This window comes from Leucoraja erinacea, chromosome 40, assembly GCF_028641065.1.
Source record: "Leucoraja erinacea ecotype New England chromosome 40, Leri_hhj_1, whole genome shotgun sequence".
Classification (NCBI taxonomy): Eukaryota; Metazoa; Chordata; class Chondrichthyes; order Rajiformes; family Rajidae; genus Leucoraja; species Leucoraja erinaceus.
Genome location: NC_073416.1, coordinates 1,714,388 through 1,858,566, shown reverse-complemented (window position 1 = coordinate 1,858,566; position 144,179 = coordinate 1,714,388). Strand labels below are relative to the sequence as shown.

General features: G+C 41.7%; 1 protein-coding gene across 2 annotated transcripts; it reads left to right on the top strand.

Annotated features, from left to right (window-relative positions):
- Positions 1–23,088: 23,088 nt before the first annotated feature.
- Positions 23,089–139,334, top strand: LOC129714723 (vitamin D3 receptor B-like). 2 transcript variants are annotated; one of them, XM_055664500.1, is made up of 10 exons: positions 23,089–23,353; positions 70,300–70,398; positions 90,881–91,049; positions 97,648–97,778; positions 109,725–109,909; positions 110,590–110,725; positions 112,796–112,967; positions 129,087–129,235; positions 133,297–133,413; positions 138,633–139,334. In XM_055664500.1, the coding sequence occupies exons 3-10, from the start codon at positions 90,898–90,900 to the stop codon at positions 138,893–138,895; spliced, it is 1,305 nt and encodes a 434-aa protein (XP_055520475.1). In that variant the 5' UTR covers positions 23,089–23,353; positions 70,300–70,398; positions 90,881–90,897; the 3' UTR covers positions 138,896–139,334. The 2 variants fall into 2 exon arrangements, with proteins under 2 accessions (XP_055520475.1, XP_055520476.1); XM_055664501.1 differs by lacking the exon at positions 70,300–70,398.
- The last annotated feature ends 4,845 nt before the right edge of the window (positions 139,335–144,179 follow it).

Sequence of the window (144,179 nt, the reverse complement as noted above, 5' to 3'; positions counted from 1 at the left end):
GCAGTTCCTTCTTAAACACTTCCATTCACAGGTCCTCATTCTCACTCGTAGCTTTCACCCCAGTGCCAGTTCTTCTGAGTTACTGATAATTTGAACTAAATATTGCCAAGTCGTTCAGTCCTAGAGCTATAAGGCATGGAAACAGTCACTCCAGGTCACCTTGTACAGTTCTAACAGGACGTCCCAACTCCGCTCCTCAATACCCTGACCAGTAAATACAAGCACCCCAAACATGTTCACGGAATTATGTACCTGCACCCCTCAGTCTCTCTGTTCTACAACACAGCCCATTTACTGTGAATGTCTCTGTGATGTCTCGGTGATGGTAACATCCCAGGGTGGAGTTTGCAAGACATTAGCACCAGTTTATTGTTTCACCGTGCCAGAGACCTGGGTTCAATCCCAACTTTTTGGCTGCAACCTGTGCAGAGTTTGCAAGTTCTCCCTGTGACCACGTGGGTTTCCTCCGGGTGCTCCGGTTTCCCCCCACATCCCAAAGATGTGCAGGTTTGTAAGTTAATCGGCCCTCAGAGAATTGGCCCTAGTGCGTACAGAGTGGATGAGAAAGTAGAATTAGTGTGAATGGGTGATGGATGGTCAGTGTGGACTCGGTGGGCCGAAGGGCCTGATTCCATACTGTAGCTTTCAATTGATCAATCAATCAATCAATATGCACAAGTCACAAAACATAGGTTAGACCAACCCATTTGCAATGCCCAAATGACACAAGTTCACGTTCACAAGTTATAGGAGTAGAATTAGGCCATTCGGCCCATCAAGTCTACTCCGCCATTCAATCATGGCTGATCTATCTCTCCCTCCTAATCCCATTTCCTGCCTTCTCCCCATAACCCTTGACACCCATTCTAATCAAGAATTTGTCTATCTCTGCCTTAAAAATATCCACTGACTTGGCCTCCACAACCCACTGTAGCAACGAGTTCCACAGATTAACTACCCTGACTAAAGAAATTCCTCATCACCTCCTTTCTAAAAGAGCGCCTTTTAATTCTGAGGCTGTGCCCTCTGGTCCTAGACTCTCCCACTGGTGGAAACATCCTCTCCACATTAACTCTATCTATGCCTTTCATTATTCCGTAAGTTTCAATGAGATCCCCCCCTCAAACCTCTAAACTCCAGCGAGTACAGGCCCAGTGCTGTTAAGCGCTCATCATATGCTAACCCACTCATTCCTGGAATCATTCTTTTAAATCTCCTCTGGACCCTCTCCAGAGCCAGCACATCCTTCCTCAGATATGGGACCCACAAATGCTCACAATACTCCAAATGCGGCCCGACCAGCGCCTTACAAAGCCTCAGCATTACATCCCTGTTTTTGTATTCCAGTCCTCTTGATATAAATGGCAATATAAAACGCCTTACATTTGACTTGCAAATTAACATTTTGGGAGTCCTGCGCTAGTGCCCCCAAGGCCCTTTGCACCTACGATTTCTGGATTCTCTCTCCAGTTAGAAAATAATCTACGCCTTTATTCTTATTACCAAAATGCATGAGTCCGCACTTTGCTACACTGAATTTCAACTGCCACTTCTCTGCCCACTCTCCTAACCTATCCAAGTACTTCTGCAGAGTCCTTGCTTCTTCAACACTGCCTGCCCCTCCACCTATCTTAGCATCATCCGCAAACTTGGCCACAAAGCCTTCAATCCCCTTATCCAAATCATTACTATACAAGCTCCCCTTGTGAGACTGCATCACGGATTCACTGCATTCACTGGACATCAGATGACAACAGCGGAGACAAATCCTCCACTTGGATTTTATCAGACAATATTAATTACAGGTTTGTTGGAGCACGTGCAAGTTACATTCAAAAGAGCTGAAGGCTGCCATTCAGGTTTTGCTTCAAGTGTGGATGGCACCTGGGAGTCTTTTGCGGCTGCATATTAATGGCTCAAGGAATAACGGGTAACCGCAAAGCTTTACGACAACTGCAAAGACTATCTTTCCTGAATGTAGAGATGGGTGCAAACACAAAACAAATGTCATGGTTCATGCCATGCACCCAGGAAACCCCTGGCTCATTCATGCTGAGACAAGCTACTGTTCCCACCAGTTTTGCTCACCACACCAAATGGCTGGATGTCCCTTAGAGGTGGGGGTGGTAGGAATAGCGGGGGTGGGGGGGCAAGGCTTATCATCTCAGTCCATGGCTTCTCGCTTTGGTCCAGCTTCCTGCTCATACCATAGTGACATCAGGAAGAGGAGCTGTCAATGCACATATTTTTATAGCCCTGCGATTCACATGACACCTCTACTAGCTCAAGTCATGAACTGAAAGGCTACCCATGCTTAAATGCATCCTCACCACTGTTTAAGCTCAGAATACTAAGTAGCAAGTCACCGTGACACCAGTGCCTGGCAATGTCCATCTGCATCATCAGGAACCATATAACCATATAACACATAACAATTACAGCACGGAAACCGGCCATCTCGACCCTTCTAGTCCGTGCCGAACACGTATTCTCCCCTAGTCCCATCTACCTGCGCTCAGACCATAACCCTCCATTCCTTTCCCGTCCATATAACTATCCAATTTATTTTTAAATGATAAAATCGAACCTGCCTCCACCACCTTCACTGGAAGCTCATTCCACACAGCCACCACTCTCTGAGTAAAGAAGTTCCCCCTCATGTTACCCCTAAACTTCTGTCCCTTAAGTCTCAAGTCATGTCCCCTTGTTTGAATCTTCCCTACTCTCAGTGGGAAAAGCTTTTCCACGTCAACTCTGTCTATCCCTCTCATCAAACTCTCACCATTTACCCTGATCATCAATTGCCCTCTCTCTCTCTCTCTAACAGAACAGGCAGTTATTGTGCAGCATTCAGGGTTTGCAGAGAAGTTAGCTCTGGCTCCAAAGACACTGAAAAAAAGCATTCAATTTACCTGTATGAGGGTAGCCCTCAAGAGGCTGAATAATATCTCATTCAGCATGAAGAAGCATTGCTGACCCCATGAGCCACCCCGGTCTCTCACTGTATTCTAACTCTGCCTGCATGTGCGTCATTTTCCAGTGATAGCTATCTTCCTGTCACAAGGGATATCCTTGACTTGTACCATTTAGAAAAGCACACACCAGGGTATTTTAACATAATGTGCCACATGTCACCCATCCTTAGAACATACCTTTCTTTTCCCATATGCTTATTTATTCTCTCTGTTAGAGCAACCTCCTTAACAGCACTACAGGGAGATGATGAGGCACTACCACTCGATCTTCAATAGGAAACGGGGATGAGCACCAAATGTTGACGTCCCACAGATGCCGACTAACAGTGAAGTATAATGAAGAAGAAGATATTCCAAACCCCATGGTGACACAATTCCCTTGTTGCCGTCACTTTGGTACTGTTCATCTCAGTGTTGAGTTCTGCACGTCAGGAAAGCTGGAAGCAAGCAATTTAATATGCCAGCCATTTTTACATATACAATCAAGAGCAAAACTATCTAGAAGAAATGGTTCAATGTGCAGTCCCTTTGTCCCTGTATTTTCCTAAACCAAATGCTTCTACACAGTTCTTCCTCTGCAACAGCGGCCAAGTTTCTCTCTTGAAGTGGATGAAGTTGCAAAGAGCCATAGAGTGCGATCTTGAACTTGGCCGTCAATACTCCAATCAGTCTGAAGAAGTTGTCCCGACCCCGAAATGTCATCTGATTATTTCCCTCCACGGATGATACCTAATCCACTGCGTTCATCCAGCAGTTTGTTTCTTTTCTCGAGATTGCAGCATCTACAGTCTCTTACGAGATTACAATTCTCGCTAGAATTTAGAAGATTGAGGGGGGATCTTGTAGAAACTTACAAAATTCTTAAGGGGTTGGACAGGCTAGATGCAGGAAGGTTATTCCCGATGTTGGGGAAGTCCAGGACAAGGGGTCACAGTTTAAGGATAAAGGGGAAATCCTTTAGGACCGAGATGAGAAAAACATTTTTCACACAGAGTGGTGAATCTGTGGAATTCTCTGCCACAGAAGGTAGTTGAAGCCAGTTCATTGGCTATATTTAAGAGGGAGTTAGATGTGGCCCTTGTTCCCTCCATGTCTACAAAGCCCTCAATGGGCTTGCCCCCACCTACATAAAAAGTCTTCTCACCCACCACTCCACCTCCAGGCCCCTCAGATCGGCCGACTTGTGGTTGCTGAATATCCCACGGTCTAGGCATAAGCTCAGGGGCGACCGTGCCTTTGCTGTTGCAGCCCCTAGACTGTGGAACAGCATCCCCTTTCCCATCAGAACTGCCCCCTCCATCGACTCATTTAAGTCAAGACTAAAGACTTATCTATACTCCCAAGCCTTTCCTGACGTCCTCTGAGTGAGGGCTGCATGTATATATGTATGTAGTTTGTTTTGTTGTGCTAGTCTTATAACAAATGTAAAGCACTTTGGCCAACGAGAGTTGTTTTTTAAATGTGCTATAGAAATAAATGTGACTTGACTTGACTTGACCTTGTGGCTAAAGGGATCAGGGGGTATGGAGAGAAGGCAGGTATGGGATACTGAGTTGGATGATCAGCCATGATCATATTGAATGGCGAATGGTGCAGGCTCGAAGGGCCGAATGGCCTACTCCTGCACCTATTTTCTATGTTTCTATGTCTTGTGATTTTCAGGATGTCCGGACCTAGAAGCCCTGGCCTTGGGCTTCACCTTTTCACTACGAGGGGCCCAGGCTGGCTAGCTGATGGCAATGGTCTTGGGCACTGTCAGAGTGGCTGTGGTGGGAGCATGAATGCCGACATCCATGATTGTGATCCATCACCAAATTGTTTTATTCCATGAAACCACTGATATTCCCCCGGGCTGGGGAATCAGTTGGCAATCTACAGTTCATAAGCTCATACGACACAGGAGCAGAATTAGGCCATTCGGTCCATCGAGTCTATTCCGCCTTTCAATCATGACTGAACCAGAACCAGAACCAGGGGCCACACACACAGTTTAAGAATAAGGGGTAAGCCATTTAGAACGGAGACGAGGAAACACTTTTTCTCACAGAGAGTTGTGAGTCTGTGGAATTCTCTGCCTCAGAGGGCGGTGGAGGCGGGTTCTCTGGATGCTTTAAAGAGAGAGCTAGATAGCGCTCTTAAAAATAGTGGAGTCAGGGAATATGGGGAGAAGGCAGGAACGGGGTACTGATTGGGGATGATCAGCCATGATCACATTGAATGGCAGTGCTGGCTCGAAAGGCCGAATGGCCTACTCCTGCACCTATTGTCTTTTGCCTATTGTCTATTGATCAATCTTTTCCTCTCAACCCCATTCTCCTGCCTTCTCCCCCATAATCTTTAACACCGTTACTAATCAAGAATCCATTAATTTCTGCTTTAAAAAAATCCCAATGGCCTCTACAACCATAAATTCCACAGATTCACTACCTTCTGGCTAAAGAAAATTCCTCATCTCTTTTCTAAAGGCACATCCTTTTATTCTAAGGCTGTGCCCTCTGGTCCTAAACTCTCGCACGAGTGGAAACATCCTCTCCACATCCACGCTATCTAGGCCTGCACAGTAGGACTGTCGCCCATCTCAAAGCCCTGCAATCCAGGACCAGAGATACGAGTCTGCTTGACCACGAGTTGGAAACGAGTCAAAACTCCAGACCTTCCGCTGCAGTACTTGTACATTCGCTGGGTAGTTTATGTCGTATGACTTCGGCCTCAAGGGGAAATGACACGTGGTCAATCCTTTCCAAGATAGAGATTTAGTTTGTGAGGCCTCACACGAATTTGACCAAAAGCGAGGAATGGATTTCCATTTGGCTTCTTCCTGACACAATATCCTCCCTCATGAGTTAAAGCAGGGTATGAAAGGATAGGTGAAGGCAGTGACTCACATAACAACCTCTACCAACAATCGCAACTGTCCAACCACCAACCCCCCCCTCCCCATTTTCCCATCCCTCTAAGGAGTTGGCGTTTTCTTTTCAATCGGACTGTAGTCTTTGACTTTGATGCACTTTTTGAACCAGATTCTTCAACTGTTTACCATCAAATGCAGTTTACATATTTCTACTGTGTCAGTGAAAGCAATTGGTTGCATTTCACTGTCATAGTTCCAACTCCTCCTCCAACAGCTGCATTGGTATCAGAGCTAAAACACAACTGTTCTGGCCTTAAAAAGTGCGGGAGGCACAGGGTCGTGTCAGTGGAAACAATGCCCACCCTGACGACATTATCAAGTTACATATTTCACGAAACACTGGTCAATTACCATTCCAAAATTTGGCAAAAAGCTGGGGTCTTTTTTTGCAAAATTGGAGCTGCTCCATCAATATTCCTGGGTGTGTTATGAATGAGTTTAGTGTCGAGCAAGGTTCACATGACCTGGTGAAACTTTGGCAATGAATACGACAAGACATGATAGGGTTAAAACTCCATATTTGATATTTGGGGATTTGTTAAACAGAGCAGTTTTTTGTGTTTAAAATGTTGAAAAGCCAGATGGCCAGATACTGAAAGGCCAGAGCAGTAAATCAAGCCTAAACCTTCCTGTGTTTATGAATATTCCTGGGAAATCTTTTTAACAATAGATGGTTACAGCATGAGACAGACTTTGAGGCTCCAAAAATCCTTAAGATAAAACTTTGTCAGATGGAAACATCCCAACCATGAAATTGAGGTTCTCCATAATTTGCTACTTTGTAACTTAAAGAAGGCAAAAATACTTCGATGTGATAAAAAACAAAAGCCAAATTTGAAGTCAGAGATGTCGTTCGTTTTGATGGTCAGGTGTTAGAGACCCCATCTTTTCAGAGAAAGAAGGAAGAAATATATCGGGATATTTTGACTAGGAAAAGAACTAATGAGGGAAAAACCATCTATGGCTCCAACTGAAATATGTGCCAGCCAAGAAATTGGAAGAAGACTCATGAGCCTGTCTCACTCAGGTGATTTTTTTCGACGACTACAGGCGACTGTTGCAAAATTTTCAACAATTTTGAAAACTTTTCAGCGACAGTGGCATCAATTTTTGCTGTCGTGGTCTCCATTCATTGACTATTTGAAGGGGTAGGTAGGTCCAGCACGGGAACTTAACTGAAGCTTGAACTCAGGATTAGATGAAAAGTTATACTTTATAATCCACAAATCTATCTGCAAAGATTTATTATTAGTAAATCATTCCATTCTTTTTTTAATCTTGACATTTGTGGGTTTTTTTCCTCTTTCTGTCTTACTTCCTATCTTTAAAAAAAAACTAGAAGCAATCCACAATTGATAATATTAATAATGTACGACTGATATACATGAAATGTTTATAATATGTGTTTGCTTCTAATAAAACTATTATATATATTTTTTTAAATGTTTGCTGTCGTCGTAGGTTGTCGCAGGGGTCGTAGGTGAATTCCATTCAAACTAGTCCTTGGCAGTCGCCTAAATAGTCGCCTAAGTGGAACAGGCCCATTACAGGAATAGATTTTCAACAGTTGTGACGAGTTACCTCGGCAGCAGAATTATAATGGTTGATAATCTAGTTGGTCTGTGCAACCAAAGTACCGCATCAAGGCATGAAATCCTGGAGGTCAATCCTGTGCCTCTTGCACTTTTTAATGCCAGAGGACATATGGCACTTCGGTACCAAGTGCACTCAAGACTTGTCAATGCTCCATTTACTATTTACATATGTTGGCTTTCATTGCAAAAAAGGATTTGAGTATAGGATTCAGATTCTTTTTCTGCTGCTTGACAGGGTCTTTTTGAGACCTCACCTGGAGTCTTGCGTACATCTTTTGGTCTCCAGAAGCTGAACCAGGACATTATTGCCATAGAGGGAGTGCAGAGACTGTTACACCAGACTGATTCCTAATATGTCAGGACTGTCTTATAATAAAAGACTGGATAGACTTTTTTTAAACTCTCTGGAATTTAGAAGGTTGTCGAGGGGGTATCTTATAGAAACTTACAAAATAGGGTAAGGGGTTGGACAGCTGGAGATGCAGGAAGATTGTTCCCGATGTTAGGGAGTCCAGGAAAGGGGTCACAACTTTTCGGGGGGAAATCCTTTAAAACGAGATGACTCCATTCAAGAACTTTTTTCAGTCAGAGAGTGGTGAATCTCTGGAACTCTCTGCCACAGAGGGTAGTTTTCAACAGTTGTGACGAGCTACCTTTAAGAGGGAATTATAATGGTGGCCCTTGTGGCTAAGGGAATAAGAGGGTATGGAGAGAAGGCAGGTACGGGATACTGAGTTGGATGATCAGCCATGATGCACTTTTGAATGTGCAGGCTCGAATGGCAATTCTCTACTCCTGCACCAAGATTGTCAATGTTTCTATGTTTATAGCCAACACGAGCCAAGAAGGATGTCAGTGTCACGATTCCCACTCTGCAAAGGGAACCTGATTCTGTGTACAGGCAACTCCCAGTTACAAACTCACAACTTACGGACACCCCTACATGCGATTAAGCTCATATAATATTATTAAATTCAAAAGACCAATGTACATACTAAATGTGTTCCTGTGAATGTCAGAACTATCTCTCTCTCTCTCTCTCTCTCTCTCCACAGAGTAATTGTTCTTTCTTATTTATGTGCTTTCGATTCCAATCATTACAAAACTGTGGAGGACTAGGTACCTTACTAAGTGGCTTCTGTGTGTTTTTTAAATGACAGTCAACATCTATTTATAGACGTCTGTAAAAACAGAACCCATTTCATACCCGCGGACATTTGTATTTTATCTCAAAAATCTTTTTTTATCCTTGATCCTCCACACCCAATGCTCTCCACCCTCAAAATAGCTCAGTTTACAGCACTGATAGGCTTTGCACAAAATATTCTGCCTCTGTAAACTAGGTCCAGTGTGCGATTCGCTGCATTAGCTGTTCACAACTATCACACTCCTTTTGTGAGTTCTAATTTCCGTAAGTAAGAAAGGAATTGCGCTATGCACAAATTTGAGATGTCTTTGGGCGTGTGACTGACGCTGGGAGAAGTTCAAGTAAACTGCGCTTGAAAGTACCTGAGGCAATTTCTCAATATCCACAATTTGACTAGAAATGGTCCCGAGTGCGATCTAATCAGGGTTAAATCACTCCTTAATGCAAACTGATCCAATTGCTATGCGAGTGCATATTGATGTTCAAGTGAAAATTCCAGTAATTCAGGCACAGAGTAAGTAAGAAAATGTAGCAACATAGCTAGAAAGACAGGAAGCAAAGGGTTATGGGTTAATGGATATTGCTAGAACTGATTAACTAAAACAAATGTTGCTGGACTGACTCTTGGAGTCAATGTTGGGTCCAGTTTGTTCTTGCTCAATACAGATGATTTGGAGTTGGTCATAAGAATCCTAATTTCAAATTATGTTGAGGAGGATAATAAAACTAATATTTCAAGAAGACAAGGATTAGCAACATGGCAGGTTGAAGGGTCTCGACCCGAAACGTCACCCATTCCTTCTCTCCAGAGATGCTGCCCGTCCCACTGAGTTACTCCAGCACTTTGTGTCTATGGCAGGAATATTCCTTTTTCAATTTAACATGAAGGTAGGAAGGGGACCTGTAATGATTTAAATGTTTCTTAAGGGTGCAGAAGAGAGTGACCCAAAGTTTTAAATAGATAAATCCCTGAAAATGTGAGTATAGGTGAGTATTGGGTTGCATGGTGGAACCGCAGTAGAGTTGCGGTCAGTTCTTTCCTGGTTTGATCCTGATAACAACTGCTGTCTGTGTGGAGTTTGCACGTTCTCTCTGTGATCTGCATGGGTTTTCTCCGGTTTCCACCCACACTCCAAAGACGCACAGGTTTGTAGGCTAATTGTCTTGGTAAAATTGTAAATTGTCCCTAGTGTGTGTAGGATAGTATTAGTGTCAGGGACTGCTGGTCGGCGCGGACTTGGTGGGCCGAAGGGCGTGTTTTCACCGTGTATCTTTAAACTAAACTATGCTGTAACACTAAACTAAAGATGGATAATGTAAATACATGAATAGTATTTCAGAAACGGGGGCTTTTGCAGTTCAAGAGCAAAAATGTAACAAAATTCAAACAAGTCGTAAAACAAACAGCAAATAAAGTACAATGTGCACGTTTTAGATCCCCCCATCCCCCTCCTCCCCTCCCCCCTCCCACCATCAAAACCCCTTATTAAATAATTAAAGAGAAGGAACTGCAGATGCTGGAAAATCGAAGATAGACAAAAGTGCTGGAGAAACTCAGCGGGTGCAGCAGCATCTATGGAGCAAAGGAAATAGGCAACCTATTTACCTTCCTATTTCCTTTTTACCTATTTCCTTCGGATTCGTTACCTATTTCCTTCGGATTTTGGCCCGAAACGTTACCTATTTCCTTCGGGCTTCGGCCCAAAACGTTGCCTATTTCCTTCGGGTTTCGGCCCGAAACGTTGCCTATTTCCTTCGGATTTTGGCCCGAAACGTTACCTATTTCCTTCGGGCTTCGGCCCAAAACGTTGCCTATTTCCTTCGCTCCATAGATGCTGCTGCACCCGCTGAGTTTCTCCAGCTCCTTTGTCTACCCTTATAAAAGTCATAATGAACAAGGAGCATAGATTCACCAAGATACCACCGTGGAGTGAAAACTTTAAGGAGAGAGAACAGATGCTGGGACTGTTAAATGCAGATTCAGTAGATTTAAGATCATTAAGCATTTTGATACGTCAAACAAGAGAAATGTCACAGTCTGCCCTCTCCTCATTCTCATTCTCTCCACTTCACCTCCCAGTACTTTTCCACTGGTCCCTCCTTCTCCTCACCTGCCTGCCTGCCACTCCCTTCTCATCAGCCCAACTCTCCTCACCTGTTGCACTCAGTTGCCTCTGATCACCAATTAACCCGGTATATAGACTCTCCTCACCGTTCACACAGTGCCAGATTGTTCTCAGCATTCATGCAAGACTCTCCAGTGATTTCCCGACTGACTACACGGATTCGAACCTACCTGCCCCTGACCATTCCGTCCTGTCGTCTTCCTGGATATCACCTCAGCCTTCTGTCCCCGACCACGGCCTTCATCCCGTACCTCCTGGTTTCTGTTTGCCTCTCTCCTGGGCTGTTTGGTGTATCCCTGCAACGGCTCCTCGACTTCCTGCCTGGCTTCGACTCTCCTTTCATCTGTCCCTCGCTGGTTTGTTTGCATCGTGTGTTGGATCTCCTGGTTACCGGACCTTCCGCTACCCCGACTACGTCTCCTGCCTGCCCCTCTTCGGAACCCTCGCTCGATCCTGAGCCTCTGTGTGAGTACGGTGTACCCATTCCTGTGTTACTACTCTGTGTTACAGTAGCGTAATAAAGTTCATGACCAATTATACCTGCCTGATTCTGTGCTGCTATTGGGTCCAAGCTATACCCGTTACAAGAAAAACTGTTCCTTCCAGTTGCTGAGGACACATCTTTAAAATTTAAAATTATCACTGAAACAGGTAGTGGGAGATTCTTTGTGAAAAGGGCTGCTAGAAAATGCTTATTTCTCATTGACAGTTTGAACTTCAAAATCCAGTACTAAATTAGTGTGCACCTGAAGATGCATCGGGCTAAACTCTTTATCCTTGTGTAATTTAGAAAGTTTGAGGATACAGTGCTGCTGATTTCAGCAGGCATAAGCAAGAAGGTACACTGCAAGGGAGGATGAATCAGGAAAGCAAGTGATAGGTATGTTACAAAACCTACCTGAATCGTCATTGGGAATCTGCCCTCGGCCATGTCGGCTATTTTGGCGCTGTTTGGAGGGGGCGGGTTTAAAACGCGATTTTTACTAGGCTGTACTAATCGCACATGTTCAGCCTAGTAAATCATTAACGAAAAATCGCTGCAAGACCCGGTCGCAAAAGGTATTATTAGTTTTATAGGCCTCGATAATATAGTTATAATAGTTTTAAAATTACTCTCTGATTTCGCAACCTCTCGCAGCCCCAGGGTTTTATAAAGCAAACAATTAAAGGTATGTACCTTATTTTTACATTAAATGGGGCATATATATAACCCTATATATCAAATTATCTATAACGAATAGTTCATTTTGGGCTTTTTATATCCCGCAGTATTTTTCTCGGCATTTGAGGGCACTATTCCAGCGCGCTGTCAACATTCTAAACCAGCGCGTTCCACATGAACCCACTAGAAAGCCGATTTAAATGGGCATTTATTTACAGCAATTGAACACTAAAATTCCTTCCATTTGGCCTATAAATTAATGTAAATTAGATATAAAAATCATGTTATATTGTGAATTATTTGTGAATAATCTTTGGACACTTAGGCTATTTAAAAATGTTAATCTTTCCTTAAGAAATGGGCGTTTGACTATCCAAGATCACAGCTTTTTTGTAATGTCCATTGAAAATCAATAGGGAACAAGATGCTAATTTCCGAGTATGAAAATGGTCATACCTTTTTTAATACTTGAGATATGAAAGTGAATTTGGTGTCAAATTAAACTTATTGTTATGCTTTATCTGATGGGATAAATTGCAGACTTGATTTTTTAAATCTCAAAATTTTGTAACATTGCTACAAGTGATGCAGGTGATTATGTCCCTTTAGTATTGAAAAGGTTTAGTATTGAAACAGGGAACATCATTGGAAGTGTTTAAGAAGGAACTGCAGATGCTGGAAAATCGAAGGGAGACAAAAATGCTGGAGAAACTCAGCGGGTGCAGCAGCATCCCTGGAGCGAAGGAAATGGGCAACGTTTCGGGCCAAAATCCTTCTTCAGACTGATGGGGGCGGGGAGAAGAAAGGAAAAAGGAGGAGGAGGAGCCCGAAGGCTGAGGGATGGAGGAGACCGCCCGAGGGCTGAGGAAGGGGAAGAGACAGCAAGGACTAACAAAATTGGGAGAATTCAATGATCAGAACATCATTGGAAGAATGGGTGCAACTAAGAACTTCCTGCACAGAGGTTAAAAGTGCAATTTATTGGCAGGTTTTCACGTAGATATTAATGAAATCCCAGAACCTGGACTGTCATTGGCACGATGAGACACATACTGCAGCTGAGAGATTTTGCAGATATATCTGCTGTTGCTTGCAAAACCATTTAGAGCAACAGAAAACCTGGCTTGAAATGGTACAAAGATTATGCAGACCACAGATGCTGTTGAGTTTCTGAAAAAATCAGAGCTCTCGTGGTAACCAGTCACAGATTCGAGAGCTGTTAACAAGGTTAAAATTGATTTTGTGATGAGATCATGCAAGTAACTGTAATAAACTGACAGCATCTACAACAACTGCCCTTATTTGATGCTCCTGTGCAGAACTGAGATTGTGCTGGACGCGAGCATCTATGCCCACCCACCTTTCCTCTCCATTTCACTTCCCATTTCTCATCAATTTCTGGCACAGCTGCATGCATGCAAGCTGAACGGATGGGTGTCTTTTGTAAAGTACAGGCGAGTATCCGCTACCTATGAGTGTGCACATCAGAGAACGTAATGAATTTGTACTCTGTGAGTTAGACATTGAATTTCGTCCTTCGTCTTTGCAACTTGCTGTACTTAGCCTCAACCTTTTATGCTTTTTTGTATTGCCACCCAGAAATTCATCTAGGATCGTTTACATTAAATATACATTTATAGTTGTGGCTATTATTGTACTAGTTCCATGGGTTTCGCTGGAGAAGGGGTCTGAAGAAAGGTCTCGACCTGAAACGTCACTAATTCCTTTGCTCCAGAGATGCTGCTGCCTGACCTGGTGAGTTACTCCAGTATTTTGTGTCGATCTTCGAGCCAAATCTAGGTTGTGTAGAACACGCAGCCATTATTACATTTGCACGTTTCCTCTCATGAAAGGCAGAATTTCTGCACTCAATGCCTATGCCCTTTGTGATCAGTCCGCCTCGGCCTACGTGATCAAACTCTTTGCCAAACACTTTAACTCCCCTTCACATACTTTCTGTCCTGGACCTCCTCCACTGTCAGAGTGACAACGTAAATTAGAGGAACAGCACCTGATATTTCGCTTGGCCAGCTTACAACCCAGCAGTATGAATCTTGATTTCTCTAACTTCAAGTAACCCTGCATCCCCTCTCTCCCCGTCCCTCCCCCACCCTAGTCGTTGTACTAGTTTCACTGGTGTCCTGTTGAGTTTCATTGTCTCTATAACTGGTAATCACCTAGCCCACAGCCGACAATGGACCATTGTGGGCTCCACCTTTCCTTGATTTTTGTTGCTTTTTGTATATCTTCCATTCATTTGTACTAAGTACCACCTATATCTCTTGTTCCTCTTTCCCCTGATGCTCAGTCGGAAGAAGGGTATCGACCTGAAACGTCACCTATTCCTTTTCTCCAAAGATGCTGCCTGACCCGTTGAGTTACTCCAGCTTTTTGTGTCTGTCTTCCCTTTACCTTAAGCTCGATTTGATGGGGAAAAAAAGTACACTCGGTGACATGTCCCACATTACAGAGCATCAATTAAAGCCGTGATTACCTCCACCCAATTTCGATTATGTACAACATTGGGATGATTCAATCTATTATTGCAGTTAACTATAATTTAGCTTAATTGAATGTTTAGTGCAGTAATTTTGCTTCTGAAACTTTTTATTATCATCTTGTGGAAAAGTGCTTATCTATATTTGGCCTCTCTCCAAAGTGAAATGATCAAAACCAGAGGTTCATTGTGTTGAAGCATTTCCAAGAAGAGATCTCAAATGGGACGAGGAGTGCATTTGTGAACCTCAACAATAAAGTTAGTGAATACTAATGACCTGCACAAAAACAGACTAGCCATTGCATCCACTTCTCACGAGAACACCTTGCTCCTTGCTTTATAAGTAATGATCTCCCAAGTATTATCGAATCACATGATGTAAACGCAGAATCTTGACTTTTGCCAAATCTCCCTACAAGCAAAACCTACCGCAACAATTTGGTTTGGTTTATTTATTGTCACGTGTACAGAGATACAGTGAAAAGCTCGGTCTGCATGCAATCCCGTCAAATCATACTATACATGAGTACAATGGATCCTCTTCTGGAACATCTTGGCACCTTAATGTAGAAAACTATTTCAAAGATTTTTGGAGAGGAAAAAGCCTCTTTGTACTCCCTAATTCAACTATCAGTCATTCTGAAAGCAAACTATTTCAGATGCTGGAAAAAACAGAAAATTCTGGAAACATACAGCGGGTTAGACAGCATCTTGGGTTAATATTTCAGGTTAATGGCCTTTCATTGGAACTGGCTGTTCATGATGTAAGGGTATGAACCCGAATCATTAACTTTGTTTTCTCCCTTCTTTCTGTTTGCAATTTCTCTTTCTCTTTCTCTCTCTCTCTGTAATTGTCATTTTGCATCTCCATTTATCTGGGAGAAAATAAAATTAAATTGCAGAAAAGGAAATGCTGGGAACAGTCAGCTCAGCCGGCACCATGAAAGGAGAAATATAAACCTTTCATGAGAATTGGTCAGTTCTGACAAATGGGCTTTGATCTGAAACATTATTTCTCTCTCCACAGATGTTGTTCGATCTGGCTAGTATTTCTAGTATTTTCTGTTTCTAGTCCATTTCTCCAGGTCCATTTCAGATGTTTACTGGGTGCTGGGATAGTATCTACTTGGAAAAACATAGAAACATAGAAATTAGGTGCAGGAGGAGGCCATTAGGCCCTTCGAGCCTGCACCGCCATTCAATATGATCATGGCTGATCATCCAACTCAGTATCCTGTACCTGCCTTCTCTCCATACCCCCTGATCCCTTTAGCCACAAGGGCCACATTTAACTCCCTCTTAAATATAGCCAATGAACTGTGTGGCCTCAACTACCTTCTGTGGCAGAGAATTCCACAGATTCGCCACTCTCTGTGTGAAAAATGTTTTTCTCGTCTCAGTCCTAAAAGATTTCCCCCTTATCCTTAAACTGTGACCCCTTGTTCTGGACTTCCCCAACATCGGGAACAATCTTCCTGCATCTAGCCTGTCCAACCCCTTAAGAATTTTGTAAGTTTCTACAAGATCCCCCCTCAATCTTCTAAATTCTAGCGAGTACAAGCTGAGTCTATCCAAAAAGGAAAGAAAGAATTGAATGTGCCTTTTATATTGTAAGTTGGTTATTGCATGTGAACCAATCAGAGTAATGTACTACCACTAACTCCACCCTACTGTACACTTTATATTAACACTCACTTCCCATATGACGTAGTTACACCAGTAGTAGAGATGAACTAACAATGTATTGTACTGCACCATTGTGACTGATGATTGAAGCTGACTTTGAACACCAGACTGTGTCTGTACTGCTCTCTACACAGATTCTCCAGGTATTCAGTCATTTGCGATTTTAAACAAAAGTTATCCGCTAACTTTAAGTTAGGTTATCAATATACAAGTTAATAAGTTGACAAAATATTAGGAAAGACAATGGACTGTGAGTTCTATACAGACAGCACATTTGCACATCTGTAAAAAAAATAGCTCGACCTTGCCACTCCAGCTCAGTCACATTCCAGACCACAGGTTTCAGGAATGGACAGTGTGACTGAGATGGAGTCCGGTGGAAGAGAATGACTGAAAGTTGAGAAGACATCCTAAATGCACTGGTCCAATGCAACAGGTGCAATATGCATGACATTTAGAAGCATGTGGAGAAAATTGCAGGGATGATCTTAACGTTGACCAAGGCATTATGACGCAGATGCATTTCAAGCAAGGAAGGAATATAATGGAACTGTGAAGGAGATGAGAGATTTTACCATGAACGGGCTAGATGGTGTTCTCTACCCACAACTACTTACTCAGTTCCAGGGTAAGTGATTTCTTGAGGTGGCTAGAGAGGAACGTGGGAAAGATGGAGTGTCCTTTGTCATGGTACATGTGGATGTAAATAATGTAGGTGGGAAGTGGAGGACATCCTGTTGGGCGAGTATCGGGATTTAGGAATTAAATTTAAAACCAAAAGCGCTTGCGATTATTGACGGAGCCATGTGTAAATTGGCAGAGAGATAGACACGTCAGGCTAGTTAATATGTAGCTTAAGAACTGATGTGAGATATAGGCACCAGTACTGGGACTGGCTAGTATGGATCTCACCTGATTCGGACTGAAACCAAAGTCCAAGCAGAAACAGTAGATGGAGAAGTAGTAAAGGGTTTGATTAGTAAGACATGAGGAAGGAGTCGCAAGAAATGTTGTCTTCAGAAACGTCTCTGGAGCATTGGATGGTGAGGGGTAACCTGGTAGAAGTTTATTAAATTACGAGAGGCATAGATAGGGTAGACTGTCACAGTCTACCAGGGTTGAAATGTCAAGTACTACAGCGCAAAGGTTTCAGGTGAGAGGAGGAAGGTTTAAAGGAGATTTGTGAGGTGGGTTTTCTACAGGGAGTAATAAAAAGGAACTGCAGATGTTGGTTTATACCAATGATATACACAAAATGCTGGAGTAACTCATGCTGGAGAACATGGATAGGTTATGTTTCGGGTCGGAGGGTCTCGACCCGAAATGTCACCTATCCATGCAGCCTGACCCGCTGAGTTACTCCAGAGTTTATACAGAGAGTAGTAGGTGCCTGGAATACGCTGCCAGGGAAACTGGTGAAAATAGATACAATAGTGGCATTTGAATTGAATTGAATTATCCTTTATTGTCATTCAGACCTTTTGGTCTGAACAAAATTTTTGCAGTCATACATATAATAATAAATATCAAAAACACACAATAAACACAAATTTAACATCCACCACAGTGAGTTCACCACCAGGCACCTCCTCACTGTGATGGAAGGCAAAAGTCTTAAAGTCTCTTTAAGAGGCAATTTGACATGCAGGTGAACATGCAGAGAGTGGAGGAATATGGGTCATGTGCAGTCAGTTTAAATTGGCATCATGATCAGCACAGACATTGTGGGCCAAAGGGCCTGTTCCCGTGCTATACTATTCTATGTTGCAGTCAACTTAAATATAAATAAAAAGGAGAATAAGGGACAGATTATGCTCAAGGAGAACAGAAAAGGTCAGGGAATAAATAGACTTACAGAACAATGGAGTGAAAAGATGGTTGGAAAATATGTGAAAGAAACTGCTATTAAAAATGTGTTCAACTCAGTAAAGCAATGCATACAGTGGCTGTAGTTAAGTCGGAAAACTGTTGTAACGGGCCAGATTTGGTTACAGAAAAAACTAGGACTGGAAACTTAACATTGTAGGGCACAACATATTTAGAAACAAAGTGGGAAAGAGGGGAGGCACAATTTAAATTAAAAATAGCACCATGAGAGTGGACCAAGGCAGCGTGGCCAAAAGTGAGACCAAAATAGAATTTACTTGGATAGCGGTAAGAGATACAGAATAAAGCAGTTAATGGAAATCAGAAATAAAGGTGAATGCTGGAAATGCCCAACAGCATCTGTGAAGAGCAATAAAATGCCATTACATCACAGTGGTCAATGATAAAAGACCCAAAAACTGCTGATGCTGAAAATGTCAAACAAAAATACTCAGTGGGCCTCGTTGTATCTGTGCTGAAAGAATTACTCATGCCTGAGATTCATGACACCCCACACCACCAAGAATTGTTATTGACATGATATGTCAAGTAAAAAAGTAACTGCAAGTTCAGGGTTATCCATTTGGCATTCAATTTCTCAAAAGCTGATGAAAAGTCATCGATCTGAAACATTAATTCTGTACCTCTCTCAGCAGATGCTTCTCATTAGCTTCTGGAACTTACGGCAGATTGAACGCATTTCCCACAGACTGCTCAAATAACAACTTGGCTTTGTGATACTCACAGAAGATCAATTTATAATGACCTGGGATTCTCTATCGTGGTCCTTGGTGGTCTTGACCCACAGTACAATGGCACACTGTTGGGAGTGGGTTGCCCTGGGAATCTTTAACATTGATTGTAGTTCACATGGCATTGGACAATGAAACTTCCTCCAGAACCAGGGGCCACAGTCTAAGAATAAAGGGGAGGCCATTTAAAACTGAGATGAGAAAAAAGGTTTTCACCCAGACAGTTGTGAATTTGTGGAATTCTCTGCCACAGAAGGCAGCAGAGGCCAATTCACTGGATGAATTTAAAAGAGAGTTAGATAGAGCTCTAGGGACTAGTGGAATCAAGGGATATGAGGAGAAGGCAGGCACGGGTTACTGATTGTGGATGATCAGCCATGATCACAATGAATGGCGGTGCTGGCTGGAACTTCAGAGGGTGAAGGTAGACTAATGTGCAATTTGAAATGAAATATTTGTATTTGAAACAAATACATGATAACTATTATATGAACTAATCCATCTCAATAAGCATGAATGATTTGGTTGTATAGATTATATATGTGCAGTGAAAAGGTAACAAAGGCACCATTACACATATTAAACGATTTGACAGAAGGAAGTATTGTGTCAGGGAACTGGTGAATGGCCAATGTTATACCTACATTTATGAAGGAAAATAGAATATGTCCAGGGAACTATAGATCAGTCTGCTTCATATTAAAAAAATATGGAATATGCATTTAAGGAGAAAAGCATCTTGAACTAAAAATATAATGATGAATCATGAGTATGGATTTTAAAATATAAAGCTTTGCTTGCCCAATCTCATTGAATTCTTTAGAGAGGTAACGCAAAAGAAATAGATGCAAAATATCCGATTTTCAAAGGATCTCCAATAGACCACCACATATTAATTTATGAATGTCAGAACATATAGAATCAGGAGACATGTTGAATAATAATAGAAGGTAGACAAAAAATGCTGGAGAAACTCAGAGGGTGAGGCTGCATCTATGGAGAGAAGGAATAATGCATAGTTCACCGACCACAAGACCGAAAGCAGATTAAATGGTAGCTATTCAGAGTGGTAATAGATGGTATCTGGGACCCGAAAGGGTCATTGCTAAGTTTACAATTTATATTAACAATTTATGCTTTAGAATAAAAATTAAAATAACAAATTTTTGAAAAAATGCCACATTGAAAAGAATAACTGGGAAAGAAGCAAATTGAATATATTTTGGTCAGCATTGAGCACTGTTGGTTTGCACTAACCTCAAAACATGTCATACTTACCTCAGATGCTTATCCCAGCAGAAACATGCACAAACTGTAATGAGGATTCTTCATAGTGAGGCCCTGCACGGCAAAAGGGCCTTCCACATTGTACGAGGCAGGATGTGGAACAGCCAAAACAAATCCTGCCTTCAAAATAAATAGAGCTGTCAAACTCTGAAAAACATTACATTTCTGATACATTCAATAATATTAAAAAAACTTGAAAATTAGAAAACAAAGAACTTCACCCATGTTTGCTTTCTCAATAAGTTAAACAATCAGTTGATGATTTAAATGAAATAATATTGAAATGATATGATATTTTAAATAAGTTTTTCTATTAACCTAATAACGTGTGGGAATCTTTCATGTTATCAAACTCCCACGGTGGTTCCGTTCCATCAAATCGAGGAGAGGAGACTCTTTGCACTTGCTTGGAACTGAGTATTATGACCAGAAGAATAAGGGAGCTAATATTCAGCTTTTATTTAAGAATCATCATCATCGGCGGTCAGTTGAAACGAGTACGACTGTCCTCTTTTGGGAGGACGCCTGTGCGTGACTTTGTTTAACATGGGGAGACTGGTGCACATACAGCCACCACACGGTTCTTGACAGATCTGGGTCAGGATCCAGTGGCATGGAGTCCAAGACGACCGGGGACCCTTTTCTGCTGCAGCCTTCATCCGCCTTCCTAGCCGTTGTGATGTTGCACTAAAGTCAGCTATCATCCTCCGCAAGGCTTTTGACAATGTCCTGCATGGTGGACTGGTCGGAAGGTTAGAGCACATGGGATCCAGGTTGAGCTAATCAATTGGACACAACATTGGCCTGAGGGAAGGAGTCGGGGAGTGGTAGTAGGGGTTGTTTTATAGATTGGAGGCCTGTGACCAGTGGTGTGCTGCAGGGATGGGCGCTTGGTTCCAAGTTGATTTGGATGAAGAATGGACATCAAGTTGACAAATTAATTTAAATGTTAAAAAAATGCGTGGTATTTTGGTCAGAAAAATGTCACGTATCACTTAAAAAATAAGAATTTAAGTGGGGGCACGGAAGGGAGACTCTCTATAAGTTACAAAGGAGATCAAACCCATATAGTCACAGGGAGGACATACCATGTACACACAGCATCCGAGGTCAGCATTGAAATGGGTTGCTGGAGCTGTGAGGCAGCAGCTCGAATAGCTGCACCATGAAGAGTGTCTGAAGAAGGGTTTCGGCCCGAAACGTTACCTATTTCCTTCGCTCCAAAGATGCTGCTGCACCCGCTGAGTTTCTCCAGCATTTTTGTGTACCTTCGATTTTCCAGCATCTGCAGTTCCTTCTTGAACACAAGAGTGTTAGGATGTTTGTTTTGATAGGTTAGAAAAATTACAGAACAAGAAGTTTTGGTTGTTTTTGTTGCCCTTTACATCCTAAAACACATTATAGTCAATTGCAATATAGTGAATAATGAAACGTAGGATCGTCCTTTAACCTCCATCTATGCCTCACAGCTTTTGGTCACCTTATGTGGTTTGGAATCAAAATTTAATTTGATAACTGTCAAATGAGAAGCGCAGAGGTGTTTCACTATATTTAAGATGCTATGTAACTGCACTGCTTTTGTTAGATGAACTGAGGTCTATAATGTAAACCAACTGAGAAAAACACAAAAAATGTGTATACATGCTTTTTTTTTTACAAAACGTGTCTTTAAATAATTTATAAACAATACCATCTGTCTACAACCTGTTATCAGTTTGGTTCGAGACTAGGCATTTGCCTGTATATTTCTGTACGGTTTTTAAAAGTGGCTATTGTAAAAGGGTTGGCCGATGTACCTAGTTTCATGGTGGTAAATCGCACTGTAGTTTCTAAAGTAGTGTAGCCAGTCCGATTGCAGTTATGATTACGATTACCTGTACCGATTAATCTGTTTTATTTTTGGTACATGGTATCTGAAAAGCTTAGGATAGCCAGCTGGCTGAAATTTCCAAATTTACACAAAAATTCAATTCCCCGCGGTGTATAAATATTATATAATTGTCACATTTAATCAATGTTATGATCACATCGACAAAGGAAGAAGTAACCGTGATTACCCTCTATTGTAATGCTATCCTACTATAATAATGTTGTACTGCCAAACGTGTGAACTCCCGTTTTTAATTATGCATCTAGGCTTGTCGTTTGCCAGCACTCTCTTTAGGAACAACAGAAGCATATTTATAAACAGTTTATGGCTGGTTTTGAGAGTGGGCGTAGATTTTGTTGTTGGAGGCAAGGGGGTTGGGCTTGCACGCCGCTTCTCTTGGAAACCCTCTTTTGATCTCGCTGGGTCATCTCCCACCACAGTTTCTGAACCGTTGACATGCAGTTGCAAAAAGCTGGCGTGGGAGAATCCGCCCCGCGCTTGCAGACAAAATGATGTAGGAAGGAACTGCAGATTCTGGCTTACACCGAAGATAGACACAAAATGCTGGAGTAACTCAGCGGGACAGGCTGGAGAGAAGGAATGGGTGATGTTTCGGGTCGAGAGCCTTCTTCAGACATGAAGCCCAGACCAGGGTCTGAAGAAGTGTCTCGACACGTCACCCATACCTTCTCTCCACAGATGCTGCCTGTCCCGCTGAGTTACTCCAGCACTCTGTGTCTGTCCGCGCTTGCCTTTTGAGGCGAAAACTACAACTCCCATGCAGAGTAGGAACTCCAACCAACTGTTTGCAAACTGAAACCGACCCCCCAAAAAAAACAAGAATGGGCGTTGGAATTCACATTTATGGGGTGGAAAGTCGTGTTCTATGAGGTAAACTTCAACTTTAAACGATCAGAAATGCCCAATTTGGCCAATTGTTTACTTTTTCTGGCGGCTCCCTCCTCGTGACGCACACACACACACCCCGTCCCAGCGGGTCACGTGGACAGCTGGGCCCGCACCGCCTGATTTACGTGGGGGGCGGCCAATAGGGACGCCGCGGCTGCGTGACGCGTGCTTCCATTGGACGTGCCCCGTGAGAATTGGCCAATGGGAGGAGAGGTGGGCGGGTCCAGCGCTGCGGATTGTGAAGCGCTCGAGGGAGAGGAGTTTGAGGCAGAGCAATCCCGGCGCGGAGGGGGGGGGGGCGGGGGGGCAAGGGGCGATCGGACTGCTTCAGGTATCGGTGCAGACAGTGGGCGGCTCGAAGGCGAATAGTCAATCCGGCAACACACACACACACGCACACGCACGCACTCCCCCCTCGACAGCTTCAACTAAGTCAGCGCTCTCGGTGAGAGTGAAGAGCGACGGTAACAGCGGCTATCACTCGCCCCTGACAGTCTGACACTGTGACTGCACCGGGAGACGGAGAACAAGGTCATGTGTGCAGGGCCTGTGTCCACGGCAGCAACTGAGGTGAGGGGCTGAGGGGCGGGTTAGAGGAAGGGTAGAGGGGGGGGCCCGGGGAATATAAAGACTGTGAGAGACAACTTTCAGCTGACCGAGTGTGGAAGGGGCTGCATGTTTAGGGAGCGTTGCAAGGTTAAACGAGAAAGATCCGAACTGTAGTGGTAGTGTAGAAAGAATAATTTTCTGAGGTAGTTGTGATTTTTCGTGTGATAGTTATTGAGTTAAGTTTATCTCACTTGGTAAATAAATGCCTTTGCGAAGTTCTTCATTGCTCACCTGAATGTTAATGTTTACAGTTTTGATAATCTGCCTCCTGCAGAAGAATCAACAGGTGAAGACCTAGCCTTGTCACCTCTAGGGTTAAAATAACTTGCATTGAAGTATTTTATACCCGGGCCACGTCGTTTTCAAAAGCCTTTATCTGTGTAGCGTTTCAACAAGTTTATGCTTTGAACAGTAATCACTTCAGTTGTACTGCTAGAGCAAAATCGGTATAGTCAATAATCTTCGCATGTCTTGTGTCGCATCATATACAGTAATTACATTTTGAATGACGATGATTGTAAGTATATAAGAACATAACATCAGTAGTGGAACATTCCGTCTCTGCCATTCAATAAAATCGACTGATCTTTCCTGCACTAACTCTATTTCTTATTTCCCTTAATATTAATAAATCTGTAACTCTTTATCTTGGACGTACACCGTGACTGAGCCTCCACAGCCCTCCTGGGTAGAATTTTCCAAACGTTGACTATCCTTTTGATGAAGAATTTCCCTCTAATGTTAGTCCTGAATGCTGATACCCTAATTCCAACTGCAACACCATGGCCAAGGGAGACATTATCCCCTCATTTACTCTATCAACCTGTCAAGCCCCGTAGGGATTTTGTTTCAGTGAGATCACCTATTTTTCTAAACTTGAGGGTATAGACCCATATCTTTTTTTTCTCGCATGGCAAACTACCCCCCCCCATTCCAGGAATCGGTCTTGTGAGCCCTGTTTGCACTCTCTCTATTGTAAGTATATATTTGCTGAAGTAGAGGGATCAGACAGTATTCCAGATTCACTCACAAGAGCCCTCTATGATTTCAGTTGGACATGTCTACTCTTGTATTTAAAGCCTCTTGTACCAAACTTACCATTTACCTCCTTACTTGTTTGCTGTCACTGCTCAGTAACTTGAAGTGATCCATATGCAAGGACGCCCAGGTCCCTCTAAACACGATCATCTTTTAATCTGCCCTGATTTAAATAATATTTCAGCTTTTCTATTTTGTTCTACCATTTTCCGTAGGATGATCTCACCAATTAGTGAAGACTGTCCATTTTCCCCCAAAGTCTCTCTGCGTCCTCTTCACAACTCGCACCCAGCTTTGTATTATCAATTAATACAAATGTAGTTCTACATCACTTTAGCAATGGAAACAATATTTGAAAGTTTAACTTCCAGCGATTAAAACCAGATTGTTATTGGATTGGGTGTCAAACCAGCTTCCTATTTGCCTATGTTTGTGGGTATTTCTTTACAATTTATGAGTTTTGAAGTGTGATCCTTGTGTTGGATCTCAAAAGTTTGTGAATGAAACGCTGATCCAAAGCATATAAATCATTCCCTTGAACTGTTGTATGTAATTTTTGCCAAATTATTTTTTACTGTATTTTACAAATTTGTGCAAGAGCCAATTATGACAGTGCAAGTTTTCCAAATAGCAGCCTGTGTTTATCTGTATCCAGTGTCATTGGAGTGGGTGAGAAAGAGCCACTGTTATTTGTCTCACTTAATTTTTGTTTTTATTGTAGTCTTGCTCAAATAGAAGTGACGAATGTTGTGGTGAATCCTGTCATTGTTCAGTGAAAGCAGAAGCTATTAACAGTGTAATGATATCTAGACTCGGTTGATATTGGTGTGATGCAAGGCCTGTATAAAAGTACTTAAACGCAAGGTAGAAATAAATTGATCCATTATATAACGGGGTTGTGTCCTGACTAGTGGGTATTTCGATTGATTATAATCCAATCAAAGCGATTGGTGTTCATTTCACGACCACTTGAAATAAAATAATAATCCAAGCTTCAACTGCAGCCCCACATCATGGAGGAAAGAGAATATAAAATGTCTATCACTCTGCACTGAACCACTTGGACAGTAAAAACACATACGTCCGGCTGTTTGTAGACTATAGTTCAGTGTTCAACACCATCATCCCCTCCAAACTTGTTATTAAGCTGTCAGAACTGGGTCTTTGCAACTGGATCCATGAGTCCCTCATCAACAGAACACAATCAGTACGAATTATCGACACTTGTTCCTCAATAGCTATAAGCACAGTGGCACCTCAAGGCTGTGTGCTCAGCCCCCTGCTCTATTCACTCTTTACCCATTACTTTAGCCGGACACTGTTCCAACTCCATCTTAAAATTCGCTGATGACACCACAATTATTAGAAGAATTATGGATAATGATGAGTCGGGGTATAGGAGGTCAGTAAAACCAAGGAATTAATTGTTGACTTTAGAGGAGGAAAGCTGAGGATCCACAAAACTGCCTTCATCAACGGTTCGGTGGTGGAGAGAGTCAAAAAATTTAAGTTCCTGGGCATGCATATCTCTGCATCAATGTGCTGGGTTCAGGACATATCTTCAATCATAAAGAAACCCTATCAACGCCTCTACTTCCTTAGAAGATTGAGAAGATTTTGTATGGCGACAAATACTTTCTTGTATACCGTCTACAGCTAGAGAGCATATTGAATGATTGCATAGCAATGAAGGGGATTACAAAAAAGTGGTGAACACTGCCCCAGTCCATGGGTACTGACCTCTTCACCATTGGGTACTGACCTCTTCACCATTGAGGGGATCTACAGGAGGGGCTGCCTCAAAAATACACCCAGCATCATCAAGGATCCAAACCACCCTGGCCACATTGCTGCAACCGGGAAGAGGGTATAGGAATCTGAAAACTGTCATGTCCAGGTTCAGGAACAGTTCCATCCCAACAACAATCAGGCCATTGAACACTACACACTTCAACTAAAGGACAAACTGCCTTGGTTGCAACAGGAATGAAGGGCTTTGTTTTTGTTTTTGCACTTTAAAAAAAATTTTTTATTGAACTACGTTGTTTATTATGGTATTTAGTGAGGACTATGTTTATATATATGTTGTGCTGCTGCAAGTAAGAATTTTATTCTGCTTTGGGATATATGACAATAAGTCACTCTTGGCTCTTGACTTTTTCCCAAAATGCTCAGCCATGAAGTTTATACATTTCATCTGTAGTCACTGTTATAATATGAGAAACATAGCAGCAAATTGATTTTTTCTGAAAATAACTGATTAATCAACTTTCAACTAATCAACTGATTAATCATTTAGTTTGAGGGGAAAATTTTGTCCCGAACTCTAATGTTGTTCAAGCATGCTGTGGCATCTCTTTCATCCACCAAATGGGTCAGCCGAGTCCTCCGTTTAACATCTCATCCAAACAGTGGCAGTCTGACGGTGCGGGGCTCTGCTCTTGCTGCATTGATATGCGAGGCCGGATTACATACAGGCATCGATCTGACCATTCAAATCCTTGAGCCGTTTCCACATTCAGTACGATCATGTGATCTGTATCTTGCCATTATTTACCTGTTCTGTCCTTTCTCCATATCTCTAAATGCCATTGCTTTAGAATTTTGATTTGACCCCAGACACGACAGCTTTAAGAGGGGGATAGTTGCAGGCTTTGCTCACTCATCATTTGGAGAAGTACTTGCTACATCTCTAAATGACCTAGTTTAAAATTTTAAATTACTTCCTTCCTCCTTATTCTGAACTCTTCTCAGAGGAAATAGTTCTCTCTACCTTGACACCTTAACAGTTACTTTATTTGAAACACGCCATTTAGATCACAACTTTGAAGAAATATGTGCCATCAGTTATATTTTAACTTATTCAGCAGGAGTATCTTTCTGGTGAATCCACACAACAGGAGAAGAGAGTACACAGCATGAGGGAGAGTACATTCGTAACTGCACATGAGAAGAAACTGAAGATTATAGCATTACCTTGATTCCACAGTAACAAAATCATGATAAATTGCAATGTTTCCCCTTGTCAGCATTCAATCACATTGTTCCACTGGAGCCTTCACATGTGCACTGGCAGTCCATGGATTTTGCAGTCAATATTTCCTAGAGGGACTGGTTCATTCAGTGAATATGCTGTCACAAGATTAATTTATTGCACACCAGTTCAGATACTCCACACTTTGGTGGGATGAGGCTGGATGATGATTGGGTTATCATTTGATGATGACATTTCATGGATGAGATGCAAAAATCCCTGGCGGAAGAATTGTCAGTGAGCAGCCTGCTGAGGAAGGGGTCGGACTTTCAGCAATGTGTGATTATGGACAGGCCATCCAAGCACTCTGACCACCAGCGCATAGAGATAGTAAAAGCATGCCTCACCTAGAACTATGTTGATTTTCATGGAATTGCAGTGATTTGCATGGATAGCGTGACCATGGAACAAAGAAAAGCAGCAATCACTAAACTCCCTGCCTTGAGAGAGTGTGGAAAATCTGAATGATTAAACGGCGATTATTTCAAACTGGTTGGCAGGTATCTTAAAGTTATCCTATTGCCCCTGTCCCACTTAGGAAACCTGAACGGAAACCTATGGAGACTTTGCGCCCCACCCAATGTTTCCGTGCGGTTCCTGGAGGTTCCGGAGGTTTTTGTCAGTCTCCCTACCTGCTTCCACAACCTGCAACCTCCGGGAACCGCACGGAAACCTTGGGTGGGGCGCAAAGTCTCCAGAGGTTTCCGTTCAGGTTTCCTAAGTGGGACGGGCATTAAGAGCATAATGCTGATCTGCTCAAAACGCTTTCCAGCAAAGTGGTAGCGATGACGTGCAACTTGGCAAGAAATCCAGCATGTCTCCAAGGACTCTTACTAATTTTGACCGATGTGCTGTAGAAAGCACCCCCGTTTGCTATGGCATTTGCTCTGCCCATGACCCCACAAAATTGCAGTTGTGGATGCAGCCCAGTCCATCACATAAACTGGCATCCTTTTTCCTCCTCCCATCCAATTATAGTAGGGATGAATGTAGGAAAATTAGTATTACATGTGGTTTTGTTATTATTCCATAGGTGCAAAGTGGGTGAACTTTGCATTCATCAAACCTTCCCGAGCAGAAACTTAAGTAACTGTTAAGGCATTGCCCTCCAGGGCTGCTTCTCCTCTGAACTGCACAATGTGATTTAGGCTCAATGTCTTATTCTTCCTGTATGTCCAAGATATGCTCTTGAGCAATGTTGAACAGAACACTCCATCTCAAATCCATTATGAACGTACCAATTAAAGCAGAAATAGCCCTCTTGGTTCCTCAATCCTGCTGTGTTGTTTAATAAAAACATTGCTGATTGGAACCTCAACTCCACATTCCTGACTCGTAAACAATAGCCCTTTAACTCTTTTGCATATCAAGAATCTATTTAACCCAGCCTTAAAAATATTCAATTACTTTTCCTTCTTCAAAAGGTGATGGAATCCATTCAAAAGATCAATAGAATTCTGAGAGGAAATTAATTTACCATATTTGACTTAAAGGTCTTAGTTTCAAACAGTGACCCCTAATTCTAGGCTCACCCACAGGAGGAAACATTCTCTCCACATTCAACCTGTTCAATATCTTGCATGTTTCCTTCAAGTCCCCTTTCTCTCCTAAACTGCAATCAATACAAGCTTGTGCAGGAAGGAACTGCAGATGCTGGTTTAAACTGAAGATGGACACAAAATGCTGGAGTAACTCAGTGGGACAGGCATCAATACAAGCTTAGTCTGTCCAACCATTTTTCACAAGACAACCTACCCATATCTGCTTCTTCCAATACATTAACACTTTTCGTTAGCTAAGGATTCCAATACTGTAGATTGTCCTCGAGATGTGATCTCCCAATGCCCTATATAACTGAAGCATAACATTTGTTGTTTTGAATTTGATTTGAACAATAAACACTAACATTCTGTTTGCTTTCCTAATTACTTGCTGGACTTGCCTGCTGTGAACTGTGCACTGCCACTACATCTGAGGTCTGCAATCATTCACCAGTTAGATAATGTTTTTTAAAAATGTTTTTCAACAAATTGAATTATGTCACATTTCTCATATTTGCCGACTCACTTAACCATTCTGTATCCCTGTGGCACATCACTCGTTACCTCTTACCAACCAGAAAATGACCAGTTTATGCCTGCTTTCAATGTCCTGTTATCCTATCAATCTTCTATCCATGCCAATATGTTACTTCCTACACCACAAGCTTTTATTTTCTACTGTAACCTCTTTATTATTGCCTTATCAAATGCTATCTGAAAATTGAAGTTTTGTAAATCCATCAGTTTCACTTTATCTACTGCATATGTTATTCTTCAAAAAAATGGAAAATCAATGAAATGTGATATCCTTCACATAAAACATGCATTTTTTTCGTGTGGCCTGCTTATCATGTCTGTAATAATAGTTTTTAATATTTTCCCTAAGATAGACGTTCAGCTAACTGACTTGCAATTTCCTTATTTCTGTCTCATTTTTTAATACATTTGCTATCTTATAGCTTAAGGGAAACTGGTTTGAATTTTGGAAAAACTAAAACCGATAATCAACAAACTATCTTGCTCGCCACTTTTAAGTTCTTCCGATGAAGTCCATCAAGAACCAGAGACTTCTCAGCCCATAACACCAACAACTTGCTCGGTACCATTTCCCTGGTTATCCCTGGGAAAATCAAGATTAAAGGCCTGGATGAATCATAGCAAGTTTATCTGGGAGACCTTCTTCCTCTGAGGATCTTAAATCAAGATATCACCCAATGAAATCTTGGTTTAATTTAGAGATACTGCATGGAAACAGGCTCTTTGGCCCACTGGGTCTATAACCAACTATCAATCACCCTTAACACTTGTTCTATGTAATCCTATTTTCCATACACTCCCTGCACATTGGAGATGTGGGAGGAAACCAAAGGTCCCGGAGGAAACCCACACTGTCACAGGTAGAACGTGCAAGCTCCACACAGGCAGCACCCGAGGTTGGGATCGAATCCAGGTCTCGGGCGCCATGAGGCAGCAGCATTTCCCGCTGCGCCACTGTGCCGCACGATCTTTGACTTGTGAAATCTTATGTCACATCCATGAAGTGAAGAATTGGTGTGTATTTGTGTACCATTTTGATTATAAACTTTGAACAGTAAATGCATATAGCGAACATAATACACAATACTAGAAACTACTTGAACCTGTACACACACACAATCCACTTTGTATTTTCCTCAACTTCTTGGATCAGCTTGTGCGCACAATATCATTAACACTGAAGATGCACTTATTAATAATAGTTCACTGAGTTGGGAGGCAGGGAGAGAGTAATTAACATTTAAAATAATCTTTTGATTTTTTTCTAACTTATCCAAGCCTGGGTATCAATAACTTGACTCAATTTTGATAATTTTACGCAAGATGACTCCTTTATAAAATGTATGGGACTTTAAATATGGATAACGATAATGCGGATTGTATCATTCCTCCTGTAGATTTAATGTTGTGCCCTCCCTCCAGTTCTTTTTAATCTTGGTGGTTAGTTATCTCTGTAGTCTTTGGTTTACTTACTGCAGTAATTATGGAAACCAGATAAACTTCCATAATGTTCCTGAGGAATAACGTTTAATTACTAACGACCTGTTCATCTAACTGCATTTTGTGTCTAGATTTGCAGCTGCTTGAATGTTCTCCATGGGGAGAGACAGCTATTTGGAGATCAGGAAAAGCAGCAAACCGCTGTCTTTTTCTGTACATTCTTTAAAGATTGTTCAGTTATGACGGTATCTTATACAGTATGATTTCTGGAGTGTGCCAAGTGTGCTCAATGTGATTTGCAGTTTGTGGATGCACAATTTTATAATAGTGTTATTGTATCTTGCCATGTAACATAGATGTCATGACCAGGGTTATTGATTAACAGTGAAATAGGATGTTCTGGACAGGAAATTGTTTTATACCTGAAAATGATTTGAAGGAAAGCTTCTACTGTTGTAAATCTTCTGAAATCAATTGGGCAGCAAATCTGAAGGGGGATAGAGAGAGGATTGGTGTTAGTATGGGCAGGATCAAGGAGTGGAAGAGAATATAGAGAATGGTGAGTTCTACAAGCCCTGGTTGAAATAGTGAAGGAAATAGAAATGACTAGAGGAGAGGATTGTGCCAACATTGAGGGAATGGAGTTAGCTAAGAAGATGATCAGAAGGTGCTGGCAACGTCAGTAAAGGGAAGGAATGGATGGGTCTGAAGAGAGGCTTCAGCCCTCTGATCAACCCTCTTGCTTCTGTATGCAAGACCCGCTCCACGTTAAATCATTTTGGGGATTTATTTATGTAGTATTTTGGGATTGAGGTTTGCTATCGTGACCATTCATTGGAAAACTGTAAATGGGTAGTATTTTTAATATTTACAGATGCAAGATAAGCAATCATTGCATCCTATTTATAAGCCTATGAAGGTGGATTAATGTTGTTGCGTGAAGTACCAATGATGTATCCTGCTGCGTGATAATTTGGCAGCACCCAAGGACCAGACGCCTCTGTATCAGCCTTCAGCAAGTTAATGCATTCCCACTGCATGCTGTGTTAGTCTAGAGCAGGGGTTCCCAACCTTTGTCTTCCCGTTTACCCCAGGCAATTTTGTGAAAGTAAATTTACCCCCACCCTGTTGTTCAGTAATTTGAGTTTACACTTCTACCATAATAAAGCAACCGACAGAGGGGAAATTTGAAAATATTGTTTTTAACATCATTTTAAATTCCAGAATCAACAAATTTACCCCAGTTTGGGAACCCTTGGTCTAGGGTGTGTTTCAAGAGAGAGTTTGAGAGATGGAGGAAGGTTAATGATTCAGAAGTGGGTTCAGGGTGATCAGTGCTGAAGGGATAAGTGGTTGCAGATTGGAAAGTGGTAGTAGACAAAATGGTTCAGTGATTGTGGTTGGTGAGTCAGCAGGAGGGAGGAGTTCATCTTCGGGGTTTCGGTGGGGTTTGGTCCATTCAGCCTTAGCCAGTGGGGATAGAGAGTCAAAATTGAATTTGGTGATCGGGGTTGTGGGGTGGATGGTTTCCAGTTAGATGATTGGGGCTCAGGGGAAGGGATGCCCGATATTGGGTCGTCAGTAGGCAGAGGAGGATTGGTTGAAGATCGTGTCCTTGGGGGAGGTGTAATGGGATTGGTAATAAAACATAATACAGCATGGGAACAGGCCATTTGGCTCACTTTGCCTCTACCGACTGATCCAAGTAAAGCTAATCCCATCCACCTGCGTAAATTCTATTTCCAGCCTGCTCATGTGTCTGGCAGAATGTCTCTGAAACGTTGCTGTTATATTTGCTTCAACAATCACCCTTGGCAGCGTGTTCCAGGCACATACCACTCTCTGTGTAGAAAACAACTTGTCCAGCACATCTTTAAACTTTCCACCTCTTGCCGTAAACCTATCTTCTATCTTATTTGATATTTCCACCCTGGGATAAAGACTCTTGATTATCCACCCTATCTATGCCTGTCATAATTTTAATATACCTATCAGGTTGCCCCTCAGCCTCTGATGCTCCAGAGAAAATAATGAAGTTTGTCCAACCTTTGTTTCTAGCTCAGACTCTCTGATCCAGGCATCATCCTGATGAACCTCTTCTGCACCCTCTGCATAGCCTCCACATCCTTCCTGTATTCCTGCCCACTGTACTTCAAATTTAGCCTGACCAAAGTTTTACACAGCATCAACATGACTTACTGATTTTTATAGAACTTGATCCATGTTCCCCCTCGATACTCCAACTATAGTGTTACATGGGGAGCAACATCATCATGCTGCCCCTTACACTGTGTCAGCCATGCAGGGAATGAGTCATGGCCGGTTCAATTACTAACCCTGTTGTTGTATTTCAGACTGAGCAGAAATATGAATTTCAATTGCATTACAATAGGAAAAAAACAGGATTAATGATTACATTTAAAGGGAACTTTATTTTCTTTTGACTGCAGCAGAACGTGACTTACTAACGAATTGATCTCCTTGTGAATATTTTAGCACTTCAAAATAAAAGTTCAAAATTATATTTTAGAAGCAAAATTAAATGGTGAATGGCATGCTTTGGCCATTTGAAGGAAACCAGGCAGTTTTAGGAAAATCAGCACAGATATTCAAAATGTCTTTTAGTTGTGAACAAATTGTTCACCAAATTAATTTCCATTTTCCATTCAGGAACTTAATAACCATTTTGCTTTGCAAGTGTTTTGATTTTGTAATCATAAACAGTAAAAATCCAACAACTGTTTCAGATAAAATCTGTAATGGCAGAAAAAAGTATTCTGTAGTTTAAAATATTTTTATTATTAGCAACCTTATCTTAAACCTGCAGTTAGGAATCCGAAGGAAAGGGGGTGGAAAAGAATCTCACGAACAAGCTTGTATTTAAAAAGTTCTTCATAGCTAAATAGACTACATTTGTAGCAAAAACAACAGTCAAATTTGTGCATGTTTTCCAAACAAATTGAATTAATGACCAACTAATCTGTTGTGATTAAAGCAAAAATATTGTGGAGAATATTGAGAGACCTCATCACTCGTATTATGGGATACTTGTACAATAATCGCAACATGGAGACTAGAATTGGTTTAATGTCCTATTTGCACCAACAAAGTTGCAGTGCTTCTTGATGTTCATCATAAGTCATAGGAGCAGAATTAGACATTTGGCTACTCTGCCATTCAATTATGGCTGATCTATCTTTCCCTCTCAACCCATTCTCCTGCCTTCTCCCTGTAACCTTTCATACCCTTACTAATCAAGAATCTATCAATCTCTGCTTTAAAAATACCCACTTGGCCTTTATAGCTATCTGTGGCAATGAATTCCATCATTGCCATATTTAAGAACCAGACTACATTTTGTGCTGAAATCCCTGTAGCAAAGTATGACTGAACCCCAACCTTCCTTCTGAATCTTATGGTAAGGCTCAAAATACATACTTGGGTGAATTACTTGCCGAAAGTTTGCAGATAATTAATTCTCTGTTAGTTGATCACAATAAATTTGGATCTTGTGGAAGCACAAGTTTGGAAGTGTGATTTGTAAAAATGATACATTGAGTAAATTGTTAATATCTTCTGTTTGATCTCCTATGGAATTAGCAAGAAGCTGGGGATATTTTTTTTAATGTGAGACAATAAATGTTTGGCATTGCTCATGAGGGTATGTTGGGAGATAAGTATTGGATTTGTAAGGGTGGTTCAGCTAAGAATGCTGAGAAGTAGATGTGTATGGAAGCCATGAATAGTTTGGAAGCCTCATTGAGATTTGGGAGATAGTGATGTGACTATTGAACATGCAGTCAAGAGGGTTTTGCATCTATTGAGAACTTGAACTGATGTTTTGAAATTACAGGAGTGATTTGGGAATGAGGATGAGTGATATGGATAACATGAGGGACAGAATGGTTGGAACATTTGAGGGGAGCAGATATGATGTGTTCATGGTAAGCATTAGGGAAGTGGAAATGAAATCTTGAAAATAAATGGAAAGATACAGCAAGCATTTCCAAAAACAAACCGCATGCTGATTTTCTTTTTAATTGCAAGGGGGCTGTTTTAGGAGTAAGGATGTATTGCAATAACAACAAGTGTTTGGTGAAACCACGTGTGGAATATCGTGTGCAGTTTTAGTCTTTGTTACTGATTTAATTCTTAAATGACTGACTCTCTTATCCTAAGATAATGCCTGCTGGTTTAAAATTCCACAGCCAAAGATTACAACTCTTAACATGTGAACTGTGAACCCCCCCTCTCATTCTTCTAAATTCCGGTATGGATGGACCCATGCTATTTTATCTGCCCTCACTGGAAAACCCTTGTATGCCAGGAAGCAATGTAGTGAACCTATACTGCACTGCAACAAGCATTGTGAATCTTTGAAGTCCTCTGCTTTCGAAGTGGATGCAAAATAGGACGTACATGGTAAATGGTAGGGAATTGAGGAATGCAGTTGAACAGAGGGATCTAGGAATAACTGTGCACAGTTCCCTGAAGGTGGAATCTCATGTAGATAGGGTGGTAAATAAAGCTTTTGGTGTCCTGGCCTTTATAAATCAGAGAATTGAGTATAAAAGTTGGGATGTAATGTTGAAATTGTACAAGGTATTGGTGAGGCCAATTCTGGAGTATGGTGTACAATTTTGGTCGCCTAATTATAGGAAGGATGTCAACAAAATAGAGAGCGTACAGAGGAGATTTACTAGAATGTTGCCTGGGTTTCAGCACCTAAGTTACAGAGAAAGGTTGAACAAGTTAGGTCTTTATTCTTTGGAGCGCAGAAGGTTAAGGGGGGGACTTGTTAGAGGTCTTTAAAATGATGAGAGGGATAGACAGAGTTGACAAGGTGGATAAGCTTTTCCCATTGAGAGTAGGGAAGATTCAAACAAGAGAACATGACTTGAGAATTAAGGGACAGAAGTTTAGGGGTAACATGAGGGGGAACTTCTTTACTCAGAGAGTGGTGGCTGTGTGGAATGAGCTTCCAGTGGAGGTGGTGGAGGCAGGTTCGATTTTATCATTGAAAAACAAATTGGATAGTTATATGGACGGGAAAGGAATGGAGGGTTATGGTCTGAGTGCAGGTAGATGGGACTAGGGGAGAATACGTGTTCGGCACGGACTAGAAGGGCCGACATGGCCTGTTTCCGTGCTGTAATTGTTATATATGGTTAATCATGAAGTATATTCAAGGTTGTTAATAGACTTTTTGAACATTAAGGGAATAAGAGATTTGAAGATTGGGTGGCAACACTCATTTCAGGGTTTGTCATGATCATACTAAATTGCAGAGCAGGCTTGAAGTCTACCTCTGCTTCAATTTCTTGTGTTTTTAAGGTGACTGCTTGAATTTGGGTAAATGGAGGGAAGTTCAGAGGACATTCTTCCATTCATTCTAGCTAAGGTTTAAAACTGTGTCACCTGATTGGTAAAACACATGGACCACCATGAAAAGGCTGTAGAATGGGATTTGAAGCCAACTGGTTGAGCTCCACAGCAAGCTCACATGCAGGAGTTTCTCCTGACTGGGAAATGTTCCCAACATTCCTGTCTACATCTCACTCATTCTCTTGCTTTCTCTCATTTAATATTTAGCTCAGAAAGGTAATGTGACCTTGTTATAAAAACACACAGCATGTAGTTTGTTTTAAGATAATTCGTGGAAAAGCTCAAAAATCTCTTTCTGTTATCATTGGGTGTATCTTTCAGTTGCTAATCAGACAACTATTTGCTTTGATACAATCATGCTGATAAACTAGAAAAAAGTATGCACATGCTGAGACTGCTCTGTTGCCTTGAAGCAGAATGCTGGTTAGAGTGAAACATGAAATAACTAAACCACAATAGGCATCTACACAGGCATGTTTTAAAAATATTGTGAAATCAGTAACATTTTAATCTTTTCATTATACCAGAAATGTTTTTCCTCCTTTCTGATGCAAAAACATTCTAATTTCTGAGATTTTTCCTCGAAATGGGGATGTCGGTTTATTTGGAAAAAAAAAGAGGTGGGACTGATACTAAAGTTCGGAGCAGTCCTGCCTTATTGACTTTGATTTTGTCTGCCTGCACGTGCATGCCAGAACACAGTGTGTTAAAAATGGGAGACAGCAATCATTTGAAAGGCTGGTGTCGCTGTAGCAAAGAATCACTAAGTGGCTATCTGAGATGAGAAGATGGAGTGTGGAAATTGGTTCGGAAAGCAATGTTCTATTTTAATCAATTTAATCTAGAGTAGATTGTGATAACGATTGTGTTCAAGGGAAATTGCATCATAAAATGGGACCAAATACTTCCCGGTGAGATCAAAGTGAGTGCGCCTGATGTTTTCTGACCATCTATCTGAAGCATACCAGTGACATCAGACATTGCACAATGCATTTATTTCTGCCCTTATTGACATAAATTGTAGACCCACACTGTCTTACGTGAACTAGAATTGCACCAGGTTCTTGCTTTCTCAATAGTGAAAGTGATACTCATCCAACAATGGAAGTTTTCAATCCCTAAGTTTGCAGATGGTTGTGGATCAAAAGTTTCAAAGGTCTTTTATTGTCACGTGCACCAATTAGGGTACAGTGAAATTCGAATTACCATACAACCATACCAAAAAAAAAAGCAACAAGACACCAGTGATGGAAATAGGTTTTAGGAACTAGGGGTACGCTAAGGTCCGTGAGGCTGAGGATGGGAAGGTTACTCCAGCTTTATGTCTATCTTCAATTTCAGAGTTAAATAAAAAACACAGAGTGCCGGAGGAACTCAGCAGGCCAGGCGGCATCTATGGAGGGATGCCCCCCCCCAATCGTCTGCTTCGGTAAGGGAAACGGGTCGGTGATCTGGTCTCAATGCTCCTCGGAGACTGTGCCTGATTGGCCGCCGAGTGACCAATGCATTATGTGATTGGACACAATGCCCTTGGAGACAGCGGCTGATTGGACGGGAGGAGACTGATTTGTTGATTGGACGGGAATATTAAAGGAAGCTGTTGATTTGCTGCCAAATAATCGGGCACATAAAATTGGCAAATAGGAAAACAATAAAATCGGAATTCCGATTTAAATCGGAAGAATATCATGCCTGATCTGCAGCAAAGATACTAGTATCTGCTCTAGTATCTTTGATTCCTTCCTATTGAGGAAGAACCCTGACCCGAAACAACTCCAAATCCATTCCCTCCATAGATGCCGCCTGGCCTGCTGAGTTCCTCCGGCACTCTGTGTTTTTTATTTAACTCTGAAATTGAAGATAGACATAAAGCTGGAGTAACTCGGCAGGACAGGCAGCGACTCTGGAGAGAAGACCTTTCTTCAGACTGAACTGAACTCTTGTCAGTGAGAGTACTTGTGATTGTGTGAAGAAGGGTCTCGACCCGAAACGCCACCAACTCCCTGTCCCCAGAGCCGCCACCAGTTCCGCTGAGCCACCCCATGTCCACCTTCAACCCCAGAGCCAAACAAAAAACAGAGTGCTAGATTAACTCAGCGGGCCAAGCGGCATCCATGGAGGGAACGGACCAGGAGCAGCCACAGGCCAAGGTTTATGTCTAGTGGAGATTCATTCTGTTCTGTCTGCTGCACAGCCTTGCAAATGGCAGGCAGCAGCTGAAGCCAGAGGAAGAGCAGCAACGTAACTGAGTCCAAGGCATTGGTCTTAAAATCAGCAGGAGGAAGCAGAGCAGGAGGACGATGAAGACTTCCAGGGGACGTCCTTGTTTAGCATCAACACCAGTTACATCTTGTACCTGACCAGATGAAGTAGGCATGCACTACAAGGGTCTCCCTAACAGAAAGACACTTCTAAGAAGCTTGTAAAATCATAGTCTGCATTGCAAACTAACGTATGCACTGCACAGATAATAGGCAGGGGTGCCTGGATGATATTTAATATTTCTTCCCATCCTGCTGTGCAGCTCTACCTGCGCTGAAAAAAACTACTGAATCCCTGATCCTATTACTTGAATGGCTTGCTGCATTTCCTTGTGTATGGCAACTAGCTTGAAGTATCGTGACCTCTATTCAAAATATTCATCCGTCAGAAGGGTTCAACCCTGCAGGCGTAAAGTGGTTGAGAGCTTGTTTGGACTGCATTGTTAATGGCTATTCATCATTGTAACCAATGTAGCTGAAACCAAAATGTATAAAAATGGCCTTTATTAAAATCTGAAAATGTGGACTTTAACCACATGTGATTTTTTTTTCTTATTACAAATCTCAAATTGTGGAGTACAGAGGCAAATAAATAAATGATGGGTTTTTGTCCCAAACATTATGGAGGGCACTGTATTATAGAAGTTTCACCATTGCTCACATTTCTCTCCTCCTGGCAGGAGTCCCTCCATCAGAGATAATCATTGTAAGTATTAAGGGGCTGACCCACTTGGGTGGCCTAATCCGCGAGTTCTGGCGAGTTTGCCCTCGACTCATACTCGCAGCATGGTCAACACGAGGTTGTAGGAGGTCTTCGTAACTCTCCTTCATGCTCGAGAGTGGTCCCCGCGTACTCGAGGCCTCAGCTAGGTTGCGGTGTATTTTTCAAAGTTAAAAAATGCCCGCGAGTAAAAAAAGGTCGCCATGGAAAAAATCTATACTTTTTTTTTTACTCGTAGGTTTAGTCGTAATAGGTCGGCATGTTAGTTTAGGTAGATAATCGAAGGCAGTCGTAGATAGTCTTCATCATAGTCGAAGGGAGGTCGAAAGGTCGTTTTCACACTACACTATTCGGTGTCCAATTTTCCCGAAGTTAGTCGAAGCTAGTCTTCAACATAGTTGAAGGAGGTCGAAGATCTTCTACATAGTCGAAGGAGGTCTTCAACATGACATTTAAAAAAAAAAAACTCTCCTAAACGCTTCTAAACTTGCCAATTAGGTTGCCCAAGTGGGACATCCCCTTTACAAAAGTAGACCAAACACAGAATACCAAGGTAGAAATCAACTTCACATTGGAGGTCATCCTCAGTCACTGCCAGAAGTACAGCATCAGTCAAATTTGGAGCCTGTAGTTGTTGTCATAGATTGGAGTTGGGATTGTCTTGATGAACTACACTGCATTCTATGTTGCAATTACACCCTGCATGACTGGCGTTTTGAGAACCAGTCCTTGTAAACTATGGGTGTACAGTATATGATCCTGAGGTCACTGGTACCATGTCTCGTCTCCGATGGTGCCTGGAACAATGATTCTCATGCAAATGAAATTTCTGTTGGATTGTCAATGATTGAATTTTCCACCAGGAGCCAATAAATGTTATTGGCATAATGTTTTTATCATCTAGGTTAGCCCATTTAATACTCTAGCATGTTTTGTTTCCTCCCCATTGCTGCAAGAAGTTCTTTCCAGATCTAGTCACAGTGACATTGGGAAATGAAGTCGAGAGTATCCATTCTAATTCAACTGAAGATTCAATGAGTTTCAGAGAAACCAATAACTACATGAAAATCTAATCACATAAAATCTAATCGCATACAAGTCCAACCAATACAAGATTACAAAAGGATCTGGAGAAACTGGGAATGTGGGCCAAGGAATGACAGATGGAATTTAATTCAGACGAGGGTGAAGTGTTGCATTCTGGTAAGTTAAACCAGGGCAGGACTTGCACAGTAAATGGCATAGCCCGAGAGAATGTTGAAGAACAGGGACACCTAGGGGTACAAGCACATAGTTCCCTGAAGGTGGCTTCACAGGTAGACAGTGGTGAAGGTGGCATTCTATTTGGTTGCCTTCATTCGTCAGGGCACTGTACAAGGGGTGGAATGTTATGTTACAGTAGTACAAGACATTGATGAGACTGTACTTAAGAGAATCCTGTGCAGCTCTCGTCACTATAGGAAGGATGGAAAGGGTGCAGAAAAGATTTGCAACTATGTCGCTGGGGCTGGAGGGCTCGAGTTATAAGGAGAGGCTGTATAGGCTGGGGCTTTTTTTCCCATGGAGTGTCGGAGGTAGAGGGATGGCCTTATAGAGGCGTATGAAATCAGGAGGGGCAGAGCTAAGGTGAGGAGTCTATTTGCCAGGGAAAAAATCTAAAACCGGAGGGCATAGAATTAAGATGAGAGGAAATAATCAGGGGCAACCTTTCCACATGGAGGGCAGTGGGTTTGTGGATCGAGCTGCCAGAGGAAGTGGTCGAGGCAGGTACAATTACAACATTTAAAAGACAATTTTACAGGTTCCTGGACACGAAAGGTTTAGAGTGATATGGGCCAAATGTAGCAAAATGGGACTAACTTAAGTAAGTTGGCATGGACGAGATGCAGGAGGAGGCCATTTGGCCCTTCGAGCCTGCACCGCCATTCATTGTGATCATGGTTGATCATCCTCAATTAGTAACCCATGCCTGCCTTCTCCCCATATCCCTCGATTCTGCTGGCCCCTAGAGCTCTATCTAATTCTTTAAAATTCATCCAGTGAATTGGCCTCTACTGCCTTCTGTGGCAGAGAATTCCACAAATTCACAACTCTCTGGGTGAAAAAGTTTTTTCTCCCCTCGGTCTTAAATGACCTCCCCTTTATTCTAAGACTGTGGCCCCTGGTTCTGGACTCGCCCAACATTGGGAACATTTTTCCTGCATCTAGCTTGTCCAGTCCTTTTATAATTTTATACGTTTGTATAAGATACCCTCTCATCCTAAACTCCAGTGAATACAAGCCCACTCTTTCCAATCTTTCCTCGTATGACAGTCCCGCCATCCCGGGGATTAACCTCGTGAACCGACGCTGCACTGCCTCAATAGCAAGGATGTCCTTCCTCAAATTAGGAGACCAAAACTGCACACAGTATTCCAGATGTGGTCTATCCAGGGCCCTGTACAACTGTAGAAGATCCTCTTTACTCCCATACTCAATATAATGAAAGGCAACACATGTGTAATGGAAAAGCATCCCTCAGTCGGGCAATAGTGTTGGTCCTCTTAGAACAGATTGAGGTGTGACGTTAGCATGACGTTAGCAACATTTTTTAGGCGAGGCATCTCAGCAAATTCAATATTGCCAGTGGCTGCTACTGTGAGCACAAAACAAATGTGGTTTTCAATGCCGCTCCTGAAATAGAACTGTTTCAGTCACGATGACGTTAATAAAACCTAATTGTTGTGTGAGGAAATAAGTGTCATTTTTCAGAGCATAGGGTTGAAAACTTAATTGTTGGCAAATTTTGTGTTGCACAATTATCATTGTCAATTTAGGGAGATCTACGCTGGAAGAAAGGTGCTGGCAAATGAAAACCCTGCTACAACTTTAGGAATTGAATTTCCCGACAAAAGTGAAACCATCCAGAAATGGGCTCAAGATTGCTCTACTCTGGGTGAAGCCAGTTTTTCAATGAACAGCATTTTTAATGGACTGGTGGGACTTGCTCAGCCAAAGGCAGATAAATCCCCAGGGCCTGAAGGTCTGCATCCCAGTATACTCGAGGAGGTGACCCGAGAAATCGTGGATGCATCGGTTATCTTTTTCCAATGTTGTGTAGACACTGGATCAGTTTATGTGGACTGGAGGGTAGCTAATGTAACCCCACTTCTTAAGAAAGGAGAGCGAGAGAAAATAGGGAATTATGAACCAGTTAGCCTTACATCGATATTGGGGAAGATGCTTGGGTCGATTATTAAAGATGTAATAGCAGTGCATTTAGAAAGCAATGACAGGATCGGTCAAAGTCAGCATGGATTAATGAAGGGGAAATCATGTTTGCCTAATCTTCCGGAATTTTTTTTGAGGATGTAACAAGTAGAATGGATAAGGGAGAGCCAGTGGATGTGGTGTATCTGGTCTAACAAAAAGCCTTTGATAAGGTCCCACACAAGAGATTAGTGTGCAAAATTAGAGCACATGGTATTGGGGTTAGGCTATTGGACATGGATAGAGAACTGGTTGGCAGATAGGAAGCAAAGAGTAGGAATTAACGGGTCCTTTTCAGAATGGCAGGCAGTGACTAGTGGGGTGCTTCAAGGCTCAATGCTGGGACCCCATTTATGTACAATATATATTAACGATTTGAACAAGGGAATTAAATGTATCATCTCCATGTTTTGCGGATGACACGCAGCTGGGTGGCAGTGTGATCTGTGAGGAGGATGCTATGAGGCTGCAGGGTGACTTGGATAGGTTGGGTGAGTGGGCAGATGCACGGCAGATGCAGTATAATGTGGATAAATGTGAGGTTATCCACTTTGGTGGCAAGAACAATATATCAGATTATTAATAGAATGGTGTCAGATTAGGAAAAGGGGAAGTGCAACGAGACCTAGGTGTCCTTGTACATCAGTCACTGAAAGTAAGCATGCACGTACAGCAGGCAGTGAAGAAAGCTAATGGCATGCGGGCCTTCATTGCGAGAGGATTTGAGTTTAGGAGAAAGGAGGCCCTATTGCAGTTGTACAGGGCCCCGGGGAGACCACACCTGGAGTATTGTGTGCAATTTTGGTCTCTTAATTTGAGGAAGGACATTCTTGCTAATGAGGAAGTGCAGCGTCGGTTCACCAGGTTAATTCCTGGGATGGCGGGACTAACATATGATGAAAGAATGGGTTGACTGGGCTTGACTGGGTTGCCCTCTCCCCTCCCTGATGGACATCTACACCTCCCGCTGCCTTAGCAGGGCAAAGAAGATCACCAAAGACAGCTCCCATCCTGCGTTTGGACTGTTCGACCTGCTGCCCTCTGGAAGGCGCTATAGGTGCATCAAATCCAGGACAAACAGACTCAGGAATAGCTGCTTCCCGAGAATTATATCTACCATAAATTCAAATCCACACATGCACTGACTACACCGCCCAACAGGACTTCCATCTGTATATATGTATGTAGCGCCGTAGAATTTGTGCACCCTATTTAGAATCTCCCTTCTGTTTTGTTTTTCAGTTTCTTGTTTTTTTGTGTAAAATTGTATGTATGCACTGAGTACGAGCAGCTTTCAGTTTCACTGTACATGTATAGTGACAATAAATGGCATATCTATCTATTCACCTGAATTTAGAAGGATGAAAGGATATCTTAAAGAAACATATAACATTTTTAAAGGATTAGACAGGCTAAATGCAGGAAAAATGTTCCCAATGTTGGGGGAGTCCAGGGGTCACAGTTTAAGAATAAGGGGTTGGCCATTTAGGACTGAGATGAGGAAAATTGTCTTCACCCAGAAAATTGTGAATCTGTGGAATTCTCTGCCACAGAAGGAGGCCAATTCACTGGAATTTTTCAAGAGAGAGTTAGATTTAGCACTTAGGGCAAAAAGGAATCAAGGGATATGGGGGAAAACGGGGTACTGATTTTAGATGATCAGCCATGATCCTATTGAATGGCGGTGGTGGCTGAAAGGGCCAAATGGCCTACTCTTGCAACTATTTTTCTATGTTTCTGTTTCTATTATCACCAGAATACTTTCCTGGAACTCTAAACTAATTGCATTGTGGAATTCCTTCATGACACAGACCAAGGTGATTTGAGAGAATGGCCCACTACCATCTTTACAAAAGTGACCAGGGAATGGAAATAAATGTGGTCTTGCTAGTGTTATACATGTCCTGAAAACAAGGAAGCATTTTAACCCCACAGGGTGATTTGTGACATGAGTGGAGGAGGGTAATGTTAGTTAAAAGTAAGAAAAACAAATATTGAGATGTGTTATTAACGGACTAATCCGTCTTTTTAAGATCTAGTTGTCAATAAAATATTTTAAAGAGTTTGCACACCTTCATGACGACTATGTATTAATTGGGTGCCTTTCATTGCACAGCTAGTGGGTTCCTACAAATATTGGATTTTGCCTTTTTAATTTCCCCCATAAATTCCTCACCCTGGCTCCGGATGTTACCCTCTTCTTAGTTTCTGAACATTTGCTACAAGACAAAACAAAGTTATTGACGTAATAGCAACATTGATTTTTCATTCTGTAAACTACACCTATATTGTACTGGTATTTTTGCTTTAATCTTTCAAATGATTGGTTCCAAGAAAAACCAGTCTCACTGGATGAACGAGTTCTGTAAGTTTTAAATTTATGTTTGTACAGGCACCAAATACCTCGAATTATTAATGCACCCAAGGGATAATTTACTGCAACAAATTCTGATTGGCTCAAATGTCCCAACGAGGAAAAAGCCAAATGCCTAGATATTTAATTTCATCCACTGAAAAAAAAAAATCATTGCATTTGGTATTACTGCCAGATAGACCCCTCCAAAAAAAAAAAAAAAAAATTGTTCTTGAAGACATTTTGAAATGTTGGTAGGGTACTTTATATCCAGAATTCAGTGCTAAAGTGAGACCTGCTTAGATCCCAATGGGACCACACTCAGTTCAGTGCAGCTGTCGACACCTTGTTGTGTCAGCCCTTAAAGGCACACTCCCGTAGCTGCAGCCGCCAGATAGCAGCGGCAGTGGCAGCAGTGGCCAGATAACAGCAGCGGCAGCAGTAACCAGGTTGCAGCAGCAGCGGTCAGATAGCAGCAAGCTAGCAGCGGCAGCCAGATAGCATCTGCTGCTCCTATCTGCCATGGTGGGGAGATCGAGGAGCAGAAGAGAACTCCCACTTGCATGCTTATAAGTGAGATGCATGGCAGTGGGAAGTGTTGCACATAAGAGGGGCCAGGAGACCTGTTTGGACCACCACAAGAAGAACCTGGCAGGAATTGGTTCCATTACCACCTCCAGGAGTGTGAACCCCAATACAAAGTCACACAAAGTTTCAAGATCTCACAAGATGCAACAATGTGACTAGCACACACACAGTGAAGCATAGAAGTGCAGTTATTCCAGCCGCACACCCTACTCATCCCATCCTCTGCTAAACTCTCACTCTACTGTTTACTTTCAAACTGCCCCACTAGCACGTAGATGTCATGCTTCCATGGGTAGGATACTGGCAAAGTCATTCAACATCCATCTCCTTTAGGTTAAAACAATGAGGAATAGGAGGGAGGCATTCAAATAGGAGGAGAATTCCCTCAAATATGGCGCGTATTAAGTTCAAGGAGACCATCCTCTTCCTCGGGGGCAGGAGAGCCACAGAGTTCCAAACCACCTCCCAAACTCAGTTTGAGTTCAGCTTATTGTCACTTGTACCGAAGTACAGTGAACAGCTTTTGTTGTGTGCTAACCAGTCAGCAGAAAAACAATACACGAGGGTATGCAAAACGCAAACCTAATTCCAAATTATTCCTGTGTATGCTTTGGTTTGATCAATGGTAAACACTCACATTATCGTCTCTGATGTGCATCACCATTCGAGGGCTTTGGGTGAAGTTTGCAAGTGAAACTCTTTCCTGTCTTTGAAAGGTATCAAGAGAGGACCCTTGTTTCTCTCTCTCTCTCTCTCTCTCTCGCTCGAACAGCATGATTCAGAGCAGTAGGAGAGGTTTGATGATGATGACAGTAGATCATTGCACCTGAGACTCCACAGCACCAACTAGGTACTGCAGATTATACAAAGACTCTCCCATATGATTGACAGTGAGGTGGAAATGTTTAAACTGCAGGAAGATGATAGTTGACCTGGTCAGGTGATGAGGTCAAGGAGGAGACTTGACTGATGTGTATAACATTGAGTAGCCTCGATAAAGAGGAAGGATTTGTTTCTATTGGCTGTGGGGTCAAGAGCTAGGGAGCATGAATTTATTGTTGTGGGAAGAAAGATTTAGAGTAGAGATGAGGAAAAACATTTTTGGGGTGGACTTGCTACCTTAAAAGAAAGCAATTGCAGAAGCCCTCGTCACGTTTAAACAGTACATGGATGTGTACCTGAAGAGCTTAAAAGCTACAGGGTCCCATACCAAGTAAGAGCACATTAAGCATCTTTAACCTCTCCGTACTCCAATCTGAGATTCCCACCTACTTCAAGAAGTCCACTATCATCCGGTATCAAAGAAAAGCAAGGTTATATGCTTCAGTGATTACTGCCCAGTGGTTCTAACATCCATCATCATGAAATGCTTCGAGAGACTGGTAATGATGCAAATTAACTCTAGCCTCTCGGGCAGCTTAGATCCACTGCAGGTTGCCGAACATTGGAACAGGTCCACTGCAATTGCCATCTCATTAGCCTACACTCATCCCTGGAGCATATACATAACAAGGAGACCTATGCCAGACTGTTTTTATTGACTCTATCTCTGCTTTCAATGTCATAATTCCAAACCAAACTCTGGGACCTAGGACTCAGCCACTCCCTCTGCAACTGAATCCTTGACTTTTTGACCTGTAAACCGCAATCAGTAAAGATCGGTAATAACAGCTCCTCCATGATAATTCTCAACACCAGTGCATCACAATGCTGCGTTCTCGGGCCACTACATATGCACTCGACTGTGTTGTCAAATTCTATTCCAACTCCACCTGCAAGTTTGCAGATGACTCCACAGTAGTGAGCAAGATCTCAAACAACAACGAGGCAGAGTACAGGAAGGGGGTGAAGAGCTTAGTGGCATGGTGGCTTCAGTAACCTCTCCCTCAATGTCAACAAAACGAAGGACCTGTTCATTGACTTCAGGAGTTTGGGTGGAGTATATGCACCTGTTTGTATCAATGGTGTTGAGGTGGCGATGGGTCAAATGCTTGAAGTTCCTGGGTGTAAAGATCACCAACAATTTGTCCTGACCCAGCCACTTTGACACTGGTCAGGAAAGCACAACAATGCCTCTACTTCCTCAGAAGGTTGAGGAAGTTCTGCATGTCCACAATGACTCTTACCAACTTTTACAGGTGCGCTGTAGAAAGCATTGTATTGGTATGCGTCGCAGCTTAATATATCAACTGCTCTTCCCAAGAATATAAGAAATTGCGGAGAATGGTGAACACTGTCTAGTCCGTCACACATCACCATCTACAATTCCTGCTGCCTCGGGAAGCAGCCAATATAATCAAGGACCACTCCCACCCTGGTCATACCACCAAATTCAAAAACAGCTCTTTCCTGCTGTTCTCAGTCTTGTGAACTATTCTCTCGCATGCTAAGATGAATTCTTGATCTCTCAACCTACCTTGTTGTGGCCCTTGTACTTTTTGCCTGCACGTTGTTTGTAGTTGTAATATTATACTGCATTATTTTCCTGGTTTTGCACTACTTTTATATATGTTCTTGTATTCTGGATGGAACACATTTTTTCCCTGACAATAATAATAAAGAAATAATAAGATTTCATATATATAGAAAGTGAACAAGTGAAGGTAAAATGTGTAAAGTATTGCCCAAGCAACCCAGAAAGGTAGCTTTCTTTTACCCTCTTGGCACTGTATATCATAGGATTCCACGATTATTACAGATGTTTTGTAGACGTCATTAATAGATACCTATGAGACATTTGCGGACATGTGGACTGATCAAATACACAGCAGTGTAGAAAAAAATTGTTTGTATGGAAGTTATTACGGAAAATGTTATTCCATTTCTGTCTTGTAAAATATCACTGGGTACAACTCGCATGAATGACTGTAATCGGCTGGTTAATGAAAGCATGCTGCCAGATTGTTGCTTTAAAAAAAACCACAATCAATCTGTATAAAGGGACATAAAATAAGTCCAGAAAAGTCTAGAACTCTGTTTTAGTGCCGCTGAGATCATACTTGATGTATGTATGAACATTTAGTCAGTTCTTGCATGGATTCAAAGAGCCGGAACTGATCACAGAAATTTAAAAGTGCAATGTATTAGTGATGATTCATGAACTGTTTTTTCTCTTGAATCTGAAACTGAGGAATCTCATGATAAAAGTGTCCAAAATTTGACTGATTTGGGCACATTCAATCCAAGAGGCTTTGCAAACTGCAGAGATTAAGCAGAAAGAACTCTTATTTACAAACAAGGGTAACAAGGAAACGAGGATTTTTTTGTTTAAAAGTTTAGTTTAGATATATAGCGTGGAAACAGGCCCTTCGGCCCACCGAGTCCTCGCCAACCAGCGATCACCGGTACTCTAGTTCTATGTCCAACATACTAAGGCAATCAGTCTGAAGAAGGGTCTCGTCCCGAAACGTCGCCCATTCCTTCTCTCGAGATGCTGCCTGTTCCGCTGAGTTACACCAGCATTTTGTGTCTACCATACCAAGGACAATTTTTTTTACAGAACCAAATTAACCTACAAACCTTCTTTGGAATGTGGGAGGAAACCAGAGCACCCGGAGAAAACCCATGTGATCTTCGGGAGAATGTACAAATTCCATACAGACAGGACCCGAAGTCGGGATCGGACCCGAGTCTCTGGCTCTGTAAGGCAGCAACTCTACCACTGCGCCCGAAATAGCTTATTTCTTTACAGTGTTACAAACCTTAATGAGTCTGAAGAAACACCAATTTTTTTTTTTTAATTTAACCTGCAAAATAATAAGCTCTATAAATATAATCATTCCATTCACTTTGAAATATCTATTTGCTTTTGAAATGTGGATTTAAAGGTTGGTTTTGAGAGCAATTAATTTGCATGATTGTATGATAGTTGGTGTTCAAACAGGAAATACGTTTGTTTTTCATGTTTTCCTTCTCCATGTTACTGGAGTGTACTTAGAATGTCTTCAATACTGTGAAGTAAACAGTATGACATCTGTTAGTTTGAAATGGAAAATATAATCTTGGAAACTTTTAATTTCCAGAAACGTCTCTGTACTTACTATTTAAAAAAAAAAAGAAACACACAGAAACACCCTGCAGCATCTATTTTATTTTTGTGCTGATTGAAATGTTTGTCATTGGTGGTAAGGGAATACTTTCTCTATTTGGGTAACATCAAACGCACGTTTGTTTCTAGCTTGGTGCAGATAAATAGAATCGCTCGTTAGTTTTTTTTTCCCCCAGATAACGTTACTTTAACCATGCCACTAGCAGAATATACCAGTTTGATATTTTTATTTCTCACGCCAGCCATTCTTGTGGTTTTTGGGAAAGATTGTTAGTTTGTATGACCTGTGGGCAGTTTTGTCCATAGGCTTGCAAACCTACCTCTAAATTCGGAACCGGATAGGAATCAAACCTTCTTTTAAGCCATATCCCAAATGTGGAAGGAAAATAAAGGTGGATTGATGTTGCCGATCTGCCAACAATTCACTGCTTTTTTTTTCCATTTAAACTCTCCAGTGATGTCAAAAGCAAAGAAAGTGAAATGTAAGCTATATTTTTGCGCGTTTTACGAGCCTCGTATATCTTTGCGTTTCTCTAACCCTTGAACATCCCTGACTTTTATTGTTCATCCAGGCGTACTTTCAACTGCCCAAGCCCCAAGCTCTATATTTCCCTCGTTAAGTTCTTCACATCTCTTTGTTTAAGATGATTCTTTAAACCTTCCCCTTTGATTTGTAATTGTGGTTATCTGCCTCAATGATGTGACAGTATATAGGATGATAAAGAAGGCTTTTGGTACATTGGCCTTCATCAGCAGGGTATTGACTATAGAAATTGGGATGTTAGTTGTACAACACATCAGTGCGGCCACATTTAGAGTATCGTGTTTAGTTTTGGTCATCCTGCGAGAGGAAGGATGTTGTTAAAACCGAGATGAGGAGAACTTTTTTTTCACACAGAGAGTGGTGAATCTCTGGAACTCTCTGCCACAGAGGGTAGTTGAGGCCAGTTCATTGGCTATATTTAAGAGGGAGTTAGATGTGGCCCTTGTGGCCAAGGGGATCAGAGGGTATGGAGAGAAGGCAGGTACGGGATACTGAGTTGGATGATCAGCCATGATCATATTAAATGGCGGTGCAGGCTCGAAGGGCCGAATGGCCTACTCCTGCACCTAATTTCTATGTTTCTATGTTGTTAAGCTGGGAAGAGTGCAGAGAAGATCTATAAGAATGTTGCCAGCACCTGAAGGGCTATGCTGTAGAGGTTGAGCAGGCTTGAACCTTATTCCTTGGAACACTGGAGGCAGAGGTGTATAAAATCATGAGGGGACTGCACAGAGTCTTATATCCATGGAGGGGAATCAAAAACCAGAGGACCTGAGTTTAAGGTGAGAGGGGCAAGATTTAATAAGAACCTGAGGGGCTACATTTTTACTCGGAGGGTGGTGGATACATGGGACGAGCTGCAGGAGGTAGATGAGGCAGACAATATAACAACATTTAAAAGACACCTCAACAGGTACATGTTTAAGAAAGAACTGCAGATGCTGGGAAAATCAAAGGTAGACAAAAATGCTGGAGAAACTCAGCGGGTGAGGCAGCGTCTATGGAGCGAAGGAATAGGCGACGTTTCGGGTCGAGACCCTTCTTCAGACTGATCGCGTTTCGGGTCGAGACCCTTCTTCAGAAGAACAGGGTCTGAAGAACAGTCTGAAGAACGTAGTATTGGGAAGAACAACATGGACAAGTTGGGCCAAAGGGTCTGTTTCTGTGCTCTACGACTACGAATCACTATGTCTAGTTTTCTGATTATAGAAAGCTGATTTTTGGACAGTCAGCTGAAGTTTCTTGTTTGATCCTGAATACCATGAACGTAATTTCAGTTTGGAGCAGGATAAACTGACTAGCCCTCGGGATTCATTGTGTAGGGAGGTTCTCGTTTGAATGCTGTAACATCCCAGATTGTTCAGCTCCATCGTGTTGACTGAGAATGTCGATCAGACTGTATATAAAGTTATTTAACCTGCTAACCAGATAAGAACTCTCCATTGAACAAGTGAGCTTTTAAGAGCTATTGAGTATCCATTAAAAGCTACCCCAACTTACTAAATAGTACAAGTGGCTTGAGCAAATCACAAAGTGCTGGAGGAACTCAGTGAGTTAGGCAACGTCTGTGGGGGAAATAGACAGTTGATGTTTCAGGTCGGGACCCTGCTTCAGACTGATTGAGTAATAGGAGGGGGGGAAGAGGTGGAGGCAGGATAAAGCCTGGCAAGTGATAGGTGGATAGACACAAAATAGAATTTAGGAGATTGAGAGGGGATCTTATAGAAACTTACAAAATTCTTAAGGGGTTGGACAGGCTAGATGCAGGAAGATTGCTCCCGATGTTGGGGAAGTCCAGGACAAGGGGTCACAGCTTAAGGATAAGGGGGAAATCCTTTAAAACCGAGATGAGAAGAACTTTTTTCACACAGAGTGGTGAATCTGTGGAATTCTCTGCCACAGAAGGTAGTCGAGGCCAGTTCAATGGCTATATTTAAGAGGGAGTTAGATGTGGCCCTTGTGGCTAAAGGGATCAGGGGGTATGGAGAGAAGGCAGGTACGGGATACTGAGTTGGATGATCAGCCATGATCATATTGAATGGTGGTGCAGGCTCGAAGGGCCGAATGGCCTACTCCTGCACCTAATGTTTCTATGTTTCTAAAATGCTGGAGTAACTCAGCGGGTTCGGGAGAGTGTGGTAAAAAACTGTGATAGATGGATACAGGTGAGGGGAGTTTTGATTGGCAGATGAGTTGGAGATGTGGCTGGAGATGAAAAGGACACAAAGTTCCTTGCTTGGTTTCAGGGTGTTATCACTTTACCAAACATTTTCAAGCTCATGACCTAAGAACTATATATTTTTGAACTGATGGATCTCAATAACACACTCTGCAGAAATGCTATTCCAGTGGCTCAATGTTCCATTATTAGAAGGATGTTAAATAAAGCTTAATCTATGTAGATCGGCATATCAGATGAGAGTTGTATTTTGAAAGTTCTCAAATAGGAAACAACAGTCTTGCTCAATGGATAAAACCCCCCTGAGTAAGAAAGCATAGGGATTTTATCTGCTTTGCTTTCCCCCCCAAATAATTGAAATTCCAACTAGTTTTGAATTGAAGCAGTTGAAATCTTGTAAAATAATGTGGTCAGACTTGCTCAAATTTGGGCAGTATGCCCAGGAGACTGGCAGACAGCCATAGATCTCAATGATGCATGCTTTCAAATGGATATCTGCCAAAAGACAAAATTGAGTTTCTATGTCTGAGGGGGGGAAAAATCCCAATATTAGGTTCTTCCTTTTCTCCTTGTATTCAATCTCACAATGTTTACAAGTATGTTATCCTTTGATATAAGCACTGTTTATCCATAGTGTGTGTTTGCTTTTCATTTTGATTTGTCAAAACTCAATTCTAGGAAGATGCATCTTCACAGCACACTTATCTATGCCTAGTTATTTTGAGGTATTCTTCAGTTGTGCTTTATTCCCCAGTCGACCTATTTCTCCCATTTACCACCTGATAATAATAAACTTTCAGCAGAACAATATGTACAAACATTTTGGTCTGATAGCATGGCTATTTCACTGTTGCTGGATGCGGGATTCTTGACATATCTGTGATTCAAGCTTTTGTCCACAAGCCGCTTGCCAATGCAGAATTAAGTAATTTTAAACCAGATGTCGCCCTTGATTTTGGGTTTGTTAGACCAGGAGCAAACCTTGGGTAGGATTGAACTTCCTAATTCTACCACAATTACTCAAATTCATAACCTGCTTCTGTAATTAAGTTTGACGGCTGTATTTGGGGAAACTGGACTTCATTCAAGTCCAGATATTGCATCAAAATATTGGTCATAGTTTATCATTGTCATGTGCACTGAGATAGTGTGAAGAACTATCCAGGCAAACCATATCGTACGTGAGAACATCGGGCAATGCAAAAGGGAAAGAAAACATTGCAGAATAAGCTGCAGGGAAACTGCCGATTTAAAAAAAAAAAAATGCATGGGCCACAATGAGGTAGGTTGGAAGATCGGGATTTCATTTGTGCTCTTTTCAAGAGTCTCATAACAGCCTGTAAGAAGCTGTTCCTGAATCTGTTCCAAGACCTTCCAAGCTTTTGCATGTTTTGCCCAACAGGAGAGGGGCGATGAGGGAATGGCTGGGGTCTGAGCAGTTCTTGACTGTGTTGGATACATTCGCCAGTCAGCTTGAACTGTAGATGGAGTCAATGGTGGCGGAGGCTGGTGTGTGTGTAGGACTGGGCTATGTTCACAACTCTTTGCTCTTTCCCCTGGTTTTGGGCAGAGGAGTTGCCATACCAAGCTGTGATGCATCCAGATGGAATGCTTTCTATGGTGCATCTGTTGAAATTGGTAAAAGTCATTGGACATGTACCAGGTTGCCACAGTTTTCTTGCGAAGTAGTAGTATTAGTGTGCTTTCTTGGCCCTAGAGTCAATGTGGTTGGTCTAGGAAAAATCATTGGTGATATTCAGACTTATGAACTTGAAGCTCTCAACCATCTCTAGTAGGGCCTGTACTCCACCCTACTTCCTGAAGTCTAAAACTGTATTAGAGTGTCGTAAGCTCTGTGCTACAATCACTTTAGTCTTTTCATAAACCATTTTTTGAGCAGTCCTTAATTTCCTGAGTACAACCCTTTATCTTCACTTCAAATCTATATCTTAAAAAAATTCATATTTTACCTTTATACAATTTTGCACTAGAAACAGCTAAGCTGTGTAACTAATCTTAGTAAATGGGAATGAAAGATTGTCATAGAAAACTGTAATTGAACTATGCACCGCCCTTAAAGCAAAGATGGTTTGTGTACAGTTTAGTACATCCCACCTGGGGTAAAAGAAGGGGAACCAAAACGAGGCACACCTGGATATTGAAAGAAAGATGAAGCAAAATAAAAGGGGCGTATGACAGATGTCGGGCCGATAAGAGAGAATTAGGCTGAATATTTTTTTACTTGGTATTCAGGTACCAATATCCTTGATGATACTGATTCGCTGTGCTTAAATTCTTGCAAAATGCATACAAAAATATTTGCATGGACACAAACAGAGGGTACAAATTCTGCCCTGGCCTGAGGTTTTTCCTTTGGTGTGGGACGGCTAGTAGTGATGGAAACTAAGAAAGAATACTTGATTGGAATGTTAAATCTACATGTAGATTTTTAAATTCTGCAAACTGCCTAACTGTACTCTTCAGAAACTTGGCTCAAACCCAGTAGTTCTTCATTTTAAACAGACACGAGATTGGTTAGAAATATCAGCCAACGGGGAGAAAAGTAAATGGCCAAAAAAGGACAGCAAGCACTTCTAAAATTCTGCTTTGCAGAAAATGTCACTTTGCAATTTACCTAGTCCAAAATTGACGATTAGCATTTTGACTGTAAACTCAACATGGTAAACTAAACATGGACTAAAATTATTTTTGAAAAAAAAAAGAATTGAGTTTTCCATTGCATTTCCGACTATTTTCCGAAAGATATTTCACATTTTGTGCAATGGTCGTACTAACATTTCAAAATGAATAACATGTATAATCCAATTCGCTCAATGATCAAAAATATTTGGATTTCATCCTCTGGCAATTTTTGGCAGATATTCTATTTTGAAAAAGATGAGAGATATTTCAAGCTGTGCTGATTGATGAATTTATTACCATATTTTTTCCTTTTACATTGTGCGTGATTATAGTGCTTTTTATCAAAGCCACTGAATAGATTTTCTCAATCGAGAACTTGTTTGAACCAAATCTGATCTAATCACATGGAATGTTGTGTTTTTTATAAACTTGACATTTGCAACCAATATTTAGATATAATACTTGGAAATTTAATCCTGGCAGTGCATTTTTCAGCATTGTGCATGTAAAAATGAATGTTACCCAAATACGGAGCAATTTGCAGTCTACAGAGTCAATTGGTGGCATTCTCAAAATGTAACCAGGTGCTTTTGTCCATGTTGTCTAAATGCCAGCAGTGAGGAGGAGGGGATGGGGGGTGGTTGGGAAATATTGAACACACAAGGAGAATGAGTAGTGTCTTCCTCCTCCAACCAGAGGGACTGAGATTCTAATCCATTGTGACCAGACCACATTGCCATCTCCTTCGATGTTCAGATCCAGCATGCAAGGTAGCTGACAGACCTCAGCTCACAGAAGTTCGGACACTATTATTCAGCCTTGTCGGAGTTGGACCTTGGTTCATTCTCAGCTGCACTCTGCTCGTGAAATGTTTGAAGCCAAGGGTAGAGCATCTCTCTGTTCCTGAAGACCAGCAACATGGTCAAAGTTAGCATGCCTTTATGGAGAGCAGCAGCCTGTTCAAGAATAGTATCCCTATTCAACAAGGGGAATCCTATGGCTGACAAATATGATCTTGCTATTCCCAAAGAGTAGCAACCTGTTTCCCAGGTGGCACAGACATGAGCTCCACCTCCATCTGAGACTGCTTTGAGCCAGGAAGATTTCAAGTGTCCTCCACCTGTGTTTTATGGCAGCGGCCACTGTGTAATGGTATTGGTGCTGACCTCTTGTAAAGAAGTGTGTGTCAACTCCAGAATGAATACAATGCAATCTAGTAATTGAATTTAGATGAATTTAATTGATTAGATTAATTTAATTGCTTTGATGAAACTGATGAATAGATTTTTTTTTGTTTTTACTATTTTTTTTTAACGTTTAACTTTATCATTTCTACTTTTTTTTTTTCTAAAACTGCAAATAATAACTTATTTCTGCTAATGCTGTCCAGTGTTTTTTTTCTTTACATTTGAAACCGATGTCTCCGGAGAAGAAATGCAAAATTGTAAATCCAAATGCCCAGCCTGGCGTAGCTAGAGTTCACCTTGAAGTAAATTTCTCTGTCATGCCTGAGTCTAAGAAGGATCTTAAAAATGGATACATCTTGTACTTGTATACCTCGTTTGGAAAAAGTCTGTCTGACTCGGTTGGCTGAAGGGCCTGTACCATAAAGACCTGGTCTTTTGCTAGAAATTGTAATTACTTTACCTGTCTGTTACGGACTTACAGCATATAATACAATAATATTAAAGTTCTGATCTTGAGAATATCACATTTTTGAATTTTCAAGGCAGTCTGTCTGGGTGTTTATTACTATTTCCGTCACAACGGTCAATTTTGTAATTAGCTGCAATTAGGTAACTAACTAATTATATGCTTTAATTTCAAGTCATCCAAGTAAGATGTTTCATATTTGTTCCAGAATGCTTCAATCTATAATAACTGAAAATTTCATTCAGTTCTCTTAATTTTTAAGAAAGTTGTGGGCTTTTGACTGTCCTCGATCACAGCTTTTGTGTTAAGTCGATGGAAAAGCAATAGGGAACAAGATGCTAATTTCCAAGAATGAAAATGACCATAATTTTTTTAATACTGAAGATATGAAAGTGAATTAGGTATCAAATTAAAGTTATTTTTATGTTTTATCTGATGGGATAAATTACAGGCTTGATTTTTAAAATCTCAAAATTTTGTGACATTCCTACATTGTGTGTATGTAATGAATGAATGCATGCTGTGGTGTCTGTGTTAAACTTATTGTTGTGCACATACAACAATTGATTAGGAGGGTGAATAGTATTTTGGCCATTATAGCAAGAGGTAAGAGTAACAGAGTCTTTATTTCACATTGATGTGATTCTTAAAGAATTGCATACAACTTTGATATCCTTGCCCAATCATCTAAATCATTATTATAGCTGCAATGGTCCCAGGCACTAATACTTGTCACCCATTGAAAATGGCAAATTTATGCCTGCTCTCTATCCATTAACCAACCTTCCATCCATGCCAATATTTTCCCTATTCTCATAAACCCTAACTTTGTTTAACAACTTCTTTAATGTGTTGTAACAATCCAAATATATTGTATCCTTAAATTCTACTTTAACCGCTCTTTTAAAAAAAAAAACCCCTCTAGATTTGTCAAACACAATTTCCCATTCATAAAACAACATTGACTCTGCATAATTATGTAGGTGTCTGGAATCTAACGCATGACCTTGCAAATCAATCATTATATTTGTAAATTCAAAACAATTATCTTAAAGGAAAGGCACCTAGGCATTGAACTGGGCCCTGAAATATGAGAAATTAACTTACTTAATTGACATAAAGCAACTTTACAAGAAGCTACAATTGTCTGATAGAGATCATGTTATCAGGTAAGAATCACGAATGGGCCCTGGATCCAAGACTACTGTTTCAAACAGCACAAGTGATTTGCTGTTATTAATTAGTGAAGTCACTTGAAATTCCATTTCCCCAAAGTCTACATGATGATTGTATGCATAAGCACTTTCTGGACAGCAACGGCTAAACATCCAAGAGCTCCATCCTAGTAAAACGATAAATCTCTGTCTTCCCTAATCTTTAGGTTTGATCAAATTTTTTTTTCTTCAGGAGCATGACTGGATACTTTCAAAAAGTTTTTAAACCGCGGGAAAATAATCAGGTAGTTGGGGATTAAAACGTCAGCAATTGCTGAGATTCAGACACACAATAAACAATGCAAGTCCCTACAGCTGAGACACCTGTTGAAATATGGAAACTTTCCTGGGGTTATCACCCACACCCTAATGTAAATGCTGCTTGATTGATGAGGTTTTTTTTTCTAGTCTTTTGTTACAGCTTTCTATTCATATTTCTGAAATGTATAACAGAATGTTGTTTGACCCTAGCAGGAATGAAAAAGCTAATACTGACTCATTCTGAGTAAACAATCTGTATTCATGGTGTCAAAATGCATAACAATAAATGTAAAGTACCAAACATACAAAGGTCATAGTTATTTATAATTGCTTACACGATGAGTGTAGGCAGCATGTGTCTAGGTGGGTTACCCTATCTGATTGCCTTGACTCAATGGTTACCTCTACCACAATTCCTCTAATTTCTCCCCCCCCCCCTTTTATTTTCTGAATTGTTTTAGTGGGACCTGATTCAACAGGGGGAAAGTATTTATTTAACTGCCTTATCACAGTAGCCCGCCTTCACATGGACCCTAGATAATCAGTATTGGTACATTGTTTGAGAAGGATATCAGTACCTGTAGTAACTTTGATCTTGGTGTGCCTGACATGCATCACTGGAAAGGAATTGGGAATAGAGACCATGGATAATTTTTTTGAAATGTTCCCCTTCATAGCTCTTTTTAAATAACTTCTTTAGACAGTATCTTGTAATACCCTTGGGCTATGTATAATTTGCAAGTTTCCTCTGTTCTATCATAAGTAAGCTTATATTCATTGGAATGTCGAAATGACAGATTTAGTTAAATAATTTATTAACAGCAGTTTATAATTAAATTTCTAAAGACCCTGACCCTCTGTATCTGACTTTCTGATATTTTGAATGGTGAGTGCTGGATGATTTCTTTTCCAGAAGGTTACAAACTAATTTCTTTGTGACTATCCTCTCTTAAGACTATTTATCTTTTTCCAATACTCATCCACTTCTCTTTTTAAAAACTATGCTATTTGGGCAATCCATGTTCTGACAAACATCTCTACATACATTTAAGCAATTTAGCATGTTTAGTAATTGAGGATAAAATATGGTGAAGTTGTTCCTCTGAAAAAAATGTCAACCAATTCTATTGAATTTTATTTAGGAGGCAGCTTAAGCTATTTGATTTAATTAAAACTGAGGGAATTACAGGGAGGGGAAGGCTGGTGTCTACAGTTGAGGTAGTGTGACCAGGACACCGGCAACATTTGAAAGGTGGGATAGACATGTGAGGTTATGGGGAAGTGAAATTGGTGGGTGCTAGAACCTGGCTCTTGCCCTTTGAGTAGAAAGCAACATTCACGGGTATTGTGCCTGGGATTTCTCTGATTTTGTGGGGTGGAAGATCAAAGATAGGGGAAAGGTATGTGTATGCTTGGTTGAGGGAGGGTCTATGAGATAAAGTGAGATTCAAGGATAAAGGTGACTAGTAGACAGAGCTGGTGGCAACTCACTTTGGCACAGTGCTGGGAAAACAAGGTAGTCCAAAAAATATAGGATTGCATGGGGATGACACAGGTCAATGTGTTCCTGACACAGAAATCCCATCATGGGCTTAGGGGTCACTCGCCTTCAAAGAGGCCTGGTCTGCTTTCCAACATAAACTGATGCAGAAATGTTCACTCCAGTAAATACATTAGATTTTCAATTGCATAATGTTGAAAAATATGTTTTGCCCCCTTGTTGCAGCATGGATTAAAGAAAGTAGCTTGAAATCGGTATTTTTAATACATACTTTCATAGAGTGATACAGCATGATACTTTCATAGAACAGTGAAAAGTGCAGCATGGGCTCAGGCCCTTCGAGCTGCAATGTCCGTGCCGAGCATGATGCCAGGTTAAACTAATCGCCTCTGCATGCACATGGTCCATATCCCTCCATTCCCCACATATCCATGTGCCCATGCAAAAGGCTCTAATGCCTCTGAAAGTCTCTTAATTTCAGTTTACTATTGAGATGAAATTAGAGTGAATGTTATCCAACACATCGAATGAGTAGCTAAAATTGTATAGAATGTACAACCCAGTGTAACTATTTCTTCTTGCTGTCCAAATCTCTCTTTTTCTTCACTTTCTCCAACACAATATAAATACATTAATGCTATGTGTTCATCCATTGCAAATCCTTTCTGCTCACTGTGTAACAAATATTCTCCCAAATTCTGAACTAATTTGTAGTGGCGATCTTGTAATTTGCACCAATGGACTGCTTTGTTAATTATTGTACATGCCTTTGGCATTATCTTTCAGCGGATAAATGTATTCATTGTTGCTAGGGTGCATGTAGTGTAAAAAGGAAGTAGGCAATTTTAAAAGATCACTGGCTGGGAATTCTTTTGTGTGGCGTTAAGCTTTTGAACGGAATTTAATCTCAAACCAGATAGCGAAAATTACACACTTGGCGGCTACCAGAGATGGGCAGTGATGTCAAACAACAGATGCCTTGATGTGACTTCTATAAAAATAATTTGCTAGTTTAAAGCCCGCAAATGCTGCAGGTCCATTGCAGTGAAGCAAGCAAAAGTCGGAAAGGGAAGGGCTGCTCCAGGTTAGCAGCCAAGGAGTACAAAGCATTGATCAATTCGCAAATGGCTCCCATTTAAGTATTTTGTTTGAAGTTTATTCCCTTTGGGTGCCCCTCACCTCCTGTCCCAGATCCAGCCCTCTGATCCTACCTCTGATGTCCCCGAGATCTGAACCACCCATGCAACAACGCCTTGCCCAACCCACACACATCCCACCTGCTATCATTGATCCCTTCCTGTAAATGTACACCACATCTTCCCCTCCATCCATCCGCCCCATCAAAATCCAACTGCCGCTTCTGATCTCAAATACTTCCTTATGTCCCCCTGCAAGTTCTGTGCTCCAATGCTACTATCTACTCCACCCCATCTTTGGACCCTGTGTAGATGTTTCCAAAAACCATAAATTACATAAGGCTGCAAGTTTTCACTCGGTAGGTCAATGACCAAAGTAGTTGCTGGTGTATGGGTGATCATTGGTTGGCACAGACTTGTTGGGCCAAAGGTCCTGTTTTCATACTGTATCTCTAAATTAAATTTCCTCTGCAAAACTTCAAAGGGGTTTAAAAAAAAAAAAAAAAATGTTGTACAAGTTTCACTTTGTTAACTTTCCCCTGAGTAGAGGAAATCATTGTACAATTATAAGATGTTCACCTCCATGCAACTTGCAGGACGGTTATCCCACATTGTTGAAATGAAGAAGTTCAGCACTATTTTTTGCCAGAAGCTGTGTAGCCGTGCAAAACCAGGTGTTCACAATTCTGTTGAAGCTTGCAATGTAGCGGTGAATTATCACCTTGCAAATGGATAAATTGTACTGAAATTCCCAAAATAGGATTATCTATTCAGGTTTGAAGCAAATACTTGCAGATTTGGGTGTGTGATGTTCGCACATTTTTGCATGTTTTGCGAAACTCACTTTGCACAAAATAGTCCAATGATCTGCAATGGATATAGTAATGACTTTTAATACAGTACACTTGGCATTGATGACCACCTTAATCATTTCATGCCCTGGTCAAAACAATGGGCTTTCTTGGACTCTTATAAATGCTGATGGAATATTAAAACTGTCTGGTAAAAAAAGATTAGTAAGGCTGTCGCAGATTATGGGGGGGAAGGCAGGAGAATGGGGTTGAGAGGGAAAGATAGATCGGCCATGATTGAATGGAGGAGTAGACTTGATGGGCCGAATGGCTTAATTCTGCTCCTATCATGTATCGACTTATGAACTAAGATTCTTTGAAAATGCTGACATTTCTGATGTTTTAAACATAAGCTGAATATTGTTACCATCACTAATAAAAGTTTGGTACACAAAAAAGCTGGAGAAACCCAGCGGGTGCAGCAGCATCCATGGAGCGAAGGAAAAAGGCAACGTTTCGGTCCGAAACGTTGCCTTTTTCCTTCGCTCCATAGATGCTGCTGCACCCGCTGAGTTTCTCCAGCTTTTTTGTGTACCTTCGATTTTCCAGCATCTGCAGTTCCTTCTTAAACACTAATAAAAGTTTAACAGGTATGATTGTAATGTCAACATAAAATATGTTCCATCACCTCTGCACAGCTGACCTATCTAGCTTCCTTATTAGACCTTCCCTCTCTTCATCTAAGTAACCTAGTTCTGCATAAACCAAGATTATCTGCAATATGGCAATTCTCCCCACACATTTCCTTGATTTTTTTTCTTTCTAGACGTTGACTATATTGCCCATGCTTCTGTGATTAATGACACAGATTTGTTGTTCTGCACAAGGTAAACAAGGGCAGCTTGATTGCCTTACCTGAGCTACTGGACATGCTCAGTACTATTCACAGCCTTAAAGAGGAAATATGCATAAATAAATATACTAACCAAAGCGATAACATAACTCAACACGACACCCCTCCCCCTGATAATCAAATAACTATTTTTGTTTTCTTAATCTTTAAGTCACATTGTTACTGAGCCCTTTAGCTACAAGGACTATGTTCATACATTCACATGATGAATAAAACTTAATGACTTCAGAATGCAAGGATGCTGGCTTCATTATTTTCTTTTTCATTCTTAAGATTTGGATTCACAGACAGTGGATGATGTTTTGAGTGCTTTAAAGAATGACGTGTTTCATGTGATGCTTTTCAAACAGAGTGGCCCTGTGATCATCGGTTTCAGATGGCTGCATGTCACGTGGAATTGCTTGCTGGCCTTTGTGGTTATTGTGTTTTATGAGAATTGTATCTCCATGCTGTGATGGTGTAAACTGAATTTCAAGTCTTTCTCTGCCTTTGCTATCATGTTCTTTTTCTTGGTTTTGTCATTGTCGCATGGTGTTCGAGTCGTAGAGTGATACAGTGTGAAAACAGGCCCTTCGGCCTAACTTGCCCACACCGGCCAACAATGTCCCAGCTACACTAGTCCCACTTGCCTGCACTTGGTCCATATCCCTCTAAACCTGTCCTATCCATGTACCAGTATAACTGTTTCTTAAACAATGGGATAATCCCAGCTTCAATTAGCTCCTCTTGTTTAAGAAGGAACTGCAGATGCTGGAAAATCGAAGGTAGACAAAAATGCTGGAGAAACTCAGCGGGTGCAGCAGCATCTATGGAGCGAAGGAAATAGGGAATGTTTCGGGCTGAGTTCCTCTGGCAGCTTGTTCCATACACCCACCACCCTTTGTGTGAATCACCTATCTTGCAGGGTATCTCTAGGCGATATGCAAGCTTCAAGATGAATGTTGCTGGTTGTCTTCTTGATGCTGAATGTGCTGTTGCTCTGTGGTTTTTGCGAAATGTGATGAAGTTCTTCCATGATTTGCCTTCATCAGGACATGACCTGCAGGTTGTGATTTTTGCATTATAAAGACGCCCAAGTATGTTACATACTTTGGGCGGCATGGTGATGCAGCGGTAGAGTTGCTGCCTTACAGCGCCAGAGACCCGGGTTCGATCCTGACCACGGGTGCTGTCTGTACAGAGTTTGTATGTTCTCCCTGTGACCTGTGTGGGTTTTCTCCGGTTTCCACCCACACTCCAAAGACCTACAGGTCCGTAGACTAATTGGCTTGGTATAATTGTAAAATATCCATAGTTGTGTATAAGATAGTGTTAGTGGGCTAGGATCGCTGGTCAGGTGGACGCGGTGGGCTGAAGGGCCTGTTTCTGCGCTGTATCTCTAAACGTCCTGAAGTTATCCATCCTCCCTAAACTGCACAAATATACAATCCAGCTACAGGACAGTAGCCTCCTTGGATATAGAGCGTCAATTTCTACAATAGGTAAACTACTATAGTCATCAATAGTTATAAGCAAATAATTGTCAGTGTGTTCATTGCAAACTGAGTGTCAACCCGAGGCCCATTGGACATCTCGGATATTTGTTTTAGTTCTTGGAGGTTTAACTTTGTACTTGCTCAGCAAGTAATCATCTTGTGTTCATTTATCTGTTTTTCCTTAATATTTGTTGAGTCTTCACAATCCCTTCCCTGCCTTCACGAGCAATGTCTATATTGTATTGCCTACTGCAAGATGATAAGGGGATAAGCTCATAGCCAAGATCTGAGCTAGGTGCGGTCTTGAGTCTATTGTGAACGTGCCGTGTGAGGGTGTGCTTTCCATGACCCGTTTCCAGTTTTGCAATTTAATCGTTAACATGCACAGCGACAGAGCAACATCTGCCTTCATTGTAGCTTTGATTTCACTTCAATGTCATTGTTTTGGGCACTGCATTCATGGTCACATAACTGACATTCTGTTCTGCGATTTTGTTCTTCATAACTAGTGAGGCCTATTCTGGGCAAGATAATCAGCAGGATTTAACTTTTCCAAGCTGATATATGATATGATAATCATGCTGTTGCAGCATGATTAAAGTATCCAGTGCTCAATATAAGTGGGCCATTAGGATTGTTAAACAGACTGATAAGCAGTCTGTGGTCAGTCAAATTTATTACTTTAATAGATACAGATGAAAATGTAAAATGCCCCATGAGACAGACAGCATTTCTCACTCTGTGAAATTATGTTAATGATCTACTTGCATCATGATAATTGGCATTTGACCGGGTTTGTTTCTCTGACAGAACAGCAGCAAGATCAACTCAGCACACGTCTACAATCATGACCAAGGGAAAACAACTTGGAATATTGTAGAACTGGGGGGTCCATAAAAATACTCGGGCTCCCTGGCCCTTTGCTACTAGGAAACTGGTTCAACTATGGTCCAACTTGCAACAACATTTTGGAAAATGCAGACGAAACATTTAACAGAGAACAATGTTGGTCACAGATAATTTATTTGTGGATCAATGAGAAGTGTGAAAGTTATTTTTAAACCGAATATTTGTTCAGTGCAGCACACATTTGGAAATGACAATCAAATATTTACTGAGAAATTGGATTGTATGTCTCTGGTTTTCATGGCATAATGTGATTGAAAAGTAGCATCGTGGAGTAAATCCTGTTGTGACCCTTTCTGGATTGTATCACGGCACTCGTGAAATTCAACTGGTCACATCTGGACAGGAACCACACAAACCTGTTTGATCTTTTCCCGTTGTCATGAGCACTTCTGATGACAGTAATGATCATGCCACACCATCTTCCAGTGCTGTCGTCGTTGATTGGAGCTCACGGGCACACAAAATGAGTGCACTCAGGCAGCTTAAAAAAAAAAAAATCCACAACCTGCTGCATTCGTATGGTCTTTAAAGGGCCATTCAGTTCATAACTGGAGATTTTAGTAGGCAGCTTCAAACCTTTTAGGAGACTGCTCCCGCACCCACGGCAGGGTGCGGTGGTAGAGTGGTAGGGCTGCTGCCTTACGGTTCCTGCAGCCTGATAACTTGCTGAGCATGAGAGGGCTTCCCCCTATCCCATCATGGCAGGCTCCCTCCTATTCCTGGCAGTCTTTTCTAAAATGAGCCGATGAAGCATGGAGCCACGAACATTTACAGCATCCTGTATTTATAGGCCAGATTTGTGTGATGCCATGTGTGTTGGTTATAGGCTTAAGTAAGTAGTATTTCCAAGTGGTGTAGATCTCACCTTGACATACTTTGTGAGGTCATGCTGTTTCATCTTACATTGCTTTATTGAATGGGGGTATGAAGCTTCGAACCAAAGATGGCAGCTACCGTCTGTCAAGATCTTTTATGGCTGGCCTAGTAAACTACATTTGCAAATGTCAAATCAAAGTTCTATTGTTGTGTATACCAAGCCAGTGGGACACTTTCCACCAATTTTTACCTGTTTATGGTGACTTTTTTTTTAAACACTTTTTGTAAACTAGCATGGTTACTATTGGTGTAGGCCAGAACTGCAGATGCTGGTTTACACCGAAGATGGACACAAAATGTTGGAGTAACTCAGCGGGACAGGCAACATCTCTGGATAGAAGGAATGGGTGACGTTTCGGGTCGAGACCCTTCGTCGCCCATTCCTTCTCTCCAGAGATGCTGCCTGTCCCGCTGAGGTTCTCCAGCACTTTGTGTCTATCTTCAGTGGCTATTATTAGTATGTTTAAAGTAAAAGTTTGGATTGGTATATTGGTTTTATGGGGATTTTTTGCATCCAAGTATGGTATGATACCAAAAATGTATATGCACAGTAAAATGTTAATAATCTGGTTTCTCATTGTTTGGAAATCTGGCTCACCAGGGCCCTCTTTCCCATGTTCCATTTAAACGCAAACTGGGACATTCCACTCTCCCTTTAAACTCACTGGGGCCCTGTTCCAATTTAATTCCATTTGATTTTGTTTTCCCTGCTGCCTTTAAACTCTCCTAGTTCACTGGAGAATTTATTATACTACTGAGTAACATTTTAAAAAGGATGAGTTAAAAGTGTTTTGGTGTATTAATAGGAATAATATCCAATAGTCTGGATAATCTGCCAGTCTACTCCAAAATCCCCAGCGTGAGGATTATTGGAGATTTACTGTAATATAAAAAGATACCAGACACCATACAAAATAATACTATCGGCACACAATCGGTGCCGTCTCCTAGTAACAAAAAAAAACACAAGACAATGAGAGCATGAGCTCCTGGTAATAATGTGTTTGACAATCCTTTCAAATTGAATCATCGGTAATCTTAATTACCTGTAATTAACTTGAAATTACAGAGCTTTAACTTTTATTCAGCAAACTGTTCTATATTGCATTTGCTGGCAACTGATTTTGATGCATTTCAATCATTCACTCTATATTAGCTAATAGTGGTTAGTCACTGTATGCAATGTTTAGCTGTTCACTGGAGAGTAATTAATAGAATCCTGGTTGTTTAAGAAGGAAATGCAGATGCTGGAAAATCGAAGGTAGACAAAAATGCTGGAGGAACTCAGCGGGCGAGGCAGCATCTATGGAGTGAATGAAATAGGCAACGTTTCGGGTCGGGACCCTTCTTCAGACTCTGAAGAAGGGTCTCGACCTGGAACGTCACTTTTTCCTTCGCTCCATAGATGCTGCCTCACCCGCTGAGTTTCTCCAGCATTTTTGTCTACAATAGAATCCTGGTGATCCTTTCATGTGCACAAAGGGCTAAGATATGTTCTGGGGCCAATATAGACTGTGATAATTGTATATTTTAATTAGTATAGGGTTTACACACTGCATGTGGACAGTCAGTCGGAGTTTGGATGACTTGATCTAAAATATCTTAAATTTCCCATCACAAAACAGGGTGCAGTTGAATATTACTTCCAATGAATCAATCAGTATTGCTATTCCTGTCCGTGCATGTTAATTTATTCGTAGTGCACGTGCTGTTTACATTTGACCAGTGATTTCTCACCCCATATTTGGACACTGACATCATTATATCCTTGAATATATGGAACAGTACAGTAAAGATTGTTTCTGGAGGTTACAAGTCCATTGTAATTTACCAAACTGAACATAATTATAAAGATGTTATAAAAGCAGTTTAAGAAATAAAGTAAGACTGATCAAATGCTTCTGTCCAGCAGAAGGTTCAGAAGCCTGAAAGTATACACCAGACTCGGGAACAGCTTCTTCCCCTCTGTTATCAGGGTTCTGAACGGTCCTTCCATAAGCTAGGGTCCTGTCCGATTCACCTCTACCCCATTGTGGACATTGGGCTTTGTGCATGGAACTGATGTGCTACAATGCTGAGAACTATATTCTGCACTCTGTACCTTCCGCATTGCTCTATCTATTGTCCTTGAGTTTGAACTGTTTGTATGGTATATTTGATCTTTTTGGATAGCATGCAAAACAAAGTTTTTCACTGTACTTTGGTACACATGACAATAATAAACCTAAAATGTTTGCAGTATATCAATGTTGCCAATGGCACTTTCCCTACATTGCAGCATTGTATAGCATTGCAGAGCAAACCAGGGTGTTAATATATGGTTTTGAAAAGATTGTGTGTCAGAATGCTCCAAATCCGTTCCAGTCAATTAGTTCTGATAGTAATCTTTGATTTTGTAGTCTTAGTTTGTGGGAAACAATCCTAAACCTTATTTGGAAACTAGGTCACTATCAAGGTTTGAGATAAAGCAAGTAATAGTTAAATTATATCAAACACTTTAAAGTTCAAAGATTGTAAAATGAAGACACAAAAGGCTATTTGTAGTCTTTAGGAGTTCCATTGAGTAGTTATATTATTTTTAATATTAATAGGAGATTCACAAAGGTAGAAGTGTTAAGAGGATAAGAGATTTGGAGCTTAGAAGAAACTTTGAATATTTTCAGACCTTGGGCTTGTGGCAAATCTAAGGAAGGACATTATTGCCATAGAGGGAGTGCAGAGACGGTTCACCAGACTGATTCCTGGGATGTCAGGACTGTCTTATGAAGAAAGACTGGATAGACTTGGTTTATACTCTCTAGAATTTAGGAGATTGAGAGGGGATCTTATAGAAACTTACAAAATTCTTAAGGGGTTGGACAGGCTAGATGCAGGAAGATTGTTCCCGATGTTGGGGAAGTCCAGGACAAGGGGTCACAGCTTAAGGATAAGGGGGAAATCCTTTAAAACCGAGATGAGAAGAACTTTTTTCACACAGAGAGTGGTGAATCTCTAGAACTCTCTGCCACAGAGGGTAGTTGAGGCCAGTTCATTGGCTATATTTAAGAGGGAGTTAGATGTGGCCCTTGTGGCTAAGGGGATTAGGGGGTATGGAGAGAAGGCAGGTACGGGATACTGAGTTGGATGATCAGCCATGATCATATTGAATGGCGGTGCAGGCTCGAAGGGCCGAATGGCCTACTCCTGCACCTAATTTCTATGTTTCTATATTTGATCCATTCCTCTGATGGTTAAACAAAGTAGGGAAAATCTCCAATATTTATTTGCTCGAGCCATTGCATGTTATGATATCCTTTTTTATTAGCTGGTTTTCTGTTGTAGGTAAGGTGATGCTTTTGCAAACCGTGTACATTGTCAAGTTCTGATCAGGTCCTGGTCACTGGACACCTATCCTGAAGATTAAACATATCGTCATTGCAGATATTTCTCTGATCATCTATCCTTGTAGTTTGGAGAGAACCACCATTATTCGCAGCTGTTCCTGCATCTGCTTCAGCACTGGCACAGGAGTTATTTAAATATTTTGTATTTTTATAACCCATGTTTAAATGTGCCTGCAGTTACTACACTGAACGATCACCGGGGTGAGGTAATGGAGAGAGCTACCAGACCCTTGGAGTGATGCATAACCACTATGAGAGAATTGAATTTCTAAAAATAAATAAATAATGTAAATGGGTAATTGATACAGGTATTTTTAGCAATGGTTGCATTCCTAGTATGAATAAAAATGAGTGTCATTTTTCTGGACTAAATATTTACCTGTTGTATCACAATTCTGCTTTGGATTTTCAAGAGATGGAAAAAAATGGCGATGAAAGCAAGTTTGCTATTCGTTTCTCACTGTAGAAATTCCCACAACTAAAGGAGGAGGAATTTTGGCTCCATATTAAGTTATGGGTGGAAAGTTGTGGATAAAAGCTTGCAAAACCCTTGAAAATCCTAGTCCTTGGAAACAAATGAGCACTCCCAGTGGCAGGAATATGAGTTACAACCATGCGTTCTCAAAAATGTGAAAAAACTGATAGAGTTGGCCTTCAGTTTTAATGTCCACCTCCTTCCCACTCCACACTTTTTCTCCTCTGCTCCCTGCTGCGAAAATACTACAGTAGATAAAAGCCAATAATTCACTCCTGGCAATGTACACCTAGTGCATGTCATGTAAAGAATAGCTGATATCTGAGAGGAACAGAAGCAGATGTGGGGATAGATGTCTAACATTTCTAGTTCAGCTGTTGTGTAGATAGTGGGCTAATTCCATATGATACACACAGCAGTATCAGCTTCTATGCATTGTGTAGTTTAAGTAGCATTCACTGAAGACTAAATTATGCAAGCTCATCTTTATGCTTCTACAAAAGACCAAGGTCTGATGTAAGTAGTTGGATTATGCAACACAGTCTCTGATAGACTAGACTAATTCAACAGCAATTTCGTTTTGCTTTGGGGGATTGCTATCTTCATCGATTTAGGATTATTATTTGTAAGGATGTTTGAGATGATGCAAAGAAATAAGGCTTACCTTTATTTTAATATACGGTAACATTCAAGTTGTAGCATATGACAAGGCATTTAAATATAACAGTGTGACTAAAACATTGTTTTCTTTGTTGTCAGGTTTAATGGAACTGTTTTCAAAATTGTGCTTAAAAAATCAGCAACTTAAGATGAAGGTATAATTCAGCAAAGCAGGAAGCTGATTTCAAAGTAGGGAAGGTAAGAATAATGAGATATGGAATTCCTTTCTTTCTAGATTGCTTAACTGATACAGAAATTGAGTTTGTGGACTTTTTTGGAAACTGCGCAGTGCGTTAATGTACTAAATCAATGTTTCTGGCATGTGTGTACAATCCTAATGTCATTATTAAAGATGTAGATCGGACGGATTGTAACATTGATGATTTAATGCTAGTGCTGCCATTTTGGAGCTCCAGGCTTCGGACTAAATCCCTTAACCTTCCACGTTTAAAACTAGACTCGGTAACATGAAGGATTAACTATTAGGTTGGTTAATTAATTATTACTTTTGGTTGTTGGTAAAATTCTATGCTATTGTTTTTTTTTTCATTATTCAACAGGGAATTGTCCAACTGATACTAAAATTGCTTTTCTAAGGACTTCAGGGTTTGATAACCAGTTAGTTACTTGGAGGCATGAATGGTAGAATATTTCTTGCCTCTAAGCATTGTTGGGAAATGAGCACACGGCAGTACAAACTGCACAAAGAGGGAGGAGGAGGAGGAGGAAGAGAAGAGAGCTTTCAGTAGGAGACAAAGTTCACAAAATATTTTGGAGATGAAATTGCAGGAATGCTTAATGCCCTTGAAGAAGGTGTTTGATTATAGAGCTGTAATGACAATGGTCTACAAGACCTGGATATTAGGCAGAAGCCACATACATTGCATAGGAAGCTGGAATATTCAATTTGAGCACAAAGAAATATAGGCGAATAGTCTATTGCAGTGTTGGGTGAATACTGCATTGTCAGAGGTGGAAGCATTCAAAAAACATGCCATGGCTCCAACTGTCCCCTTGGTTATATGTGAATGATCCCATTACATCATCTTGAAGAAGACGGGAGGAGTTATCCCTGGTGTCCTGGCCAATTTCTATTCCTCAACATCATTTTGTCATTATCACATTGCTATTTGCGGCATCATTCAATGTACATTGGCAGTTGTGTTTTCTATGTTGTAACTGACTAAAATCCTAGCCTTTAGGTCAAGTATGTATAGTCGGTGAGGAATCCACTGAGTTTTCCAACTTTGAAGAATATTAGGGTATCAACCTATATATTGGCAGGGATAAGTAAGGCAATGTTTAACTGACCTTCAATCATAAATCAGAATAGTAATGATATGTGTTAGCTTAATAAATTAACTCATGACTTTGCAATTATTTTTGATCAGGTAATATTTGTCCTTTTGGTTTTAGGTGAATATTTGTTTTAGAATGCCTTTTATTGTCATTCAAACAGCTTAGTCTGAATGAAATGTCATTCCTACAGTCTTAACATGCTACCACAAAGTATTGTTGCAGTAGCTATAATTTATTGTCATTTGAGACTCTTCTATTTTCCATGCCGATTATTTTCTTTCAGCTGAATGAACACTCGCTATCTGTAGTTCTGTCTCCCACAGAGTACGTTGTGCGTCTTTCTACAACTTATCTTTCAGCACCTACACTTGGTTTTCTAGAAATTCGTCCCGTCTACTTGGGGAAAAAAAGGGAAACAAACTGAGCCAAGAATTTACCTCGAGTCAGAAGGTTAAGTGTTCACGTTTCACTGCAGAGACTTAAGTACAAAATCTAAACTGGAACCAGTTGAATACTGAAGGGTATCTGTCCTTTTGGAGGCACTGTCTTTATCTGCCTTTTTAAATGAATATAAAAGATTTGTTGGCACAAAGCAAAAAGGAGTATGTGTTCAGGGCAATAATTATCACCTGTTAAACATTGCAGAGGTTGAACTGGTTTATCTGTAGATGTTTTGCACAAAATGACAGTTGTACTTCCTATATAACAACAATTACATTACAGAAAGCAATTGGATTTAAAATGTTTTGTGACATACTGAGGCTCTAAGGGATTTTGTATAAATCTTCATTCTATCTCTCCTAGCAAACTGCTCTCTTGAACTGTTGCATTCCTTCTGGCGAAGGTAGTCTCACAGTATTGTTAGTTAGAGAGCTTCAAGATTTAGATCCAGCAACAATGAGATTATGGTTGCAGGTTTTGAAGGTGCTATCAAAGAAGCCTTGGAGAATAGCTTCAGTGCATTTTGTAGGTGGTGCAGCTTGCAGTTACTGTGCGCTTGCAATGGAGGGATTGAATGTTTAGGGTAATGGTTGGGGTGCTAATCAAGTGGGCTGCTTTATTCTGGATAATACTAAATTTGTTGAGTGTTGTTGGTGCAGCTCTCATCCAGGCAAGTGGATAGTATTCTGCACTCCTGACATGCCTTGCAGATGGTGGAAACAGTGTGGGATGTTAGGAATGTGTGCCATTTGCCACAAGATGCCCTGAATCGTAACTGCTCTTGGAAGCGCAGTGTTTTTAATGGCTGGTTCAGTTGAGTTCCTGATTAACTGTGATTTGTGGCGTGTTGATGGTCGGTCACTTGGTGATGAGAGTTAAAGGTAGGTGTTTTGACTCTCTTCTTGTACGTGGTCATTGCCTAACAATTGCGTAGCGCGAATGTCACTTGCCATTTCTATTGTCAAGACATGAACCATTTCAGTGCCTGAGTAGTTGAAAGTGAAATTGAACATTATGTTCAAACCATATTCTTACCAAGTATCTCCCAGACTCCAAAGCACTTAATGTTGGTCCTCATAAACCCTCTTAAAATTTGGTAATCCTCCAGTCGTGACAATGTGTAGTTATTGTCATAATAACTGGCGGCACGGTGGCGCAGCGGTAGAGTTGCTGCCTTACGGCGTTTGCAGTGCCGGAGACCCCAGGTTCGATCCTGACTACGGGTGCTGTCTGTACGGAGTTTGCACGTTCTCCCCGTGACCGCGTGAGTTTTCTCCGAGATCTTCGGTTTCCTCCCACACTCCAAAGGCGTGCCGTATGGAGGTAAATTGGCTTGGTAAACGTAAAAATTGTCCCTAGTGTGTGTAGGATAGTGTTATTACGCGGGGATCGCTGGTCGGTGCAAACCCGGTAGGCCAAAGGGCCTGTTTCCGCGCTGTATCTCTAAACTTAACTAAAATTAAACTAAACTGGTACCTAAAGACTAAACATGTAATGAAGCTTTGATAATTTTGTCACGCAATCAAATTTAAGATGGTTACTCCTGCTTTTCATTCTGCAATAACTGTCCTAGCCCCCTTGCATTTAACTCTAGACATCCCTTTCCCTCTGCTGTTGCATTATTGTCCCAATCAATTTAAGATGAGTTTAAGACAAGTTAAGATCGGTCACTTTCCTAGTTATCTTCCTTATCACCTCCCAATGTGCAATTCCAGATCGATGGGCGAAGATAATTCACCGAGTAGTTGGTTTATCATTGGATCATCTATTTATTTTGCCTCGAGTGATATTCTGTTTGTCCTTTATATCCCTCCTCACTTGTGGCTCAATTAAGAAAAGATGATTTGTTTATCCTGCAGCCAAATAACATAGTCATTCACATTTGAAGAGATACAAGCTTACTTTTAGAAATTCCCTGCCTTGTTGTGAATATGTTAAGTCTCAGCCATAATAGAGGTTCATAGAATTGTGAAGTAGATGATCTTTGGTCTTCTCATTTGACACCTCTCAGTTTACCTTTGTCATCTCTCCTGGTTCCTCTTACTCTTGACATGCTATTCATTTGTAAAAAGAGATCAGCTGTCCATCTTTGCTGTTTCCATGGAATAGTTTCATGCAAATCTTAATATGTTGCATTTCCGTAGTCTGTGCACAGTAAATAATTAAGGATAAGGGCACAACAAATTCTAGAAATCTTAGTTAGAAATTGGAAAATAATAGATCTGAACAATAGGTCACATCTGAGGGAACGTTCAATACTTTGGTCTTTACCAGCAGTTTAATGTTAACCCATCTTTTGCTTTCTATTCATGCATTGTTGGTATTTTCGACTCTAATTTAACCTGCACTATATTTTTCACTTGAATTCCCTAAAGCCTCAGCAAAGCAATTTCATTAATGAAGTTACAGTTCTTTTCTGTAAATGGTAGTGAATCTACTATTCAAACATTGCATACATTAGACCAGCTGTTACACTAACTTGGAAACCCAATCCATTTGTATCTTACACTCATTTAATAAGTCTAGTAGTTAGTGTAATGTATACCTGTTCAGACCTATATTTGAAGTGCGATGGAAATTTAGGTGGGTGCTTTCTTTTCAAATACTTTTGCAATATACAGGAAAAGAAAAATTCAGGAAACTGTCCAATTTGTTGATGACATAATGCTTTTTGAAATTTTTCAAATTGGCCCCCAAACCATTCTGAGCGATAACTCTCAAAATGAGTGAATTCCCATGATGCAGTGACCATGACTGGCTCTGGTAAAGTATATGTGTAGGAAGGAACTGCAGATGCTGGAAGATAGACACAAAATGCTGGAGTAACTCAGCGGGACAGGCAGCATCTCTGGAGAGAAGGAATGGGTGATGTTTCAGGTCGAGACCCTTCGTCGGGATACCTACCCAAAATTACCCAAACTACGAAAGTCCAAAAATTGATGAAAAATTGTAAATGAGACATTGCTGATTAAATACAAAGAGTGCTTTGAATAATGCAGTATATTAAGTTATTCTCCTTTGAAAGTTCAAAAGGTTAGGAATAAATTCTGCTCTGAAGTATTTTCACATCCTCCCTTTGGCCCACCTTTTATATTCCCTGACTCTCTCAACAGATACAGTAGCTAGCAAGTATGTAAGGGCACTAAACCTCAGGTTTTGTTTACTCCTAACTTTGGTTTGGCATTGTTTCACAATGTGATAAAGAGGATAATTTTTCAGGTCAACTGTTCCACCCCCAGGACATCTCTACAGAAGTTCTTCAGGCCAGTGACCTAGGCACAGCTGCCTTCAGCTGCTGCATGAGGTAGGAAGTGAGGGGTTTGCTGCTGATTGCGCCATGTTCAGTTTAATTTGCAAATCTTTACAGACCGTGAAGCAATCCATACCTGCTGGCAGAAACCAGGTGAGGGTTGGTGAATGGCAAACCAGGCAGTGCCCATATCCACCAGTTGTGTCTAACCACTAAAGCTGGATAATCAAAGATATTGCTATTGCCAAGTTCCTCTCTATCAATATCCTCGGCGGTCAGTATGGACCAGGAACTCAAGTAGGCCAGTCACATAAATGTCGTGGCTACAGAGTAACGCAATTCAGAGGCTGGGTAATCCTGTGTGATCTCTGTTCTCCCAATGTTTCTGAGACCGGGACTGCCAACTGTAGGCACTTAAACGCTAGAAAAATGCCATCAACACTATCTAAAATGCCTCCTAATTCAGTGGAAGGATAAACAAATCAGTGTGTCCAGTTCGAGATTTCCAACAATGAGGCTGTAGTTTCAACTAGCTACACGAACAGGCCACGTCAATTGACATCAGTCTCCCAAAAATGATATTCTATTCCAAAATAAAAACACAAAATCCCAGTCTCTGGGAAGAAATTGCCAGACAGTAAGATTCAAAGCTATGCTCAAAGCCTCCTTGATCACATCAAAAAGTGATGTGATTGATTATTCCTTGATTTGGTCAAGGAGGGCTTGATAATCCTGTGGCTCAAGCCCCTGTCCTCACTGTCTTCTGAGAATCTTTGGCCCATGATCTCTCAAAAGTGGAGCATTTGGGATGGTATTTCAAACCTTGTGACAATGCATTGGGATCACACAGAGGCATTGGCAGTGGAAGAAGCACACCATCTCACAAAGTATCCATTCACCCCTTCAGGCAACCACTACCCCATCTGTGGAAATGTCTCCAAGTCCCACATTGTCCTCATCAGTAACCTCAGAACCCACAGACTTGGAGTAAGCGCAAGTCATCCTCGATCCGGAGGGACTCCCCAAGAAGAAGAAAATGTGATTGTGTGTGTGTGTGTGTGTGTGTGGAAACAATCCAGACAAAATCCAGCACACGACGTTGCCCTCACAGCAGCTGTCTCTCCATCATCAACTATGTTATCAATGCAACAATGCCAATTGCTCACACATATCCAAGACTTTTTGCCTCCATTCGTCAGCCTTGGTCCAAACATGACATTGAGGTGGGGGCCAAGAGTGATTTCCCTTGATATTAAGGATTTGTCCTGCTATTTGTGAATACGACATACCTGGGCAATTGTTCACATCCTCGTATAAATACTAGCAGTGGGTTCAAGTTTCATTTTGGAAACTTTTCAACAAAGCTCTACACTAACAAGTCCATGATGGTACAAAGGGAATGTTGCACTGTCAGAAGTGCCATGTCAAAGAATTAAAAGTTAATACAAGTGAAGTTGGCTCTCTAAGCATTGACAAGAAAGATCCAATGATACTGAAGAAGGGTCTCGACCCGAAACGTTGCCTATTTCCTTCGCTCCATAGATGCTGCCTCACCCGCTGAGTTTCTCCAGCATTTTTGTCTACCTCCAATGATACTATGTTGAAAAGATATCCAATTGAAAATGAAAAAATCTTGGAAAAAACAAATCTGAAAAAAATTGGAAATCTGAAATGTTGGAAATACTCAGCAGGTCATGTAGCTTCAGGCCACAGACTGTTCATCAAAACTGGGAAAGTAAGAAAGCATGCTAGTTCTAAGTTGCAAATACCATGTGGAAAGTTATCCCCCATCTCTGGCTAGTATTTACTACTCAAATCAACATCAATACAATGGATTTGCCTGGAAATTCAATCCCTTAGAACTGTATCTTTTTTCAGCTTTGTGAATGAAAAAGGACTAATTAATGACATCGTAGTGAAAGCACCCTCAGTAAGCAGTAATCATAGTATAACTTAATTTACATTTAGTTTGAAGGAGAGAAGAATGGGTCCAGGACTTGTATTTTAAACCTAAATAAGGGCAATTAGGAAGTCATGAAAGCAGAGCTAAGCAGCCAGGATCGAACCCGGGTCCCAGGCACCGTAAGCGCTGCCAAATCGCCACTGGACCGTCCCCAGGAGCTCCTGATTCCCACACTCCAAAGACATACAGGTCTGTAGGTAAATTGGCTTGGTAAAATTGTAAATTGTCCCTAGTATGTGTAGGATAGTGTTAATGTGCGGGAATCGCTGGTCGGCACGGATTCCGTGGGCTGAAGGGCCTGTTTCCGCACTGTATCTCTAAACTAAACTGAACTAAATTTACATAGAACGTTTTATTCGGCTGTTGTCACTTACAACTCTTAAGTAAAATGTTATCTGGGTCATTACATTGGAACAAGGCAAGAGATTACTAATGTGATAAATAAATCTGTAATCTAACTTAATATTATCTTACAATAATTATTCATTGGCTTTAATGCATTTATGTTGCAGTCACCAGTGCTTCATTTTCCATGCTCCTATTCTTGCCCCACCAGTCTTTTTGTATCCGCTCACTGATGAAGTTAAACACCAAAATATAATACAGATTACACCCAATCTTATTGAAAATCTGTATGAAACACTGCCTGGAAATTGTTTTTAAAGTCCTTGCAAAATATAACAAACACCTAGAAATTCATCCCTAGATGCTTTCTGTTGTTGTATCAGCACATTGCACTCTACGTCTGAAGGGAATGGATTTCAGAGACCAAGAATACTGACATAATTATGTAGTGCATGTAGTGTTACTGACCCAGGATGAATTTTTCAACCACTCTATTTTTAATTCTGAACCAGATCACCTTCATCTCAATAACGTGCATCTATTATACCTTTTGGGGCCAGAACTCGCTGCCAACTTGGCTCGCGGCTGACCTCCCTAATAGAATTTTTCCCTTTCCAGATCCATCAGTGTCGACTTGTTGCACAAAGAGTTTCCAATATAAATGTGTCGAGTGCAAAACCCCTCTATGGTGGCAGAGCCATGCATGACATCATTCTATAAAGTGGACTTGGCTACCACATTCGGAAGCAATCAAAAACTAAATCAGTGAAGCAATAATAATGAAGTCCAAACTTATTTTTAAAAGATAAAATGCTTACAAACATAAAACATTTAAACCAATGTAAAAAAAAAAGTACTCATTTAAAAATTACTCATTTAAAAAAAAATAGTAATTGCATGCTTACCTGTGTCCCTGCAGCTGTTTATCACCATTCAAATTTATTCTGGAGATTTTGATTTATTGTTTGGCGGTCCTTGCTCTGTCCTTGATGGTACTTCAGTCATGCTATGACATTTCACTTCAACCAAGGATAAATAGAGGACTTGGCTTCAGATTACTTAAGGTACTGATGCAATCCTGAGCCGAGATCTTTTTGGGTTTCAACTGCCAAACACATTTATTAATCCTTAATCGCCTGCAAGACTAGTACTAATGGGTGGCATGCTGGCACAGTGGTAGAGCTGCTACCTTACAGTGCCAGAAACCCGGGTTCAATCCTGGCTACAAGTGCTTGTCTGTACGGAGTTTGCACGTTCTCCCCGTGGGTTTTCTCCTCCCACAGACCAAAGACGCACAGGTTTATCGGTTAATTGGTTTGGTAGAAATGTAAAAATTGACCTGGTTGGCGTTGCCTTGGTGGGCCAAAGGGCCTGTTTCCATGCTGTACCTCTGAACTAAACGAAACCATTTATACACTTAAACTTCACTCATAGTAGAAAATAATGGACTTAAGCGACATAGTTTATGCACATAAAACTATGCACAACTTTAGTCTCCTTTCATGATTTCTTTTCCCTTTACATCAACTAAAGAAACTGTCAGTTTTGATTAGCCTCTAAGTCATATGCCACAACTATGGCAAATACTCCCAAAGTAGTTACCAGATCTTTGTGAATCAATTGTGAATGATGCAAATCAGCACATATCTGAACAAACTAAGTGAATATTTGTATCAAGTGATTTAAATTCCTCCCTAAAATTATTTATTCACTAACCTAATGAGAAATGATTGCTACATTGTTTGTCTCGGCTTAATGTTATGATTTGTGAATTAAGTTTTTTTAATTGAAGAAAATGCTAAGCTCAATATTGGACTGATGATAATTGAACGTCATCGGCAAGATGCCAATAAGAAGTGTTGCACAGAGAAATAGCACATTAGCACGGTGTTAGCCAATTTTGTGGAAAGGTTAATGCCAATCATTAATAACATATGGACTACCCTTGTTGAATTTTTGTATTATTTTTTGGAAGCACTCAATACATGAACTTTAATGGATGCAAGGCATCTTAATGCATGCTCTTCGCTTGGAATTAAACGGCACATTTGCAAAAGAGGTAGAAGCCTCGCTAAGAGTTGAAGAATTGGGGGGTTTTCTAAGCAAATTGTTGGACAAAACCCAGAGATGAAGACGGCTGTAAGGCAAAAAAGGATAGAGTTGCGAATTGTGAAACACTTTAAATTTACATTTTTTATTTAAATTTATATATATCTTTAAATTGATTAAGTTGTTTAAAGGGATTTCTCCATGACTGCTTTGAGGGGAAGCAGGGCAATGTGGATAAGTGACAATGGTTGAAATGGAATTTGAGGGCAGTCGGAAGGAGAATCGGGAGAAAGGTGGGAGTGGGTGGATGTTAATAGTGCATGCTGATGAACAGCCTGATCGGACCAGTGTGGTTGTCCTAAGGGGCATTATCACATCCCATGCTGTGCATGGCATACAATAAAATTCACAGAGGAAACAGTAGGTGATTTATAATAATAATAATAATCTTATTTATATAGCACATTTTTAGTCAACTTGCATTGACCCCAAAGTGCTTCACATAATTACATTACATTTACACACAGGCAAAGGTGGGTGAAGTGTCTTGCCCCAAAGACACAACGACAGTATGCACTCCAAGCGGGATTCGAACCGGCTACCTTCCGGTCGCCAGCCGAACACTTAGCCCATTGTGCTATCTGTCGTCCTTTTATAAATATAATGTCCCAACAATGTCTCTTTTAAATCTTGCACAATTCACTCGGCACATTTGACATGCTCCCTGCTGAACTGTGTTCATTATGAAGGGTGTAAATCATGACCATTTGATCCAATGTCTGCTGTTCCATATTTAATGGGCCTCATGCATGTCAATGACATAATTGTATGTGGAAACTATATTACCTGCAAAACGCCCAGACAGGAATTTCTCACTGGGAGTGACTTCAACGGGAAATAGTAGTAAACACTTTTTGTTTTCATTGCTTTTCATGCATTATTGACGCAGAAGAGAAAGATGCTCATGGACTTTATCTGATTAAGTTTCAATTGGTTTTTAGATCCTGGTCACAGTCTTAATTTAGTTTAGTTTAGATTTACAGTGTGGAAACAGGCCCTTCGGCCCACTGACTACATGCTGACCAGCGATCACCCATTCATACAGTTCTATCCTACACACTAGGGATAATTTACAGAAGCCAATTAACCTACAAATCTGCACGTCTTTGGGATGTGGGAGGAAACCAGAGCATCGAAGAAAACTGACGCGGTCACAGGGAGAGTGTGCGAACTCCGTCCAGACAGCACCCGTAGTCAGGATCGAACTCTGGTCTCTCGCGCTGGAAGGCAACAACTCTACCACAGCACCACACGAAGAATCAGACTAGGTTGAACACAATGGTGCCACAATTGTAGTTAAATATTTTGAGTTGTGGGTTATATCTTTTTATTTGCTATCAGCAACACAATCACTTTATATCATGGGCCTATCCCACTTGGGCGTCATTTACGCGACATCATTTACGCGTTGTAGCGGCAGATTTTTCAGATCTTTCAGGAAATTAACTCCCTAGCCACTAATTGGACGAGAGGGGATAAGGGGAATATCTTCGGTACGCATGCAAGCTGCCTCGGAGACTTTCAGAGCTTCTACTTTCATAAAGCTTCAGCACACAGTCTTTTAATGAATATTTTCTGTATTGTAGATATAAAACAGTAAGATACATCCAAGGTTTTCCGACTTGTTCCAGCAATCTTCTTCGAACTCCAGCGCATTGCTTCAGATACTAGAAAACTCCTCGTGTCTTCTTCTTCACATGAGGTTTGACATGCGTGACCTGTGACATGGTCGAAGGATAAACCTTCTCCCTCTCCTGTCCAAAACGAATCCCCAACTAAACTAACACCCAAGCAGTTAAGCTGCATAAACACGCCCCAAGACACGTCATAAAATCCCACCCACATTATAACGGGCTGGCTAAAATTTAAAGGAACATGCCATCCACAATGACATGCAAAATAGGCCAAATGGCCACTACACGCATCACGACGCACGACACGCGCATGGTGCGCATTACGTGAGCCTGGTGCGTGGTGACGTGGGCTGTGACGAGCGGTGCCCCAGGGATGTACAAAATCTTCGTGCGCCATCTGCATGACGCGCAAATGACGCCCAAGTGGGACAGGCCCCTTAAGTTGCTCCCAAACTGCAGAATGATGTTCTTATGATGCCATCCAGTCTTGCTATCAGGCTGCCACATTATCCGATGTAATACTATACTTGAAATGGAGTGACCAGGCTATTACTATAACATTTGAAATGACAACCTGGGATTTGGACACATTAGAAGATTGGGTTTTCATCAGGATCTGTTTACATTTTAAATTGTGCTGTGAGGGATTTCACTTTAAGCAAACACATTAGCGCACATGTTACCCACTATTTAACGGTGTTATAAGGTTCTTACATTGCAGACTTGCAATTGTTAATTGCAATGTGTAAAATGATGTGGCGGTAGCAGAACATATGGCAAAACCTCAAACCATGTTGGCTGAGCATGTTTGATGTATAAATACCTTTAATTACTAATCACACTGGTGGTTTAATTGCTTGCAAATCAGAGTCTTGCTTCAAATTATTCCATCTGTGAATGTTCTGTCCAGTGTGCAATGTTTGCCAAGAATAGTTCTTTATGCTCCAGTATCCAACCATTTTACCTTTAAAATACATAGGGAGTGAACTCCTGGTTTCTTTGACAAAATATCTCCTTAAACCAGATGACTTAACTGGTGTGCTCTCTGCATGCTGATGGTATAGATTCCTGTGAGAACTGCAAAATCTTTACCACAAGTTTCAGTTCTGTTAGTGAGAAGTCGAAAGATTAGAAAGTGGTATCAGATCAAAATGGATAATGGAAGAAAAGGAAACTGAGTGATACGGTTCATGTCTCCCCACTTAATACTCACTGTATCACTGTATACTCAAGCACATCCAAAATTGCGTTGACTTTATCCAAACTCTGATACCTTTGTTGATGAGAACCAGAGGAAAATAGAAAATAGGTGCGCGAGTAAGCCATTTGGCCCCTGTCCATTCAATATGATCATGGCTGATCATCCACAATCAGTACCCCATTTCCCCCCTATCCCTTGATTCCATTAGCCCTAAGAGCTAAATCTAACTCTTGAAAATTCCACAGATTCACAACTCTCTGGGTGAAAAAGGTTTTTTATCATCGCAGTCGTAAATGGCCTACCCCTTATTCTTAAACTGTGTGTGACCCCTGGTTCTGGACTCCCCCAACATCATGAACATTTTTTCTGCATCAGCCTGTCCAATCCTTTAAGAATTTTATATGTTTCTATAAGATATCCTCTCATCCTTCTAAATTCCATTGAATACAAGACCAGTCGACCCATTCTTTCATCATATGTCAGTGCCACCAATCCGATAATTAACCTGGTGAACCAACGCTGCACTCCCTCAATAGCAAGAATGTCACACAATACTCCAAGTATGATCTCACCAGGGCCCTGTACAACTGCAGTAGGAGATTGTTTGTGTCTTTCTGAGTGAAGACCGAACCAAAGTACTCGTTTAACTAGTCTGCCATTTCCTTGTTTCCCATTATAAATGCACTTGTCTCTGACTGTAAGGGACCTACATTTGTCCTCACTGATCTTTTCCTCTTCACATATCCAAAGAAGTTTTTACAGTCAGCTTTTATATTCCCAGCAAGCTTTCTTTCATGCTCTATGTCCCCCTCTTCATTGACCCCTTTGTCCTCCTCTGTTGGATTCTAAATTTCTCCCAGTCCTCCGGTTTGCTGCTTCCTCTGGCCAATTTATATGCCTCTTCCTTGGATTTAACACTATCCCTAATTTCCCTCATTAGCCACGGTTGAGCCGTCTTCCCCAGTTTATTTTTACGCCATTCAGGGATGAACAATTGTTGTAATTCATCCATGCGATCTTTAAATCTTTACCATTGCATCTCCACCATCAACCCTTTAAGTATCATTTGCCCGTCTATGCTAGCCAATTCCTGTCTCATGCCATCAAAGTTGCCATTCTTTAAGTTCACGACCCTCGTCTCTGAATTAACCCTGTCGCTCTCCATCTTAATGCACACACTGTCCCCTGATTTGGCAAATCATTATTTTTTAATTACTGATTATTCTCTTCAAATTTCCAAGTCTCCTTCCCCATCGGTGACCATAACATTAGCTATTTAGGGTTTCCCACACGGGCTAGAGTTTCCTCCCTAAACTTCTTTCTGCTCTTTTAGATGCAATTTAAAATCTACCTTCTTAGCTGCCCGAATGTCCCTTTATGTGGTTAATGTTAAACGATGTCTAATGTTGCTTGCCTGAGTCGCATTGGGACATCTTATGATGCAGCTTAGTGGCATATTTACGTGAGTTGCTTCCTCACAGCACTAGGAACGCAGGTTTAATCCTGACCTTGGGTGCTGTCTGTGTGGAGTTTGCACATTCCCCCTGTGACCACGCGGTTTACCCCTCTCTCTCTCTCGGTGCTCCGGTTTCCTCCCACATCCCAAAAGTCTGAAGGTGTTTCGGTGAATTAACTGCAGTAAATGTGTGTTGGTGCGTTGTAGAATCTGGTGGGGGTGTAAGGAGAATAACATTGTATTAGTATAAATGGCAGCTGAAGGTCGGTAGGGACTCGGTGTAAGGTCGGTGTCGGTGTACCCCATGATGTACAATATTAAAGATGCTATATCAATGCAGGCTTTTGCACTGTTCATTTCACGAGGATGACATATTTCAATATTTGATGTAGGTCACATCAGCTTTGCATCAGAATCCAGTATAGAAGCAGCTGGAGTATAACTACATGGATGGCCCAGTGGCACTTGGAGCAAGCTTTTAGTGGATGTATTTTGTTTGTCTTATGACAAACTGGGACTGTGGATGCCTGTGAATGTTGAGAGAAAGATTCTTAATAATTAAAATGATCTATTTCCCAAAAGCTTTCTCTAGTTACTTTATTCAAAGTTTGTTTGGCAACGTCTGCATGGCAAAGTCTCAATTTTCAATTGAAATTGTTAAGGTGTGTCACATCAAAACCGACATGTTTGGAAAGGTACGTCATATAAAAACAAGCAACACAACAGAAATGTAAAGCGAAGGTGGACAAAAATGCTGGAGAAACTCGGCGGGTGAGGTAGCATCTATGGAGCAAAGGAAATAGGCAACGTTTCGGGTCGAGACCCTTCTTCAGACTGATGTGATGGTTGGGGGGGTGGGGGGGGGGGGGGGAAGAAGAAAGGAAGAGGCAGAGACAGTGGGCTGAGGGGGAGCTGAGAAGGGGAGGAGAAAGCAGGGACTACCTAAAATTAGAGAAGTCAATTTTCATACCGCTGGGGTGTAAACTGCCCAAGCGGAATGTAAAGCGAGTTCACCTGTACCTTGCTAAAGAGGAAAGACATTTTAACAGGTGTTGCATAGTTGAGAGTAGCTTGTGACAAGCCATGCAGTTGCACTAATGTTTGTATTTTCCCAGGTGAAGTTGTTTTTTCCAGGACGTCACAGTAGAGATTATTTTCTGTCTCCCGCGTGCCGACTTGAGTCCTTGTGGACTAAATGAATAGGGTTGTGGTGTGTTTCCTAACTTGCGGTGCTGTCTTTAACAGTTCCTATTTTTGCTTTTGATTGTTAATCTCAGTGTATATTCCATTTGAGTGAACTAACCACTATTTCCATTGTAAAAGTTAAAAGCTACTGGAATCGTTTGAAATGACAGTAGTTCCCTACACAAGAAATTTCCTGCCTTTCAATTAAAAGAACTTTGAAAATAAAAAAAGTCTAAATATATTTTACCCGACCTATGCCAGTTACCATAGCTCCTTGGAGAGAAGGACGTTTATTTTTTTCTGTGCACCGACTGCCACCACTGCATTCAGAGAGCAGGAGATTGAAAGTCAAGAGGATGCAATGGAAGACTGAACGCCCAAAACTGCCTGCTGCTGGAGACTGTGTAAGGTATGCTGAGAGAATGGAGCAGCTGGGCTTGTACACTCTGGAGTTTAGAAGGATGAGAGGATATCTCATTGAAACATATAAGATTGTTAAGGGCTTGGACATGCTAGAGGCAGGAAACATGTTCCCAATGTTGGGGGAGTCCAGAACCAGGGGCCACAGTTTAAGAATAAGGAGTAAGCCATTCAGAACGTAGACGAGGAAACTCTTTTTCTCACAGAGAGTGGTGAGTCTGTGGAATTCTCTGCCTCAGAGGGTGGTGGAGGCAGGTTCTCTGGATGCTTTCAAGAGAGAGTTAGATAGGGCTCTTAAAAAATAGCAGAGTCAGGGGATATGGGGAGAAGGCAGGAACGGGGTATTGATTGGGGATGATCAGCCATGATCACATTGAATGGCGGTGCTGGCTCAAAGGGCCAAATGGCCTCTACTCCTGCACCTATTGTCTATTGTCTATTGTATTAGGACCAGGTGAGCTCACTTCCCAGAATGGAACAACAGTATTGTCCTTCACAGTGATGTACATATCAGATGACAAGTTTAATAAGATTTGCTGACTTGTTTATTTTGTGCATTCTTGAGCACAGCTGAGTTTGTAAAGTGGAATAATTGGGACAAAGGGAGCAAATAGCAGGGGGTGGATTATGTTAGTTTATTGTCATGTACACCAGGGTGCAATGAAATTCCTAATTTGGATGAGGCTCACAGAGTAAACGACACATGGTAATGATAAATGCAATGATGAGTGCAAAAACAGCAGAACAGTGCAAGTTTGTGGTGCAATCTGAAGTAGTAAAACAATACTAATGTGCAGTAAGAAAATAACCAAACGAGGTAAAGAGTAAGAGTACGTGGCCGCACCTCCGGGAAGGGGAGGGGAAAGATGAAGAAGGAGCAGCTGATACTGGTTTACAGTCCAAAGAAGAGTCCTGACCCAAAACGTCACGCATCTATGTCCTCCAGAGATGATGCCCGACTTGCTGAGTTACTCCAGCGCTTTGTGTCCTTTTGAGGGAAAAGAGGAATTTGATTGCAATGGGGAAGAAGAATGTCTGGATGTGCAGGCTTTCAAGTTCCTGCATGTTTTTCCAGAAGGCAAAAGAGAGAAAAGGGAATGGTCCGGATGGCAGGCATCCCTGACGATACTCCTGATGCAACACATCGTGAAGATGGACCGGATGAAAGAACGTGATGTGATGGACTGGGCTGTGTTCACCACTCTGCAGATCCAGGCAGTTGATGAGATGCATCTCATCCGAATACTTTCTATAGCACATCTGTAGAAGTTAGAGTGAATCCTCGTGGACATGCCAAATCTTCTCTGACATCTTAGAAAGTAAATTCACTGACCTGCTTTCTTGATGGCTGCACCAACGATGTAGGGAACAGATCAGGTTTACTGACGACGCGTGAAACTGTTGACATCATCTCCGGTGACAGTCAACTCTGCCCTTCCGGTCGGAGACAGAGCAGTTGAGGACAGGATTCTCTCATGGCAGGAAACGAAGTGGACATGCAAATCTTCTCTGACATCTTAGAAAGACTGGTGATGGCTGCACCAACTCGGATCGATTACTGACGACGGTGAAGTCTCGTGGCGGCGGCATGGCAGGAAACGAAGTGGGGCGTCGACAGAGGTGAGGCCTCGGCGGTGGTGAAGTCTCGTGGCGGCGGCGGCCAGTCGGTGTGAGCATGGAGGACCACCATGAGGGGGGGAAGGGAAAAACAATGGAGGACCCAGTGTGGGGAGACCACTGTGAGGGAGGGAGAAGAACAACAGACAATTGGGGAGGGGGGGAGAGAACAAAGGACAATGGGGACCCGACGTGGGGGGAAAGGGAGAACAAAAAGGGGAGCCAGCGTGCTTTGTAAGTTTGTCAGCGCCGTTGGTGGCCCCTATTTGTATGCATTGTGTATGCAGCAAAGAATCTCACTGTGCCCAGTCACGAGGCAATAACGTATTCTTATTCCATTCCATTTGCAGTTAACATTCATTTTTGACAAATTTCAGTTACCCCTCCTTTGGTTCAGCATCCATTTTTCTGATTTTATGTCCATGAAGTCCCTTGAGAGACCTTTCAAATTTGACAGCGCTATATAAATGCAGGATGTTATTGAACTGGTGACTTGATTCAGACAATTGTGGACAAAAGAATTAGTGTCAGAATTAACACTTGAACTCTTTGATCTGTTCGTGACAAGATGCTGTTTTGTCATGGCTGATCTTGGTCATAGCCTGTAGATTTATTCCCTTGTATATTCTCTCACACCCAGCATTTGTTGCAATCAGTTACTACACACTCAACTCCTGCTATACTTAGGGTTGTGGGGGCCCCCACACAGAAGTCTGCCATAATTTACTACATAATACAAGAGGATTAGCTTTCAAACTAAGGAATGTTGTTTGTTTAAATCCCTGAAGATTAGCATCCTATTTCCACTGTGGTCATCTGTGAGTTTATTCCGTAGTGAGTTGGCTGCCATTGGTTACGGTTAAGAAATCCAAGTTGAAACACCTTTGTGATTGCATTTAATTGAAATGATTTTAAGGTGTGTTATTTACCTATTTACTTTATTTAATAATGTAATATGGCTCTCCCATTCGAAGTCGCTCTGTTTCATTTGCTTTATGTATACAGATGATCTACCCAAATGATTACTTGGGTGTTAGAGAGCATTGTTAATCAAAAACTCAATGGCGTAGAAATGCGTTCTCACCTCAACAGGTGTGCTAAACCAATGATGTGTGGGTAACTTGTGTTGAATTAGTGTGGTGCAGCGGGGACATGGAATGTCATTGTAAGATTCATGAAAATGTGTCTGCCTGCTTTGCTCACCACGCTTTCATAAGGGAAACAATTGGTATTCTTCCCATCTGCTGATCTATTCATGGCACTGACATCAGGGCTTCAGCCATGGAGTCGCATCTGCCAGTGATTAAGATGTCAGAAAGTATGCATGTATCTGACCAGTTCTTTTACATACCATTTCGCCCAACAATTGTACTGAACAGCGGAACAGGCACGAAAGGCGGAATGGCTTACTCCTACTCCTACTTTCTATGTTTCATAGAGCCATACAGCACGTAAGCAGGCCCTTCGGCCCAACGTGTCCATTCCGACCAAGTTGCCCCATCTACACGAGTCCCACCTCCCTGCATATGGCCGATATCCCTCTAAACTGTTTCTATCCATGCATATGTCCAAATGTCGTTATAATGCCTGCCTCAACTACCTTGCCATTGCTATTCATGTTATTGAGGGAGTGCAGCATAGGTTCACCAGGTTAATTCCCGGGATGGCAGGACTGACACATGATGAAAGAATGGGTCGACTGGGCTTGCATTCACTGAAATTTACAAGGATGAGAGAGGATCTAATAGAAACATAAAAAATCCTTAAGGAAAAATGTCCCCGATGTTGGGGGAGTCCAGAACCAGGAGCACAATTTAAGAAGAAGGGGTCGGCCATTTAGGACTGAGATGAGGAAAAACTTTTCACCCAGAGAGTTGTGGATCTGTGGAATTCTCTGCCATAGAAGGCAGTGGGGGCCAATTCACTGGATGTTTTCAAGAGAGAAAAACATTTAGCTCTTATGGCTAATGGAATCGAGGGATATGGGGATCAGGGGGGGGGGCGAGCAGGCACGGGGTACTGATCATATTGAATGGAGCTGCTGGCTCGAAGGACCGAATGGCCTACTCCTGCAACTATTTTCTATGTTTCTACCTCTTCTGACAGCTCGCTCCATATACCAACCACCCTCTTTGTGGAAAAAGTTGGCCCTCTGGTTCTCATTGAATCTTTCCCCTCTTTGTGACGTGATTTACCAGTGCAATTTATTCTGTTGTGAAGATGCTAAACTGAGATCAGGTGCTGACAGACAGTCATAAATATATGTGAGAGAGATAGATTGCTTCAGGCTTTTTTCGTGCATCTGTATAAGTCATTGGGATTTTGCCCTCCTGAGTTATTCATTCTGTATAGGTTAGATCATCATCACAAAAGATTATGTATTTTCCATTCTGTGTCCTTGATCCTTTATTTAGTCACAGCAGATGGAATTAAGCAGATTCTCTCTGAAGGAATACATTAGGTCCTTTGCTGTTTATTAAAGTACAACCCTGCATATGTACTGCTATAGTGAATGTTTAATTCTAACAAGTCAGGCGGTAGATGGTCACCAACAAGGTAGCTAATCTTGTGTAGGAAGCAAATGCAGACGCTGGTTTCAACTGACGATAGGCACAAAATGCTGGAGTAACTCAGCAGGACAGTCAGCATTTCTAGAGGGAAGTCGAGACCCAGTCTGAAGAAGGGTCTCGACCCGAAACGTCACCTATTCCTTCTCACCAGAGGTAGCGAATCAAGACTTGTTCAATTTGTGAATCCAAAGCGAATAAGTAAAACTAACTTCAGCTAGAAATTGTAAAGATGTAAATAATTAGATGGCAACTAACAGACTCTCTCACAATGTGGAACAGTCTGTGCGGCAGTAAGCAGTATTATATACCAACTCTAACTCTGTCCTTGAGTGTTCTTGGTTCTTCGAGTCCATGTATGGGTGAACCCAGCAGCCCTCCCTAAGCCATGTAAAGAGAGCACAACCTCATAAACTGCCTACTCCATCAGCCACCTCCTACCTCATCTGAGGAAGAGTCTACCGTTCCCCCATTGACTTCATTCGTCACCTCAGAAACCACAGAACCGAAGTGGAAGCAAGTCATCCTTGATAATGAAGGGACTGCTTGGGAAGAAAGATTGTACAGCAAAGCATGTAGGTGGTGGGAGTGGGTGATAGAAGGGAGGGAAAATACTTGCCTTGCACCAAAATGTATCCTTGCGGTATATTGAATCAATGAGCATCCGAACTTTAATTTGCCTCAACCACAAGCCATGCCTACATTGTGTTCTATCTATATGATCTGCTGCAGTAACTTGTGAAGCCTTCTTCAGCAGGACCTCCAAATCCCGTGATTTCTACCAAGGACAAGGACGGCAATGGTTTGAAAAAACACATAATCTCCAAGTTCTCCTCCTAAAGTCTATCTAGACTTGGAGATCTTTTGCTAATCCTTCAATGGTGTTGGGTGTAAACTCCCTTCTGAACAGCACACTTGGAGCATCTTCACCAGAATTTGATGAAGGTGGTTCACTACCATCTTCTCAAGGGCAGTTAATGATGAGCAATTATTGCTGGCCTTGCCAGTGACACCATCTTGCGAATGGATTTCAGAATCTTATCAGCTACAGTCGACAGTTCAGGCCACTGATTCAATCAAGTGTGCCGAATGGTATTAAAAAACTATACTAAAAACATGTAACTTCATTTTATCCATAATTCCTGTTTCAATATGGGTATCAATTTTCAAATTTTTTTTTTTCTTGTTTCCAGTTCCAAGAATCACAGAAATGGAACAGATGGCAGTGAGCACTTCTGCATTTCATCCTGAAGATGATGAATTTGATAGAAATTGCCCACGGATATGTGGCGTTTGTGGAGACAAAGCAACTGGTTTCCATTTCAATGCTATGACATGTGAAGGCTGCAAAGGCTTCTTCAGGTAAGAAACTGTTAAATCTATATTCAATTTGCAAAAAAACATGTTTCATTGAGTCATAGTACCATGTAAAGTGGTGCTGCGGGTTCCAGCGCCAGGGAATTGTTGACATGCATTTGCAATGATGTAGTTTTAACTTAATCTCAATACTCATGATGGTGTATGACAGTCCCTTCATTACCAAGGGTGACTTGCTTCATAAGGCCATTCGGCCCATCACAACTACTCTGCCATTCAATCATGGCTGATCTATCCCTCTCAACCTCATTCTCCTGCCTTCACCCCTTACAATCGAGAATCTCTCAATCCCTGCCTCAAAAAATATCCATCCTCCACATCCGTCGGTGGCAATAAATTCCGCAGATTCACCACCCCCTGGCTAAAGAAGTTCCTTCTCGTCTCCTTTCTAAAGCTTCCACTTCAGTTCTCTGATTTCTGAGGTGTGCATTGTGATCATATAAGCAATTAATAGAAATGCTGTTTCAAAATATTTCTTTCTGCTTCCTCCCAAATAAAGATTTAGTCCAACTCCCTTTTGAATGTTTCAACTGAGCCAGTGCATCCGTTAAAAGATGATATTAAAATCAGGAGATATCTCACATTAAGGTTCCATCACTTGACTGCTCAATGGAACAGCAAAATATCTCAATTTATGTCCTGGACTGGATTTTTGGTTTAATCTGATGGCTTGTTACAAACTTACTACCATGTAGCAGGCTGGTCACACCAGATCCTAGAATTTACAATCCCTGAACGATATACATACTGGCTGAGTTTAAAAATTGCTATTTTTAACAGAATTCTGTAAGGTAAGTACATTTGGCAAAATAGCAGTATTCCAAGCCTCTGGCTAATTGCCTGGTTCTTGCTGAAAAAATGCAGCATCTTCAATATAAACTGAAAGATTTATGGATATCTTTGGAAAACTCCAACTGACAATAACGTGCTCAATGTCCTGTAGCCAGAAACTCCCAACCATAAAGAAATAAATTAATATTCCATGCATGTTTTGGAGGTTAAATGTCTTAATCCAGAGAAATGTAAAAGCACAAATTAGCTATACAAATCCAATACAGTAAACCCTCGTATTGGGAGGGCCTGGGGAGCAGCTTCCATTATTGCCAATTATCCCCTATAACCGAGTATGGGACTATCACTGTACAGTATGTAGTTGAAACAAAGGACTGCAGTTGATGGTTAATAATCCTCCCACGGTCAATGAGAAGACGCAACCAGCCACCACGGGGCTGCCTTCTCTCCCCTCCCACAAGATGACGACCTCTTTTTCCACCCCCACCCCAATCGGCAGTTGCCCTGCTCACACTCTGCTGGGGGCGGAAGTGGAGCGGACAAAGCGATGGCCGATGCGAAGGAGCAGCAGATGGTGAAAGGGGAAGGGAGCCCCACGGTGACTGTGGGCATCCAGTGGCAGCGGCCTAAAGAAAGTGCTGTCCTCGGGGGCTACAGTGTGAGCCACAATAACAGCTGCGACAAATGGACCATGCGGTTAGTAAAGAAGGGCTCCCTGGTGCATCTTGTGAGTCGGGGGTGGCCACAAAATACTGGAATAACTCAGGCAGCATCTCTGGAGAGGACATAGAGAGGACAGGAGTAGCCATACCTTCGAGCCTGCACCGCCATTCAATTGATCATGGGATCATCTCAGTATCCCGTCCTGCCTTCTCTCCAAGATCCCCTTAGCCACAAGGGCCACAAACTCCCTCAAGTGGCCTCAACTACCCTCTGTGGGTTCGACACTGCATCTAGCCTGTCCAACCCCTTAAAAAAGCTGGAGTAGCTCAGTGGGTCAGACAGCATCTCTGGAGAAAAGGAATAGGTGACGTTTCGGGCCGAGACTCTCCTTCAGACTGACAGGGTTATCAAGCCTTGGCAGGTGACTTGAGTTGGGATGTGGATCAATCATGATTTCTTTGAACTGTGGAATAACCTCAAGGGGTCAGCTCCTGTTCCTTTGCTGTTGTGATCATACTTAGTATGTATTGAACCTGTCACAGTGTACAGTAACTGCTTGGCTCGGGTTTAAAGATATTAAATGGGTTACTCGTATGTATGTTCAGCCAATATCTTATGGCATTTTTTTCTGGATGTCATTCAACTTCCAAGAAGATTAGATACATGTTATCACAATTTCTCATTCAATAATTAGCGAACTGTAAATAGTTACTCCTTAGTAGCTGCAGCACGCTAAATGCTGGCAAAGATCCAAGTCCATAAATCTTCTCGCCTCCTTGCATTTCAAATCATTGAGCTGGGCTTAGAAACGCATTTTCCTCTGACCTCATAGAATATCGGATGCTTGAAACTAAGGCATGACCAAGACTACCCCCCAGAGTCAACATTGCCCCTTATTGCCGTTACTTTAAATCATACTTTTATACTTGATACTGCTATTTTCTTCCTTTTGTGCCTTTACACGCCTCTGATTCTTCAATATCCCAGTTGTTCTCTTTGTGTCTCATCCTCACCTTACTCCGCTCTTGAGTATGCCCTATCACTGTCAAATATCGTTCTTGTACTGTCTCAGTGTGACTCTCTCGACTCCTGAACGCATTAATGTTCTTCCTCAGTTTCTCATTCATTTGATCACTTTCTCGTGCACGCTTGCATCCAATAACTCCTCCACATCACAGAACCAAATGCGATTTACTTGCAATACACAGACATTAGCTGTTTCTCTCCTTCATCGGTTCACAGACCCTTTATTTGCTGGAAAAGTTTGCAAGACATGTGTTGTGCCATTACCAGTCTCCAGCCAGATGGGGGAAACCGTTTGGGATGATGTGGTCTGTGGAATATTTACATCGCAAGAAGTATCTCAATCCCTCCCATTAACTGTCTGAACTAAATTATTTGCTCTGGAGATTAGTACACCAGAGTTGATCTGTAACCATTCCATTACCCTCTTCAGTATCATATCATTAAGCTGAGGCCACATGTGCCTGGATGATGTACTGCACTGAAGAGTCTGACTAAATTGTATGTTCAACTCTCTAGATGGGTTTGAATCCTCAGCCTTCTAAATCCAGGGTATAAATTCTACTGTGTTTAAGAGCGAACTGCAGATGCTGGAGAATCGAAGGTTACACAAAAAAGCTGGAGAAACTCAGCGGGTGCAGCAGCATCTATGGAGCGAAGGAAATAGGCAACGTTTCGGGCCGAAACCCTTCTTCAGACTGATCGGGGGCGGGGATGGGTGGGGACAAGAAAGGCAACAGGAGGAGGAGCCCAAAGGCTGGGGGATGGGAGGAGACAGCAGGGGGGCTGAGGAGGGGGGGAGGAGACCAGGACCTATTGTCAGGCAGTCCCCAAACGGAATATAGGTGCTGTTCCTATTTCGGTGCTGCTCGGTTACAAAGGTGAGAGTTGATGAGCCACCGGGAGGTAGCCTAGCCCGAGCTGTTTCGAAACATCGCCCAATCCGCTTGGTTACGATATAGATCTGCTGACATCGAGCGGACGCAATGGATGAGGTTGGAAGAGATGCAGGTAAACCTCTGTCGCACCTGGAACGATTGCTTGGGTCAAAGCAGTATAAATTCTACTGCTGAGTTAAAGCTCTTGGAAATGCTCTATGTTGAAGAGAGAAAAGAAAGGAAGTTTAACCCAGGACCTATTGTCAGGCAGTTATTTATCTTGTGGTTAAAATGAGATTGATATAGCCTAGCCTAGCTTTCCACATCATCATTTGTTACTGCACTCGTACCTACTTTATCCACATGTAACAGTTGAAATTAAACTGATCATGAGAGGAGTATATATAGGATTTGTGTGTTGATGCATCGAGTTATATCTCTGACGGAAGACGGGAAGCCAGTTGTGGATGTCTGTCAGATGCATAAATAGCAGTTGTATTTCTTGCTAGCTCTACTCCCTGCAGTAACTGTGTCTCGACTAATTGTGAAGAAATTTGAGCGGTAGACATCTTCTGAAATTCTTCCAGCCTTTATTTGAGTAAAGGAGTCGAAGAGGAAGATGTTGCATTCCTTGTGTTCTTTCACACATGTCAGAATTAGCCTTTTGAATTTATGGAAAACAACTGGAAATTGTTAACAGTGAGATGTGTTCATTCCCTGGGCTAGAATGTTCCCTGGAATTCAAATCGGCCACGAGTTTAAATCATCGCCAGCTGTTGATGTCCACTGTTAATTTATGACACTTTTTTATTGTTTCCTGACAAATCACAACTAATAAAATAGTTTGCTGTCCCCAGCTGTTTGTCTTTGGATTCCAAATGTTTAGGTCCCACTCTGACTGTTACACTGCACGTTCCAGGGCCCAACGTGTTTTGCACTGTTGCGACTAAAATGAAATAAAAATGCTTAGAAATTCCACTGCACCCCATTAGGGCCATAACATGGGCATTGCATCAGGGTATGAAGAACCATTTTGATTCTGGATTCCCCCATGTAAATTTCATTTCAGACGGAAGAAGGGTCTCGACCTGAAAAGTCACCTATTCCTTTCCGCCGGAGATGTTGCCTGCCCCGCTGCAGTACTTCAGCATTTTGTGTCTATCTTCAGTGTAAACCAGCATCTGCAGTTCCTTCCGACACATAGGTGTGGTCGGGGTTGGGGAAAAGGCCGTCTCAAAAAGGCAGCCATATGATAATTTCTCTTGTTTAAGAGGGAACTGCAGATGCTGGAGAATCGAAGGTTACACAAAAAAGCTGGAGAAACTCAGCGGGTGCAGCAGCATCTATGGAGCGAAGGAAATAGGCAACGTTTCAGGCCGAAACCCTTCTTCATCTGAAGAAGGGTTTCGGCCTGAAACGTTGCCTATTTCCTTCGCTCCATAGATGCTGCTGCACCCGCTGAGTTTCTCCAGCTTTTTTGTGTAACCTCTGATAATTTCTCTTTTTCTACTCTTTTCTTCCTTACTCCAGTTTTATTATTAAATTAAAAATAAGAAGTTGTATATGAAATGTAATATGTCAATAAGTATTAGGTACTGTGGTACCACATTATTCTACTTACTTGTAACAAAAATATTTTTTTAAATTAAAAAAAAAAAGAAAAAAAAAGAAAAAAGGCAGCCATCATCATTAAAGACCCACGCAACCCTGGCCACGCTTTCATTTCGCTCCTGCCATGGGGAAGAAGGTACAGGAGGCTGAAAACTGTAACATCCAGGTTCAGGGACAGCTTCTTCCCTACAACCATCAGGCTATTAAACACTACAAACTCCAGCTAAACTCCAAACTGCTTTGGTAGTACTAGGGACTTTGGGTTTTGTTTTGTTTGTGCACCACATTGATCTTTGTTATTTATTGAACAGTTTTGTTTGTTTATTATATTATCTATTGATGACCGTGTTTACAAACCCGTTGCGTTGCTGCTGCAAGTAAGAATGTCATTCTTCCGTTTCGCTACTTATGACAATAAAACTGTCAACCATGTTGAGAATACATTTGAGGAAGATTTATATGTTGGCTTGGCCTGGGGATCAGAAATGGGGAGGTATGGATTGAATTCAAGGAGTGTCAGAGAATTTGGGCCAAGGATCAGGTCCACAGAGGAGATATGGATGGGGCGAGGTGGTGATGCAGTTGCTGAACAAGGGTCAAAGCTGAGGGTTCAGGGGATTTGAGTAGCTTATTGGGGCTTCAGGGATTGGGACCTATGAGCTTGGCAGAATGGCTCGGTCAGGCAGTTGCAATGATTAGAGGGGCCTCAGAAGGAGCCAAGAGTTTTGGGGAGATGGTTGATGACAATGTAAGGGGCATGTTGGGTGGGAGTGGAGGGATACTGATCCAGCACTGAAGGGTCAGTGAAGAGTTGCCAATCCTGTACTGTCCTCCAGTACAGTGATCAGTGATTGTCCATTCTGGGAGAACTTCGTTTTAAGTTACCTGTAATCTTACAAATGAAACTTTTCTTATCAACCTCTGCATGACCAAGACCGCAATAGTGTCCGGGATACAAGGGTGACATGTGCCCTCCAAAAATGGGTATTATTGCATTTCACTCTCGGAAGAAAGTGATTTTTGGCTGCATGATGCCAAAATAGACGGATTGTGCAATAGTTTTTTTCCAGACAAATATTCTTGAACTCTATTATTCGAGTTACCATAATAGCACAAAAACATCTCTTGCAGCTTTGTGCTTTTTAATAATGGCCCTCCAGGTCCTTGTTGAAATAGCTATTCTCAAGGTAAGCGAGGCTAACCAATGTTAACAGATCTGGTGGCGTAGCATTGAAATGTAATCAATTCCTATCAATCATTCACTGTTCACCAGAGGTCATTGAATATCACCCTTGAAGAGGAATCCTGCTTGGTTTTTTTAACTTCTCCTTTTCCATCATTGTGTGCTGTCGCCCCCTTGATACCTCAGTTAAGACTGGAACATCTGTGACAGGTTGCTATTGTTTTCTTCTAACCTGATGTTTCAAAGCATATAAACTTGTTCAATGTCAATGCTTCCTGATGCCAAGTATTTTCTTTTCAATGGTTGTAAAATTGTTAGCACTGTTCTTAGAAAGAAAATTAAGGTGAACTGTGCATGTCCTTTGTAATCACATACATATAGTCTTCACTGTTAAGTTTCTATTTATTTTTATTTTCTCCCTACCCTCTTGCAGGAGAAGCATGAAGAAAAAGGCCAATTTTACCTGTCCTTTTAATGGCAATTGCTCAATTACGAAGGATAATAGAAGGCATTGCCAAGCATGTAGACTCAAGCGATGCCAAGATATTGGCATGATGAAAGAATGTAAGTACTTACACTTCAAACAAGAAGCTTTCAATGAAATTGGGGAACACAATTTCTGCTAATCAGCTACACATGCTATTGCTCTTGGAATTGTAATAACAATGAAGACCTTAAGGGCCTGTGCCACTTGGTGAATTTTGCGGTGTCATATCAGTGTCGCCAAAAGATTTTGCACATTTCAAAATCCAGCGGCGACAGAAAAACGTTGCGACACTCGAAAAAACACAGCACGTGATGGGTTATCACGGCACGTCACCGCCACATCACGCAGCCACGTTTTGGTGACCTGACACGTCAGTCAATGATGCCGGCAGTCGCCGAAAAAAATCGGCAAGTGGGACAGGCCCTTAAATAGCCCATGTTGCTATCATTCTGAACAAAATGTCCTACATGCCTCGATGTCCAAGAAACCTAGCTCCAGAGATGAGTTTATTAACTTCCATTGCTTTGGTTAATCACATCAAGAATATGGCAGTTATTTCTTCGTTGTTGTACTGTTTAAAAAATATTTTCTCACCAACCAGTCAACAGATTTTATAAGTGTATCTTTTGCATCGAGAATGTGGAGAATCTTGTCTCTGTTGTGACAAAACTGCCCAGCTGAGCACTGGCAACGACACTACTTTCAGTAATATATTTATTAGCTTTAATATCATTGTGTACTGTACGTCATTCTGTTCAATACAATCGATATTACTTCACATACTACGAATTACAGACGAAATCCAATTTTACAGTTGTGCACATCAGTTACATCTTTGACCTCCAGTTGCAGTCACTCAACAGATAATTTATCTTCCTAAATGATGTCCAATTGCTGTGTTTATTCAGCCTCCACATATTTAAATCCCTTAAGAAAATCAGCAATTATGAAGAGTCATTTTGTTTTGTGTATTGTGGTATAAAGGAACACTTGTATCTTGTATCTTGTACACAAAAAAGCTGGAGAAACTCAGCGGGGGGGATCTATGGAGCGAAGGAAATAGGCAACGTTTCGGGCCGAAACCTTTCTTCAGACTGATCGGGGGCGGGGACAAGAAAGGAAAAAGGAGGAGGAGCCCGAAGGCTGGGGGATGGGAGGAGACAGCAGGGGGACTGAGGAAGGGGAGGAGACAGCAAGGACTAAGAATGTGGTCATAGAGTTGGAGGGCAGGGGGGATCACAGATGGGGGACAGTTAGAGAGGAGGTTGTGAAACTGTCTCCAGAGAGAAAAGGAGAACTTCTTCAAGGTAGGCATACCTTGAAGAGATAACGCCGTGGAGTATACACAGTGTTTAAGAAGGAACTGCAGATGCTGGAGAATCGAAGGTACACTAAAAAGCTGGAGAAACTCAGCGGGTGCAGCAGCATCTATGGAGCGAAGGAAATAGGCAACGTTTCGGGCCGAAACCCTTCTTCAGACTGATCGGGGGCGGGGACAAGAAAGGAAAAAGGAGGAGGAGCACGAAGGCTGGGGGATGGGAGGAGACAGCAGTATATGCCTTTTACGATTGAGTGCCATTGGCTTCCACAAAAAATATTTTTGAGAAAAATGTTTAACCTTCAGTAATCATATGAAGTGAGAGGAAGAAAGCATTGAAAGATACAGCATGGAAACAGGTCCTTCGAACAGATCCTTCAAAAGTCCATACCAACCATTGCTCACTGTTCATAATAGTTCTATGCATCCACTTCTTACTCACTGGGAATAATTTACAGCATCCAATTAACCTACAAACCCGCTCATCTGGGATGTGGGAAGAAACCGGAGCATCCGGAAGAAACCCACGCGGTCACAGAGAGAACGTGCAGACTCCACATAGACAGCACCTGATGTCGGAACCGAACATGGCAATGTGAGCCAGCAACTCTACCCGCTGCCCCACTGTGCTGCCCAACAAAGACTTTCTATCAATCCACAGTAACATGTAGATACTTTGCTTATTTCCCCTTAGTACAAATTTGAATGATCTTGTATTCGTGAAAGACAAGGAATGAGGCCCTGTGTGTTAGGGTGGGTGGTGGGATAGGGGTGGAGGGTGGTGAGCACTGCAGGAGATCTGCCACAACCACCATTCTAGGGGCTGGCAAAAGCTAACTATAGTTGTCTCGGCCACTAGTGAAATGCCTACTCTGGCACAATGGCAGGAGAAATGTCATAATCTTACACAATACCTCAAGGTGAACTTTAGATCAATGAAAATACTGCTGCTTTCTGATACTTCTGCAGATAGAGAGATGTGCAAATGCACACAATTAATTACACTAATTGTGAATCTATCCAATGCTACCCAATACACCCTAGCCTCTCCTACACAACCCTAGCTCCACCATTGATATAGAAAACATATTCAACTCCATCAGCTCTCCCCACACAGTGGTTAAGCCTCCTCAGGAATGCCAGTGGAGAGTGTACTCGGTGTCACTCATTGTGGCAGATATACAATCTGACATGTTCACAATCAGTATCTCATTGTGACCACTACATCACCTTTGATGTGATCATCAGGCGATGCTACCATTAAAATCTGTGCTGCTTCGACACCATATCCAGAAAGTAGCGCTGAGCCCTGTGGAACCCCAATACAGTTTCCCATCGCTGTATATTACCCTTTCCTTTCTGCCATCACCTTTAACTTTCCACTTTCCTTTGGATCTGTTGGCTTTTTACTTTTCTGATCAAGCTGCCTTGTAGGACTTTGCCAACGATGTCATATGGGCTACATCAAATGCATCACCTTTATTGATCCTCGTTGTTGCTTCCTCAAAATGTTCAGTCAGTCTGACGTGGCCTTCGTTAAACATATCCACATTGACTATCTTTATGAATGAGGATTAATAACCTCGCTCATGAGACTAGTCATTATCACCAGAGACACAGACATTTATCCTGTTGTCCTGGAATACCACCTCAGAACTTTGGTGTTTAACATTTTAACATTGGTACTGTTTGTCTGCTGTTGAATCTTGCTCCACTGCATAGTTTGAAACTGAGTTAAACAATAGTCTATCTGGTGAATGGGAGGAAAACTTTATCATCACAGGGTTCAAAGAAAACTGCACCTTTATAGCAATGGTAAAACATATTTGTTATAAAGATTAACAATTAACAGACTCTGTTTGCCATTCTTTCTTTTCTTCACTTGCCCCTCCCCTGCAGAAAGCCGGTAGTAAATCAATGCTCTGCTTCCATCTTAACCCTAGTTTATTTAAAAAATCCCTTCCCGGTTCTTCAAAATCGAGAAGAATGCTCTCTGCTAATGTTGCAGTAGATTCAGATGCAGACTTTTCTAACATCCAGCATTCAATGCTAGAGACTACTCAGTCCATTGAGGCATGTCCCGCTCAGTGGAGAAAAAAGCCCAACGGGGTTGAGCTATTGAATCTGTGACCAAGTCAAGTCAAGTTTATACCAAGGCGACAGATTCAAATTAAAAGAAAGAGGGAATTTGTATAAACTGCCTATAAATAACATTTCCAGTTATTTCAATAGCACAGTATTTTTTACTGATGCATGCAAATATCTAATGAAGATTTTTAAAAACTGGTTCTTGTAATGTTGGAGATAATCTATCATTTTTATTGATTGTTTAAAATGGCTTCTAAGATTGTACTTTTCCAGAATTAAAGGCCATGGTCATGCTTTTGAGTTTGCCAACTACATTTGTTCTTTGTTTGCTTTAATGGATGGAAACATTGTGGGCAAAGCAGTACAGGAGCTCATATTCTCATCCACTGAGTTGTTTTGTGCAAATCCTTATCAAAAATTGTATTTACCCTTCAGTAAACAGTGGTGGAAGGAAAAATTCCTGGCCAGCACTTTACAGCTTTCTCTGCTCCAAGTGAAATCTTAATTGCCAGCCAACCCTGGTCTGATGTGAATAGGTTTAAGATCTGAACAGGATTAGTTTTGAGAGGAAGCAGATCACCGATATGATCTACTGTATGTTACACTATTTTAGTGCCACTTATCAAAGGAGAAATATTCACAGATGTGACTAAGTAACTCTTTAGTTATAGTGAGAATGTCAGTCAAATGAATGTATCATGTGGGATCTCCTTATCTGAACAAATCTCAAGATAACTTCCATGTTAATGGTTTGAGGTTAAGCCCTCTGTAATTAACAATATTTTTGTATGTAAATTTAATTTACTATTGTATGTTGACAGATTTTGTTCTCATGATTTGATTGCATAGTGCCATGTTTTGGTGCATTATGCAATACAATTTCTAACAATGGAAATCCTATTAGCGTTTGGAGACATTTTGTAAGTTGCATTAAATTCATGGTTTTCATTCCTGGTCCTTTGTGGACCTGTTGCGTTGATTCACGCAGGACCCCAGACCTGAGCAGTGGATCCATTGCTAAGAGGTGTGCATTCGGGTGCCGATACTGTAATTTTCAGCCAGTGAGCCTCTTGCAGGTGTGAAGCTGAAAGAGGACCTCGCTGAGCAAGCTTGAGTAGACACGGGGTCACAGACACTCAAAGATCCCCTTTGAGATATTCCCTGCCTACTCCTCGGGCTCTCTGCCCAGCCGTTCCCCCTACCCCCACAACCATAATAACTCTGACTCCTAGCTTATGGCCTTCATTCAACCCATACAGAGCCTCCACACCCCCACCCCAAAGTTTGTGAACCTCGCTGTCCCAAGTACCCATCTACTGATTTCCTGATTCACCAATCCATCAATCTCCCAATACAAGCCAACTAAACACCAGCAGGCAGCGATTGCATCCCCGACTGAACTACGTCTGAACGTTTTTTCTTTTCCCTGCAACCGATCCTCATAACAACTCCTGTACATATTAGCCTGGTCCACGGTATTCCCATAATTAAATTTGGCAAATAATCAAAGTCTCTTCATAGGAGTTATAGCTGAAAGATAAAATCAACAGGTGCTAGACAATAAACAGTAAGGCTGCGCTTTGTGGCATCAGTTGACTTCTGACAGGAATTTGTACATCGAAGAGAACTTTTTTTATTAGTTATTTGATCTCGCGTCAGAATTTTTATTTTGGTTGGGAGTTTGCAGTTTAAACATTTCTGTCTGCTGTTGCTTTCGTAGATTGGCTACAGAAACAAAGTTTTGGACCTTTCAAATTAATCGTTTGGTTTTGTGCCCCATATAAAATTTGACATGCAACTGCCAGTGCTATATTCAGCTGCATCTATCTATATAATTCACTCTGCTGCCAGTGTGCACCTGTGGCATTGCATCTCATGAAATATCAATCACATGTCAAGCAAAGGAAATTTTGAAAGTTGTAAACCACTCGTATCAACCACATCTAATTGTTAGATAGTTTGGGAAAGCTGCCAAGCATGTAATCACCCACAATTAATTGCTCGGATTCTTTTCCGGAACAGGCATTTCTGTGCCAACTACTGCCACAAACCAACTAAATACATTTCTCATGACATTTGTAAAATAAAATGCAACTCATCCAACAGGTTTAGTTTAGTTTAGAGATTCACCATGGAAACGGGCCCTTCAGCCCACTGAGTCTATGCTGACCATCGATCACCCCTACACTAGTTCTATGTCACCCCACTTTTGCATCCGACACACCAGAGGCCAATTAACCTACAAACAAATTACAGAGCCCAATTAACTTCCAAACCTGGACACCTGAAGTAAACCCACGTGGTCACAGGGAGAATGTACAAACTCCGCCCAGACAGTACCTGTTGTCAGGATCAAACCCGGGTGTCATAGCGCTGTGACGCAGCAACTCTACCGCCATGCCGACCCAATAATTCTAACAATCTAGCGCACAAACAAAAAATATATTAACATTTTATGAGAAGATATTTTTGATTTTGCAAGGTGATTTGTGGAAACTTGGAGATATAGTTCAGTTTCATTCACATTTCACATTCACAGACACAATTACAATGTTTAAAAGACGTTTGGGCAGGTTCATGGACAGAAAAGGTTTGGAGCCAAATGCAGGCAAATGGGAAGGGCTCAGGAAGACGGCTTGGTAGACATGGAAGAGGTTGGCGGAAAGGCCTTCTTCTTTCCTAACTACAGTCATAACTACATGACTCACTGACTGGGTGGGAAGTAAAATGGTTGCTATAACTAGTGGGTGGCAAAAGAAATATATGAGAGAATCAATTGTGGGGCCACAGGGAACATAAGAAAGGGAGTGGGACTGATGGGATTGCTCTGCTTGGAGCCATCATTAAACTGATGGGCTGAATAGCCTCATCCTGTATCATAATAACACCTCACAATAAATGTAAACAAAATAGAGGGTGTTATATAATGACTTTCCCTTAAAGAAACATGATGAAATACAAATGCAGGTGTAAAAGTATCTCGATGATCCACAGTTACCAAATCCACCATATCTTTTAAATAAATGCCGGAGATAACTCGCAAAGAAACAAAAGTGAAAAATAATTGGAAAGAGGTTTGAGTGGTCACTTCAGTAATGTTATTTAATTTATTCCTGGGATATATATGAACAATGCTTTCTTATCGATTATAAGTAACTAAACAACGTGGTGTTATAAATTACTGTATCTCTGCAGGAACGATAAGCTGTTCAATTTCTATTGTCCATCTGTTTACTGTCTGGTTTGTATGCCAAGAAATAAGTAAAACAGCACGAGTGCTAGTCAGCATTACTTCACCACGCATCTTCAAATCAGTACATCACTCCAAATACAAATAATTGTGCTGCCCTGGTGCAGAATGTAGTTGCAAGATATCAGCCCAGGTATTGTTTACGTATTTTTGTGTTTAAAGTTACCTCAGAAAATGTTAGAATTGATGTTCTCACTTGTTTTAACAATGCAAACAAACTCTAGTTATTATTTTTTTTTTTAAAGATACCCTGGAGGTTTCATTCTCTGCAGAGGGACCATTTCTGGAATTTATAAACATGTGGCACATCTTTGGGCTTTGTGGTCTTTTCTTTTGGGGAAGTGTGAAATTGAGAGTGACAGTCAAAAGCGCGCAACTTATAATGATCTTCTGGTAAATTTGGGGCTTTTTTTAAAAAACTTTTTTTGCAAAATTTAGTTTGAGCCGCCAACCTTCAGTTTAGTGGGAAACTCAAGAATTTCAAAAATTATTTGGAAGCATTCCATTCATTTGTCCATTTTATCAGCAGCTAGTTCTGTCTGCCCGATTTTGATTTCTGCTGTGGTATTAAGTTGCAATCTTTTAGTTAGGCATTCTGGACTTTAGTTTTCAGGATTACTTTTTGGATCTGCATTGGCCAGAATAGATAGATAGATAGATAGATAGATAGATAGATCCTTTATTGTCATTCAGACCTTTCGGTCTGAACGAAACCTATGTTGGCTGCAGTCATACACAGGATCAATAATAACAAAACATACAATAAACACAAATTAAACATCCACCACAGTGAGTTTACCAACCACCTCCTCACTGTGATGGAGGCAAAGTCTTAGTCTCAGTCTCTTCCCTCCTTGTTCTCCCTCTGCGCTGAGGCGATCGATCCAGGCCGAAGATGCCGCTCTCCAGTCCAGCTGACCTCCGTGGTGATGTCGCCGCCGCCGAAAGCCGGAACGCCGTCTGCGCTCCAAGATATACATGAATGTATACAGAACATACTTTAATTGTCTCTGAGTGTCCCACAAACAGGTTGTCCCTATTGTGTTGTTGTATTTAACAGCTGGGTGCAGGTGAATCTCTTTGTAAACAGCGCAGCGGGTTTTCTATGTCCAGCTGGGAGATCTGCTTGGGCCCCAGCGTTATCATTCACCCGAACAACAGCACGCAATTTGGTACAAATCCCTCCTGGTTCTGTACTGAAACTCAATGCACAGGGGTGGGATTTGTATGCACGGCCTGTAACAACTCGGTTGTTAGGCAGATAAAAGTGCTGGAGAAACTCAGCGGGTGCAGCAGCATCTATGGAGCGAAGGAAATAGGCAACGTTTCGGCCATTAGGGCTATCAAATTGTTGCAAATCTCTCTATATCCCACGTTTGTGTCTAACTCTATTTACCTGAATCTAGAGTGAGAAATACCTTCAAACCACTCCAAATAGCACAGCGCTGTGCTGATGAAACTAGGGAGTATGACCATTTCGTACACATTTCTGGCAAGGGTCCTTCTTGTGACTGTTCCTGATCAGCTGATGTACGAAGCTTAAAGAAGGTGGCGATGGAAATTGGACAGCTCGCCTCTTTCTCTGACAAAGATAGCAATCTTCCATCATGCAACCACATGTAGTGCCTCACTCCATGTTTAGAATCCTCCTCCTTGAAGATGGCTAATCCTGTCTCATTGTTGAAGAATACTTCTGAAAATCTTTTTGTAGTGGTGGTGGTTCTATGTTGTTGACCTTTTCCTTTAGTGACCTCTGTTGCTCAAGCTCTAAACATTCCTCATTTGGAAGCTCTTCATCATAAACCAATAGCTCTTCCACATTATTCTGGTCTTCTTCAAATCCAGCCTTTTGTTGCCAATTTGACGATGTCTTCTTGGAAATATTCCAGCAATGAGAACAGCTTAGTTGCGCATGAACTATGGCCATAATTTTTTTGGATATACCATTATTTGTTTGTATGGCTGCATCTTCTGAAAAGTCATTGACGCGGTCCATGGCTATCTCAATACTCTGCCTCTTCCACGTTTTATGAATGGTCATTGTTGCTTGACTCCGAAATGATAAGTCTCATTAAGCACAGTAGGTAATCAGTCTTGAGCATAGCAAGAGCACTCTAGTCCATGCATTATAACAGTAAAGTGATGTTTGGATAGTTAAGTGCTGCCTGAGTATTGATAGCAATGTGCTTGATGTGAATTGGATGCCCAAGGGCATTAATGACAATTAGCAAGACTCCGTTGTATCACGGTTATTCCTTGCAGAATATTGTTTGAATGAAGGGGAGGGACGTGACATAATCTTGGAGCATCACTGCGATCAAGGCTTTTTTGTTGGATCTCCATTCCACAGGAAAGTTGGCCTTGAGAATCCCTTAAATCCCTCGATTCTCAGAGTAATTTATTGAGAGGCTTAACCTTTCAGGCTTTGTCTATTTCCCCTGCATTATGTCAGCTAAATTAGAGAGTAGCGATGAGGTAATGAATGCCTAGCACGAGTTCAAAAGCCTCTAGATTTTAGAATGAACATAAGAGTGTAAATGAAGAGAGAAGTCCTGCAGTTTTTACTTGTGTTTTGCTTATATAATTTATGTTGGAATAAAAAGTGTGTCACTTTTTCATTTTAACAGTGAGAATATAGGAAGATGAGACGCAAAGGATAAAATATTTGCAGCTTAGGAAGAAGAGCAGGGTTCAGAACAGCTGATGAAAGAGATTTATAGTTCCAAGTCGGCCAGCTTTTTCCCTCATTCTATCCAGATGTACGTTAGAAAAGACCCTAGTGTTCAAATCTGGAATGGACTTGGGTTTCGAACGGAAATGGAGAAATGTTTTTTTTTTTAATCAGGAACGATTTTGTGGTGAGGGTTTTACCGTTAGAATCTTAGTTGCAACCACACCGACAAGCTCCATTTCGGATTGTTACATCTGCTGGAAAGAGAAGCTTTCCATTCCTTTCGTTCTGGAATGGAAACTATGGTACACCTCAGAGTCACAATTTGCTGTGTATGCAACATTTTTTGATTTAAAAAAAAAAGGAAGGCCAGGCGGTCACTTTTTTTTAGGAGCTTGGGATTTCCTACAGCTGGCAAACTACAGCAACAAAGTAATCGATCTCCGCAAATGTTTATTTTAAGCAATTAGATTTTGCGGCCTTCAAGTCCCAGACAAAGTTACATGCAACAACATCAGTAGCAGCATGATTTGTGGTGTGCTATCCTCTGACCTACCACAGCAGGTTCACTCGCCCAAGTTTAAAATTGTTTCAATAACGTATGAATATTTTCATTGATATAAATTATGATGTTTCAAGATGCATTTATATCAGATTCAATTTTCTCACCATGCACAAAGCATATCTATCTTTCATACAATGCACATACCATCAATCAAATGGATGTGCTTTGATTAGTCCAGTGTGTCATTCTATAATAGTGGTATTTCTTTTCTGCAGCAGAAATCCTGACCCATGCCTTTGTTATCTCTGTACCTGAAATATTCCACCTTGACCTTGTTCTACTCTCTGTAACTTTTAGGTGATGCAAACTCCTGCAACACCTAAATCACCTGCCTGCTGGCTAGAACAACATATGCTCTTGGTTTAGCAATACCTCAATTTAAAAATTCACATTCATGTTTTCAGATACCTCCATGGTCTCACCCTTTCCTGTCTCTATATTCTTCTCCAGTCCAAGAACGCTCAGAAATCTACACTTCCTTTTAATTTTGCCCTCATGCTCATCCCCATTTTCCCAGTTAGTTGCCGTGTATTCAGGTACCACAACACCAAGGTCGGGAATACCTTCTGAACCTCCCATGCTCCCTTTTTTTTCCCTCTCTCCCCTCTCCCCTCTCCCCTCTCTACGGTACATAAGACCTCTCTTGAGCCAAGCTTTTAATCATCCGTCCTAATATCCTTTGTGCCTCAGCATCAACTTTTATTTGATAATGTAACTGTCCAATGGCTTGGACCGTTCTCAGAATATTGAAGGTGTTACAAAAATGTTGCTGTGTATGCGTGTAAAAAAAACAAACATTTTGTGGTAAGAATTTCTGTCAATTATTTTAGTCACTTAACAGAACAATTCCGGGAAAATTTGCAGCAGGTATAGAGGGTGTAGTTCATTGGTAGAGCATTTCACTGCAGATCAAGAGGCCCCAGTTCAAACTGGTTGTCTCTCATCAATATTTTTTGTAGGCAGCACAGTGGCTCAGCGGTAGAGTTTCTGCCTTATGCAGAAACAGTGCCGGAGACCCCGGTTTGATCCTGACTATGGGTGCTGTCTGTACAGAGTTTGTATGTTCTCCCTGTGACCGCGTGGGCTTGCTCCGGGTGCTCCAGTTTCCTCCCACATTCAAAGATGTGCAGGTTTGCAGGTTAATTTGCTTCTGTGAATTGTCCCTAGTGTGTAGGATAGAACTAGTGTACAGATCGCTGTTCGGCGTAGACTCGGTGGGCAGAAGGGCTTGTTTCTATGCTGTATCTCTAAACTAAACTAAAACTAAAATATAGTTCTATGAGATAATATATTATCATATTGTGGAACTGTGTCTCAACCCAGAATCCTAAATGTCGTAATGAAAATAAAGCGCTTCTTTTGGAAGAGACTCGAGATAACTTGAAATATTTGAGATGCAAGTTTTGCAATTTGAGATGCAGGCCATTAGGAAAGTAGTTTGTATATGTGTAAATTCTATTTGGTATTCATAAATTTCAGATTAAATCGTTGGTTTCTTCGTGCATACTATTCGTGTCCAACATCAGGGTGTTTTATTGGCAATGGGTATCATCTTTGATTTAAGGGGCTGTCCCACTGTACAAGCTAATTCGAGAGCTCTTCAGAGTTTTAAAAAAAAAAAGTCAAACTCGTGGTAAGCACGTAGAATGTACGTACGTCGGACCTCGGGACGCCTCTTAGCGGCTTGTAACGCTAACAGCAGGTACTCGGGAAACGCGGTGAGCTCGGGAAGACTCGTGAAGATTTTTCAACATGTTGGAAAAATGTCCACGAGAGCCCCAAGTACCTACGAGCGGCCATTACCGTAATTCTCCGAGTTTGAATCCGGGGAAACTCGGGAGAACTCTTGAATTAGCTCGTACAGTGGGATAGGCCCTTAACTGTCATTGTGATTTATGGAACAAATGTTGATTTGTTTCAATGGTTCCCTTTGTATCAACTTGTCCTTTTATATGGTGGGTATATTGTAGAGTTGATGAAGGAGACTTTTTTGTGTCTCAGATACCGGTTTATAACGCTGGCTCTCTGAAATCTTTAAATCAATACAGTTTATGTCATAAGATATGATGTAAGATCAAAGAGAGATGAAGATGGTTTTAACCACTTGAATGTTTCCCTTTCTTCCACTCAGTCATTTTAACAGATGAAGAAGTTCAGAGGAAAAAGGAGATCATTTTAAAACGGAAAGAAGAAGAAGCCATAAAGGAGGCTAAAAAACCAAAGTTGTCCGATGATCAAGAAAAGACGATTGCCTTATTGATGGAAGCACATCGTAAAACATATGATGAATCGTATTCGGACTTTAACAAGTTCAGAGTATGTATCGTGAGTGCGAGTTGGGTTAAGGCAGGGAATTCCAGTAAAATTGTGATTACTTAAACTGTATGAATAGTTCAAGTTCATTGTTGTATTCATGAGTACAGCGAAGTACAGTTACAATTAAAATCTTGCTTGCAGTAGCATCAGTCACATAGACTCCGTTTTATATCAGAAATATTTTCAGATGAATATCAAAAATATTAGCGCAAATAGGATTTTTTATAAAGATGAAGTCCATTGGAACTCTGTGAATTGCCTAATTCCACATTCAAGGATTGCGCTTTGACCAGGTTAGGCCTTGGGGATCTGAGGGTGGATGAAAAGCAGATCGGTTTGGGATACCGTTGATATTGATATTCCTTTGAAAATAGTTGTAAAAATAGATGCTGCCTCATCCCGCTGAGTTTCGCCAGCATTTTTGTCTAATTGATTAGTTACGTCATTCATGCTTTTGGGATCTTAATGTGTACAAACTGCTTACATTGACCATGTTATTGTCATCTCACCAATTGTAAAATGACTTGGGGAGCCTTCAAAGCCACGATAAGTGCATGTTTATTCATCTTTTATTCTGTATGACAGATGAAAAAAGCAGCATCACCACCTGAACATCCTTTCTCCTGCACCTACGCCATGGATGACTTCAATTGTATCATTCCTTGTTTTCTCATTCACAGCCACCGGTACGAAGTTCATCCGAAATGGAAGCATCTGGACAGTCCTTTCCCATTGAGTCACCACGGGATCTCTGCTCTGCAGATTACTTTGGTTCCTTTAACTCATCACCTTCAGATGGTTGCCGTCTATCCATGGGTATGTTATATTTCCAAATGACTGTAAAAACCTGCATCACAGAAAAAGACCATTCAACCCAATGTGTCCGTACCTATGTTTGGTGTTTCATTGGACTCTCCTGCACATTTCCTCGTCTTACTCTATCAGTACACACTTCAAATCCCTTCTCCAACACAAATCATCTAACTTCCCCATGAATGCTGTTTGCCTTACTGCTCTTTGTGATAGTGAGTTCCACCTACCAACTAGACCTTGGGGAAAGATATTTCTCCTGGTTCCCAATTTGAATTTATTGAGTGATTTATGATAGTGACTTAGATTTATAGTCTGCAAGTGGAAACATATCTGCATCTGCCCCATCAAGATACTTCATAATCTTGAAGACCTCAGTCTTCACAATAGAAAAGATGATCACGCCAGGATATTGAATTTCACCATTTTTTTTTTTTTTTTGGTGTGTCAAAATTTCCTGGGTTCCCATAAAATATTGCAATGATTGATGAAAGACATTTGAAACTGCATTATGATGGTTTCTAACCTGCTAAAACAGTTCAAGAAGGAACTGCAGATGCTGGAAGATCGAAGGTAGACAAAATTGCTGGAGAAACTCAGCGGGTGCAGCAGCATCTATGGAGCGAAGGAAATAGGCAACGTTTCGGTCTGAAGAAGGGTTTCGGCCCGAAACGTTGCCTATTTCCTTCGCTCCATAGATGCTGCCTCACCCGCTGAGTTTCTCCAGCAATTTTGTCTACCTGCTAAAGCAGGATGGCACACTTCATGTGGCAACCAGACTGGAGGAACAAACATTGGCTGCCGTGGAGGAGAGAATAAAAACAAAGGGATCAACTGGTAATGCTGCCATGTAGGACTACATATGTGCTCAGCAACAATAACTTTATGCAATACAAGTGCCACCCGATGACCCCCCCCCCCCCCCCCCCCCCACACCCAACAGATCAGATCGAATCTCTGCAAGCCTGCGTAATCCCGTCATAATCCAGTAACCAGACACCACTGTCTCTTTAAGAACACTGGTTGCTCGTTATACTGCAGGAAGTCATGGACATTGATAAGCAATTGCTGGAGTAACAAGCGGGTCAAGCAGCATCTTTGGAGAACATGGATGGATGCCGTTTCAGGTCAGGACCTTTCTGAATCAGTCTGAAGAAGGGTTCCGACCCAAAAGTTCACCTATCCATGTTCTCCACAGATGCTGCCTGACCCGCTGAGTTACTGCAGCGCTCTGTGAAACGTCACCTATCCATGTTCTCCATAGATGCTGCCTGACCCGCTGAGTTACTCCAGCACTCTGTGAAACGTCACCTATCCATGTTCTCCACTGATGCTGCCTGACCCGCTGAGTTACTCCAGCACTCTGTGAAACGTCACCTATCCATGTTCTCCACAGATGCTGCCTGACCCGCTGAGTTACTCCAGCACTCTGTGAAACGTCACCTATCCATGTTCTCCACAGATGCTGCCTGACCCGCTGAGTTACTCCAGCACTCTGTGAAACGTCACCTATCCATGTTCTCCACAGATGCTGCCTGACCCGCTGAGTTACTCCAGCACTCGGTGAAACGTCACCTATCCATGTTCTCCACAGATGCTGCCTGACCCGCTTAGTTACTCCAGCACTCTGTGAAACGTCACCTATCCATGTTCTCCACAGATGCTGCCTGACCCGCTGAGTTATTCCAGCACAACTCCGCAACACTCCAAGCGATCGACACTTGTGCAATGATACTCTATTAAACGATGTTACAAACAGCCTTTAGTATTTTTAGCTTGCAGTAACAAAAACAGTGCCTTGACCCAAAACATGGACTATCACTTTGCCTACATGGATGCAGTCTGACCTACCGAGATTCTCCAGCAACTTGTTTTTCTCCAGATTCTGGCACCTGCAATCTCTTGTGTCTCCAGAACATTTTCTTTATTGCTCTGAAGTTATTTATGTACAAATAACATATCAATATGGTGGACGCTTTTTATAAGCAAACTGTTAATTGTCGTTTCAAATAAATATCATGGGGCTGTAGTGGATTTGCAAGGATAATGATCATATTGCATTTTGCTTTTTAACAGATATGTCTCAGATAGCAAAATCACATTTCTCCAGCTTTTTTGGGATACCCCAGGATGACAGTGGAAATTCCAAGGAGGATTCAACTCTCTCCATGCTACCTCACCTGGCTGACCTTGTCAGTTACAGCATACAGAAAGTCATCGGCTTTGCAAAGGCCATTCCCGGATTCAGGTATATTTTTTTTAATTTAATTCTCGGAAGTTCTGTGTGATTATTGCATGTGAATGTTAGAGCAGAAGTGAAGGAATCAAGGGTCACTAGCTATCCCCAATTTTTTTTAAAAAGACACAAAGTGCTGGAGTAACTCAGCGGGTCAGGAAGCATCTCTGGAGAATATGGATAGGTGACATTTTGGGTCGGGACCCTTCTTCAGACTGATTGAGAAGGGTCCCGACCTCAAACGAGGGGGTGTTGGGGGGGGAAGAGGAGGAAGGGAAGTCAATCTACCCCACGACAGAAGGGGGAGGAGTTGTATATAAATGAACTGTGTGTATTTAGCAATTACTGAGCCCTTCCAACAATCCAAGGCACAGCCTATAGGAAGGAAGTGCAGATGCTGGTTTAAGCTGAAGATAGACACAAAATGCTGGAATAACTCAGCGGGACAGACAGCATCTCTGGAGAGGAGGACGAGACCCTTTTTCAGAAGGAACTTCTTCAAAGGAACTGCAGATGCTGGTTTAAGCCGAAGATGGACACAAAATGCTGGAGGATGACAGCGAGACAGGCAGCATCTCTGGATAGAAACATAGAACTGTGTAGAAACATAGAACATTCGTCCCGAGACCCGAAACGTCCCCCATTCCTTCCCTCCAGAGATGCTGCCTGACCCGCTGAGTTACTCCAAGGCACAGGTTGGCTTCCTTATGAGAAACAGACAATTACAAAAACTAAATTTAGATAATATTTCCATTGAAAAAAGTTGGTTGTTATTTTTCTAGCATCAGAAGTTTGACCAGTAAAAAAATGAAGTTTAACATACCACAATAAAACATCCATGGTTGCCAAGAGGTGAGAGAAAACGAACATCCAAGCCACAGTATAAATACAGGGGATGTGGGTGCTACTGGTATGGCCAACATTCATTGCCAATTTTATTCAAGAAACGGTAAAAGCAAGTATTGAGATACTGAAAACCACAATACCTATGTGATAATATCATTACCCGTTTACATATAAAGTATAGTTTTTCTCGAACAACTCGAGGTTGTTTTTCTTTAGTTGGTGTTGTGTTGCGCTATATTCATGTATAATCCTGTTGGATTGGCTTATGTCAGCGTCTGAAAGTGTAACGCCCAACAAAACACAGCAATGTTCAATGTACGTCATTCGCAGGCTAGCCGAGGAAGAATTTGTGGCGAGGTACAGTACAGTATAATTCGGAGCCAGCATCATTACTCCTAGTTTCCTGGTTCAACTTTGCATTCAAGCAATTAACCATGTATTATTATTTTATTTTTTTTAATTTGTTTTTGTTAGAAGTAAGTACAATACTGTGGTACCTCAGTACCTAATACTTGTTGACATATTACATTTCATATACAACTTCTTATTTTTTAATTTAATAGCGAAACAGGAATAAGGAAGAAAAGAAGAGATTGACATAAGTGGTGCGTGAGGTAGAAAGATAGCCCAAAAGAAGGAAGGAGAAAGAGGCGAAAAAGAGAAAATAAAAATAAAAGAAGAAAAGGAAAAAGGAGATTGAAAGCTTAATCCCTATTTTATGACAAGGCGTCACAGTTTAAGGATAAGAGGGAAGTCTTTTAGGACCGAGATGAGAAAATCATTTTTTACACAGAGAGTGGTGAATCTGTGGAATTCTCTGCCACAGAGGGTAGTTGAGGCCACACAGTTCATTGGCTATATTTAAGAGGGAGTTAGATGTGGCCCTTGTGGCTAAAGGGATCAGGGGGTATGGAGAGAAGGCAGGGATGGGATACTGATTTGGATGATCAGCCATGATCACAGTGAATGGCGGTGCAGGCTCGAAGGGCCGAATGGCCCACTCCTGCACCTATTTTACATGTTTCTATGTTCCAGGCCACTCGCCACCTGATGCTAAAACATTTGATTTCTATGGTTGTGTTGCACCATATGCTTGTAAGAAATCGATAAAAGGAGACCAAATCAACAAGAAGTGGTCTGCTTTACCTGCTAGAAGGAGTCGCATTTTCTTCCAGATATGCCGCAATTAACCATGTAGGAGAAATTGGACAGTGATACATTAAGCGGGCAGGTCAAGCCACCAGTGAGCCCATCCACCATGCCAAGGCACAGGTTGGCTTCCTTTATGAGGACAGGCAATTACAAAAAAAATAATTGTAGATCATTTTTCCATTGGAAATTTTTTTTTTTTTTTTTTTTTTTTTTTTTTTTTTTTTTTTTAAAAGCATTCGAGGTTTCTCTGTGTTGGTGTCAATAGTTGACAGATTTCAATAAAACGACGAGGCCCTTTTGGGGGTCCAGTGAGTGCACTATAGCAAGTTAATATTAAACAGATGCATCTACAAGGATGTTTGAAAGGTTGCTTGAATGTGCTGTGCAGCTGAAAGGCTTTCATAGACCAGAAGTTGATTCCCTGTGGTATCTTTTAGCTAATGGTGAGCCAATAAACATAGATAATATTCATGTCAAATACCTAATAGCTGATCTAGGGGAGCTGATCTAGCTCATCTTGTAGCTCCCCTTGAGAAGTTGGGGAAATGGATCCTTTTTTAAGACGCTGCTATCTTGGTCTTTCTAAACCACTGTCGTACGGTCTTTGGGCGACTATTGACGACCATACAGGCGGCATGTCACAGGGTATGGTCGTGAGCAATCACCCCAAGAGTCGTACCTTTTTCTGGTCGCCGCTGGACTTTCAACATTTTTTAAATTTTCAACGACCTGCTGCAACTATGACGGGTGCCCGCAGTCACCGAAAAAATCGTGTAAGTGGGACAGGCCCCTAAATGTATTGTGTGAATGTTTAGTTTAGTGATACAGCGCGGAAACAGGCCCTTCGGCCCACCAAATCCGCACTGACCAGTGATCCTCGCACATTCCTGCACACACTAGAAACAATTTTTTTTTTTATGATACTGCCTGTAAGGAAAATTCATTTTGTTGTCTCAAATTGAGACAATGACAATAAAGTTGAATACAATACAATACAATTTCACATTCATTCCAAGCCAATTAACGTGCAAACCTGTGCGTCTTTGGAGTTTGGGAGGAACCCGAAGATCTCGAAGAAAACCCACGTACGTCACAGAGAGAAAGTACAAACTCTGTACACAAGGAGCTGCAAATAGAATTGCAACCATCTCCCTTTGTGTGAGGTAACACTCTGGCCACTGGAGTGTTTACCCCTTGATACCCACTGACCAGTTTTACCAGAGCCTCCATGATACCACATTGGGTCAAATGTCACCTCTGGAATTCATCTCTTTGCTCCATGTTTGGACCCAAGGCTATGATGGAATTCTGAGGCTGAGCAGTTTTGGCAAAGCCCAATCTGCACATTGATGAGTGAATGCCACCTGATAGCAATGTCAATGCCAATCCACTGATTGGGTAGTAATCAACCAGATTGGATTTGCCCTGCTTTTTGTAAATAATGACATAACCTGGCCAAATTTCCACATTGTGGGATAGTTGATAATGTTCTAGCTCTACTGAAACGGGTTCATCAGAAACGCATCTAGCCATGGAGCACAAACCACTGAAGCGAGGAGGTTGTGCGGTGTCCAATGCTCTTATTCATTTCTTGATTTAAATCTTTTTATTTGAATTTCAGAGCAATTTGCATACATACAATGATAACAGACAGTGACAGTCAAGGCATAATTGTGCAACAGTATGTAAGCGACCCTCAAAGCCCTTACCCTTACCCACCTTCAACTCACCCGAATCGGGTCGGAACCAAACGGGGACAAACAACACTCACATACGTACACATCCACACAAATATGGTAAGATAAACAAAACAAAAAGTGCTAATAAATAAATAAATAAATGAATGAATGAATAAATAAAGGGGTCACTGATAACAGTAAATAAGTAAGTAATTAAATAAATAAGTGTGGGGAGGGGGGGGTTAAGGGGAGAGCAGCTGCGGTAGAGCAGAACAATGGTGGAGAGCACTCAGACCTCTTCTGAGTCTTATTCATTTCTTAATATAATGTGGAGAGAATCAAATTGACTGGAGACTGGTTTGTGCAGTGGTAGGAATCTTGGAAGGAAGTTTGAGAAGGATCATTCACTCAGTATTTCTGGCTGAACATAGCTGTAAATGCCGTAGCCGTGTCTTCAGTACTCCCTTGCCAAGCCCTGACAGCATTGAAAATGGGGATATTCTTTGAGCTGTTAAATTGTCCACCATCATTTAGGCCTGGGTGTGGAGTAACTGCAGAACATTCATCTGACTCATTGGTTGCGGGGTTATCTTTGTGCATAACATGCTGTTTATAATGTATAGCTTGCACACAGTCTGACAATTTTGCCAGACTGCTACTTCATTTTTAAATGCTCTTGGTGCTGCTCCCAGCATGTTCTTCCAAACTGCTAATTGAACCAAGGTTGATCCCTTGGCTTGATTGTAATGGCAGAGTGAGGGTTGTGCTGGGACATAGTTACAGACTGTAGAGACATTGCTGCTGCTGATGGTGATGGCTGATCTGCTGATGATGGTGATGGTGATCCATGGTGCCTCATAGATTTAAAAAAAAAACAACACAATGTGCTGGAGTAACTCAGTGGGTTAGGCAGCATTTGTGGAGAACATGGATAGGTAACGCTTCGGGTCAAGACCCTTCTTCAGACAGATTGGGGAGGGAAGAAAGCTGGAAGCTGGGGTGAAAGGTGAGGACCAGGGGAACTCTATCCTTGTTCCGACTGGGGGGAGCGAGAGCAGAACTATGGCGCACAGGATGAGCGATCCATCTACGACAGCAGGGGAGGAAAACCATGTTTACTGAAGAAAGAGGACATCGTCTTTGCAAAGAGGACTTCGGGATTGGGTCTTTGCAAGAGGCAGGGTTGGAGAAAGTGTAGTCCAGATAAGTGTGGGATTACAGTAGGTTTAAAGTAGATGTCAGTCAATAGTCTGTCCCCTATGAGACAAGGAGATCAAGGAAGCGTAGAGAGGTGTCAGAGAGAGTCCAGGTAGATTTAATAGCAGTGTGGAAGTTAGTGGTAAAGTTAATGAAATCTACAAGTTCTGCACGGGTGCAGGAGGCAGCCCCGATGCAGTCGTCGATGAAGCAGAGAATGAGTTGGGGGATGGTGCCATTGTATGTTTGGAACAGGAACAATTTGATGTAAATATGCTACACTTTTAAGTTGAGGAAAGTGAGAGGAGTTAAAGGAGAGGTTGTCGAGTGTGAGGACAAGTTCCGACAGGCAGAGTTGTGTATTAGTAGAGAGAAATTGATTGGGTCTCTATGCAAGGAATAACCGGAGGGTCCTGAGACCTTCCTAGTGGGGGGTGGAGATGTAAAGGGACTGGACGTCCGTGATATAGATGAGGCAACGGAGGCCTGGAAACTGAAAGTTGTTGAAGCTGAGGTGTCTCGGATCTAGGTTGTAACCAACTGGACAAGTGGGGATAGAATGGAATCGAGGTACGTGGAGATGAGTTCAGTGGGGCAGGAGCAGGCAGAAACAATGGGTAGTCCTGTTTTTTTGGATTTTCGGGATGAGGTAGAAGCGGGTAGTGTGGGATTGCGGGACAATAAAGTTGAGGGCTATGGAGCGGAGATCGCCAGAGGTGATGTGATCTGAAACGATCTGGGAGATGATGACCTGGTGTTCGACTGTGGGGGTCACAGTCAAGGGGTAGATATGAGGACGTGTCCAAGAGCTGGCGCCTGGCCTCAGCACAGTACAGGTCTCTGATGCCCAGTTTCAAGTTGTCTGTTCGTGGATCCTCTCAATGCTTTTTCTAAGTGTTATTTAACATTGAGGAACACTGATTCATCAGCTAAGGATAGACAGTAAGTGGTCATTTTGAGGTGGTTTCTTGCCCAACTCCCAGTGTCTTCCTGTACACCACATTGCTGCAACCTTTGGTCGGGGATGGCCTGTTGGAACAAGATGTGCACAGAGATTGTAATAGAGGCTTGGCAGTCATTATTCTGTGACTATAACTACATCTATAACTGCTCTCTGACTAATTTGTGGAACAACTCTCCCAATTTCGACACCCTATCCCCAAATGTTTGCAAGGAGGACTTTGCAAAGTTCACTGACATGCTATCACCACATCCAGTTCGATTGCCAGATCAGTACCAAATGGTCTGCCAGGTTTTACTTGTATTCTGTTTTACTACAGCAGTTTTCAGAGGGCAGATAAGAGTCAATCATGTTGCTGTGGTTTGGAGTAATTTATAGACTAAGTAAGGTGGTAGATTTCCTTCCGTGATAAATATCTGTGACCTAGATGGGTTTTTACCACAAACTAGTCATTTCATAGCCAACACGATTGAGATTACCGTTCTTTATATTTAATTACAGATGATTTAATTAACAGTTGAAATTCCTCATCTGATGAGCATTGGCAGTTCTTCAGGTAGTTATTTCATAATTTGACTTTTATCACAACTAGAAACAGGGTTTCAGTGAGAAAGAGGAACTACTAGTGGTTAACAAAGAGGGTCAAGGAAAATACGAAATTTTCGAGGAGCAAATTGATCAAGAGAGAAAACAGGCCTGTGGGCTGGGGTTTTTGCAGACATCTTCACCTCTTTACTGAGGTCTGAAGTTCCCACCTGCTTTAAAAGAGCATCAATAATACTAATGCCCAAGAAGAGTAAGGTGACATTCCTCAGTGAAGACAGACTGGTGACACTAATGTCTGTGGTGATTAGTGCATTGAGATGTTAGTTATGGTGCATATCAATTCCTCCCTCAGCAAGAATCTGGAACCCCTAATGATTTGCCAACTGTCACAATAGATCAATGGGGATGCGATCTCACTGGCTCTTGCTGAATAGGGTTATCAGATTTGAGGCTGAGTGAGTGCGGCCTGGGGAATGGGAGAGCAATGGATAAAGATGTTGTGAATCTGATGTGTCACGTGTCAACACCATGTTTCCACTCGTGGGAGAGTCTAGAATCAGAGGCCATAGCCTCAGAATAAAAGAAAATACCTTCAGAAAGGAGTTGAGGAGGAATTTCTTTAGTCAGAGGGTGGTGAATCTGTGGAATTCTTTGCCAAGTCAAGGGATATTTTTAAGGCGGAGATTGACAGATTCAATGTATGGCTATCAGGAGTTATGGGGAGAAGGCAGGAGAATGGGGTTGAAAGGGAAAAGATAGATCAGCCATGTTTGAATGGGGGAGTAGACTTGATGGGCTGAATGGCCTAATTCTGCTCCTGGAACTTGGGAACCATGTGGGAGAAGGATTGGGGTTTGGAAGAGTCAGAGGTTATGGGGTGAAGGCAAGAGACTGGGGTTAGGAGGGAGAGATAGATCAGCCATGATTGAATGGCGGAGTAGACGTGATGGGCCAAATGGCCTAATTCTTATGACCTTAGGAGTCGGGGGCCTAAAGATGAGCAGACGGGTCTCTATCTAGTCCCCTTCACAGAGCAACTTTGTTCTGAAGTATACCTGTATTGAGCACTCTTAATACAATGTGTCAATTTCTCAAGGCAGCACTTAATACGTGGGATGAAGAATAACATGATTACGAGCATATCCTGCACGGAGAATGCGGCATCAACACTGGCAGGTTTCATGATGAGAACTGTTCAGAGTGGCATGATTCAATCAAGAAACCATCATGATCATGTTCCATACATGAAGTAAATTAACTTTCAACTGTGTTTTGCAAGAAAGTTACAGCGCAACATGATCAAATGTCTGGGCATCAGTCATTTGAATCCACAAGTGAAAGAGAGTGTACTTTTGATCTCAAAACTGTGGTCTAAAGTCGCAAATGACAGGCAATACATGAAAGTAAAATACTGCAAATCAAAATGAAAACCAGAAAAAGCTGGAGGTGCGTGCTCTGATAAGGGACGTCACTTAAAACATTAACACTGTTTCTCTTTCCACAGATTTTGCCTGATCTGCTGAGTATTTCCAATATTTGGTTTTTATTTCAGGCTGTAGACGCCGTCTCTAAAGCCACGACATGGAAAATGGGGGATGTAAGGCATGGCACAGTGGCGCAGCGGGTGGAGCTGCTGTCTCGCAGCACCAAAGACCCGGGTTTCATCCTGACCCCGGGTGCTGTCTGTGTGAAGTTTGCACGTTCTCCCTGTGACTGTGGGTTCCGGTTTCCTACCACATCCCAAAGATGTGCGGGTTTGTAGGTTAATTGGCTTCTGTAAATTGCTCCAAGCTTGACGGGAGTGGATGAGAAAGAGGGATAGCATAGAACTATTGCGATCAGTTGATCAATGGTTGGAGTGGACTCAGTGGCCGAAAAGCCTGTTTCCATGCTGTATTTATAAAACTACAAAACACTTAAAGACTCTAAGAAATAGAAGTAGGAAAGACTGTTCAGCCCTTTTGTGACTGTTTCGCCATTCAGTAAGATCAGTGCTTTAACCTCTCCACCACTTTCCTGCACTAACCCCATATCCCTTGATAACTCTTCTCAATCTCTTGAATATTCTCATTGAGCCTCCACTGTCTCCTTGGGAAGAGAATTCTGGAAATTCACCATCCTCTGGGTGAATAAACCTCTTCTCATCGCAGTCCTGAATGTGAGACCTCTTAGGCTGAGAGTGTGACCCATGGTTCTTGAAAATCCAGTGGAGAGGAAACAACATGGTTGCATCTACCATATAAAGCTGAATTTCAATGAGTTTATATCTCATTTTTCCAAACTCTAGAGAGTAATAGCCCATTCTGCTTAATCTCTCCTTGTAGGTCAATCCCCCATCTCAGGCACCAATCTAATTAGCCTTCACTCCACTTTCTCTTGGGTGAGAAGACCAGATATTCCAGATGCAATCCTACCAGGTCTCTATGTAATTGGAATATGCTTGCAAATCCTCTTGCAATGCGAGTCCAAATCCTCTTGCAATAAAGGCCAACGTACTGTTTACCTTCCTAATTGTTTGCTGAACTTGCACATTAACTTTCATTGATTCTGTGACGAGGACATCTGGTCCCTCTGAAAACTTATTTCTTTGAATCTCACACCATTTGAAATATACTCTTGACTTTCTATTTTTTTTACCAAAGTGAATGACCTCATATTTTCCGAGTTATATTTCATCTGTCACCACTCTGCTCATTCACCTAACCTGCACCCTTCTAACAAACCACGTAGCCAACTAGCTTTATATCATCTAGAAACAGATACATTGTACTTAATCCCTCATCCAATCATTAATATAGATAATAAATAACTCTGGTCGTAGCATCTATTCATGTGGCACGCTTTTGGAGGAGTTGTTAGGAGTAGCCTTAATGCTGAATAGATGAAGTAGTGTCATTGAACAGAGGGTGCACAATGACAAGAATTTAGGGCAGTTTATGGGTAGAAATATGAAATAGCAAAGTATTAAGACGTGTATAGGGTTGAGCAATGACTTTCTGTTAGCAGCGGTAGATGGCAAACTGTGAACTTGGAAACATAGGGTGGGTTAATGCATCTTTAAACTTTTTAAATGAACCATCTTGTAACTGAAAAGTAGTAAATTACTGGAGTGTGTAAAAGATAGCTTTCAATAATATGTTGACCAGCTGTGAATGACTTTTAAAAGTAAAAACTAGCATTGATCCTACTGAGCGGCAGAGATACAACAGACAGTAAAAGACGATAATACAGATATTAAGAGTGGATTACAAACTTGTAAGTGACACGTATGAATAAAAAGAGGGTGGTCAGAAGGACTGTGGACTCCGTCGAAGGACCATGATGATGTAAATGGTGGATACATTAAATTTATTTTATATCAATATTTACTGTGGAGGAAAGGATAGCATCCTGGCCAACCCAAGTAAACTAATATTGATATAGATAAAGAGACTTGCCAAAGTTAAAGTCAGCAAAATAACAGTGACAAAACATTTCTGAGCAGATGGTTTGTATCCCAGGACTTTAAAAGAAGGCAGTGAGAACGGGACATGTGCTCGATCTATAATTTTCCAAAGTTCTCACAAATTTGATTGGAAATTGATGTATGCCAAGAAAGGTGGGAAACTAAAACCAGGGAATTATTGATTTTAGTTTTAGAGATACAGCATGGAAACAGGCCCTTCGGCCCGCCAAGTACATGCCGACCATCGATCATCCGTTTACACTCGTTCGATGTTATCTTCGTTTCACATCCTACACACTGGGGGTAATTAACGGAAGCCGATTAACCTACAAACCTGCACGTCTTTCGAATGTGGGAGGAAACCGGAGCGCCCGGAGGAGACCCATGCGGTCAAAGGGAGAATGTGCAAACTCCACTCTGACACCACCTGAGATCAGGATCGAACCTGGGCCTCTGGAGCCGTGCTGCTTAACTTCAGTAGTCAGGAAATTACTGGAATCTCTCATTAAGGATCGAGTGACAAAGCACCGTGAAAATGATCGATTGTTTCGAAAAACCCAGTAAAGTGTAGTCGGCACATTGAACTCGAGTTTGGTGCAACAGTTGACCAAACTAGTAGGTGAAAATATGTCAATGGATGTTTTTTAAATAGATTTTCAGAGGCATTAAAGAAAGTCCCTCAAAGGTTAAAATGGTGTAGGCAGATGATAACAGCTAAGAAATTGACTGAGTCAGGATAATGGATAGATACTCAAATGACAAGTGGTGCTCAGAAGTGGGGTCTGGAGTTGCTGTATTTAAATTATGGGATCGAAAGTCATGTAGCTAAAGTTTTCTAATTATACAAATATAATGGCATTGTAACCGGTGCAGACAGAAGCATTCAATTACAATGAGAGATTATAGATTCAACCAATAAATATAACAATGTAGGCAAATATAAGGCCGTCCACTTAAGATCTATAGTTACTAAAATAGGATGCAGCCATTCTTCAAGTTATGAAAGGGATGTGTTTCTGGTAAATATTTTGTGCAGTAATATTTCATCAATCAAAAAGGATGGGCAAAATACATTCTAAGTATTTTGGTACAACATATTTCTATGGATGTAGAATGGCATGCAATTCATTATAACAAAATAAAACCCCATTGTAAATCAAAGATCATGCCTCAAAGAATCAAAGGAGTTATAACTAAAATTCCCAAATCAAATATTCTGAAATTGAGTAATCACTGTACTATAATAAAATAGAAAAAAAAGGCGATCTATGAAAATAGTTCATTAAAATCAATCAATCAACCTTTATTGTCATCTTGCAAGCAACAGTTGTACAGTGCAAAATGAAAAGACGTTTCCCAGGGAATAGCGGAACATCGCACATGAAATTTAAAACATTTCACACATAATAACATTAAAAACAATCCAGTCCCTGATGGAACAGTATAAATAGTTAAAGGCAGGTAAAACACAACGTTAAAATACAATAAACCAATCATAAAAATGTCCGGGGCAGCTGATTTGAGTGGCCAGTGCCAGTTATTAAAGTGTCCGTGCCAGCCGCAGAATCGAGGGCAGATAGAGGAAAAAGGCATAATGAAATGCTGGCCTGTGTATCAAGAGGACTGGAACATAGGTGGGCAGAAGTTATGCCATTACTATAAAAAGCTCTGGTTGGACCACACTTAGCTTACTGTAAACAGTTTTGGGTCTTGGAAAGAGTGCAGCGTAGATTTTACCAGGAGAGATTGTAGAAAGCTGGAATTTAGGGAGTGATTTGTTTGAAATTTTTTTTATATTAAGCTAGGATAGATAGAGAGAAACTATTTCCAGTGTTTGTGGTATCTAGGTCTAAGTGGCATCATCCATAAATTAAAGACAGGCTATCAAAAAAAAGCACAAATTGGAAGAGTAACTCAGTGGGTCAGGCAGCATCTCTGGAGAAACATAGAAAATAGCTGCAGGAGTAGGCAATTCGGCCCTTCGAGCTTGCACCGCCATTCAATATGATCATGGCTGATCATCCAACTCGGTATCCCGTACCTGCCTTCTCTCCATGCCTCCTGATCCCTTTAGCCACAAGGGCCACATCTAATTCCCTCTTAAATATAGCCAATGAACTGTGGCCTCAACTACCTTCTGTGGCAGAGAGTTCCAGAGATTCACCACTCTGTGTGAAAAATGTTTTTTTCATCTCGGTCCTAAAAGATTTCCCCCTTATCCTTAAATTATGACCCCTTGTTCTGGACTTCCCCAACATCGGGAACAATCTTCCTGCATCTAGCCTGTCCAACCCCTTAAGAATTTTGAACATGGATGGGTGGTGTTTCGAGTCAAGATCCTTCTTCAGACTCTCAGGGAAGAGGTGAAAAAGCAGATGTTGTATCTGCTGGATCTGCGTGGGAAAGTGCCATAAGTCAAGGAGTGGCTGATGGGACGGAAAAGCATAATAGCAAGCACTGAGGAATATGATCACCTCTCGAAGTCTCCTCCTCTAATGCACTCTCCAGATGGGAAATATATCAATGTTGCTTCCACCTTGTTGAACTAAAATCTTCAGTTTTGCTACCAATGAGCAACACCATCATACAACAATTCAAAATGACAGCTCTCCACCATTTTCATGATGGTGGCTGTGAATGACCAATAAATGCCTTTTGAGATTTTTTTCAATTACTTCTCCGGAAAAAGCAAATGTGTCAATGCTTCTCCTTGTTGCTGGTTTGGCAGGCCGGGATGTATTTATACACGACCTCTGATGCTAAGAAAATAACGTTTTATTTTAGGCATAAATACCTTAAGTGTCCCAGATTACAGGTTTTCTGTAAAAAAGGACACTGACAGGATAGAAACGTATATTTGTTGTTGATACCTCAAGGTGGTGAGTAGGTTCTTGCGGGGCAAATGAGTCGGGGACATGATGCCTTAAGGTTCACATTTGTTTCTTTCTCTCATTTGTGCTTGGCTTGAGGAAGCACTCTTGTTGAAGTATATCTTGTATATCGGCTTGTACTCGCTAGAATTCAGAAGATTGAGGGGGGATCGTATAGAAACTTACAAAATTCTTAAGGGGTTGGACAGGCTAGATGCAGGAAGATTATTCCCGATGTTGGGGAAGTCCAGAACTAGGGGTCACAGTTTAAGGATAAGAGGGAAGTCTTTTAGGACCGAGATGAGAAAAACATTTTTTTTCCACACAGACAGTGGTGAATCTCTGGAATTCTCTGCCACAGAAGGTAGTTGAGGCCACAGTTCATTGGCTATATTTAAGAGGGAGTTAGATGTGGCCCTTGTGGCTAAAGGGATCAGGGGGTATGGAGAGAAGGCAGGGATGGGATACTGAGTTGGATGATCAGCCATGATCATATTGAATGGCGAATGGTGCAGGCTCGAAGGGCCGAATGGCCTACTCCTGCACCTATTTTCTATGTGTATGTTTCTATATGTTAGAATTTAGAAAAAAAAACTGATGATAAGAGAAATCAGAGTTATAAGAAGTGCGTAAGATCCAAATACATGCAAGTAATTACATTTAAATAGCAGAGGGGTGGAGAAGCAGGAAAATCTGATAATTGACAGTTTTCCTTCACTAAATTTATGAACATTTCGTAGCTTCATGACAACATCTTGACCATCAGTTTGGCTGGGCTAGAACCTTTCTTTGTGTGGAGACAATTGTGGGACCAAATCTCATTCAAAGCTTGTATCCTAGTTTGATCCCACACTGTAGTTCTGAGGGAGTGCTACATTATCAGACTGCCATGTTTTGGATGAAATATTAAATCCAGCCCTGTTCACATGTTGGGATAGGTTTCAAAGACCTGATGGCACAGTTGGCACCTATACCTTGGTCGACATATCTCTCTCAACCAGCAATATAATAAGTAAATTAACTCATTCATTTCATTGGCTGCTCTTTGGACATTCTCATGCGCAAATTGGTTCTCACATTTGCCTGTGTAACAACGATGTCTAAATATAAGTAGTAAAGCACTGGAAAATTGGAAAAAGATACAATGTGTTTTTTAAGTTTTTCATTTCACCTCGGGGACTTTGTTGAACTCCAACATTGATCAGTGAAGTAAAGCTCATTATTCCAATTACCTTTCTTTATCTGGGAGTATTCTGGGCCTTTTTACCATTGGCAGTCTCAGTTCCATTTTGTCTGCTGTTATTTTTAATGCCAGCTGTAAGGAGCTCATTGATTGATTTAAGGGCCTGTCTCATTTACGCGGTTCTTTCGGCGACTTGCCGGCACCCGTCACAGTCGCTGCAGGTCGCCAAAACTTTTTAACGTGTTGAAAATCCAGCAGCGACCAGAAAAAAGTGCGACTCTTTGGGCGACTACTCACAACCATAAAGGCGTCACGTGCCGACATGTCGCGGCGACCTGCTGCGACTATGACGGGTGCCTGCATGTCGCCGAAAAAAAATCACATAAGTGGGACAGGCCCTTAACTGGGACATGATTGGAGTTTCTATCAGTGTAACGGATCTTCCTTGTTGGGTGGATGTTCAGTTCAGGATGGTCATACATTGCAAGGAAGCTCAGTCCAGTAGTTGATTCTGAGTTTTTTTAATATATATATATATATAAAATGGGTCCCACTTATATATATATATATATATTATTGGCCACCTAAAGCCGCATCGAGGGAACTCACCATGGAGTAGACGTGCGTTCAGTGTTATTCGCAGCTCAGAGAGCCGTGATCCTCTCACTTCCTGGGTCTGGCAGAGACTGAGTGAGGGACTACACTTCCGGGTTTTATAGTCCCTCCCCTCTGCCGCCAGTGGGGGCAGCAGAGAGAATGGCAGATTTTTAAAAAACAATAATATCTCTCTGATTTTTCATCGATGGGAAACATCCTCCAGTCCCGGAAGGCAGAGGGGGGCTCTGAGTGAGGTGGCCAAAAATGATGGCCGTAGGTGGCGGCGTTCTTTCGGAAATCGCAGCACAGTGGGCCAAAAGCGGTCAAGTTCAGACTTTTAGTAATATAGATAGAAAAATATATATGTGTGTTTACAGACTATAGTCTACTCACTGCGCGCAATTACATTTTACAAATGATATTGCTCAATCTTTTAGAATTATACTTGCATATGCTATGACATGCGAACCAAAAGCGCAAGAATTGGCTGCTATTTATTCCATTCATGATGGTCGCAAGAAAGCTAACAAGTTGGCAATTTTTCAGAATTTGCAAAAGCTGCCTGTAAAAGTTCCAATGAATAACTTTGTTCTGCTGGCACTCTAACTTACAATGACCACGAAAGAGCAACCAAAACCTAGCCATCAACAGCTGACCTGTGTCCTGGTTCACTTCTAGCAGTCTTTTTTCCTTCTCTCCCATTAGTGAGCACCGACAGGTGCTTTGAGAAACTGACCAAACAGTCTTGGCAAAAAAATTAAATTGCGTAATGGTTTTTTTGTGCCGTATCGCAATTCCTGTTTTTGTTCCGTCAGATGAGATGAAGCCATTAGCATGCACACGGCAGTCCAATGTCATACAACACTTATTGTAACATCACTTGTGCACTCTTATACTTTGTACTTAAGGCTAGCAAGTAATGTGCGCCTCGCACACTGAAGTAGCCTTAACCAGTAGATCGAGGCCTGCTTTGGCAATTGTTAAAGTGGACCCAACCTTATGCTGTGGTCAGGGGCGGATTAAGGCTCACTGGTGCCCTAAGCACTGACCAATCTTGGTGCCCCCCTCCTTTCCACACTGACCCAGTCCATTTTAGTTGTTGACCTGTCTGACCAGATATACAATGCAGGTTGCAGCAGTACAAACATTTTTTTTTTTTTTTTTTTTACAAATCTTCATTCGTTTTTTTTTTTTTTTCTTTTCACCCTTTTCCCAACTTTGTGGTGCCCCGTTTGGCCCTGGTGCCCTAAGCACGTGCTTAGTCTGTTTAATGGTTAATCCGCCCCTGACTGTGGTCACCTGCCCTATCTCTGCTTGTTACAATTTCTATAGTTTCTGTTCCACTCGCAGCTGGAGAGTTTCAACTTCATATCTGGATTAAGCAATATTTTTGTACTCGTGTTTCAGATTAACAAATCATTCTGCAGTTGGATATGGGATATAAAAATAATTGGTGCTCATAGAATATTGGATCTTGTATCCATAAAAGCAAAAGGCCAGAGGCTTTGGGCTTGTTGCTACTGATTGCTACAATCAGTAATAGGAAACAGAATAATAGATAGTAGATCACAGGAGAAGTATCAATAAAATATAATGTACAGCAGAAGTGCCGATGCATAAATATTTAATAAGGAGAGAACTTATTCAATCTGCAGGGAGTTGTCTGCGGATGACCAAATTTCCCTTCTGAAGTCAAGTGCAATTGAAATTATTATGCTGCGATCAAACCAATCCTTCACATTAGAGGATATGTCATGGAGCTGTGGAAATGAGTTCAAATATAATATAAATGACGTCACCAAAGGTAAGCAAGGACATAAAACTGTATTTATTCTCCATCTTCCATGTATGACTGCAATTTAGCTTTATAGCTTCTGGTAAAACCACATGAGAAACACTGGCAATGATGTTATAATGTGCAGTGCCACCCATGCTCTCCTCCCATCATTGTAATCCCTGAGGACATCCACCATTCTTGTTCACTTCCCACTGAGTAAAGGTTGGTGCTTAACCGATCATTGTCAAATGTCCCCAATCATTTACAGGAGTTAGTTCGATTAATCAAACCTAATATTAAACATTCTGTTCATTTAACTTGGCTTGGCTTATTTTAATACATGTCGCGTTTTAATTTGTTGCGTGCCAACCAGTCAGCGGAAAGACAATACACGATTACAATCGAGACATCCACAGTGTACAGATACATGATAAAGGGAATAGCATGAATAACATTTAGTGCAAGGTAACTCCTTCCCGATCAAAGATAGTCCAAGTGTCTCCAATGAGGTAGATAGTAGCTCAGGACTGCCCTCTAGTTGTTGTCTCTAGTTGTTCTAATTGAGGGAAAACAGGCATGACATGACCCCTCTCAATAATCATTCAAAAAATGAATATTGTAATGCAAAGTTGTGTATCGATGCTCACTCATTAAACGTACGCATGCATGGACCTCTCCAAAAGCGGCAAAGTTAAAGTGTTGCCCAGTTTGTAATAAATAATTAATCTGCTGCAGATGCGTGACAAGTCTCTGCTCATCAAGGCAAGCAGACAACAGATATGGGGTCTCATTTCCAGTGGTAACGAAAGCTTTCCGCCCGAAAAATCCACCCACTTGCTGTGGAAACACAGATTCTTTGATCTGACCTGGGCCATAGGCAAAACTCAAGCCACATTCTTTGGTGCTAGCCTAGGTGGGCACATACACAATTCACACCCAAGCCCCCAAGTCTCATGGGATAGTTCATAACTATGCTTGATGTGGGCATAATCATTTCTTCTGCCCCAAACCCAATCTCCCAAACACGTCCTTTGCATAAAAAGGGATGAAAACGGCATATCTTTGGAGTCGTCATTTTTGTGTGTGGACATGGACATGCAGTGGAGGAAAATGTGGCCATGTGCATTTTGGGTCACACAATAATAACATTGATCAATCTTGTGCTTTGTTTGAGGAGAATTTACTTTGATCATTGCTTGCAGCGAGATCATAAAGTGGTTCTAAAACAAGGCCTGGAATTGAAATAACAAGTACAATGGCACATTAATGAGGCAATGCACTGTGGGCAAGGAATTTGTTCAAGTGGGAGAGTCTAGGACCAGAGGCCACAGCCTCAGAATAAAATAATAAAAGGACGTACCTTTAGAAATGAGATGAGAAGGAATTTCTTTAGTTGGAGGGTGATGAATCTGTGGAATTCATTGCCACAGACGGCTGTGGAGGCCAAGTCAAGGGATATTTTTAAGGCGGAGATAGACAGATTTTTGATTAGTAAGGGGGTCGGGTTATGGGGCGAAGGCAGGAGAATGGGGTTGAGAGGGAAAGATAGTTCACCCATGATTGAATGGCGGAGTAGACTTGATGGGTCGAATGCCCTTGTTATACTCCTAGAATTTATGAACTAAAGTTGAGCTGGTGGTCAGATGTGTGAGAGATCAAGGGGGGGGGGGGGGGCACGTAGATTGGGCCTGGTGGTGGTTGGGTTGATCAGGCAGCTGATCGCCGGGGGGGAGGGGTGGGGGGGGATGTTGCAATCTGAAGGCTGAGTTGTGAAGATCTGCTTCAGTCCAAGAATCACTTCCATTATTTAGCACATCAGATAGATGAAGGATCCTGAAGGAAAATGATGATTGTCTTCATAGTATGTGCTGTAAGTCCCATGATTTTTCATTGAAGTAGAAATGCATGGTGCACATAAACATTGCACTGCCAGATCAAATTTCTTGCCACATTTCTAATTTCAACGCAAATACCAGGAGGATGAAATCTACCCCACACTGGGACCAACCCAAAGTATGAGCGTCAAATAGGAATAGGCTCAAATTAAGATTTAGCACTCTCACATTTTGCATCAGCTGTAAGGTATGCTTCGTTTTGTGCATTGACCGCAAAATAAGAGCTGCTGTATGGAGGCAACGTGCCTGCTTGTGCAAAATGCAGTTTTAAATTAATGCTTGCTGTCGCTTAAAATCACATCTTCATTGGTTGCCCCCTTAGTGCCAAGGTTCAACTTGCTGATTGGTCTTGCGTTTACCAAAGGTGCTTATGCAGAGTAAACGCATTTTTCTGTGTTATTCAGTTGGCCTAAACAAATCCATCCTCCGAGTTGACCAATGCTGCATGCTCTCTGGCAGAAACCAGTGAAGAGGAAATGCTGGTCCTCAACTGTAGAATTTATTGGAACCTTTGAGGATGTGTTCTTGAGAAAACTCGGGGAAAATCTGGCAGGTTAAATGGCTTGAGCCGCATGGTATAAAGCTATGATCCGAACGGCAAGATAACTAGCAGGACATACAATGGACAAGGGCATCTCTAGCTATTTACAAGCATTTGACATTGGACTCTTCCTGAAAAGAATAGTGATTAATTGCATAAATACTTTTACAATCCAAAGCTACAAATGCGCAAATGCTTAATAGAATTGTGCTCAAGCGCTCTGATAATGGAACCAGAAATCTCTCAGTGCGCTACATGGAAAGTAGTATGGGGACTCTTGTGCAGTGACCCTGATTATTTCAATAGCATGGACAACATTGCAGCAGATACTCTCGTTGGCCTCACGAAAAATCTGCCAAGTGATCGTTCATTGTTAGCTCCTGGACTATCAATAGTCAAAGGCATGTTTGCCTTGGCAGATCATAACTAGTCCAACTGTTCCCTTGAAAGATGCTGGTTGTGTCACACTGGACTTTGCGTAAATTCTACCTTGGTGTAAACTAAACTCTAATTTCCCCTTCCTCAGTATCCACGGGTTAGTTTAAAGGAACAAGTCAATGGAAGTTAAGTAATTCCTTCATTAACTCCCCCTAATCAATGGTTCACAAAATCAAGGGAAAAGAGTAAATAGAGGACACTAATTACTTGAAAGTGTTCCCTCATCTCTGGAGCATCTGGCCCCAGAGGTATTTCAATTCATGGAGTGGTTAATAAAAGTGATAGCTATTGCATTAGAATTGGGGGTTTTTTTTAAGGGAGGTTTTACAGAGTTGATCCTTGCAGGTTGTAATTTATGTGATGTTCTTAGTGGGGAAATCCTTAGGATTCACTCAGTACCTGCTAAAAGTTGTTCTTGCCGTTGAAGAATAGCTTTGAGTTCATTGTGTACCATATGAAGTCATCTCAGAAGGCTTGAGTTTGTTCACTGGCTTGAAGACTGAAGACATTTTATGACACCTTCTTGTGACTTCTGATTGGCATTTGCAAGGATGCCATGCAGATTCACCCTCACACCTTCTGCCAAGTGCGTCTCTCTACTTGTCAGTGCTACATCTGTATGTAGCCTCCAGAGATGCCCACATTCATAAACACCACTGCTTTGTTATACTCCAATGATATATAGAAAAATACAAAAGAAATAGGTATTTAACCAGCCTTAAAGGGCATCCTCTTTTTTTGAAGTGATTTGCACACTCTAGACATGTCCCTTCTGTCCACTCACATCTAAAGGTGTAATGGTTTTAGAACAGGGCTTGGTCTGGGTTTGCCAGCTGTAGATATGCATCTTAGTTTCACTTCAAGGTGAAAATGAGCTGGCTTTGTACAATATTGGAGCAGCAGCATGGGCAGCACTGTTAGTCAACATCATCATGGCACCATTTTGTGTGCATATTCAGTGTGTGGATCGATCAGGCTAGGTTTTACTCTTACGCCATCTGTAAGAATATAAATGACTATTTGTTAAGAACTATTTGAGTCTCTACCATAATGAGGAAGTAATAAACTCCACATGCAAAATGATGTAAAATTGGTGTTCTGATTTATTTTTTTCCAACCAATGTTTAATTTACAGATAAATGTTTTTTAAACGAGAGTGTTTTAAAAAAAAAAAAAGGTTTCCAGAGAGATTTACACTTTTGTATTCTTTCTAGCTGGCCATTCACTGGAGTTGCTGGAGCCACTGATAAAATTTCAGGCTGGCCTAAAGAATTTAAATTTGCATGAAGAAGAACATGTTCTTCTCATGGCCATCTGCCTCCTGTCACCAGGTAAGGACAGCAGCAATGCGTGAAAACGAAACAAATTTGCACGAGTACCCGTAACAATAATAAACCAATAATAATAAAACATAAGGGCGTTTGATATCCATGAAGATCACTTGCGCTTATGATCGCCAATCTGTATGTCTTTTCGGTACTCGGCTTCGGATTGTACATAGAAACATAGAAACATAGAAATTAGGTGCAGGAGTAGGCCATTCGGCCCTTCGAGCCTGCACCGCCATTCAATATGATCATGGCTGATCATCCAACTCAGTATCCCGTACCTGCCTTCTCTCCATACCCCCTGATCCCCTTAGCCACAAGGGCCACATCTAACTCCCTCTTAAATATAGCCAACGAACTGGCCTCAACTACCCTCTGTGGCAGAGAGTTCCAGAGATTCACCACTCTCTGTGTGAAAAAAGTTCTTCTCATCTCGGTTTTAAAGGATTTCCCCTTTATCCTTAAGAATAAATGGCTGTACAATTTGTCCTAGGTTAAATGAGTGTGGAGCATAGGGCAAGTTGTCAGCCAGGGTTCCAGCTTCTCTAATTGCCCAGGAATAAACTGTTCCCTTCATGCTGATGATCTTGCCTTTGAGCTGGAGAATGGTAAAAATTAATCGCCAATCTAGACAGAAAATAAATTAACACCCAATCTGCTTTTCCTGCACAGACCTCCAACAATGCCTCTTCTTCATGTAACAAAAAAAAAAGAACATGCCACCTGAGTTGCCATGTTTAATTTTCTTCCTACATTCCAGTCTTCTCGGAGCACTTCAAAGCCAAGTGTGTCAATTTTGTGTCTTTCTTCGGTGTAAACCAGCAGTTCCTTCCTACATGTCTCCCAGTTCTCTCTTTCTAAAAACAAAACCTGACTTCAGTGTCAACTGTGGGGTAACTTTTCCAAGCCCACTCCCCCCCCCCCCCCCCCCCCACATCCCATCCCAGTCAAGAAGAATTCAACCACACGTACTGAGTTGAAATGAACACAGTTGATGCTGCAGCAATTAATGTGAACGATCGCTGCAATATCAAATGACCATTTATTATCTATAACAGTCGGGTGTAGGTATCCTGCCTGAAATGTAATTCACACTTGAAAGCCAAGTTGTCTGAATTAAGAATTATTTACTTCTGTGCTAGCATTACACTTGGGTTTACCTGTAATGGACTGAAATCCAAGAACACAATGACAATAAAGTTGCAATTCTTGAGGATTGGCACTGAGCACAATCTTCATCAAAACCTAAGGTACACAAAAAAGCTGGAGAAACTCAGCGGGTGCAGCAGCATCTATGGAGCGAAGGAAATGGGCAACGTTTCGGGACGAAACCCTTCTTCAGACTGATCGGGGGGGGCGGGGAGAAGAAAGGAAAAAGGAGGAGGAGCCCGAAGGCTGGGGGATGGGAGGAGACAGCAGGGGGACTGAGGAAGGGGAGGAGATAGCAAGGACTAACAAAATTGGGAGAATTCCATGTTCATGCCCCCAGGATGCAGACTCCCCAAGCGGAATATGAGGTGCTGTTCCTCCAATTTCCGGTGCTGCTCGCTGTGGCCATGGAGGAGACCCAGGACAGAGAGGTCGGAGACGGAGTGGGAGGGGGAGTTGAAGTGCTGAGCCACCGGGAGGTCAGCTTGGTTATTGCGGACCGAGCGGAGGTGTTCGGCGAAACGATCGCCCAACCTCCGCTTGGTCTCACCGATATAGATCTGCTGACATCTAGAGCAGCGGATGCAATAGATGAGGTTGGAGGAGATGCGGGTAAACCTCTGTTGCACCTGGAACGACTGCTTGTGTCCTTGAACGGAGTCGAGGGGGGGGGTAAAGGGACAAGTGTTGCATCTCTTGCGGTTGCAAGGGAAAGTGCCCGGGGAGGGGGTGGTACGAGAGGGAAGGGAAGAATTGACAAGGGAGTTATGGAGGGAGCGGTCTTTGCAGAAGGCAGATATGGGGAGAGATGGGAAGATGTGGCGAGTGGTGGGGTCACGTTGGAGGTGGCGAAACTGACGGAGGATTACTTTTTGTATGTGACGGCTGGTGGGGTGAAAGGTGAGGACTAGGGGGACTCTGCCCTTGTTGCGAGTGCGGGGGGATGGGGAGAGAGAGCAGTGTTGCGGGGTATGGAAGAGACCCTGGTGCGAGCCTCATTTATGGTGGAGGAGGGAAACCCCCGTTCCCTGAATAATGAGGACATTTCAGATGTCCTGGTGTGGAACGCCTCATCCGTGGAGCAGATGCGGCGTAGACGGAGGAATTGGGAGTAGGGGATGGAGTCCTTACAGGAAGCAGGGTGGGAAGAAGTGTAGTCCAGATAGCCATGGGAGTCGGTGGGTTTATAGTGGATGTCGGTCAGAAGTCTATCACCTGCAATGGAGATAGTGAGGTCAAGGAATGGTAGGGAAGTGTCGGAAATGGTCCAAGTGTATTTGAGTGCCGGATGGAAGTTAGTGGTGAAGTGGATTCATTTACACTGTTCAGTACGTTTACTGACCCGTCAAACTTTTGCCCAGCAAAAAGGAAACGTGCTCAGATAACGCTGTTTACCTGTGGGGAAAGAATTCCAGTATATTCTCAGCCATCAGCATCCACGGGGAGTGTGAGGGTTCAGGTTTCATGAAAATTGCCCTCCAAAAAACCCCAACACAGATGTATTCTATGCATAAACCTTTAAATAAGTAGCAAAGCTATATGTCATCTCCTGACTCCTTTAACTAACAATGTTTTTGACACTACAATTCTATATTTTAGGCCTGAATAATATGAATGCAGTAAAAATAAGTCAAATGAATGTCACAATGACTAGACCATAACACGGACCCGAATCTTCAAAGGGATATTGTTGCTAATCAGCCCACAACTTCACAGTACTTTGTATAAAATAAATAACCTAACAATGTCTTTGCACACTTATTTGGCATTACAGCTGAAGTCGAATTTATTACTCGAGCTTATTATAAAAACACACCAATGTTATGTCAATTTTGCAGAGATCTTACGCATAACCTTACCTAGGCTGGGCTACCACTGAAACTAAAATCACTTAATTCTAAATGTCAAAGGGACAGTGCAGTTTATCCAGCTATTCCAGCTGTCTGAAGAAGGGGCCCCTCTCTGGAAGCATTGCCTCTCCCTTCCCTCCACAGATGCTGCCTGACCCAATGAGTTACTCCAGCCCTTTATGTTCAATGCAATTTATTCACTGTGTTCTGGATACACTTAATGGCATTTCATCAGGTTCAACATAATATTCATCAGTCAAAATCAAATACTGAGGAGATTTTGACTTCCGAGCCTTCTTGAACAGATCCTTTATGTTCACTTGCTTACATACCTTCCTTCTCGCATGCATAGAGTATGAATGATGCAGGTGAAACTGCATTACCAGCATGCCAAATTCAATTTTACATTTTGGAAAAAAATGTATTGAATTACTTAACATGCTTCGGGATTTTTGCTGGGAGCACGAGAATTCCAGATGCATAAATGAGAGTTTGTTTCGTATGTAAATTGTATCTTTCACAACCTTAATCTCAAGGCCAATTAGGTATTTTCAAAGGATCATCATCACGATTATCACATAATTAAAGAATCATAAAGATGTTACAGGGCAGAAGAAGCTAATTCAGGCCATGATGACTATGCTGATCTCGAGAAAAGCTTGTCATTCTAATACCCATTCCCCTACTCTGGAAAGCCCAACATCCAATTTGTGCTCAGCAAGATAGTGCAGACCACAATGTGATCATGGCTTGATAGTTGACGTACCCATTGAATTCACCAATTTCCGGTAGCCTTTGCTGTCTCCTCCCCTTCGCAGCTCTCCCTCAGCCCTCGGGCTCCTCCTTTTTTTTTCCTTTTTCCTTCCCCCTTCTCCCCCCCCCCCCCCCCCCCCCCCCCCCCCCCCCCCCCCCCACATCAGTCTGAAGAAGGGTTTCGGCCCAAAACGTTGCCTATTCTTAAGGGGTTGGACAGGCAAGATGCAGGAAGATTGTTCCCGATGTTGGGGAAGTCCAGGACAAGGGGTCACACAGTTTAAGGATAAAGGGGAAATCCTTTAGGACCGAGATGAGAAAAACATTTTTCACACCGAGAGTGATGAATCTGTGGAATTCTCTGCCACAGAAGGTAGTTGAGGCCACAGTTCATTGGCTATATTTAAGAGGGAGTTAGATGTGGCCCTTGTGGCTAAAGTGATAGGGGGTATGGAGAGAAGGCAGGTATGGGCTACTGAGTTGGATGATCATATTGAATGGCGGTGCAGGCTCGAAGGGCCGAATGGCCTACTCCTGCGCCTATTTTCTAAGTTTCTATTTCCTTCGCTCCATAGATGCTGCTGCACCCGCTGAGTTTCTCCAGCACTTTTGTTTACCTATGACTTGATAGTTGTTTCTTGATTAGTGCTTTTATGATATACATTGGTCTGGACACTGGGCTCTTCTCTGAATAAGGTCATGCAATCTTTTACATTTGCCTGAGAAAAGACACGGGGCCTCACTTTAACATCTTGTCACATTATAGACAATAGGTGCAGGAGGAGGCCATTCGGCCCTTCGATCCAGCGCCGCCATTCAATGTGATCACGGCTGATCATCCCCAATCAGTACCCCGTTGTACTTCCCCTTTTCCAAACTATGCCATTTAGATAGTAATCTGCCTTCCTGTTTTTGATACCAAAGTGGATAACCTCACATTTATCCACATTAAACTTCATCTGCCATACATCTGCCCACTCCCCCAACCTGTCCAAGTCACCCTGCATTCTCATTGCATCCTCCTCACAGTTCACACTGCCACCCAGCTTTGTGTGATCTGTAAATTTGCTAATGTTACTTTGAATCCCTTCATCCAAATCATTGATGTACATTGTAAATAGCTACGATCCCAACACCGAGCCTTGCGGTACTCCACTAGTCACTGCCTGCCATTCTGAAAGGGACCCGTTAATCCCTACTCTTTGTTTCCTGTCTGCCAACCTCTTCTCTATCCATGTCAGCACTCTACCCCCAATACCATGTGCTCTAATTGTGCCCACTAATCTCCTATGTGGGACCTTATGTTCCCTCAAAATGCACTGGAGTGCCAGCCCAGAATATGTGCTCGAGTCCTAAGAATCAGACTTGATTTCATAACAGCCTGATTCAAGATTGCCACTATAATCTTGTGCATGCTTATGCCACTGTGAAATCAGTCTTGTGAACTTTTGTTTGTGTCTACGTTTTCAGATCGTTCTGGATTACAGGACCGTGCCCGAGTGGAGCGCATTCAAGATAAGTTATCTGAGACTTTGCAGGTGTACATCCGGGTCAAGCATCCACCCCCAGGTAATTGGTTGCTGTATCCGAAGATGATCCAGAAGCTGACAGACCTCCGGAGCCTGAGCGATGAACATGCCAAACAGTACCGGTCTCTGACCTTTCATCCTGCACATAACATGCAACTCACACCACTTTTGCTTGAGGTCTTCAGTAACGATGATGCGAAATGAATCACTGTCTTTCATTTCTAACTTGATAGGTTTGCACAGGGTAAACAGGCTTGGTGGTTAACGCAGCATTTCCTTTGAAAATTTAAACTTCCAGTGATGACGCAAGTCTAAATTATTACACCACTGATTTAAAGAGAGAAGAGGTGGGGTGGTAGTTGCAATGTTCTGAAACAGTTGCCACCAGTTGCTGTACAATCTGAAGCCAGCAAAGTAATAACAGTAGATTTCCCCCTCACAGATATGTACTATTTACCTCAACAAAACAAGAGCAATGATAGGAAATATTTTGAATATTAAATAGATATATGAATGTGCATAAACTACATATATCTAATATATTAACTATTCACTTAATATGAATGCTGTGACCTATCATTAGCTGCAGCATGTAACAAGTGTGTGCAGGGGGAAAGTTTACCATGAGATGAAAATACAAAAAGGGCAGATGCTGTAGATCTGGAATAAAAACAGAAAATGCTGGAAAAGCTCGGCATGTCCGGCATCATCTGCGAAAAAAGGAGCAGAGTTAAAGTTTCAGGTCCAGAACCCTGAGCCAGAACATAAAATTACCCCTTTTGCCACCCTTGACTGTGTTGCCCAGACATTTTGGAGAGGAAAGATTTATTTTTACATAGACATTGTTAATATTTAATTTTTTAGAAATCGCAAAGCATAAGCTGAATACAGCAGAAGCATTTTTAGTTCTCAAGGAAGAGAACCAGCATTGTCTATCGTAATAGTGATGGTATGATATCTACATATAGGTCATCCGGTACCATCACCCGATTTCGGGTATGGTGTGCGGATATTGTCTAATTCGGTTGCACAAATGCCAGGGATCAAAAGAACCCCCCCCTCAGTCAGGACTTAGATCTTACAAAGGAAGGAATGGCAGTTCCCGTATCCTAGCGTGTAACCACTGTTCTTAAGCCGTGAAGCACATATCGTACGCCAGGAAAACCATCACAGAAAGCCGCTGCAGGCCAACTGTACGGTTCCATGCCTTGGGTAATGTGCAGCACACCACACACAGGAAGCCAGCTGCCTGCACAACTGTGGGGACGTTGGTCACCCGGCACGCCCGTCTGGGGGTGGGGGGGGGCTTAATGAGCGGTGCTTCCCATTACAGTTCTCATGGTCAGGTAGGCGATGCTTGTCAGCCCAGGGATGGGTTCTCAGCCAGCCGCTTTAGCCGCCTTGCCACATCCGAGCCGTTTCCAGCAGGGGAGGTACGGCTCATTGCGTGCTGGAACCCTGAGGTACAATGCAACTACATGTGGTCTATGGCCGACAGCCTTAGAACTGCGGCCTCAAACATCTAGCAAGCAAGATCTGCCGTCGTCGTGAGTGAGAACCACAGCCGCTCCCACCAGAGTGTGGCCAACCCCCCCTTAATCATTACAAGACTACTACAAGAATCAAGTACAGCCTTGGAAGCTTGTACGATTTCTTCATGCCACAAACATATACTTGCATCTAGATCTGTAAGCGTCAGGAGATGATGATCATTGGAGGTGATTGATAGAACATTGATGTATTGGTCATTATCATGATCTATACTACTGAAGTCCAAATTAAAGTATATTTATGTAATATATAAGAAAAAAAGATATTTCCAATACTAAATTGAAAAATTATAGCCGAAAGCTTGGGAGTCTCTTTATGTCCCCTCAGCTCCCCAGTATAAACACCCTTCGGAAGAAGGACTTCAATAATTCTTTCATTAAACTAGATGTAAACAGATTATACCAATTTAACTTATTTTTAAATCAGTTCAAGTACTAGAACTGTGCAACAATATCCTTTTGCATTGAGGCTCTTCCCTAGCACTTTCTCATTCAGTCAGGGGAAACTTGAGGTTTTACACTTGCATTCAATCTGAATTATACATTACATTTCCAGACGTTAATTTATTTTTATGGGTCCCATTTAAAAAGTTCAATCCGGGGCTTCCTTATTTTCAAGAATCTATCCCTGTGAATGTTGGTTCATTTTCCTGGTTTGTATTGAGTTGTTTGATTCCAGTCATGGTAGGTGCATTTGGCCTCAATGTCTCGTTTGAAGGAAGGGTAAATCAACATAAATGCCTGCTCCCTGATCAGTGTATGCTTCTGCTGGAAAAGCACAAGTTACTGGTTGGCCTGGCAGTGATATCTTTGTGGTGGAATTTCCCTGTTGATGTTCATTATTTGGGTTAAATAGAAAAGAACTAGCATTTGAGTTGGGTAGTGAAAGATCATAAGAATCAAGAATCAGGAGCAGAATTAGGCCATTCAGCCCAACAAGTCTGCTCTGCCATTTAATCACGGCTGATCTATCCCCCTCAACCCCATTCTCCTGCCTTCTCCCCGTGACATTTGATGCCCTTACTAATCAAGAATCTATCAATCGCTGCTTTAAAAATACCCAATGACTTGACCTCCTCAGCCATCTATGAGAATGAATTCTGCCTCATTGAACTTGGTCTCTCGTCGCTGAGGCAGTAGCTCTCTACCAGCTGCACCACTGCCGTCTTAAAAACATTATATAAACGCTAGTGACAATAAGAAACAGCAGATACTGGTTTATACCAAAAATAGACACAAAATGCTGGAGTAACTCGGGCGGAAGGGTGAAGGGTGTGTGGAACTGTTGCCCCCTTGTGAGTTAACAACTTCCACTAAGGGGAAAAAATTATTGGAAAAGAAGAACGCTCATTGCTCCACTTTCCAATTATCAGAGATTTCATTAATATTTAGATAATTCTCTTATTCTGGAGTTTAGAATGAGATGGAAATGCTGCTGTGACATCAGGCTAACCTGTCAAACAGATTGTGACTGTATTGTATATATATATATATATATATATATATATACATTGCACAATATGCACATGCTCTATATGTACACAAAACAGTTGTAATACCGAGGTTTGTTTGTGAATAATTCATTGTCTATCTCACCCTATCAATCAGCCAGAGTTCCTGTGCAGCCTCAGGCAATTTATGCACTTATTCTCTGGAAGCAAGTAACATTGTTTCATACTCAGGAAACCGCATTCCCTTCAGGTTTAAAAGAAATAGAAATGTTTAAAGATATCTGTTTTTGACCATTGTGGTATATTTGCCACAATGTGGTATACTGTGCTGAATCTAGACTCGGGGAGTTGAAAATGTACAAATAGGTTCCCTGGTGATCTGAATCTTACTAATTTGCAAAAAGACAATCCTTTCCAGCCAGTGTCTCGAAGTGGCTGATGCTTATATGGGTGTCCTGCATCTGCTCTAAACTTTATTTTTGAAATCAATTTCAAATGATCGATGTATTGATTCTTACTGCCTTAAATATTGTAAAGGGAATCTGAAATGTAATAGAAGATTGAATAGTACTTATGAATGGCATTAAGAGATTGCATTTACTTGAGTAAATGAAGCAACATTTATCAACAAATAGGCAATTTTTAAAAACGCAATATCAAGATAAAAATCTTTTGAGTTCGATAAATAATTCAAATGTGTGTAATACAACTCCGGAGAAATGGTAATTGATTGTTGGGTGAAAGCAGTTGTTGGTATGTACATCACACTGAAGCTGTTTATCATTCTTGCAAAGGTATGCTGTGGGCAGGATTTGTCTCTTTTGTGTGGTTCCTGTAACTAACCAAACCGAAAGGCAGGAAAACTGGTTTCTTTATTTCCAATGCAGCATGTTTTATGATAAGCTCTGGTGCCTGTCTTTTCATGGACACTGACACAAATTCAATCCCACAATGAAAATAGTTTTCCTCGGGAATGAAATGCAGTGGTGACTATTTTCTGATCATTTGCAAGAATTCCACTGGCTTATCCAGCTCTGTGCCGCTGACAAGATTTACGCAGTACAGTCACACACAAGATGATATTGTTCCATATGCAGTGGTCCTTTTTTTTTTTGACTGACTTTAATTGTTCTGGTCACCATTCCCCCTGAATCTTATATTGCACCAATCCCCCCCCCCCCCAACGCAACTCCCTCGTCTCACTACAGATCTCACCTCAAGACCAAGACTGTAATCTCTCTGTCACTAACCCACCCTTCCCCAATGACCTGACCACCCTCGCAATCTTTGTCCTCACCGATCACCACTGTTGGTGGCCTGCTGCTGGATTCACATTAATTTCTGGGCCATAGCTAGCCAAATTTCAGTACAAAATGGCGGGGTGACCTGTGTGAGCTATCTGATACCAGCCGAGAATAAATTGTTACTTTTTCATCCAACGTGCATTATACCTGGAACCGAACATTCTGGGTTGGGAGAAATGAACTTACTAAATAGATATAAGGAAAGTAAATTTGTATTTTGTAAATGTACAGTTTTATCTTGTACAAAAAAGAAAGGTATATTTTCTAGAGGGTTGTTCTTATTGGAAAAATAAGAGAGTTTTATTTTGATGACAGCAAAATAATAAATTTTATTCCCACCTCCAAAAGCTACAACGGCTCTGTTTGTGAGCTCGGTTCTGTAGATGTAAAAATATTGAATGTTTTCCTGATTTAGAAGAGGCTTGCTCAAGGTATGTGTAAATAGCTGGTAGACAAAAATGCTGGAGAAACTCAGCGGGTGAGGCAGCATCACCAGCATCTGCAGTTCCTTCTTAAACATGTGTAAATAGCTTCCTGCTGCACTATTCGGGGCTTGCTTAACCACAAAGTTATTGGTTTATACTGAGGATGGGCAAATCTGCAGTTAATTGTTGTGAAGTGGTGCTTTTCCTTTAATGGTCATGTGTAGATGCATCTGTTCCTAATGAGCTAACTGTGATCTGCCCTCTGTATGTATCCTTTCCTGCCCTTCTCCCAAATGTTCAACAAATGTGTCTTTATTTTTAAAAAATAAGAGAATTTTATATTCCATTTTTAAACTCGGGAACTGCACAAGTTCTGTTCATATCTTGCGTCAGTTGAGACAAAGTAGTAGGACTTTAAAATTGGCTCCTCTGCACAATGTTCCAGATGAGTTGTTCTGCAAGGGTTTTTTTTTAATGTTAGTCCTTCGAGGGATACCTATATTGCTTCATTCCACATTCTCCAGCCATCACATCAATTCAGCCCAGCTCAATGAGTTCTGCAGAAACCATATTCTGTGCATGCATGTTAAAGAAATGCTGTAGCTTAAATTAAACTCAGGGTAAATCGGACACTCATTCAAATTACCACAAGTTAAGTGTAAGATGGTGTTCAGAGTGTGTAATGTGGGGAAGAGATTTCCTGGGATTGCAGGAGGCTAAACTTCTGAAATAATTTAAGAAGCAGTTGCAACGTGCAT

Bases quoted from the DNA above. Each gene is read 5' to 3' on its own strand.
- LOC129714723 (XM_055664501.1), top strand. From the start codon at position 90,898: ATGGAACAGATGGCAGTGAGCACTTCTGCATTTCATCCTGAAGATGAT. The intron at 91,050-97,647 runs GTAAGAAACTGT...ACCCTCTTGCAG, and splicing joins GGCTGCAAAGGCTTCTTCAG to GAGAAGCATGAAGAAAAAGG. The intron at 110,726-112,795 runs GTATGTTATATT...GCTTTTTAACAG, and splicing joins TGGTTGCCGTCTATCCATGG to ATATGTCTCAGATAGCAAAA.